The sequence below is a fragment of the Schistocerca americana genome, chromosome 8 (assembly GCF_021461395.2).
Source record: "Schistocerca americana isolate TAMUIC-IGC-003095 chromosome 8, iqSchAmer2.1, whole genome shotgun sequence".
NCBI lineage: Eukaryota > Metazoa > Arthropoda > Insecta > Orthoptera > Acrididae > Schistocerca > Schistocerca americana.
This window is the reverse complement of record NC_060126.1, coordinates 29827321-29971499: the sequence shown is the minus strand read 5'-3', so window position 1 is coordinate 29971499 and position 144179 is coordinate 29827321. Positions and strand designations below refer to the sequence as shown.

The following is a 144179-nucleotide window of genomic DNA, read 5'->3' as shown; positions in this document are numbered from 1 at the left end:
AACGAGTATGATTTAATAGTAGACTGATGATGCACTCTAGAGAGAGGGAATGTCGTGGCAGGTTATTTCTCACACATTTAACCATCTTTTTCTGTTCTTTTCTCGGGTTGTTTCACCGATGTGATAAAATCTGTGTTTGACTTGTAAACAATTGCTTGTTCTGTGTCTAACTTAGAGCGCTATCTGCCTGCAGTCGTAAACAGGAAACGTCCGTGTATGAAACTCAGCAGACTATGATGTATCATGTCCACCAAACCAATGGTAAATCTATTTTGGTATTTTCTTCTAGACGAGTGAAGATGTATGTGAAGAACTCCATTTCCCTGCCACATCTTGGACCTAAATCGAGTCTTTAGTTTCATAACTGTAGTGATTCTGTCAGTTACAGTTGCTTGTGAGGTACTGCAATCCCTGTACATACATTAGTTTGGTAAATGTTGTGCGTGGAAGAGAATGTGTTCTGTTCAAAAAGTTAGTGCAGCATGAAATTTCACATGTCGAACACTGTTGCTATGAATTTGTCTATCTCCTGATAAGATGTCGTTATTTCATGCATTTTCTATTGCTGACGATCATTTTATAAGACTGATGTGAGCATAGCTTGATTGACAAACTGGAACCATATGCGAACAGTGGGCGCTATACATCTCTGTAAAGCTATATAGTACATATATCTATGTTTCCTTCCCTTCGGTGTAGAAGGTAATAGTTTTATTATCTCAAACTTTCTCGCCATAGTGAGAGGGACAGAAAACCTGCACGGCGAAGATATGTGGCGCGTTGGAAATGTATTTACTGTATTGGAGTATTAACAGCGTGACATTCCACGCGACTAGTGTATCAGAAACCACACTATTTTGACATTATAGGATGTTTAAGTGCAGAACTGTGCAGCTTTAGGTGTGTGTGTGTGTGTGTGTGTGTGTGTGTGTGTGTGTGTGTTTGTGTCCTATGATCATTTCTCTCTTTCTAGTACTTCTTGATATGGAATCCAAACAGTACAGAACAGTCTTCACAAAACAGCAGTTACAGTACTGAAATAAGAATATCGGTGTACATTACTAGCATCAGTCGGTTGTACAAGGTTGAAACATGTATTGTACTCTTTCTGAAAGCAAAATAGTGAAATGTATTGATTACGTGGAACTCAGTTCGTTCTGTTCCTTCATGAGTACCCTCCTACTTCTGGTCAATTCGGAATTAAACCAAAGACAATGTTGCAGGGAGCATTTGTTAAAGATAGAGGAGGAGGTGTGAGATGCACAGAGAGAGCCCACCTAGAGTTTCAGTCAGAAATCTTAGCCGATAAGTTTCGAAATAGAGGACAGAGTGCTGCTATGGTTATGATTCGTTTGTCTGGGTGATAGTGAGGCCCTTCAATTGCGGTCTTTATCCCACGAATATGAGAATACTTTGTGACTCACATCCACACAGGGGGAGATAATAAATCACAATAAAATTTTAGCAAATTTATAAAGTGTTTGAGCTAAGGAACATAGTTTTTGTACCTCCTTTATTCTGCGGGCTATTTTCCACACTTCAAAATAGTATTTGTGTCATGTGATGCAGGCCGCGTAACGGGGTTCGCGGTATATCCATGTGTATATAGCACTCGGAAAGTAATGGAGGTGGTGGTTTAGGAATGACACATAAATGATGCAGAAATTGACAACCATTCTTCAACATCATTACACGGTAGCATCACGAGATCGACGTGACGATACTTTTTGTTGAGAGCAGTGGTTTTGAACTCGGGTAATTGTGTAAAATGAGTTCAAATTACGGAAAAAACTGGTAAAATTGTGAATTAATGGGAAGTACTTAAAACAAAGAAAAAATACGACAAAAATAATTGTTATAGACTTCCGATTTCGGCTGCTTGTTCGTCCATCATCGACAACAGTATTGTAGACCGAGTCCATAGTTTTAATGGGTTCTAATATAAGCACCATCGATTGAACCGTGGATCATTCTAGTGATACCGCAAGGACAGAGTATGGTTGGAAATATACCAATAGCCACTATCTGTCACATCAGTGTATGATGATGCGGTCCTCATGGTGAAATCTGGAGACCAGTCCATTTGTTTACGACATCCCAAGAGCAGAATACCTATAGTGTGTCCTCGACTCTGGCTGGAGGACCTGTACGTAAAATAATTTCGTAGAAGTGACGAATTCGAGACCTTGTGCGGATGAGATGTCTGGAGGGCTGAGATGATGTTCTCGTAGAAGTTAGCTCGATCCTTCAAAGTTACTTTTCCTGCATAGTGTCAGTTCTTCCTGCTCTGGCATACGCAAGATCGTGCAAGAACGTAAGTAACGTAAATAAAAAACGTGAGGGCTTTTTAATAGTAATTAAGCCCTGCTACTGGGAAACTATGGTAGGCCATTTGAAACAACACCTAGCTGGTGTGTGTGGACATACCACAAGTTTTGGAAATTATACATCTACTTGTTGGGAATGTTATGCTGTTGGAACGTATCGTTACTGTGGATAGTACTTTGACACATCGCCAGATGTGAGTGGGAAGCGATCAGACTACTATTCGTGTAGAAAATTACGTATGTCTAGCTCTAAGGGGAGGATTGATTTGACATGAGTAATTGTGATTATTATGCATTGACGAATATATCCGACAATGTGGGGTGTTAGATTCATTTCATAAACGTCGGTGCAAGGGTTCAACTGCATCTGCTACAGTGTAGAAACACTATCGACTGAGGTGTTGAAACTTCCCCTTGGAAAAATTATACATGACTGTGCTTAAACTGACACACAATATTTTTTAGCGCAACGCAATCTGACTTTCAATAATCCCTACAAAAGAATGGCCCTGACTAACATTAACCTATACCTTTCACAAATCACTTACCTCACAAAAATCTTCGTTACTCGAACTACTGCAATACAGCGAGCGCCACTACTGCCAGCTAAACAAAAGATTCAAACTACGGAAGGCACTAACTACTGATAGGCATAGTTAGCAAATGAAAGATAGAGAACAAACAATGTATTTACCTTAATAGTGTTGAAAAATCATAATATACATAGCAGTTCATGACATCCAGTCTTACAAATTTCAAAACTCCGCCATTTCTCTCCCCACATCCACCACTGCTGGCGGCTCACCTCCAACTGCGCAACGCTACGCGCTATTAACATCCAGCTGCCCAACACTACAATGGCAGACAACAATGCAAACTAGCCACAGACTGCACACAGCACAGCCAGCGATTTTCATACAGAGCGCTACGTGGCGTTACCAATATAAAAACCTAAACAGCCTACTTACAGTGTTTATTACAGTAAACCAACCAATATTGGTGATGTCTTTCCAATCCTTTCTACCGCAGGAGCGCTGTTGATTATCACATACTGCCAGACGCCCGTGCTTTACAGCACTTGTTTCAGAGAGTCTTGGCGGGACGCAGCAGCTTTCGGAAGTGCAGACTGAAAATACCCGCAATTTGTTCGCGAATATGATTGGCTGAAAGACCTAAATGTTAAATACTTTCCTAGAACTGAGGAGAATCGAGACACCTAGTCGGTGTGAGTGAGAACATACCGTAATTGTTTCGGACACTAACACACGCAAAAACGATAATAGCTCTGCATGCTGAAATGCAGGTGGAGTGTAAAGTTACAGTGGTTAGTGCTCCAATACGTGTACAGAAAATGATGCAGGTGGGACTATATCCGGTCATAAGGGGGTATAGGTTTGATGTGGTAACCTGCGATTTCAGTGCATCGGTAGCCATAAGGGGTATGAAAGATTTTATGTGGAAAATTGCGTCCAGTCATAAGAAGCATTTAGATTTACTTGGAAAATTGATATTTCCAGACACACAGCCGTTAAGGGGAGGTACTTCCGATACTACATTCACTGTTGAATGTCGCCAGACTGGCGTTGCGATCATAATATTTAACTGCAATTACACTGAAAAATACGTGACTGGTTTCCTACAATGACTCTGGCTTGGTATCTGGGGGCGTGGTTTGAGGTAGCCGGTGGCAGAAATGAATGGACATTTCTGCCTTAAGGCGCGAGCTGCCACTGACCCTCCCAGGCGTTCAGGCAATTGACCTAACCGTGTCTCCCTCTGGACGGGTGAATATCGAACTTTCAATAATCCCTACAAAAGAATGGCACTGACTAACATTAACCTATCACAAATCACTTACCTCACAATTGCGTGTGTTGTGAGTATTCTCCGATTTTTATGTGGAAATTTCGGAAGATACAATATGACAAGTGTTTGGTTGGATAATTATCCCCTTCCCCCATGTAAATTGATCGGCTGATGCCTGGGCGGTCACAGTGGTACTCTCTCTTCAACCTCTGAGCGTCCAGAACTGCCAGCATGTGGATGCCGGGAGACGAGTGTGCAGTTGCCAGCGAAGCCAATGCACAGCGGGGGCGTATGGAAGTTTTCGTGATTTCCGCCATCTAACTGCGCAGCTACTATGGAATGAATCGTGGTTGAAGTGTATGTGTACCCTGTCCATGTGATGATGGCTGATGTGTGCGGCTTTGAGTGCTTCTCGATACATCCCAATGGAGTCTCTCTTCCAGCGGAAAGGTGGAACGGTATTTGTTTAAAGAAATGTGTATTTGTTGTTGTCACCACCCCATCATGTGATAGGCCCTTTCGTCTTCTTCTTCTGCCTTATGTAGCAGAGAGAACCAACTTGGGAAATATATAGTGCTTTAAAAAATACAGTTAGCAGATCTGTAGGACGCTTAGAATTACGCATAAATTCCCACCCAAATTCGAAATTACAACAATCATTTTATACCGCACCGCTTCCAGTCTCGACGTCAAATTCCTGATTTATTAATTTATTATTTCTGATAGTGGAATTGCGAGCACACTCCAGTCAAAACCCTACCCTTAATCCTACAATTTTTTTTAAGGACATAGAGCAATTGAGCTGAAGATTTAAATTATCACTACCGTTTTCAGTTACCTCCAACGAAATGGATTTCACACCAAATGGCCTGATGTACCGTGATCCACCAACAGCATGCAAGGAAAATCCATAAAGGGGAAAAGTAGCGTTAACAGAACCTTCCGTCGGTTCTTGGTAGAGCAACATTATAATAAGTGAAAAGCACCAGTTTGCTTTTGTTCTACAGTATTACTTTTATTGTAAACCGGTTTTCGGCTTACAAGGCCATCTTCAGACATTTACTGAGTATTATCACCAAAGAACTTCTTTGGTGATAATACTCAGTAAATGTCTGAAGATGGCCTTTTAAGCCGAAAACCGGTTTACAATAAAAGTAATATTGTAGAACAAAAGCAAACTGCGGAAAAGTAGTGTTGAAACCAGGCGGTTGTGGGGTCAAAGCCCACATGTTGTCGACTTCATGATGGCATTCCTTGCGCGATTGAAAAAAAAAGGGATCTATTGACGTATTTAATTATTTCTTTTTGATGTATTTTACAAGACCTACATCTTCTAAAATTAAATGAAAGAGATCCAACCCCTGAAAATTGGTACGCCATTTGAACTTTTTAAATAAACAATGAATTATTATGCCCTCTGCATTGTAGTTGAATTTTCTATCTGCGGATCCTTCCAGTTCACCAGCTCAGCGATTTTTCCACCAGTTTTTCTGCGAGGGAGGGGAGGGAGGGAGACTTTCGGGGTGGGACATTCGGTACACGCACGTCAAGGTGAGCACACACATAAAATTTTCCAAGACAACAACTCCAATCTCCAGCAGTGTAATTATGTAAATAGGACATGTAATTGATAAGTAATTGTTGGACAAGGTAATACTTGCACCCTTCAGCCATTTCTCCAGATGGGGAGTAAGGGGCTGAGCTTTCCCTTCTTTTTTAAAAAAGGGTAGCATCCAAACTAAGGAAAATAAAGTACCCTATGTCCTTCCTCTCCAGCAGCTCACCGCAGATTGAGTCTTTTTCCTGCCAGTTTCCAGATAGCTTGGGGGAGGGGGAATTGGGGCAGGGGAGGGAAGAGCTGGGATGGGAGATATCCTGGAGGGGAAAGGATTACTTAATTGATCACTTTAATTAATCAGTAAATTAATTTGATATCAAAAGTGCGTTTGTATCGGCGACGGGAAGGAGGAGGGTTAGGGATTTCCCAGAGGACTTCAGGTCAAGCGAGTATAGGGGTATAAATAGAGTCACATAGATATAATTCAGGAGTGGATTTAATAATGAATAAGAAAATACGAATGCGAGCAAGGTACTACGAACACAATAGTGAAGGCAAAGGTACACACGAAGTCCACACCAGCCACAACAGTAGAAGTTTGTATGTCAACCAGCTCCGCAGATGATGGAGATACTGAAGAAATGCGTGATGAGATAAAAGAAATGATTCAGATAGTTAAGGCAGACGTAAATCTTACTGTGGTGGGGGGACTGGAATCCGATAGTAGGAAAAGGAAGAGAGAGAAAAATAGTAGGTGAATATGGACTGGGGAAAGGGATGAAAGAGGAAGTCGCCTAGTCGAATCTTGAATAGAGCATGATGTAACCATCGCTAACAGATGGTTTAAGAATCATGACGAAAGTTGTATACGTGGAAGAAAACTGGAGACACCGGGGTGCTTCAGATACGTTATATAATGGCAAGACAGAGTTTTAGAAACAATATTTTAAATTGCAACATATTTCCAAGGGCATATCTGGATTCTGATCACAATTTATTGGTTATGAACCGCAGATTAAAACTGAAGAATTTGCGAAAAGATTCGAAAATAAGGAGATGGGACCAGGATAAATTGAAAGAACCAGAGGTTGTTGAGAGTTTCAGAGGGAGAATTAGGCGTAGGTTGACAAGAAGAGGGGAAAAGAATACAGTACAAGACGAATGGGTAGCTTTAAGAAATGAAATAGTGAAGGCAACAGAGAATTAAATAGGCAAGAAGACAAGGCCTAGTAGAAATCACAAGAGATACTGAATTTAATCGCTGAAAGGAATAAATACAAAAAAACAGCAAATGAAGCAACAGAAAAGGGAATACAAACGTCAAAACAAAGAGACTGACAGAAAGTGCAAAATGGATAAGCAGGAATGGCCAGAGGACGAATATAAGGATTTAGAAACATACTTCACTAGGGGAAAATATAGATACCGCCTATAATAAAATTAAAGATGCCTTTGGAGGAAAGAGGACCAGCTATATAAATATCAAGAGCTCAGATGGTAAACCAGTCTCACGCAAAGAAGAGAAATCTGAAAGGTGGAAGCAGTATACAGAGGGTCTATACAAGCAGATGAACCAGATGGCAATATTATAGAAATGGAAGAGGACTTAAATGAAGATGATATGGGAGATATAACGTTGCGAGAAGAAGTTGGCAGAGCACTGAAACTCCTAACTCTATAGAAGTCCCCTGAAGTAGATGACATTCCGTCAGATCTACTGACAGCCCTGGGAAAGCTGGCCACGATAAAACTCTTCCATCTGTAGGAGATAGGCGAAATGCCCTCAGTCTTCAAGAAGAATGTAATAATTCCACTTATAAAGAAAGCAATTGCTGACGAGTGTGTCTATTACCGAACTATCAGTTAAAAAATCATCGTTGCAAAATACTAAAACGAACTTTACAGAAGAATGGAAAAACTGGTTGAAACTGACCTCGGGGAAGATCAATTTGTTCTGGAAAAATGTAGGAACACGCGAGACAATACTGACCCTACGACATAACTTAAAAGATAGGTTAAGGAAAGCTAAACCCAAGTTTATAGCATTTATAGACTTAGAGAAAGGTTTTGACAGTGTTAGCTGGAGTATTCTCGTTGAAACTCTAAAGGTAGCAAGGGTGAAACACAGGGAATGAAAGGCTATTTGCAACTTTTACAGAAACCAGCAATTATAATAGTCAAGAGGCACGAAAGAGAAGCAGTGGTTGAAAAAAAAGTGAGACAGACAGGACTGTAACAGATGTTACTCAATTGGTACTTTGAGCAAGCTGTAAAGTAAAGAAAAGAAAAATTTGCATTACGAATTATACTTCAGAGAGAAAAAATAAAAACCTTGAGGTGTGCCGATGACAGTGTAATTCTGACAGGAACAACAAAAGACTTGGAAGTACAGTTGAACTAAATGGAAAATGGATTTGGATTGTTGGATTGTTTGGGGGAAGAGACCAAACAGCGAGGTCATCGGTCTCATCGGATTAGGGAAGGATAGGGAAGGAAGTCGGCCGTGCCCTTTCAAAGGAACCATCCCGGAATTTTCCTGGAGCGATTTAGGGAAATCACGGAAAACGTAAATCAGGATGGCCGGACGCGGGATTGAACCGTCGTCCTCCCGAATACGAGTCCAGCGTGCTAACCACTGCTCCAATGGACAATGTCTTGAAAGGAACAACAAAATCAAGACGAGGATAATGGGTCGAATTAAATCGTCTGATGCTGAGGGAATTGGGTTAGGGATGATGGGGGAAGTAGAGAGAACATAAAATGTAGACATCGAATATAGGCTTCAATGTTAGGCAGTCTTTTGTGAAGGTATTTGTCTGACGTGTAGCCATATATGGAAGTGATACATGGGCGGTAAACATTTTGACAAGAAGGAAATAGAAGCTTTCGAAATGTGGTACTTCGGAAGAATGCTGAAAATTTGGTAGGTAGATCACGTAACTAATGAGGAGGTAATGAACAGAATTGGGGAGACAAGAAATTTCTGGCACAACGATAGTAGAAGGAGGGATCGGTTGAAAGGACACATTCTGAGACATCAAGGGACCACCAATTTAGTAATGGAGGAAAGTGTGTGTGTGTGTGGGGGGGGGGGGGGGGGGGTATATAAATCGTAGAGGGAGTGCAAGAAATGAATACAGTAAGCATATTCAGAAGGATGTAGGCTGCGGTAGTTATTCGGAGATGAATATGCTCGTACAGGATAGAGTAGCATAGAGAGCTGCATCAAACCAGTCTTTGAACTGAAGATCACGAGAACAATAACATCCTTCCACCGCGCCATCCCCGGCTTTACAGTGAATTACTAACATACATTGATGATCCAAAATATCATGACCACTGTCCATCGCGAGAAAGAATAACACCTCGTCGCGTAGTGGGCTCGTGACGCAGTAAGGAAAGTATATAAGCGAGGTACAGATCAATCATGAATCATTTTGCCGACGCTACAAGCAGTAATTTGCGAAATTTTGCTGACATAAACGACTTTGACTAAGAGCATATAGTTATGCCTGGGTTCGTGAACCTCATAAACTGCGAAGCTGGTCGATAGTTGAAGTGCTACTCTCTATCCAAAATGGCTGCAGGACGATGAACCCAAGAGTGGCCATCATGGCGTTGGAGGTACACACCACGTGAGAGAATGTGGAGGCCAGAGTAAATCTGCATCTACACCGACACTCCGAAAACCACCTGATCGTGTGTGGTGGAGGATGCTTCCCTATTCCACTCGTGAATGGCACGTGGGAAGTAACATGTTGTCCGACTCTTCCCGGAAAGCATTCTCTCGAAATATCAACACCTGCCAGTGTTGCACAATACTTCTCTAGTAACGCCTGCCAGCGGACTTTGTCAAACATGTCTACAACGCTCTCGCGCCGACTAAATGCAGCCATGACAAAACGCGCCGCTCTTCGTTGGACTTTCTGTACCTCTTCTATCAGTCTTATCTGGCAAGAGCCGGCCGCTGTGGCCGAGTGGTTCTAGGCGCTTCAGTCGGAACCGCGCTGCTGCTACGCTCGCAGGTTAGAAACCTGCATCGGGCGTGGCGGTGTGTAATGTCCTTAGGTTAGTTAGGTTGAAGTAGTTCTAAGTCTAGGGGACTGATGACGTCAGATGTTAAGTCCCATAGTGCTCAGAGCCATTTGAACCATATCCGGCACGGATCCCAGGTAGATGACCAATATTCAAGAATCGATCCATCAAGCGCCTTGTAAGCCACTTATGTCGTGGATGAGTTACGTTTCCTTAACATTCTTCCTATGAATCTCAGTGTGCATCGATGCCATCATCACGTACAGACCGCAGTAGCCAGTTGCAGTACTGATATAGAGCACATTCCCTTGAAACTTGGCTGTTAGATTGCAACCTCGATGTTTCAATTTGTTATTTTACACATTTTGATTATTTCGCGTGCCGCTACCTGCGGTCTCAGGGTCACTGGAAGAGTGCTTTTCTGTGCAGAATATCGATTGCGAACGGCTTCGTTAGGTATGGGATAGTCTGTGAGGTTTGAGGGAATGTTTTGCGTTTCAGACCAATGAGACCGCAGCGATAGGAAAGCTGGACTTCAGCTCTAAAGGGACTTCCATCTGGGTCCACTGGGTGGAACAAAGGACGTGCTTTGTTGGTGTCGAATGACGCTTGTTGCTGGACGCTGGTCGGTGAGTTGGTGGGATGTTGCTAGGGTGCATGCACGAGATGTACACTTGCTGTATGATCTTGTCAGTCATTCACTACGAACATATGGTTAATGGTTAACCAATTTCTTCAAGTCAAGGAAAGGCATGTTGGACTCCTGTCTCACATGTCGTTACCGGCTCTTTGTGTCTAAACCCATTTCGAGGCTCAATACAGAATCTGCTCGTTATTGACTCATCTGAATGTTTATAAAGTCAATTAGTCAGTCTTTGTAAATGGTTTGTGATGTACACTGGATCATACTTCATTCAGTCCTCATACACTTTGGCTGTCTGCCACGTGTACTCCCGGCAAAAGTAATGCCTGTATCGCTGTCCATTATTCACTTGCTGAGATCAGTTATGTGAATTTATATTTAAACACTCTTTGCAGTCATTCTCCTTGTCATATATTTAAGCCGATTTGTATTCAACAATTGGTAGAATATCACTTTGTCTGAAAACATGTTGCCTGGCTACCTCCAGTGGCAGAACTTCATGATTTTATAATTGCAATTTACGACAATAACGCTAGTAATCACCACGTATTTTAATTTTCAGATTTCTGCTCATGCTTTTCAGCAAGTGAGGTAAGTTATGGAGCTGATGCAGCAAGGAGAGATTCAGTGCTCCTAGTACAGAATGTATCTTTATTTCGTGTCACATGTCTTGTATATCGTTATAACAAACAGGAGGACATTCCCATTGCACAGCAAATGACTATAAGCCACCTAGTTCAAACAGGTTTGTGAAATATTTGGTGTTACTGCACATACTCACATCAGTGCAATTCTCTTTTGCTATGCCCACTGTAAGAGATTTGCTCAAAAAATTCCGGAACCTTGTTGACAAAATTTTTCTACTCTTACTTTTTGCTTATTGTACATGTTCTCCTTCGGAATACTCTCCTTCACAATTGATACACCGCTTCGAGTTCCGGAAGCACTCTTGGTACGTCTCATTCTGTATCGCGCGAGACGCCGTATGTGAATTTTCTTTTATCTCGTCCATCATTACAAATCTTCGTTCTTTCAAAGGGGTTTTCAACTTTGAAAATTAAAGAAAGTCCGCAGGGGCCAGGTCTGGAGAATATGGAGAATGAGGCAGAACAGTGATTTCGATTTTTGTGCAATTGTCACTCACCAACAGGGACGAACGTGCGGTTGCGTTGTCGCATGCCGTTTCTTTCTCACATTTTCCCGCTGGCGTCATAACACGTCTCAATAGCACCATCGATTAACAGTTTGTCCTTGTGGCACGAATTCATGATGAAGTAATGCTTCAGAGTCAAAGAAAACTATCAGCATGGCTTTGACATTTGACACGACCCGACGAGCTGTTTTGATCTCGGAGAACCTTTCCCAACCCACTGAGAAGCCTGGACGTTGGTCTCACCATCATAACCGTATACCTACGTCTTATCACGAGTTATGATTCCCTTAAGGAACATCTAGTTCTCGCTTGCGCGATCCAAAGGCTCCTCACAGATTGCGAGGCAAAGGTCTTTCTGGTCTTGACCCACGAGCCTTGGGACGAACTTGGCGGCAACACGTTGCATACCAAGACGCTGTGACAGGATATCATGACGTAGTCAACTGAAACGTCACATTATTCTGAAATCTCTCGGACTGTCAGCCTTCGATTGGCAAGCACAGTTTCGTTGACGTTCCTAACATGAGCGTCGTCGGCAGACGTCGAAGGGTGTCCTGACCGAGGCTCGTCTTTAAATTCCATCCGGCCATTTTTAAACTGTGTGAACCATTAGCAACACCGAGTACGGTTTAAGCACTCATCACCTTAGGCTTCCTCCATCATTTGGTGTATCTCTGTAAAGATTTTTTTTTTAAGTTTCACGCAAAATTTAATACAGGCGCGTTGCTCCTCTAACTCTGCCATCTCGAAATTAGCAAACTGTGCGACACAGTTCTACTCAAGGTGGTGGTAATAGATAACAGCTACACATTACAGACGGGCGTGTGCAGGGATGGCAACCGCTTTTCGCTCCAATACATCATTGGCACGAAATTAAGTGTTCTAGCAGTAGTGGACACCAAAAGATCCTGAGGAAGATCCCAGCAGAGGGGTCGAAACGTCGGACATTTTAAAAGATACATGACGCAGCCTAATAACCCAGAAGATTTTAACTTCAGAAGTTAAGAATGTTCCGGGATTTTTTAACAGACCTCGTACATCGTTGCGCTCATAAAGTACGTGTTTACTATCTAGAAAATTTTCTGCAAATTCTTAGTCAGATTGTGCTGTCTAACTATATTCTGGCGTCAAAATTTGCTTCGCGAGACGGCATAGTTTACAACTCAGGGCATATGAGGGTTTACTATCACTGGTATTCTGATTTTGAAACATAACACTGACCTCACAGTCTGAATAATTGGTCAGCCGATGCGCTACCGCTACATTGCAATGTTTGCGTTTGTGCACAGCTCTGTGGGCAGGTGCTGCTGACACCCCAGTGTGGAGATCTAAACGGTGCGGAAGCTTTTTCGGACTTGTCTCCAGGACCGTTCAGAGCGGCTCCGACAACAATCGGCAGCCGCAGCCGCCAGAGGCCGCCCTGCAGCATCGGTCAACAGCTGGGCAGCGGTACGTCTGATATCTTTCGAGAGGTTTTGCCGGGACGAAGGCGTTTACATTAGGTTAGAATACATTCCACGAAGGATTGTAGAATCTGTTTTAACTTTCTTGGGCTGGACAGAGGCCACGACGGCTGTGTGATTGGTGGCGAGTGCTGCAACGCTGCTTTTGCGGTTAAAAAGAGGCCGAATGCATGTGTCTCGAAAAGAAAGCGGCGGGTAATGTACACCTCTTTCCTCGGTTACTGAAGTAACCAGACAACAGATATAAAGAGAGAAACTTTCTCTTACATTCTGGAGGTGATTTGTGCTGACATGGAAAAGCAAAAACACTCTGCACATTCTCACATAAACTCAGCAAAACGGACGGATGTCAGTTAATGTCCGATAACTGTCATTCAACAAGTGTGTAAAAGACAAACATAAATTTTAGGACAAGATACTGTGAACACTTAAAGCACTGGAAATACATACACCACATTTGCAAACGTCCTCGTAAGAGAATCACCACCCTAACTGATTTTACAAACCCCTTTAAGGAGTAATAATAAATCGTAGACAGTTAATGACAATCCAAAAATGATCCACTACAGTAACTTTAAGCATAAGAAACGCAACCTTTTTCCTTGAACAAATTGTGTTTTGAGGTTATAATTTACGTCGCAAACTTCTAATAAAGATTTTACCGACGTGTGCTTTTTAATAAAGTTGTGATTTTAGTCAAGAGATTTCGCGTTATATTGCGATTATGATATTTGTCATCCTGAGAATGCCGCAGTCTCTTGGACCAAACTTCTCAGTTTCTAACAGGCCATATTTCGTATGCGAGAACGTCGATCGATTCAACCGAAGAAATCAAACTGATCTCAATTTCTCTCACAGTTATCCCAAGTCAGCAGGCTCGGGCGATGAGGTCGGCTGAGTTTTCTCCCCATATGGCATTGGTTCCGGCGCAGGGCAGTACATGAAACGCCCTGTACGTTGTCAATCAGTGAGTACACGGTTTCTGTCCAAGAAGATCACCAAAGAAAGGTGAGACATAATAAAAAGACCTACACAGGAGTAGAATAATAGCAAAAAAATTTTTTCAAACTCTCTCGACTAGTACGGCGCTCAACTATGAAATGGCGAACCCGACCGTCCAGCGTCAGTCTTGTGCAGGCGTTTCGACACCCGCTTGAATTTCGTCTGCGCCGACAACACCGTAGCTATGTGATTAAAGGTAATCGGATGAGATATGACTATGTGACTGTAAATCGCGGTACTCTAAAATCTATATATACAAGGTGGTCCATTGATAGTGACCGGGTCAAATATCTCACGAAATAAGCATCAAACGAAAAAACTACAAAGAACGAAACTCGTCTAGCTTGAAGGGGGAAACCTGATGGCGCTATGGTTGGCCCACTAGATGGCGCTGCCATAGGTCAAACGGATATCAACTGCCTTTTCTTAAATAGGAACCCCCATTTTTTATTATACACTACTGGAAATGGAAAAAAGAACACATTGACACCGGTGTGTCAGACCCACCATACTTGCTCCGGACACTGCGAGAGGGCTGTACAAGCAATGATCACACGCACGGCACAGCGGACACACCAGGAACCGCGGTGTTGGCCGTCGAATGGCGCTAGCTGCGCAGCATTTGTGCACCGCCGCCGTCAGTGTCAGCCAGTTTGCCGTGGCATACGGAGCTCCATCGCAGTCTTTAACACTGGTAGCATGCCGCGACAGCGTGGACGTGAACCGTATGTGCAGTTGACGGACTTTGAGCGAGGGCGTATAGTGGGCATGCGGGAGGCCGGGTGGACGTACCGCCGAATTGCTCAACACGTGGGGCGTGAGGTCTCCACAGTACATCGATGTTGTCGCCAGTGGTCGGCGGAAGGTGCACGTGCCCGTCGACCTGGGACCGGACCGCAGCGACGCACGGATGCACGCCAAGACCGTAGGATCCTACGCAGTGCCGTAGGGGACCGCACCGCCACTTCCCAGCAAATTAGGGACACTGTTGCCCCTGGGGTATCGGCGAGGACCATTCGCAACCGTCTCCATGAAGCTGGGCTACGGTCCCGCACACCGTTAGGCCGTCTTCCGCTCACGCCCCAACATCGTGCAGCCCGCCTCCAGTGGTGTCGCGACAGGCGTGAATGGAGGGACGAATGGAGACGTGTCGTCTTCAGCGATGAGAGTCGCTTCTGCCTTGGTGCCAATGATGGTCGTATGCGTGTTTGGCGCCGTGCAGGTGAGCGCCACAATCAGGACTGCATACGACCGAGGCACACAGGGCCAACACCTGGCATCATGGTGTGGGGAGCGATCTCCTACACTGGCCGTACACCACTGGTGATCGTCGAGGGGACACTGAATAGTGCACGGTACATCCAAACCGTAATCGAACCCATCGTTCTACCATTCCTAGACCGGCAAGGGAACTTGCTGTTCCAACAGGACAATGCACGTCCGCATGTATCCCGTGCCACCCAACGTGCTCTAGAAGGTGTAAGTCAACTACCCTGGCCAGCAAGATCTCCGGATCTGTCCCCCATTGAGCATGTTTGGGACTGGATGAAGCGTCGTCTCACGCGGTCTGCACGTCCAGCACGAACGCTGGTCCAACTGAGGTGCCAGGTGGAAATGGCATGGCAAGCCGTTCCACAGGACTACATCCAGCATCTCTACGATCGTCTCCATGGGAGAATAGCAGCCTGCATTGCTGCGAAAGGTGGATATACACTGTACTAGTGCCGACATTGTGCATGCTCTGTTGCCTGTGTCTATGTGCCTGTGGTTCTGTCAGTGTGATCATGTGATGTATCTGACCCCAGGAATGTGTCAATAAAGTTTCCCCTTCCTGGGACAATGAATTCACGGTGTTCTTATTTCAATTTCCAGGAGTGTATATTCGTGTAGTACGTAAAGAAATATGAATGTTTTAGTTGGACCACTTTCTTCGCTTTGTGATAGATGGCGCTGTAATAGTTACAAACGTATAAATACGTGGTATCACGTAACATTCCTCCAGATCGGACGGTATTTGCTTAGTGATACATTACCCATGTTAAAATGGACCTTTGCCAATTGCGGAAAAGGTCGATATCGTGTTGATGTATGGCTACTGTGATCAAAATGCCCAACGGGCGTGTGCTATGTGTGCTGCTCGGTATCCTGGACGACATCATCCAAGTGTCCAGACCGTTCGCCGGATAGTTACGTTATTTAAGGAAACAGGAAGTGTTTGGCCACGTGTGAAACGTCCACCACGACCTGCAACAAATGATGCCCAAGTAGGTGTTTTAGCTGCTGTCGCGGCTAATTCGCACACCAGTAGCAGACAAATTGCGTATCTCAGAAACGTCGCTGTTGGGAATGCTACATTAACATTGATTGCACCCGCACCATATTTCTGTACACCAGGAACTGCATGGCGACGACTTTGAACGTCTTGCACAGTTCTGCCACTGGGCACAAGAAAAATTACGGGACAATGACAGATTTTTTGCACGCGTTCTATTTAGCGACGAAGCGTCATTCACCAACAGCGGTCATGTAAACCAGCATAATATGCTCTACTGGGCAACGGAAAATCCACAATGGCTGCGACAAGTGGAACATCAGCGCCCTTGGAGAGTTAATGTAAGGTGCGGCATTATGAGAAGAAGGATAATTGGCCCCCATTTTATCGATGGCTACATAAATGGTGCAATATATGCTGATTTCCTACGTAATGTTCTACCGATGTTACTACAAGATATTTCACTGCATGACAGAATGGCGATGTACTTCCAACATGATGGATGTCCGGCACATAGCTCGCGTGCGGTTGAAGCGGTATTGAATAGCATATTTCATGACAGGTGGATTGGCCGTCGAAGCACCGTACCATGGCCCGCACGTTCATCGGATCTGATGTCCCCGGATTTCTTTCTGTGGGGAAAGTTGAAGGATATTTGCTATCGTGATCCACCGACAACGCCTGACAACATGCGTCAGCGCATTGTCAATGCATGTGCGGACATTACAGAAGGCGAACTACTCGCTGTTGAGAGGAATGTCGTTACACATGCGGTACTGCCAAATGTATTGAGGTTGACCGACATCATTTTGAGCATTTATTGCATTAATGTTGTATTTACAGGTAATCACGCTGTAACAGCATGCGTTCTCAGAAATGATAAGTTCACAAAGGTACGTGTATCACATTGGAACAATCAATATAAAATGTTTAAACGTACCTACGTTGTGTATTTTAATTTAAAAATCCTACCTTTTACCAACTGTTCGTCGAAAATTGTGAGCCATATGTTTGTGATTATTACAGCGCCATCTATCACAAAGCGAAAAAAGTGGTCCAACTAAAACATTAATACTTCTTTACATACTACACGAATATGTAATAAAAATGGAGGTTCCTATTTAAGAAAACGCAGTTGATATCCGTTTGAACTATGGCAGCGGCATCTAGGGGGCCGACCACAGCGCCATCTGGTTTCCCCCTTCAAGCTAGACAAGTTTCGTTCTTTGTAGTTTTTTCGTTTGACGCTCATTTCGTGAGATATTTGGCCCGGTCACGATCAATGGACCACCCGGTATATGATGGAACTCGAGAATTAAACTGAGAACCCAGAATTTCATTTCGCACGTGACGAGGATGTAGTGGTAACAACCTGTAAGTGTGGAGGGCAGTGTCACGGCTCAAATACAAACTAAAAGAGAGAGCCTCATTAAATAAGTGATGGTGCGCGAGCGAGGTACATGAACGTGTGACTGACAGCTCTTGCATTATTCATAGAGAATCAACATTATTTCCTAGCGCCAATAGAGAAATTAGTGGGCTAATTCACTTTAAGGCCTAGACAGAAGTATTAGAAAAGTCTTATTGCTGCTAGGTGGATCCCATGAAGTGGACGGAAAAGACGAGTATCAGCAGCTGCCTGGAACGGATGTCCTTACAAATCAGATAAGCCATGCAGATAAGGAGTTGCTTAGTGGCTTGGCGCCGCGCTGTTGAAGAGATGATGAAATCTCTTTGAGAAGATGAATGTGAAGCGTAATTCGTATTTGAAAGATGATTAGTAACAACACAGCGACCACCTGACTTTGCCAACGTGATTGTATTTTTCACCATACTGTCGATCTACTACTTCGTTGTACAAAGATCAACAGAGGAATTCAAAATACAGTCCGCTATTCCGCGCCCTGAGTCGAAACAAGGCCCCCGGAGTAGACAACATTCCATTAGAACTACGGACGGCCTTGGGAGAGCCAGTCCTGAAAAAAATCTACCATCTGGTGAGCAAGATGTATGAAACAGGCGAAATACCCTCAGACTTCAAGAAGAATATAATAATTCCAATCCCAAAGAAAGCAGGTGTTGACAGATGTGAAAATTACCGAACAGTCAGTTTAATAAGTCACAGCTGCAAAATACTAACACGAATTCTTTACAGACGAATGGAAAAACTAGTAGAAGCCGACCTCGGGGGAAGATCAGTTTGAATTCCGTAGAAATACTGGAACACGTGAGGCAATACTGACCTTACGACTTATCTTAGAAGAAAGATTAAGGAAAGGCAAACCTACATTTCTAGCATTTGTAGACTTAGAGAAAGCTTTTGACAATGTTGACTGGAATACTCTCTTTCAGATTCTGCAGGGGTAAAATACAGGGAGCGAAAGGCTATTTACAATTTGTACCGAAACCAAATGGCAGTTATAAGAGTCGAGAGACATGAAAGGGAAGCAGTTGTTGGGAAGGGAGTAAGACAGGGTTGTAGCCTCTTCCCGATGTTATTCAATCTGTATATTGAGCAAGCAGTAAAGGAAACAAAAGAAAAATTCGGAGTAGGTATTAAAATTCATGGAGAAGAAGTAAAAACTTTGAGGTTCACCAATGACATTGTAATTCTGTCAGAGACAGCAAAGGACTTGGAAGAGCAGTTGAACGGAATGGACAGTGTCTTGAAAGAAGGATATAAGATGAACATCAACAAAAGCAAAAGGAGGATAATGGAATGTAGTCAAATTAAGTCAGGTGATGCTGAGGGAATTAGATTAGGAAATTAGACACTTGAAGTAGTAAAGGAGTTTTGCTATTTAAGGAGCAAAATAACTGATGATGGTCGAAGTAGAGAGGATGTAAAATGTAGACTGGCACTGGCAAGGAAAGCGTTTCTGAAGAAGAGAAATTTGTTAACATCGAGTATAGATTTAACTGTCAGAAAGTCATTTCTGAAAGTATTTGTATGGAGTGTAGCCATGTATGGAAGTGAAACATGGACGATAAATAGTTTGGACAAGAAGAGAATAGAAGCTTTCGAAATGTGGTGCTACATAAGAATACTGAAAATTAGATGGGTAGATCACATAACTAATGAGGAAGTATTGAATAGGATTGGGGAGAAGAGAAGTTTGTGGCACAACTTGACCAGAAGAAGGGATCGGTTGGTAGGACATGTTCTGAGGCATCAAGGGATCACCAATTTAGTATTGGAGGGCAGCGTGGAGGGTAAAAATCGTAGAGGGAGTCCAAGAGATGAATACACTAAGCAGATTCAGAAGGATGTAGGTTGCAGTATGTACTGGGAGATGAAGAAGCTTGCACAGGATAGAGTAGCATGGAGAGCTGCATCAAACCAGTCTCAGGACTGAAGACCACAACAACAACAACATTCCGCGCCCAAGGCCGCGGCCTCATAGTGCGAGTAACAAGAAGGGAGGGTGGGGAGGCATAACGACCCAGTAAAATAGCCAGCTGTACTGCGCCACGACCACACTCGTACAAACAACAAAACGATTAGACACTACAGAGGCGCGGCGACACGTAAGGGAAAAGCAACGTCGGACAGCTGAAATCAGTTTCTCTCAGTTGCACTCAAGAAGCATTACACAAGAATCTGTCATATTAGCTCTATCGTGGAAGTACGTCACTCGTCTTTTCAGATAAGACTATGCCTAAGATAACCAGCGGGCGTAACTTCCTTATTGGAAATATCGTCAATCCAGATCGCATCATAGACATTTTTACTTGGATGTTGAAATCTCTCGATACAGCTCACACTGCGCACCACAACGAAGATGTTGTCCGCTAAACAATTGGCACAGATACTATTTACGGTTTGACGAGCTAGTGGTAGCTACCGGTATACGATAGTAATGATATTAATAGCTCATCTATCAAACGCTTCACAAGGTTCGTACGAATAACTACCACCAAAGACGATCTCAGCTTCAACGGAAAACGCTATGCAGTGAAGTATACGTTGGATAAAAAGTCAGATACTCGACCCCACTGCTCACAGCAACAAAATAAAATTTTCCAGTGGGTATCTCGGTAGAACTTTGCAAAGGGTCGTCGGGGAAATCTAAGTTGGCGAAACAGCTGATGTGTGAATCAATGTTTCATATGATTTTTTATTTTTTATTAAATCAAAGGCCGGATGGAGTGGCCGAGCGGTTCTAGGCGCTTCAGTCTGGAGCCGCGCGATCGCTACGGTCGTAGGTTCGAATCCTGCTTCGGGCATGGATGTGTGTGATGTCCTTAGGTTAGTTAGGTTTAAGTAGTTCTAAATTCTAGGGGACTGATGATCTCAGATGTTAGGTCCCATAGTGCTCAGAGCCATTTGAACCATTAAATCAGGGGGTTAGGGAGATGGATGGATGAACATAAGTAATCAGTTTTTATTGTCGAAAGAAGTAGCATGTTCGCTCTTACTCATACATGTACAAGCATTTCCAACCAATGCGTATGGGCGAGCCATTGTAAACAACGCACCTCACTAAGCAACGCCGCCGCAACAGAAATGTTCAGCTATGAGCTGTCGGGCTCGATAATACCGTATAAATATCTCTCCAGTTCAAAACCACAACCAAACTACCTGGAACCGACTAATTGCAGTGTTCTTGTCTGCACTTTTACGAGGGCCACTCAAAAAGAAATGCACACTATTTTTGTAAAAATAGAGTTTTCATTCTGCTTGTGTGAAAGTTTTACAGTGTGTACATACATCCTCCCCGACTGTTTTCAAACTTAGTGCAACCTGTTCCCGTGAGTGGCGACGTCGCAGCATGTCTTCAAGATGGCTGCTACACTTGACGTTCGTCACAAGCAACGTGCTGTCATAGAATTCCTGTGCTGCGAAAACGAGACAGTGCGAAACATCCATAAGAGGTTGAAAAAGGTGTATGGAGATGCTGCTATCGATCGCAGTACAGTTAGTCGGTGGGCAAACAAATGGTTCAAATGGCTCTGAGCACTATGGGACTTAACATCTGGGGTCATCAGTCCCCTAGAACTTAGCACTACTTAAACCTAACTAACCTAAGGACATCACACACATCCATGCCCGAGGCAGGATTCGAACCTGCGACCGTAGCAGTCGCGCGTTTCCGGACTGAGCGCCTAGAACCGCGAGACCATCGCGGCCGGCAGTCGGTGGGCAAGCAGGTTACGTGATGAAAGTGGGCAAGGCAATACTGAGGATTGTCCTCGTAACGGCCGGCCTCGTACTGCACACGCTCCAGACAATGTGCAGAGAGTTAACGAATTGGTGACTGCTGACAGATGCATCACAGTGAACCATTTGTCATGCTACGCTGGGATAGGGTAAGGAAGTGTTTGCAGAATACTGAAAGTGTTGGCGTTAAAAAAGGTTTGTGACAGGTGGGTTCCCAGGATGTTGACAGTGGCTTACAAAGAAACAAGAAAAACGGTATCCAGATAACTTTTGGAACAGTACTAGAATGGTGGAGATGAATTTCTTGGAAGAATTGTGACAGGTGATGAAACATGGCTCCATCATTTTTCACCAGAGACGAAGAGGCAATCAGTGGAGTGGCATCATGCAAATTCACCCAGGAAAAAAATTTAAAAACCACACCTTCTGTTGAAAAAGTTATGGCTACAGTGTTTTTCGATTCCGAAGGACTCTTGCTTGTGGACATCATGCCGAGTGGAACCATCATAAATTCTGATGCATATGTGACGACAATGAAGAAACTTCATGCTCGACTGAGTCGTGTTCGACCACATCGGTAAAAGCAGGATGTTTTGCTGCTGCACGAAAATACACGGCCACATGTCAGTCAAAAAACCCTGGAAGCGATCAAAAAACTGGGATGCACAACACTGAAACACCTGCCTTACAGTCCTGACCTGGCTCCATGTGACTATCATCTCTTTGGGAAACTGCAAGACTCTCTTCGTGGAACAAGGTTTTTACCTTGCGGGTATACAGGCGCTGGTTCCTAGATGGCGTAAGGCAGTTGAGAGGGATGGCAATTATGTGGAGAAATGAAAATATTGTTCCTAAAGGATCTATCTACACACTGTAAAACTTTCAAACATGTAGAATAAAAGATGGATTTAAAATAAAGTGCATTTCTTTTGGAGTGACCCTCGTAAATATTTACTTGCGTCGCAATTTTAGAGATATAATTTACTCTCTTATTTAATTGACCTCATGAATTAGAGATTACTTCTGTGCGTAGTAACCACGCTCACAGTATCATTGCATAACTTGAACACCAACGTACTAATTCGTTTTAAAATTCTTACACTGTCAGAAATAAGTAAATTATCTTTCTTTCAAGAAATAACCATCTTCCCTTTAAATAACATCCTGTAGATAATTCCTCTCCTTTATAACTTAAGAAATATGAAAAAATCCTCTCTCTGGACATTAACAAATCTCATCTAATATCACAGTCTAACGTAACAGTCACGACACTCCGTCTCATTTTTGTTACCCCCAGTGACATCAGCGCCCCAAGCGGCCAGTAAGCGACACTTCTGAATAAGATATTGGATGAGTGCAGATACTAAAGTTTATATTGATTTGTAACATGGTTTTTACAATGGGAAATGATGTAGTACCACAAAAATCGACAATAACTATGAAATGGCGCCATATTTGTCATTGTCTTATTTAGTTTCGTAAGGACCCTGGAGGGCACAAAATGGTACATTATCGGACATTTCATTTAGGATTCTCTTGTAAGGTACAGATATTTGCTGAATAATTTCATTTTCGGGTAATAGCAAAAGATTGACAGTTAACACTGTAAGATCTGACGTTTTGCAGAAAGACGTCACATACATGCCCAAAAAAGCATTTTTGTTTGCTGAGCTTTCAGCCAAATCAGTGAATGTGGAACGTAGGAAACCTATATGTAATGTAATATCTATATTATTTAACGTACCAAATAAGCCACTATGGAAAAACCACACACACACCTAATAATAAATCGCCAAAAGCAATAAAACTGTTTCGCTACACAGAAGAAAGCAATTCCAAAATTGTTGCTAAATCTGAGCCACAAACGGCAAGAACCTTCAAAACATTCGCTTCTGAAGCAAAAGTAGTTACATTTATAAAAGTATTCTGGTATTAGAAAGACGAGAGAAGTGCAGGAATGGGCGAATCATTAGACTCAGCAAGAATTTTTTAAGTGTCAAGCAAAGTACCTATGATAATAACAACACATCAACAGAAATATATGCTTCTCATGCATGAAATATGTGTTTATGTTTTCTTTCTTTCAGCGGAATAGGTTACAGATATGCACATATTCTAAAGTATTTCTTCATGAACAAGTTGTGTGTAAGTCAGTCCGTGTAAGTCGGCTGTTTTTAAATATTTTTCGCGATAATTCATGTCTCTTTGCAATTTACTAACGCACGGAACCCAAAAATATAACGACTATTTCGTTAATTAAGTAGAAAATAATTAAAAACAAACATTATCCTCACACCACATGTGACTGTCTGCTTTCTCAGCACTTGGAGCGCTGGTGTCGCTCCATCTATCAAACCACAACAACTTTCGCACCAGTGAGTGTCGCGATGGTATTTATTAGACTTGGAGGTAAAAAATGTCATTACGTCATAAACTTGAAGCCGACGTCCACCATCTTAAGTGGCCCGAAACATCAGCTTCATCACATTCATACTTGCATGGTTCAAAGTCGTGATGCTTAACCGTGACGTCAGTCTGATGTGCCCACGCCCAGTTTCGAGCGTGTTGGGTGCTTTGACTGTGTGTCGACGTAGTTGTTTATGGGCGTTGTTTAGGGGTGTGCTAATCGATCCGATGGTAATCTAAAGCTTAAAGGAATCACATGTCATTCGTCATTGAGCCGTTCAAACAACACTTTTTTTCTGTACATGAATTATGATTGCACTGTTTACTTTTATCGTAGCGGTTTTATATCTATCATTTGACTTTAGATTCGCTTTGCTTTACTCAGTGTTCATTCTTTCTCTTCTTTCCTGAGTTTATCATTGCCTCCCAAGTCGCAAACGCTTCGGCATCCGAACCACGGTGTGTCAAATATCTCGTCTCCGTCCTCGTCGCGCTGATTGTTGAAGCAGCATCTCATGCCCTATATTCCTCCCGCCGATAATAAATAATTCATTGCTTATATTTCCTCCCTCTTTAAAAAAGATTCTGGCTAGAACAGCCGGAGACGGCGGTCATGTACGTGTAAGTGTGTGTGTGTGTTTGGTGTGTATGATCGTATGAATGTGTATGTACGCTTTGCTTCGTTTCCGAAGAAGTCTTTGGCTGAAAACTTACGTGAACACTCTTTTCATAGTGCCTGCCTGCCACTCGATGTTTGAATAGCAATCCATCCGTTTCACAGTACAGTTATTCCTTTGTGAAGTTTGTTGTAAATAATCTACTGATTAATGATGGTTGATTGGTTGATTCGGGGGCGAGAACCAAACAGCTACGTTATCAGCCCCATCACATTAGGGAAGGGTAGGGAAGAAAGTCGGCCGTGCCCCTTCAAAGGACCCTCCGGCCATTTGCCTGAAGCGATTTACGGAAATCAAGCTTTTCAATATTCGAATAGTTAATTAGTTAGTTAGTTTCACGTTCCATGTATCATTTGCATGATAAATCGTAATGATGTGGAATGAGTCATTATATAGTGGCCTTGACTTTTTTGTAAATAGGCATACATGGAGATCATTTATTAGCTTTTTCATTTTTTAAATAAAGGCTGACATGTTATTCAGTAATTCCTAATCATCACGTTACAGTAATAGATAAGGAAGTGTTGTCATGGATAAACGTTTTTAGTTTAGTTTCAAATTTTACTTTGCTGTCTGTCAGGCATTTTATTCTAATGGGTAAGTGAGCAAAGCCTTTGGTTGGAGCATTGTGAACTCCTGTTCGTGCTACGGACAAACTTAGTGTGGCGTAATTAACCTCATTTTTTTCTTCTGGTATTGTAATTAAGTACAACATTGTGCCTGTTGAAGTGCACTGGATTATTTACAACAAATTTCGTGAGGGTATAACTACACCGTGAAATGAATGTATTGCTACTCGCATGCCGAGCAGCAGGCAGACATGGCGAAAAGAGTTTTCACGTAAGTTTTCAGCCAACCATAGATTGTCTAGCTTTTGCAGACGACATGGCATTAATTATTTAAATGACAGATCTAGAGAAACAACCAGACAAAATTGGGTTTAAAAAAATACTTGATGACAAATATCAATGATGCCCACATAAATTTTAAAATAATATCTAAATCAAACTATTTTAAATACGTAGGAGGATGGATAACAAGCAACAGAAAAGAAATGATTACTATAGAAAATAGAGCACATAAAATAGAAACAGCATTAAAAATGTCCTGAGACACAAAACTAAGACACTATCAGGCAGCGGTAAGGCTTTAAAGAATGTATACAGCAGAAAAACTGAACTAACAAAAACAATGGAAAAATTTGAGAAAACAGTTCAAATAAAAATACTGGGACCTAGAAGGAATAGTAACGTGAAATACAAATTAAGCTCAAACAGAGAGCACAATTTGAAAATGGAAATACTAACTCATGTAATGAAGAAAACGAGATTACAGTTTTATGGACACAAATACCGAAACGATAATAATAGACTATCCAAATAGATCTTCAGCTTACTAAACGGCTCGAATCCAAATGCACATGGTTAACCAAAATTGGCAAAGATATGAAAAACACGGGACGTAGAATGGATATAATAAATAACAGAATACGTTTGAGAAATACACCACAAAACTCAGGATTTCAGGAAAGAAATAGGTCTGTAAAGGGACCAAAGAAGAAAAAGAACGACACTCTCGAATGATGAAGGAAATCTGGGAGCCACGAGAATTAAACACAAAAATGCGAAACCAAGCTCGATATATCGTTCTCTCCAATAGGGATATTCGAATAAATAAAATCATCTCGGTTCCGAGAGTTCCGGAACCTGTACAGAAAATTAGAATAGAGATCAACATAAACATCATTTCTGCTCTTCTTATTGCTCATGAAAACCGCAAATTGCATGTTGTACCGCCATACAGTGAGAGCTTCAGAGGTGGTGGTCCAGACTGCTGTACACACCAGTACCTCTAATACACAGTAGCACGTCCTCTTACATTGATGCATGCCTGTATTCGTCGTGCCAAGTTCATCAAGGGACTGTTGGTCCAGCTTGTCCCACTTCTCAACGGCGATTCGGCGTAGGTCCCTCAAAGTGGTTGGTGGGTAACGTCGTCCATAAACAGCGCTTTTCAATCCATCCCAGCCATGTTCGATAGTGTTCATGTCTGGAGAACATGCTGGCCACTCTAGTCGAGCGATGTCGTTATCCTGAAGGAAGTCATTCACAAGACGTGCATGACGGGGGCGCGAATTGTCGTCCATGAAGACGAATGCCTCGCCAATATGCTGCCGATATGGTTGCACTATCGGTCGGAGGATGGCATTCACGTATCGTACAGCTCTTACGGCGCCTTCCATGACCACCAGCGGCGTATGTCAGCCCCAAATAATGCCCCCCCCCTCCCCCCCCCTGCAACAGCAAGGAACCTCCACCTTGCTGCACTCGCTGGACAGTGTGTCTAAGGCGTTCAGCCTGACCGGGTTGCCTCCAAACACGTCTCCGATGATTGTCTGGTTGAAGGCATATGCGACACTCATTTGTGAAGAGAACGTGATGCCAAACGTGAGCGGTCCATTCGGCATGTTGTTGGACCCATCTGTACCACGCTGCATGGTGTCGTGTTTGCAAAGATGGACCTCACCATGGACGTCGGGAATGAAGTTGCCCATCATGCAGCCTATTGCGCACAGTTTGAGTCGCAACACGACGTCCTGTGGTTGCACGAAAAGCATTATTCAGCATGGAGGCGTTGCTGTCAGAGTTCCTCCGAGCTATAATCCGTAAGGCAGTGGTCATCCACCGCAGAAGTAGCCCTTGTGTGGCCTGAACGAGGCATGTCATCGACAGTTTCTGTCTCACGGTATCTCCTCCAAATCCAAACATTATTGGTTTGGTTCACTCCGAGACGCCTGGACACTTCCCTTGTTGAGAGCCCTTCCTGGCACAAAGTAACAACACGGACGTGATCAAATTACAGTATTGACCGTGTAGGCACGGTTGAACTACAGACAACACGAGCCGTGTACCTCTTTCCTGGTGGAATGACGGGAGCTGATCGGCTGTCGGTCCCCTCCGTCTAATAGGCGGTGCTCATGCATAGTTGTTTACATCTTTGGGCGGGTTTAGTGACATCTCTGAACAGTCAAAGAGACTGTGTCTGTGATGCAATATCCATAGTCAACGTCTGTCTTCAGGAGTTCTGGAAACCGGGGTGATACAAAACTTTTTTTGTTGTGTGTATTTGTTGCTGTCTTCCTATCTTTTTCCGACTTTTTACGTTTCTTCCTTTCACAAATCAAGCGAAGGACCCAAGGTGCTGAAGTGCAACGCTTTTTTCGGAAACTTCCGATCTTTTGTGTCTTTCATGTTTCCCAAAATTACAAATACTGATTGTATAAGTAGATCATTTATAAAAGCAGAGAAATTTCCACAGGATTGTTTTGGCCTTTGAGCTGTCACATTGAACTTCATCTCCCAAAACACTTGTTCCTGCAGTAGCTCGAACTGTGATTGAGAAACTTATCTTATCGTAAGATTCTCGGTAACTTGTATTTTTCCTTTCGCACTGAAGTGTTGTACAGATCAACCAACTCCACTTAATTAGAAACCTGAGATTGTTTGTTTTCGAAAGCAGGAGATAGCTGAGATTATTCCACCTTCACGGTGCTCAAGTCTTTCATTTTCTCGTAATATTGCGACACTCCCTACTTTTACATTCTCGATCTGAGCTCTTCTTACATAAGTTATGACAGCAACTCCTATTTGATTTCACAGTAGCAAAGATTAGTTGAAACTTTTTACCGTTGCATGGATGGATTCCTGGTTTATAAATCATTTCGACGTGATAGAACGTTTCTACCTTATCTTATTTTGCTACTTTTATACTCAAGATGTTGAAGTGGTGCACTTGTTGGCATCCGTAAGCACAAATTATTACAATACAGCTTCAGTATAAGTGGAAACTCTCACATATTTCGTTAATCGTGGTAGAGCCGTCGCCGAATTTCGCTGGAGAATGGAAAAGATTATTAGCATTTTGAAGATACTCTGACTTCGACATGGCATCAGTAAAAGACATACGAATCAATTACACGTTCTAACGTCACGTAACAAAGTAGACAACCATAGAATAGATGATTCGCCACAGCTACGTATCTTACTAGCATATTATTTTTCGAATAATTACATTTGAAATTACACAGAGTGACTCCGTGATGATGTTACAAACTTTCAAGAATGATGGAGAAGGATAAATGTGGCAATCTGTGGCAATGGACTCTGGTCCGTAAACGATCGAGTCAAAACTTACGAACGAAAATCGTTACCTGTTACAGTGGAATACATGTACCGGTATTGGTTTTGCTAAGACTGCACGTTGGACAACTTTCAGAAGTGGTAGCATGGACAAAAACAGGAAAAAATGTCTAGTAACCATGGGAAGTAAAATGTATACCTTAAGGGCCATGAGCACATCTTCGTCTTTGCTACTAACAAAAACATTACTACTGAACAAGTGCTCTTAAACCTTTCACTTCGCATTTAGTCTGAGTGGCAGCCTACCACGTGCGCGTAATTTTCAAGTGGTGTGTGCACACACAACTGTTGCACTCTGGCGTTGTTATTGAAAGAAAAAACAAAAAAAAAAAAAAAATAATAAGACGCGATATGCAGTATAATCATGTTCAATTACTTTTTTCTAATCTTTATAGAGGCTTACTTTTTTTCAAAAAGACACTTTATTAGGAGACGAAGAAATACATAAGTTATTACTTTACTAAAACTTTCGAAGTGTAGCATCTTCAAAAGAAATATTCAAGCATAAATGTGCATTACATTTTGTACACATGTATCTAGTGTCACTTCGTTTGTCATGTTTTGCATATTTTATTATCTGGGAGATCTTGTTATTTGATATTACTGGGATTAGCGAGATAAAGTGGCGCTCGGTTAGGCCTCAGGGATCATCGCCGTGAGCCAATCTTCTCCCAAGACAGCCATCTGTGGTGAATCTCTAGCCTCTTCTTGGTCAGTTTCTGCTGAAAATCAGATAATGAAATATTCCTTTAACGCATGCGCGTTCAGCTGAGACATATCCACAAAACGAAGAAATACTTTATTTATCCCATTTTACAGTTTTTTATACACAGTCTACTCATGTCGCTACAATCCTCATTGTTATTAACGTTATTAGTGATTGGAGGTACCTATCTCTTGGCAATATTTGCACAAACATATTCTCGTTGTAGCTTACGGTAAAAGTTGGTTTTTCTTTTTTATTGCTTCATTGGTGATTCTGTCAATTTTTGTCATTTGCTATACCTTCGCTTTTATGAACAGTTGAAAGCGTCCAACCTTCCCGCTAGTCCTACCACTTAAAGAAGTTTGTCTTTTGACAAATTCGATCTCGCCTGTTTTAGCTTCTTTGGTAAAACAGGCACGCCTTTGCGGTTTTTTCTTACGGTTTCACAAGCATTAGTCACTGTGTCATGCAGATAAGAAAATATCGCCATGCTAGTGTATAAATTGTCAACATACAGTGTATGACCTGTACCAAGGTATTGATCTAGTAAAGTAATAACAATGCTTGTATATATTCCAACATTAACACCAAAATCAGTTTCTTTTTTTACGTCCGCTGTTGCATCCACATAAATAATGAAGTCAAGAATACACAACACGAAATACTTTACGCCGAATCTGTGGCGTTTGGATGGAATGTACTCTTTTAAAATTATATGACCTTAGTAGAGAACTAAAGTTTCGACAATGCACAAATTTTTAAAAGAATGAAAAGCATCTGGAAATGCTTTTCTTAGATAATACTCAATTCGCCTAATTTTCCAGATTTTGTCATCTCCAGGAACCTCACCAAGGAAGCGTAACATTCTCAGTAACAGAAGGTACCTGTCTCTTGGTATCATCTGTGCAAACATTGGAGTAGGTAGTAATAGATCACTGGTCCAGTAACTTTGGAGTAGGTATTAATAGAATACTGGTCCAGAAACTATTTCACCGCATTTGAACCATCAGAAATTTTACAACAAGAAAACAGTAAATTTCATCACTATTTGTGTTTTTCCAAGGTCATGGTCTTGATTGTTCACTGGCGGTGTTGCAAAGATGCCCGAACCGTAAGTTACATGGTTCAGCTATGTGGTTCACAAGTGGCTGACTAAAAAAAATTGGAGGCACTCATACAGTAGACGGATCACCTAAATCGACAGTTTCGTAAGCGGAATGACTCTTGTGGAAATTGTACACTTTGGTGTCCAGGGCAAAGTTTTTCCATTTAAAATCATCTGTTTTGTGTCTTTTAGCAGACGCGTAAAGCGTATGTTCAGGGTCTTCTTCGCAATAGGAGGAAGAAGCGATGGCAATACCAAAATATGGATCTGTATTTACTGGTTCAGCGTCTGCTGGTTCCCTAATAGTTTGCGTGTTTGTGGTGATGGGTTTACCTACAGACAGAATCACCGTCTGTCCAGCCATAATCAGCTGGTTTAGGCATGGTGAAGTCCTCACTTTGATTTAGAAGACTCAGTAGCTCACCTTATGCAACCAGATGGTAACGTCGTGTCATTGTGTTGGATAACACGGAGAGAATAGCACATAAACTAGGTAATGTTACGATACGAAACACCTCTAAAGAGAATTCAGCATTCAATAAGTCGTTCAGGTAATTCCCAGTATGCCAAAAATTCCACAGCATACATGTCCAACAATCATCGCCGACTCGCTGGTAGGTGGTAGACGTTTTGCGTATCTGTACGACTGTAGCAGGGAACCACTGTAAATATTTCTCATAGAAAGTCGCATGTATACACTTCGAGCATTGAAACGGATAGCTTCTGGGACAGTGAAAGGGTTAAGGTATGCACTGTAGAGGTCATGTTTACTAGACTGTTTTCTTCGTTTTGGACCATACTACCAACTTCGCCTCCGGTAGCTGAATGGTCAGTGCGACAGAATGTCAATCCAAGGGCCCGGGTTCGATTCCCGCCTGGGTCGGAGATTTTCTCCGCTCAGGGACTGGGTGTTGTGTTATCCTAATCATCATCATTTCATCCCCATTGGCGCGCCAGTTGCCGACGTGGCGTCAAATCGAAAGACCTGCACCCGGCGGACGGTCTACACGACATTTATTTTACCAACAGCTGAAGGTTGCCTACCCTACAGTCTTAGCAAGAACGGTAGCGATAAATGTTTTCCAATGTCTGAGGTATCAGAACGATTTTCAGTTATAACCTTCGACTGAGTCCTTTCCAGACCGCGGAACCCTTGCCTGAAATTGACACAGTTTCCCTGCACCATCATCCTTGAAAGCTTGTAACATAATACCAGTATCACCCTGTGTAACAGGCATAAAGTTCAGCGAAACTAAATTTAAAATCTAAAGAGAAATACCGTTTATCAGTAAGATAACAGAAGCTGCAGAAATATCAGAAAATCACTCAAATATATATTTAGATGTTGTTGTGGCTTTCAGACTGGTTTGATGCAGTTCTCCAAGCTAGTCTATCCTGTGTGACCCTCTTCAACTACGAGTAAAACTACTGCAGCCTACATCCTTCTGAATATGCTTGCTGTATTCATCCCTTGGTCTCGCGATACGGTTTTTATCCTCCAAAAACTGATGATTCCTTGGTGTCTCAGAATGTGTCCCATCAACCGATTTCTTTTTGTAGTCAAGTTGTGTCGTAAATTTCCTGTCTCCCGAATTCTATTCATAACCTCGTCATTAGTTATGTGATCTACCTGTCTGATCTTTAGCATTCTTCTTAGCACCAAACGTCAAAACCTTCTATGCTCTTTCTGTCTAAAATGTTTATCATCCATTTTCACTTCCATATATGGCTACATTCCAGACAAGTACCTTCACAGAAGGCTTCCTAACGCTTAAGCCTAAATTTGATGTTAAATTATTCTTCCTGAAACGGTTTTCTTGCCATTGTCAGTCTACATTTTATATCCAGTCTATTTCGGTCATCGTCAGTTACTTTGCTGCTAAAATAGCAAAACCTATCTGCTACTTTTAGTGCTTCGTTTCCTAACCTAATGCCCTCAGCATCACCCGATTTAATTCGACTACGTTCTATTATGCTTGTCTTGGTTTTGCCGATGTTCATCTTATATCCTCCTTTCAAGACACTGTCCATTCCGATCAAATGCACTTCCAGGTATTTCGCTGTCTCTGACAGAATTACAGTGTCATCAGCACACCTTAAAGTTTTTATTTCTTTTCCATTCCTTATCCAATTTTTGCTTTGGTTTCGTTTACTGCTTGTTCAATGTACAAACTGAATAACAGCCTTGTCTGTCCCACTTTCTTGTCAACCACTGCTTCTACTTCATGCATCTCTACTCAACTGCCATCCTGTATCTGCACAAGTTGGAAATTGTCGTTTGCGACCCTTATTTTACCCCTGCTACCTTCAGAAATTTAAAGGGAGTAATCCATTCAATATTCCATAAGCTTTCCCTAAATCTAAAGTGCTGTAAATTGGCCTTTCCTTAACTTGTGTTCTACGGTAATTCCTAGGGTCAATACTGCCTCATTTCTCTAAAATCCGAACTGATATTCTCCGCGGTCGTGTTATACCAGTTTTTTTCATTCTTCTGTAAAGAATTCATGATAGTATTTTCCAACCACGAGTTGCTGAACTGAAAGTTCGGTGATGTCACACCTATCAGCAAATGCTCTCTTTGGAATTGGAATTATTATATTCTTCTCCAAGTCTGAGGGTATTTCGCCTGTCTCTTACGTCTTGCACACTAGATGGAAAAGTTTTGTCATGGGTGGTTCTTCCAAGGCTGTCACTGGTTCTGACGGAATGTCGTCTACTACCGGGGCCTAGTTTCGACTTGGGTCTTCACTGCTTAGTCAAATTCTTCTCGAAGTATCATATCTCCATCTCATCTTCATCTAAGCCGTCTTCCATTTCTATAGTATTGCCTTCACGTACGTATCCCTTGTATAGACACCCTGTATACTCCTTTCACCTTTCAATTTGCCTTCTTTGCTTAGCAGTGGTCTTCCATCTGAGCTCTTGATATTCATGCAGCTGCTTCTCTGTCCTCAAACTGTCTCTTTAATTTTTTCTGTAGACGGTATCTATCTTTCCACGATTGTCCTCTAGCCACTCCTGTTTAGACATATTGCTCTTCCTGTCACTCATTTCTTAAAAATGTCGCCTGCTTCATTTATTGCATTTTTATATTTTCTCTTTTCGTCAGTTACATTCAGTATCCCTTGTGTCATCGAGGGATGTTTTACTAGGCCATTCCTGGACATACTGATCAGGAAGAAAGCGTATGGCACGCTGGGCCATTCAGTATATAGAAAGAAGACGCACACAGACCTGTACCTCCATGCAATCAGCTGCCACCATCCGAGGCAACGCCAGTCGGTACTGACCACCTTGGTACATACGGCGAGCGTCATTTGTGACAAAGAAAGCCTCTCAGACTAATTACACCACCTAAGAGAGGTATTTCGGAAAAACGGGTACAGTGAAACACAGATTGGTAGGGCCTTCAAGAGGAGACAGGCTGACAAATTTCAGGAAGAGGAAGAAGAGAAAGTTAACAAGAGACTCGCCTTTCTTCCATATTTGGGGCCCATATCAGCCAAAATCGGGAGGCTAATGAGAAAATCAAACATAAATAGCGTCTTCCGACCACCGCCGAAGACGAAAGAGCTGCTGGGCTCAGCTGAAGACCCACGCAAACTCAACACACCTGGTATATACAGCATTGCCTGCGAATGTGGTGTACAGTACATTAGACAAATGCAGCGCTGCATCTTGAAAAGTTGCGACGAACACACCAGGCATGTTCGACTTGGACAGACAGAGAAATCTGCTATAGCTGAACACAGCATCAAAGAAAACCACACCTTTGATTTTGAGAACACCAGGATGCTGTGCCGAGCCAGGAGCTATTGGGACAGCGTCATTAAAGAATAGAAATACGGGTCCACAAGAATCTTGTGAACAGGGCGAAGGTTATCAACTGAGCGCGGCGTGAAATCCAGCATTAACCGCAATACGCCAGGAACGCACCAAGAACCATCCAGCTCACGAGACGCCACCGGAATGCTCTGACGGAGACACGAACGGCGCACTCGCTTCCCCTTCCACCCCGCCCGCCGGCTCCTCTGGACCCAGCCTCCCGCGGCCAGGTGGTGGGGGGCACACCGCAGGTATAAAGGGACCGGCATCTGCAAAGTCTCGGCACTTCGCCAGAAGATGACGAGTATGTCACTCGTCGAAATGTCGCAGTTTGAAGACACCGCCACCCGGCTGGAAGTCCGAGAACTCTTCGCCAGCTGTATACGCCGGGAAAGCACACATTCGCATTCACTATTTTCTTATTATCAGACGTACTCCTGCATTATCCAAATTTAGTTTCGTATTGATAAACCTGTATTCACCTAACTAGAAGTCCTGTTTCCCACTATTTTGAACTATAACCTATGCATTTCCTTTCTGAAACTTTCTAGCCTACCTACCCGATTAAGGGATCTGACATTTCACTCTCTGATCTATAGAATGCCAGTTTTGTTTCTCCTGATGACGACCACCTCCTGAGTAATTACTTCTGCCCGGAGATCTGAACGGGAGATTGCTCTACCTGCATAATATTTTAGCTGAAAGGACGCTGTTTAACGATACAGTAGAGCTGCATACCCTCGGGAAAAATTACGGATGCAGTTTCGCCTTGGTTTCAGGGGTTCGCAGTACCAGCACAGCAAGGCCATTTTGGTTGATGTTATAAGGTCAGATCAGTCAATCATTCAGATTGTTGTTGCCCCTGCAACTACCGACAGGACTGCTACCGCTCCTCACGAACCACACGTTTGTCTGGCCTCTCAACAGGTACCCCTCCGTTGCGGATGCGCTATCTGTATCGCTGAGGGGCGCAATTCTTCCTGCCAGCAGCGAAGTCTGTGGTTCATGGGGGTGGTTAGATATGAGTTAATAATGACGTAAGTGTCTGTGCAGGGGAATCGCTATAGACATGCTGGTATACAACCTAAGCACCTCGAGATTTACAGAGAGACATCTCCAGAGCGGCAAAACTTTTCATGTTTTTTCCTCCTAGTATATTCCTTAAATTTCGTGAGTGTTGTTTTATTTAATAGGTTGAATCTCGAATTTTGTACGAGTAAATTCATTCAGTATGGAACGCAGTAGTTGCTCATTTGCTTTGTTTTGAACTCAAACGTCCTTTCGTTTAGCAAGCCATTCAGTCGGTCCCCAGCTGTCCGCTGATACACATCTCCAGAGCGGCAAGTTACGTATTTACATTTTCCCGTGTTTGCCTCGTAGTATATGTCTTACATTTCGTGTCTGTTTTTCTATTTAAGAGGTACGCGTTTTTAACTGCAAGTATAAATTCAGGCAAACTGTTGCGCAGTTTTCTATTCTTCTGAGCAGCCAGCTACACAGCAATTAAGGCATCAGCGTCCATTGGTGACATTACACGAGCGTAGCAAGTTTGAGAACAGGTGAATGCGCGTATGGCTACGGTCAGCCGCCTTCATGCTGCTGCCTCGGTGTGTAGCAGTGGCGGGGAATATGGCACGCCGAATGGGACACCTCAAGTGTTGCTTGTTTCGCCAATGCGCTCTGCTGCAGAGGTACCTCCTAGTGTACCCTACGCGCTAGATCCGCCCTCACAGTAGGTTGGTTTGCAGATGGAAACGTGTTCGCTTTGTTCGCGGTGGAGAGCCAATGTGGGGCTTGTAGTCTTGTTTCGCCTCATCTCCCTTCAGTGAAAAGTTGGCTTTTCCTTCAACAGGGTCTAATCAGGCACTCGGGGGAGAGGTTTGCTAGTTATTGGGAGCTCCAACGTTAGGCGTGTTATGGAACCCATTATGCAGGTAGCTTTCATGACTGGAAAGAGAGATAGTGTGCACTCGGTATATCTGCCGAGGGACTTCATGTGAGATGTGGAGGACGCCTCACCTTTGATGATCGAGTGTGCTGCGAGCAATAGTGTGCAAGTTACGGCTCGCGTCGGCACCAACGACGCCTGTCACATGGGTTCTGAAGCCATCTTCAGTCCATACAGGTGGCTGGCGGAGGAGGTGAAGACTGCTGGCCTCGCGCACGGGATGCAAGCAGAGCTCACAATTTGAGCGTTGTTCACAGGATTGATCGGGATACTTTGGTTTGAAGCCGAGTGGAGGGAGAGGCTTCATTGACTCTCTGACGGTCTAGGCTGCAAATATCTGGATCTTCAACATCGGGTGGGGAGTTGTAGGACTCCCCTTGATAGATCAGGGATGCACTACACAAAGGAAGCCGCTATTTGGCTATCAGAGGACTTGTGGAGTGCTCGTAGGGGTCTTTTAGGCTAGGTTGTAGTTTGAAGTACTCTCATGAACACTCGCCAGCCGATACCCGGATGGCGAAATCAGACCGCTTTCAGAGTAAAACCACTTCGATAGTCCAACTTTTCTCAACAAACTGCCGAAGTATTCGTAATTAAATTCCAGATTTTACTGCCCTCCAGGAAAATTCTTGCCCTAAAATTATTCTTGGGACCGAGAGCTGGTTGAAACTCGAAGTGGAAAGCTCTCAGACATTTAGCGAGTCATGGAACGTGTATCGGAAAGACAGATTAGACGCCACAGGGAGGAGAGTGTTGACTGGAGTTGACAAAAATATTGTCTCTATTGAGGTCGAAGCTGCTTGTGACAGTGAAGATATCTGGTCATGTATAACGCATCTAGGTGAAACCCAGTTAATTGTTGGATGTTTTTACTCATCACACAATTCCACATTGTCAGTTCTAGAGTCCTTGAAAGGCAGTCTACACTCAGTAGCGCGTGAATGCCCAGATCATGCAATATTAGATTAAGGCGACTTTAATCTACCGAGAATAGACTGGGACACATTTGCAATCATTACAGCGGTACGGACAGACAGTCTTGCAAAGTACTTTTGAACACGTTTCCGGAAACTGTCTTTAACAACTATTTCGGCAGCTCACATGCAACGCAAATATCTTAGAACTCGTAGCTACAAACAGTCCGTATCTTATCGATGGCATCAGTATAGAGACAGGGATTCGTGATCATGATGTCATCGTGACGACTATGGTTACTAAAGTTAATAAATGAGTCAAAAAGGCTAGAAGAGTGTTTCTGTTAGAAAGAGCAGTCTCACTTAGGCAATGAATGGACATAACGTAGTTCCATTATGGTAGACGTAAAGGAATTAAGGGCAAAGTTTAAATAGATTGTAAATCTTGATCTGGGGAAGTATGTGCCGAGCAAGAGAATTACACACGGGAAAGACCCACTGTGGTTTAACGACGAAATTCAGAAAGTACTGAAGAAGCAAAGTTTGTTGCACCGACGCTTCAAAATAGAATGCGCAAATGACGACGGGTAAAGGTTAGTACAGAGTTCTGCCTCTGTGAAAAAATGCATACGCGAAGCTACTACCGTCGTACCTTAGCAAAGATCTGGCCGAGAAGTCGAGAAAATTCTGGTCCTAAGTAAAATCGCTAAGCGGATCTAAGGCTTCCATCCAGTCTCTCGTTGACCTATATGGTGAGTCAGCTGAAGACTGATAGAATTTCGCGTTTAAGAAAAAGTTCATACAGGAGAACCGTACAAACATAACGTCGTTTGACCATCGATCAGACTCCCATATGGACGACATAGTAACAAGCATCCCTGGCGTAGAAAACAACTGAAAAAGTTGAAAGCAAGTAAGTCGCAAAGTCCGTATGGAATTAAAATTTGCTTTTAGAAAGTGTACTCTATGGCACTATCTCCTTACTTCGCATTTATAGCGAATCTCTCGCCCTGTGCAAAGTCCCAAACGATTGGAAAGAAAAACTGCAGGTGACTCCTGTATGTTAGAAGGGTAAAAGAAGGACTGGCTAAATTATATGTCAATATTCTTAACATCGGTTTGCTGCAGAATTCTTGAACATGTTATCAATTCGAATATAATGAATTTCCTTGAGACCCAAGAGACTATGGCGACGAATCAGCACGGTTTTAGAGGCGTCGCTCGTGCAAAATTCAGCTCGTTCTTTTCTCACATGACATACTGCGAACTGTGGATGAAAGGCAACAGGCAAATTCCATATTTCTAGATTTCCGGAAAGCATTTGATACGGTGACCCACTGCAGACGAAATGTTAACGAAGGTCGAGCATATAGCAGAGGTTTCTGATGATACTGTGGTGGTCGGGAAGGTATCGAAGTTGAATGACTGTAGGAGGATGCAAGATGACTTAGACAAAAATTTCTAGCTAACTCTAATGGTAAAAGAGTGTAATTTGATGCAGATGAGCAGGAAAAAGAAACCAGTGATGTTCGGTAGTGTGAGGGAAGTTCTTTTGGAGGAACGCTATTGAAAAAATGCAGAGAACCGTAATTTGAAGCTGATTTGAGAAAGATTCTACAACAACAACATACATTTAGCGTGGGGTCCTGGACGATACGATACGATACGAGTATTGGGACTCATTGGGAGCAATATAGACGGTTGTTTTTCTCTCGCTGCATCTGCAAGCGGAGCAGGAACGAAAATGACTAGTGGCGCCACAGGGTATGGTTCGCCTTGCGCCGAGCGACGAGATGAGAGGCGTTTATGTACACTCTTTGACATAAAACTCGACCGGCGGCCGGCCGCTTCAGAGGCTAAGTCCGCGCCGATCGCGACATGGGACAATAAAACTGGCCAACTCGCTAATTCTGTAAGTCCGGTTATCTGCACAATCTGGCAACACTGCAGACTGCGGCACTTCCTGGAGGAAAACTTGTCCCATGATAGAGAAACACGAGGCTGATTACGCCTGTGGTCTAGCGGGAGCGTGCGTTGTTTCTGTTCGTAATGTCAGTGGATCGAGAGCACCTGGCATAAAATATTTTTATAGCCTCTTCTGTCTGAATGCTGAAGACGTGAATATAATGGTAGCGCAGATTCAATCTATTTCGCTTTCTGACACACCGATATCAAAATTTTATCCAGCAACGATTTTGCGGCAGATTTCCTGCAGACTGTCCTCCTCTGGACGCCGTATGCGGCAAAGCTCTGGGATCCATTTGCTGGCTACCGGCAGCGGCCGTGGCGACAGCAGCGGTGCTGCACTCCCCCGTTCTTTGTCGAAAGCGCCTGCTCCCGCTCATCGCTTTTGATGATTTAAAACGCTGTATTATTAAATGTTGCTCCACAGAAAATTTCTACGATTTCCATTCACGCTCAAAAGCAACGGAGACAGACGCCCTGATTAGTAGGCGGGTATTATATTACATTAATCGGCAAGAGCTGAGTATGGCCCGAAATTAATTTTATAGACTGGGACGAAATTAAACCACCTCGCTACATTCCATGAATTTATAAATGCTTCATACCTCGTTTCTTTTCCTTTCAAACTCAATTATTTGTGCAACACTTGGTCAATGTTCGGATGTTTTCGTCAAGCCGGGGTGAGCGTCTGTGGTGTAAAGTGTATTACAGTTCTTGTTTCATTCCTTATGGTAACTCTATGCGATAAACTGTGTGAATACCTTGCAATGCATGCTCTGTAGCAGTGCAGGAACACTGCACATTTGAAGTTCCATGTATGGGTTCATGAAGTATTTAATGTTGATCGGAAATGATAGTTAAGGTCATCAGATTTAGACCAGAAAAATTTGTCGTTTTGGAGATTTCAGAGAACGGAAAGGAATTGCTAACGCCGGTGTTAGAAAACGTCTACAGTTAAATGCTATTGCAAAAATTGAGAAGAGGAGAACTATATTAATCAACATGTGCACTTCATAAACAACCTTCTGACATGTTAGACCTATATGACGAACAAAACTCAAATTTATATCGTTGACAGTCGCTTTGAATCTTTTCAGGATCTATTTTACAGTGAAGCACCTTGGCATTTGCAACGCAGACATCCATGATATTAACTTAATTTACTAAGTCGAATCGGACAAAGATTGATGTTTAAAGGCATTCTTCAGATTTCGTATAAAGAATTTTTACTAGCCGTTTGCAACTCCATTAATTAAAATGGAAAATAAAAGGTTGTAGTCAGCGGCTCCCACCGAGATTGGAACTGCTATGCCATACAGTACGACCACCGCAACGCACAAGGGAACCTCTTTTTTTTTAATTTTGCTTTTTTTCTTTTACTTTTTATCACGATTACCCCTTTTTTTCTCTCTTATTTTAAAGCCCCTTAGGAAAATGGCAATAAAAAAAGAAACTAAGTCCCACCGCCACTTTTCATCCTATAACAAAAAAAAAAAAAAAAATCTGGTCCACTTCAGGCATTGGCTCCTGACTAAACCTACCCCAAGAGCTGCCTATATACCAGGGGAAATATGGGAATTCAAGGTTAGGGCTATCATTACAAACAAAACAAAATCTTCCTTTTTCTGAATTTTATTTTTATTTTTATTTTTGTTTTGTTTATTTTTGTTGTGTAATTGATCAGACGCCTTCTGCACCCCGCTGGTAATATGTTGAGTCACGTCTTCTCGAAATTGGTGTGTTCCGTTCAGTAGTTCAGAAATGTTCATTGGTTCAAACTGGAAACCTTCTTCACTCTTGGCTTAACACATTCCAGCTGCGAGGCAGGTCGTGGAAAGCACTCCCAAGGAAGTTCGAGAAAAATTGTCTGTATTTTGGGTGGCGGACAACGACATAATGACGGTCGTTGAGGTATGTCCAAAAATCGAGTACAGAGTCTACAGTTTGTCCAACTAGGTAGTGAATGGCATGTCCGCGAATCCAATTCACAGCATTGGTCTTTGTCCGAGGAAAATAGTCACGTCCCGGAACTAATAATGAAAGGGTAGTATTCCGATTCAGAATGTCCCGCGTTAGAAAAGCCACAATATGACGAATAACCTCTGAGCTAACGACACACTGGCGACCACAGACGGACTATAGTCACTGCGATGTTGCCTGAGCCTCAAAACGCAACCTTAAAACACACAAACAGGTGTTACTTATGTGAAGAACGCCGTTCTTGGAGTCCAGAAATTAATTATACTTTCTAAGTGTCTCATCTTACAGTGGATTCTATCGTACGAGTCTTCGATGTGGAAAACGAATGTCAAGTGAATTTAGCGAGGTAACGCCGGCCTACACCCGGAAGTAAATGCACTATCAGAGTGTTGACAAATACTTGCTACGACGCTGCCATTTCTCGGTTCTCTTACGAGGCAGCTCTTCAGCGAAATGCTTGCCGTGATTCTCCGATACGGTCCTTCAGAGTGGAGACGCGCGCGCACGTTTGGTTTTTATGCGGCGTTCTCCCCTGATGGTTTCTGACGTCGCCTTGTGGGCTATGTCTACATTTGAGACATTCAATTATCATTAATCCAGAATGATACAAGTTTCAGCTTCCGGCGTGGAAGAAGGCTGTTGACGCCGACATTATATCATTTCAACGTAGGGAAAGCAAAACGGGTCATTCAATGTTTCTCATTCAACATAAAGCATGTGAGATAATTTTCCGTAACGTTCATAATCATCTAAAAATACAAACGAAGTAAAAATACATCTGAAGCTTATTCGAATTGAATATAATGTAAGATACCAAACGCTTTGCACCTCGATGTCGAATTTGTCCACGTGCAATCTTTTGCAGCATACAAAAAGAATGTCATGATTACCACGAGAATGAAGAAATATGTTGGTACGGATGGAAGCAAGGAGAGACGCAGTCAACAAATATTCGATTCCTCATGGCATTCATTTCATTTGAGACGTAAGAAGAGTTAAAGCGGGATATTACTTTCGTTAACACGAAAGATATGCCGCACATATTGATAACGAGGAAGTCTGCGTCTTCATACGTTTCAAATGGCTCTGAGCACTATGGGACTTAACAGCTGTGGTCATCAGTCCCCTAGAACTTAGAAGTACTTAAGCCTAACTAACCTAAGGACATCACACACATCCATGCCCGAGGCAGGATTCGAACCTGCGACCGTAGCAGTCGCGCGGTTCCGGACTGCGCGCCTAGAACCGCGAGACCACCGCGGCCGGCTCATACGTTTCCTCCTTGAAATCTGTATGCTCTCTTATATACTAAGCAGCCTGATCATTGTTTCAGTAATGTTACCCTCTTGTTTGACCCTGTAACGATGAACAGATTCCAAATGCATGTCTCTGCATGAAAGTAGCTGTTCGAACCCTTCCTGGGTTGCTTTTTGTGTTTTATTGCTTGGAATTCCTGAAGCAGACCACTGTGACTTCTCCCCTTGTGGGTTAGGTCTCAAAACTAAACCGCTTTTTATCCAATGGCATAATTTATTCAGACAGCATCAGCACAAGACTGTCAAACAAAGCCTTCCATTTACAGTTGCAACACTCTAACCAGCACTGACCGAAGTGTAATCCACGGTCATGGTCCGAAATTAGCAGCTGTCTGCTACTGTGGCAAAGTCCGTACTACACTTTCGATTCCACAGCACCATTTTGTATGGTAACACTGTGTAGTTGCAGAGTTGTGCCAGCATGTCTGTCCTCACACTGTCAACTTTATGTATCTCACTTCTCCTGCAGCGTTGATCACGAGGAGCAGAAGTAAATGAGTGTATTCTGCATGACGTAACATTCAGTATTCCCTTCTTTCGTAGCCACTCTTCATGTGCATCGATACCAAATAGGAATGTGAAAACTCTTGCGAGTGAGAGAATGACAATAACAATCGTAACAAGAACAATCAAATAATGAATGATGTTTACTCCAACGCAGAACGAGAACGGCTTTAAATATAAAAATCTATATCTATATCCATATCTATTGATCTTTGAGTTGGCACAATGCAAATATATTCTTAGCATTTAGTTACTGAATTTAGTTCGGGATGTTTGCAGAGAAAATGAAAAGTCGGTACTTCTCGCTAGTGTAATATAATGTGAACCAGCAACTACCCTTTCCTTAGAACACGACTCAAGCAGGTCCCCAAGTAGGTACCAAGGCACTGCTGCATTCTGTTCCCTGACATTGCTCTGATGACGGTTAATGCAGATAGTTCCGATTATGAAATACAAAACGTATTGCAGGTTAGTTCCTAGGATAGTAACATTAAATTTGCGTTGTAGACGGCAGGTTAGTTCCTAGGATAGTAACATTAAATTTGCGTTGTAGACGGCACATGAACGTGACGACTAACCATATTACTCATTAATATAAAAAGACAATATTATGGGAATTTAGCAGGATTACTCAACATGAATTCTGAAATTGGTTGACTGACCGCACAGGTGCTAAACGTCGTCAAGAGTATACGATGTCCTAATCGCATTAGGAATATGAAGATCGTCTTCGACAGCTCGCAACTTTCACATTGCTATCTCCACCCTACTCCAGACAGCCCTCGGTGGAGTTGCACTAAGTTGCCGATGCAATGTAAGGCCTTCAAACCGACAACAGACCACATATTGAAAAATACAAGCGAGTTCTCTTGCAGCGTAAGCTTATTGTAACTAATCTAAAAATTATTGGACAGGAACATTGTCCTATTCAAAAAAAGCTGTCCAGCAGGTCCTCTAATCGCTCCTTGGTACAGTCGTTTGACTATTGAAAATGGTTCCAACAAGTCACCACTAGAAAACACTGCTCTGTACCGCAATAACTCAAGATGTAAAGTAATACCACGATACTACAAATATCAGGGAACACCTTATCACAGATAAGACTGTCCTTAAGGCTTGTAAGCTCACATTTATTACAATAAATGACATACCTGAAATGTTACCACTCTCATTATTACGTCAGATTGGTAATGCACGTAGTAAGTTCGTCGTAATCATGATTTCCTCTTCAAAGTAACATACCGTACTTATTATTTAACACAAAATGACATTAAAAATTTAAGTTATTCACGAGCAGCTAGTTGAGAATATGTATGAACTTCAAATGACACGACGAACCGTCTTGTTCCGCATATGGATTCAAACCCAGCTCATGCAGACTAAGCAAAGATTTCGTTACTGACGGAAACTAACAGTCATTCCTGATTAAGCATACAGAGAGTGATATACCTCGATTTTAGACAGTATCAGTTAGCAAATATCAACTTTAAAGTTCATAACGCAAACATGTTTAACAGACGCGAATTCCTACCCATCATCTATTGTCCCTGTTAACGAACTACTAGAGATGTTAAATATTGCTTCTTCACAAGTAACTTACTTGAAATGCCGTGCGGTAAAGCTTTGTGTTGGACACGGATTCGAACCCAGAACCTAATCGGATTGCTATCGAAGCACAGTCAAATGTGACATATCGGATTTTCGCGGCAGTAGCTAGATGTTTTAACTGAAATGACGAGACGAAACATTAATTTTTTCCTTCCCAGGACTCCTACCCGGCACCTATCGCTGTTATATTCTAGAGAAAACGAACGTTAAATATGGGTTTGTTGCGCCAGCAGTGATATGTGAGCATGTTTGAACTAGAAATAATATGACGAAGAGTTCAGCGCTCACTGGGAATAGAGCCCCACACATATCGTTGTTGACTACACACAAAGAGACGTCAGCTACCGAATTTTTCTCCACCAGCTGCTCAGAATAACATCTTGAACTTACAGTCATCTCGCAAATAGTTCTGTGTCTCACTAGGAGTTAAAAACGTCAGATATCGTTAGTGTTGACAACGAATGAAAATACATTAAAAATCAAAATTCTTATCCACCAGCAGATAGGTGTTCTCATGCTAGAGTTTGATAATACATAATTAAATCTTTAGTGCCGGGCCAGGATTCGATCCCATTCACGCGTAATATGTGGAGATGTTGAGGAATCTGCAGTTTTGAACAAACAACAAATTGTAGCCGAGCTGTATTGTCACGAAGGGATCAAATTCCGCGTTAAGGGTGGTCTGAGTTGCATTCCCAGTTCAGAACCAATCTTATCGACATACAGAAGCTCAGATAAAAGGTGGAATAAGTGTCCTGTGACCATACATAGCGTTTGTTTCGTCACTTGAAATAAATAACTAGTATAAGAAAGATTACTGGTGATAGAGTTTCTACATGTCGCCACTCCAGACTTTATTGTGGCTCAACCTACCGTCTGCTTGGTAGAGAAGGAAAATCATCTTTAATGTGAATTTTCGGACCACACTGCCATTACACCTTCTTCACTTGGTGTAGCGAGGACAGAATGGACACTGCCTCTCCCTGTCTAAAATCATTGACAGAAGGGGGAATCCAACCCAGACCATAGGTATAACAACCTACCATCCGTCCAACAGACCACGAAATCCTCTTCTCTCATTTTTCTATCGTAACGCCGTTGCGCCACACTGGATGAGAATTCTGACACACAGACGTCCTGTAGTAATTTGCACCATGTTCAGTAAATTCATTTACTTGGTTGACCGAATCACCATGAACTAGCTGCCTCGGCTACCCAGTGCATACATTCCACTCTATATTTTGTAATCACCGAAATAAAATCACGTAACTGCCACCTACACAGAACTGCCAACAGTGTAGGATGCAGAAGTTTAAATAGGAAGTGTTCCTTTCCACTTGAGCTATTCTATTGCGCTATCTGTTTGTAGAAAACGTCGTTCAGAAAAAAAAAGAAAAGCTGTAACTGTTTGTCTCTCAGAAGACAAGACCTGGCCATATGCATAATCTCACAGTGCTGTGGAATCAAAAAGTTCTGGAGGAATAGTTGTCGAGCTTTGGAGCTGTTGTAACTACGTGTCAGTTAGTAGCGTAGATAAGATGTCGCGAGTTCGAATACATTCAGTGCTACATTTTTTAAAACGCAATTCTGCTGTCTGCTGAAGTTGTCAATCTAATGGAACTTTGAACATACTTCCCTTCACTTCTCAACCCAAAGTAGTCCATTGTGGAAAAAGGGCTAACTACTGTGACATTTTGTTCTGTTCAGGTTTAATAGACAGCAGGCAGCAGATGCATCTCGAAGATGTGTAGGGAGAGCGCATCATGCCATAATATGTCAGAAATGTATTTTCTACATTAGCTGTCGTGTGGTAGTGAGATTTTATTCTTCTTCAAACTTTGTTTGACAGCTTTGACTCAGAACAAGTTTTCTACATGCATGTAATCAATAAACTGCACGTGCATTGTCATACTGTCATAGATAACATCAGAGAATTCGCATATATCGTTGATGATTAATTTCTCTCTCATGTTTACTATTGTTTTAACAACACTAAAGGAAACCTTACGAAAATTGTGCACTGTATTATAAGAAATGAAATAAAACTAACCACGATAACCTTACGACGAAAGTATGTTGTAATAAAACCGAGTATCTGTACACAAATGTGCCTCTATCGACACGAATTAGTAAAATACTACTCACTTAGATTCCGATTGGGTCTGTGTTTCATTGGTATGCTGTGTCGTACTCAAGAGGTATGCAAATGTGGCATTTCATAAATATAGTTACGTATTCCTAGAAACCCAAAATTCGCTTGTCAGCAGCGGAAAGAGGCGTTACCTGTTGTGCAGCATTGTAAGTTTTTCAACATTGCACTATGAGCCGAAAGTATTTTCTTGCGATTTGCTTATTGATGTTTGATCCGACTCCTTGTAGCTCTTTCACAGAAGGGATAAAAATGTTGCAGTCAGTGAGACTGGAACTGCAAACCATAACAGACGCTTTTCCACAGGTCAGCACGTTACCACAGAGCTGGCGAAGAGGTATGGGTCTGAACGTCCTCTTACGAGGGCAATAGTGCCTAGAACTCGTAAACCGCTATTTAAAGGTCGAGATTAGTTGCGATTTCCACCTGCAACGACTTTCCTGGGATGAAAACCGTAAATTTACAATCTTTTGTTACCCTTCAAGCGATAATAACTCAGATTATTCAATGGAAATGACAGGTAAAATCAAGTGAACTTTGAGGCTTAATTCCGTGCACACCAGGAAGTAACTCGTCGATCACAGAGTTGCCAAACATACGTTGCCTTGTTGCCAAATCTCAGTTACAGTACCAGCAGGAAGAAGACGAACCGATGTGATCCTACAGCGGGCTGGGAAGTGACCATAGCTGGTGTCTCCAAGTCGCGGCTGCTACGGCCTGGAATACGTAATGCGTCTGACTCGCTTACTGTAACTAGGTTTAGGGACTGGAGCGTAGTTACTAATAATACTCAGAACTGACTGCCAACTAAGCATCATAAATCAGTAACTCTCATTGTTGTTTTTATATTTCTTATTAAGTGTACTCAAAACTAAGAAACTCATTCACAGGCGTTTTCGTGCCTCGCCGATAGTCGAGCACAACAAACAAATAAAAATAAAAAAGAATATATATATATATATATATATATATATATATATATATATATGTGTGTGTGTGTGTGTGTGTGTGTGTGTGTGTGTGTGTGAGAGAGAGTAAGAGAGAGAGAGAGAGAGAGAGAGAGAGAGAGAGAGAGAGAGAGAGAGACAGATAAAAAAGAATGAGAGTGTAAAAAATTGTTGTAAAGAAATTGAATCATTGTATTTAAAGGAATCTTTCATTGTAATGACACGTTCCACATCATTACGAAATGTCGTATTCATGAACTATCGAACAAGAAGTAATCTAATGTAATGTAATGTAATCTAATCACATCATATCGATGACTAGCCATAAAGAGTCTTGAATTACCGAAATTTTTGCCAATACCAGTAACCAAATCTAAACTTGAAAATAAAAGACGACAAGTTTTGTAATAAACCGTTGCTCCTATCAAGACCCTTTCGTCCCTGTTATCTAACCACGAAAAATGTCTGATATACCTCCATTCCGAAGTAACAAAGTGTGCATGCATTTAAAGATGAAGTGCATGATGTGAAGTTCTGTGACGGAGATACAAACCCAACACGTAATCGGATTGTTAACTAAGAAAAATCAAATGTTACGTATCGGTTTTTCTTACGAGCTAGGTGTCTGAATCTAAAATAAGGATACAAACTTTTGTGCCTACGAGACAATCGAACTGCACACCTACCGTGCATCCACGAACGTAGCTTAAGTATCAGTTTCTTACTCACGAACAGTAAGATGTGTGCGTGTTTGACCAGAAATAACGATACCTGTTGCGATTGTTGGCAACACATGAACAGACATTAAAAATGCGCGTTAATTTTCACTAGCAGGTGGGTGTGCACTTGATAGAGCTGGAAATGAAATTATGAATATTTTTGTACTGGATCATGATTCTGACCCACATATTTACCTTTGGAGGAGACCTAGAGAAGACTGCAGTTTTGGGAAAAGGAACGAAATGATTGAACTATACTGTTCCGAGAGATTCAGATCCTCGAAAGAGGAGATACGAATGCGAATCACAGTCCAGCACCAAATTTTTCAACGTCTCTAGTTCAATCAAGTACAAGTAAACTAAGAGCCCTGTCCCTTTAAATCGCTATCGGTTCATCAAATAAAATAAAATTTGCTAATGTAAGTAAGCTTACCGGCGACTGTATTTCTGTTTACAATGACTTCCGCTATGTCATTTCCCAACGTAAACTGGCTCTGCCCAGTTGGTAATGAAGGAACGTGATGCTTAATGCTGATTCTGGATTATAACGTCTTTCTCTTGAGGTTACCAGAGGTAAAATAAATCTGTTTGTGCCTCTTAAAAGCAAATGCCTGAACCCACGCATTGCACCTGTGATAGTTCGTTCCACCAGACCATTGTGGTCACATTTCCCAGCCCCTGGAGTGTGCTATAACGGATGATGTGCTTAGCTTACAAAATTAATCACGGTGGAAAAAATGCGAGTCTATTAAATGGTTAAGTAGAAGCAAGCTTCTGACGCAGAGATTATGCTATTCTCATGTCAGCAGGATGTAAAGACTCTTCTAGGCATCATAGGCTGGATGTGAAGCCATTTTGATTTTTCACAAATTCAGCAAATTTCTTAGTTCGAGAAAATCCATTGTGAAGCGTGAAGTTGCCGGATAATTCGATTATTACTGTTATTATTACTATCATTTTATTCATACCGCTGCTGGAACACAAGTGCTTGAAGATCATTTAATGCCTTTTGGTTACTATAGAAGTAGTTTCCCAGGAACAGTTTCTTTCCCTGTCTACGGAATACCTTTCCTGTTAATATCAAACATCAGCAATTACTCTTAGATTACATTAAAACTAAAGTAATTGACGAAGACGTTACTTGATGACAAAAACGCGCTGTCTTTCGTCATTTACTTGCACCTAGAAATGGCTATCGAGTAGTGACAAACCAAAAGGCAAGAGATCTTACTGCCTTCCGATATACGTCGCTGTCAGTTCTTCCACATGATTTGGTCGACATGACCTGTTTAAAGTTGTGTATGACAGACAATCTTTTAGAAAATCTATTGTTTCCCTTTGAAATAAGCAGAAGTATTTTCATTCTAAGCTGTCCAAGTACAAAATTTTCGCAATATTAGTTCAAATTTAATATTCGCTTCTATAATGTAGGAAAGTATTTCATAGTTGCAAAACTCGCATCCGAAATTCCACTTCACAGTGGATTTTCTCGAACTAAGAAATTTGCTGAATTTGTGAAAAATCAAAATGGCTTCACATCCAGCCTATGATGCCTAGAAGAGTCTTTACATCCTGCTGACATGAGAATAGCATAATCTCTGCGTCAGAAGCTTGCTTCTACTTAACCATTTGATAGACTCGCATTTTTTCCACCGTGATTAATTTTGTAAGCTAAGCACATCATCCGTTACAGCACACTCCAGGGGCTGGGAAATGTGGCCACAATGGTCTGGTGGAACAAACTATCACAGGTGCAATGCGTGGGTTCAGGCATTTGCTTTTAAGAGGCACAAACAGATTTATTTTACCTCTGGTAACCTCAAGAGAAAGACGTTATAATCCAGAATCAGCATTAAGCATCACGTTCCTTCATTACCAACTGGGCAGAGCCAGTTTACGTTGGGAAATGACATAGCGGAAGTCATTGTAAACAGAAATACAGTCGCCGGTAAGCTTACTTACATTAGCAAATTTTATTTTATTTGATGAACCGATAGCGATTTAAAGGGACAGGGCTCTTAGTTTACTTGTACTTGATTGAACTAGAGACGTTGAAAAATTTGGTGCTGGACTGTGATTCGCATTCGTATCTCCTCTTTCGAGGATCTGAATCTCTCGGAACAGTATAGTTCAATCATTTCGTTCCTTTTCCCAAAACTGCAGTCTTCTCTAGGTCTCCTCCAAAGGTAAATATGTGGGTCAGAATCATGATCCAGTACAAAAATATTCATAATTTCATTTCCAGCTCTATCAAGTGCACACCCACCTGCTAGTGAAAATTAACGCGCATTTTTAATGTCTGTTCATGTGTTGCCAACAATCGCAACAGGTGTCGTTATTTCTGGTCAAACACGCACACATCTTACTGTTCGTGAGTAAGAAACTGATACTTAAGCTACGTTCGTGGATGCACGGTAGGTGTGCAGATCGATTGTCTCGTAGGCACAAAAGTTTGTATCCTTATTTTAGATTCAGACACCTAGCTCGTAAGAAAAACCGATACGTAACATTTGATTTTTCTTACTTAACAATCCGATTACGTGTTGGGTTTGTATCTCCGTCACAGAACTTCACATCATGCACTTCATCTTTAAATGCATGCACACATTGTTACTTCAGAATGGAGGTATATCAGACATTTTTTGTGGTTAGATAACAGGGACGAAAGGGTCTTGATAGGAGCAACGGTTTATTACAAAACTTGTCGTCTTTTATTTTCAAGTTTAGATTTGGTTACTGGTATTGGCAAAAATTTCGGTAATTCAAGACTCTTTATGGCTAGTCATCAATATGATGTGATTAGATTACATTACATTACATTAGATTACTTCTTGTTCGATAGATCATGAATACGACATTTCGTAATGATGTGGAACGTGTCATTACAATGAAAGATTTCTTTAAATACCATGATTCAATTTCTTTACAACAATTTTTTACACTCTCATTCTTTTTTATCTGTCTCTCTCTCTCTCTCTCTCTCTCTCTCTCACACACACACACACACACACACACACACTGAAACGTCCCCTTTTTAAAGAATTATACAAGACTGTGCTTAAACTGACATACAATATTTTTAGCGCAACGCAATCTGACTTTCAAAAATCCCTACAAAGGAATGGCCCTCACTAACATTAAACTATACCTTTCAGAAATCACTTACCTCACAAAAATCTTCATTACTCGATCTACTGCAATACAGCGAGCGCCACTACTGCCAGCTAAATAAAAGATTCAAACTACGGAAGGCACTAACTACTGATAGGGATAGTTAGCAAATGAAAGATATTAATAGAGAACAAACAATGTATTTACCTTAATAGTCATAATATATGTAGCAGTTCATGACAAATTACAAAACTCCACCATCTCTCTCCCCACATCCACCACTGCTGGCGGCTCACCTCCAACTGCGCAACGCTACGCGCTGGTCACATCCAGCTGCTGCTGCCCAACACTACAATGGCAGACAACAACGCAAACTAGACACAGACTGCACACAGCACAGCCAGTGATTTTTATACAGAGGTGGCATTACCAATAAAAAAACCTAAACAGCCTATTTATAACACACACACACACACACACACACACACACACACACACACACACACACACACACACACACACACACATATAAACATTCTTTTTTATTTTTATTTGTTTGTTGTGCTCGACTATCGGCGAGGCACGAAAACGCCTGTGAATGAGTTTCTTAGTTTTGAGTACACTTAATAAGAAATATAAAAACAACAATGAGAGTTACTGATTTATGATGCTTAGTTTGCAGTCAGTTCTGAGTATTATTAGTAACTACGCTCCAGTCCCTAAACCTAGTTACAGTAAGCGAGTCAGACGCATTACGTATTCCAGGCCGTAGCAGCCGCGACTTGGAGACACCAGCTATGGTCACTTCCCAGCCCGCTGTAGGATCACATCGGTTCGTCTTCTTCCTGCTGGTACTGTAACTGAGATTTGGCAACAAGGCAACGTATGTTTGGCAACTCTGTGATCGACGAGTTACTTCCTGGTGTGCACGGAATTAAGCCTCAAAGTTCACTTGATTTTACCTGTCATTTCCATTGAATAATCTGAGTTATTATCGCTTGAAGGGTAACAAAAGATTGTAAATTTACGGTTTTCATCCCAGGAAAGTCGTTGCAGGTGGAAATCGCAACTAATCTCGACCTTTAAATAGCGGTTTACGAGTTCTAGGCACTATTGCCCTCGTAAGAGGACGTTCAGACCCATACCTCTTCGCCAGCTCTGTGGTAACGTGCTGACCTGTGGAAAAGCGTCTGTTATGGTTTGCAGTTCCAGTCTCACTGACTGCAACATTTTTATCCCTTCTGTGAAAGAGCTACAAGGAGTCGGATCAAACATCAATAAGCAAATCGCAAGAAAATACTTTCGGCTCATAGTGCAATGTTGAAAAACTTACAATGCTGCACAACAGGTAACGCCTCTTTCCGCTGCTGACAAGCGAATTTTGGGTTTCTAGGAATACGTAACTATATTTATGAAATGCCACATTTGCATATCTCTTGAGTACGACACAGCATACCAATGAAACACAGACCCAATCGGAATCTAAGTGAGTAGTATTTTACTAATTCGTGTCGATAGAGGCACATTTGTGTACAGATACTCGGTTTTATTACAACATACTTTCGTCGTAAGGTTATCGTGGTTAGTTTTATTTCATTTCTTATAATACAGTGCACAATTTTCGTAAGGTTTCCTTTAGTGTTGTTAAAACAATAGTAAATATGAGAGAGAAATTAATCATCAACGATATATGCGAATTCTCTGATGTTATCTATGACAGTATGACAATGCACGTGCAGTTTATTGATTACATGCATGTAGAAAACTTGTTCTGAGTTAAAGCTGTCAAACAAAGTTTGAAGAAGAATAAAATCTCACTACCACACGACAGCTAATGTAGAAAATACTTTTCTGACATATTATGGCATGATGCGCTCTCCCTACACATCTTCGAGATGCATCTGCTGCCTGCTGTCTATTAAACCTGAACAGAACAAAATGTCACAGTAGTTAGCCCTTTTTCCACAATGGACTACTTTGGGTTGAGAAGTGAAGGGAAGTATGTTCAAAGTTCCATTAGATTGACAACTTCAGCAGACAGCAGAATTGCGTTTTAAAAAATGTAGCACTGAATGTATTCGAACTCGCGACATCTTATCTACGCGACTAGCTGACACGTAGTTACAACAGCTCCAAAGCTCGACAACTATTCCTCCAGAACTTTTTGATTCCACAGCACTGTGAGATTATGCATATGGCCAGGTCTTGTCTTCTGAGAGACAAACAGTTACAGCTTTTCTTTTTTTTTCTGAACGACGTTTTCTACAAACAGATAGCGCAATAGAATAGCTCAAGTGGAAAGGAACACTTCCTATTTAAACTTCTGCATCCTACACTGTTGGCAGTTCTGTGTAGGTGGCAGTTACGTGATTTTATTTCGGTGATTACAAAATATAGAGTGGAATGTATGCACTGGGTAGCCGAGGCAGCTAGTTCATGGCGATTCGGTCAACCAAGTAAATGAATTTACTGAACATGGTGCAAATTACTACAGGACGTCTGTGTGTCAGATTTCTCAACCAGTGTGGCGCAACGGCGTTACGATAGAAAAATGACAGAAGAGGATTTCGTGGTCTGTTGGACGGATGGTAGGTTGTTATACCTGTGGTCTGGGTTGGATTCCCCCTTCTGTCAATGATTTTAGACAGGGAGAGGCAGTGTCCATTCTGTCCTGGCTACACCAAGTGAAGAAGGTGTAATGGCAGTGTGGTCCGAAAATTCACATTAAAGATGATTTTCCTTCTCTACCAAGCAGACGGTAGGTTGAGCCACAATAAAGTCTGGAGTGGCGACATGTAGAAACTCTATCACCAGTAATCTTTCTTATACTAGTTATTTATTTCAAGTGACGAAACAAACGCTATGTATGGTCACAGGACACTTATTCCATCTTTTATCTGAGCTTCTGTATGTCGATAAGATTGGTTCTGAACTGGGAATGCAACTCAGACCACCCTTAACGCGGAATTTGATCCCTTCGTGACAATACAGCTCGGCTACAATTTGTTGTTTGTTCAAAACTGCAGATTCCTCAACATCTCCACATATTACGCGTGAATGGGATCGAATCCTGGCCCGGCACTAAAGATTTAATTGTGTATTATCAAACTCTAGCATGAGAACACCTATCTGCTGGTGGATAAGAATTTTGATTTTTAATGTATTTTCATTCGTTGTCAACACTAACGATATCTGACGTTTTTAACTCCTAGTGAGACACAGAACTATTTGCGAGATGACTGTAAGTTCAAGATGTTATTCTGAGCAGCTGGTGGAGAAAAATTCGGTAGCTGACGTCTCTTTGTGTGTAGTCAACAACGATATGTGTGGGGCTCTATTCCCAGTGAGCGCTGAACTCTTCGTCATATTATTTCTAGTTCAAACATGCTCACAAATCACTGCTGGCGCAACAAACCCATATTTAACGTTCGTTTTCTCTAGAATATAACAGCGATAGGTGCCGGGTAGGAGTCCTGGGAAGGAAAAAATTAATGTTTCGTCTCGTCATTTCAGTTAAAACATCTAGCTACTGCCCCGAAAATCCGATATGTCACATTTGACTGTGCTTCGATAGCAATCCGATTAGGTTCTGGGTTCGAATCCGTGTCCAACACAAAGCTTTACCGCACGGCATTTCAAGTAAGTTACTTGTGAAGAAGCAATATTTAACATCTCTAGTAGTTCGTTAACAGGGACAATAGATGATGGGTAGGAATTCGCGTCTGTTAAACATGTTTGCGTTATGAACTTTAAAGTTGATATTTGCTAACTGATACTGTCTAAAATCGAGGTATATCACTCTCTGTATGCTTAATCAGGAATGACTGTTAGTTTCCGTCAGTAACGAAATCTTTGCTTAGTCTGCATGAGCTGGGTTTGAATCCATATGCGGAACAAGACGGTTCGTCGTGTCATTTGAAGTTCATACATATTCTCAACTAGCTGCTCGTGAATAACTTAAATTTTTAATGTCATTTTGTGTTAAATAATAAGTACGGTATGTTACTTTGAAGAGGAAATCATGAATACGACGAACTTACTACGTGCATTACCAATCTGACGTAATAATGAGAGTGGTAACATTTCAGGTATGTCATTTATTGTAATAAATGTGAGCTTACAAGCCTTAAGGACAGTCTTATCTGTGATAAGGTGTTCCCTGATATTTGTAGTATCGTGGTATTGCTTTACATCTTGAGTTATTGCGGTACAGAGCAGTGTTTTCTAGTGGTGACTTGTTGGAACCATTTTCAATAGTCAAACGACTGTACCAAGGAGCGATTAGAGGACCTGCTGGACAGCTTTTTTTGAATAGGACAATGTTCCTGTCCAATAATTTTTAGATTAGTTACAATAAGCTTACGCTGCAAGAGAACTCGCTTGTATTTTTCAATATGTGGTCTGTTGTCGGTTTGAAGGCCTTACATTGCATCGGCAACTTAGTGCAACTCCACCGAGGGCTGTCTGGAGTAGGGTGGAGATAGCAATGTGAAAGTTGCGAGCTGTCGAAGACGATCTTCATATTCCTAATGCGATTAGGACATCGTATACTCTTGACGACGTTTAGCACCTGTGCGGTCAGTCAACCAATTTCAGAATTCATGTTGAGTAATCCTGCTAAATTCCCATAATATTGTCTTTTTATATTGATGAGTAATATGGATAGTCGTCACGTTCATGTGCCGTCTACAACGCAAATTTAATGTTACTATCCTAGGAACTAACCTGCCGTCTACAACGCAAATTTAATGTTACTATCCTAGGAACTAACCTGCAATACGTTTTGTATTTCATAATCGGAACTATCTGCATTAACCGTCATCAGAGCAATGTCAGGGAACAGAATGCAGCAGTGCCTTGGTACCTACTTGGGGACCTGCTTGAGTCGTGTTCTAAGGAAAGGGTAGTTGCTGGTTCACATTATATTACACTAGCGAGAAGTACCGACTTTTCATTTTCTCTGCAAACATCCCGAACTAAATTCAGTAACTAAATGCTAAGAATATATTTGCATTGTGCCAACTCAAAGATCAATAGATATGGATATAGATATAGATTTTTAGATTTAAAGCCATTCTCGTTCTGCGTTGGAATAAACATCATTCATTATTTGATTGTTCTTGTTACGATTGTTATTGTCATTCTCTCACTCGTAAGAGTTTTCACATTCCTATTTGGTATCGATGCACATGAAGAGTAGCTATGAAAGAAGGGAATACTGAATGTTACGTCATGCAGAATACACTCATTTACTTCTGCTCCTCGTGATCAACGCTGCAGGAGAAGTGAGATACATAAAGTTGACAGTGTGAGGACAGACATGCTGGCACAACTCTGCAACTACACAGTGTTACCAGATAAAATGGTGCTGTGGAATCGAAAGTGTAGTACGGACTTTGCCACAGTAGCAGACAGCTGCTAATTTCGGGCCATGACCGTGGATTACACTTCGGTCAGTGCTGGTTAGAGTGTTGCAACTGTAAATGGAAGGCTTTGTTTGACAGTCTTGTGCTGATGCTGTCTGAATAAATTATGCCATTGGATAAAAAGCGGTTTAGTTTTGAGACCTAACCCACAAGGGGAGAAGTCACAGTGGTCTGCTTCAGGAATTCCAAGCAATAAAACACAAAAAGCAACCCAGGAAGGGTTCGAACAGCTACTTTCACGCAGAGACATGCATTTGGAATCTGTTCATCGTTACGGGGTCAAACAAGAGGGTAACATTACTGAAACAATGATCAGGCTGCTTAGTATATAAGAGAGCATACAGATTTCAAGGAGGAAACGTATGAAGACGCAGACTTCCTCGTTATCAATATGTGCGGCATATCTTTCGTGTTAACGAAAGTAATATCCCGCTTTAACTCTTCTTACGTCTCAAATGAAATGAATGCCATGAGGAATCGAATATTTGTTGACTGCGTCTCTCCTTGCTTCCATCCGTACCAACATATTTCTTCATTCTCGTGGTAATCATGACATTCTTTTTGTATGCTGCAAAAGATTGCACGTGGACAAATTCGACATCGAGGTGCAAAGCGTTTGGTATCTTACATTATATTCAATTCGAATAAGCTTCAGATGTATTTTTACTTCGTTTGTATTTTTAGATGATTATGAACGTTACGGAAAATTATCTCACATGCTTTATGTTGAATGAGAAACATTGAATGACCCGTTTTGCTTTCCCTACGTTGAAATGATATAATGTCGGCGCCAACAGCCTTCTTCCACGCCGGAAGCTGAAACTTGTATCATTCTGGATTAATGATAATTGAATGTCTCAAATGTAGACATAGCCCACAAGGCGACGTCAGAAACCATCAGGGGAGAACGCCGCATAAAAACCAAACGTGCGCGCGCGTCTCCACTCTGAAGGACCGTATCGGAGAATCACGGCAAGCATTTCGCTGAAGAGCTGCCTCGTAAGAGTACCGAGAAATGGCAGCGTCGTAGCAAGTATTTGTCAACACTCTGATAGTGCATTTACTTCCGGGTGTAGGCCGGCGTTACCTCGCTAAATTCACTTGACATTCGTTTTCCACACCGAAGACTCGTACGATAGAATCCACTGTAAGATGAGACACTTAGAAAGTATAATTAATTTCTGGACTCCAAGAACGGCGTTCTTCACATAAGTAACACCTGTTTGTGTGTTTTAAGGTTGCGTTTTGAGGCTCAGGCAACATCGCAGTGACTATAGTCCGTCTGTGGTCGCCAGTGTGTCGTTAGCTCAGAGGTTATTCGTCATATTGTGGCTTTTCTAACGCGGGACATTCTGAATCGGAATACTCCCCTTTCATTATTAGTTCCGGGACGTGACTATTTTCCTCGGACAAAGACCAATGCTGTGAATTGGATTCGCGGACATGCCATTCACTACCTAGTTGGACAAACTGTAGACTCTGTACTCGATTTTTGGACATACCTCAACGACCGTCATTATGTCGTTGTCCGCCACCCAAAATACAGACAATTTTTCTCGAACTTCCTTGGGAGTGCTTTCCACGACCTGCCTCGCAGCTGGAATGTGTTAAGCCAAGAGTGAAGAAGGTTTCCAGTTTGAACCAATGAACATTTCTGAACTACTGAACGGAACACACCAATTTCGAGAAGACGTGACTCAACATTACCAGCGGGGTGCAGAAGGCGTCTGATCAATTACACAACAAAAATAAACAAAACAAAAATAAAAATAAAAATAAAATTCAGAAAAAGGAAGATTTTGTTTTGTTTGTAATGATAGCCCTTGGGGTAGGTTTAGTCAGGAGCCAATGCCTGAAGTGGACCAGATTTTTTTTTTTTTTGTTATAGGATGAAAAGTGGCGGTGGGACTTAGTTTCTTTTTTTATTGCCATTTTCCTAAGGGGCTTTAAAATAAGAGAGAAAAAAAGGGGTAATCGTGATAAAAAGTAAAAGAAAAAAAGCAAAATTAAAAAAAAGAGGTTCCCTTGTGCGTTGCGGTGGTCGTACTGTATAGCATAGCAGTTCCAATCTCGGTGGGAGCCGCTGACTACAACCTTTTATTTTCCATTTTAATTAATGGAGTTGCAAACGGCTAGTAAAAGTTCTTTATACGAAATCTGAAGAATGCCTTTAAACATCAATCTTTGTCCGATTCGACTTAGTAAATTAAGTTAATATCATGGATGTCTGCGTTGCAAATGCCAAGGTGCTTCACTGTAAAATAGATCCTGAAAAGATTCAAAGCGACTGTCAACGATATAAATTTGAGTTTTGTTCGTCATATAGGTCTAACATGTCAGAAGGTTGTTTATGAAGTGCACATGTTGATTAATATAGTTCCCCTCTTCTAAATTTTTGCAATAGCATTTAACTGTAGACGTTTTCTAACACCGGCGTTAGCAATTCCTTTCCGTTCTCTGAAACCTCCAAAACGACAAATTTTTCTGGTCTAAATCTGATGACCTTAACTATCACTTCCGATCAACATTAAATACTTCATGAACCCATACATGGAACTTCAAATGTGCAGTGTTCCTGCACTGCTACAGAGCATGCATTGCAAGGTATTCACACAGTTTATCGCATAGAGTTACCATAAGGAATGAAACAAGAACTGTAATACACTTTACACCACAGACGCTCACCCCGGCTTGACGAAAACATCCGAACATTGACCAAGTGTTGCACAAATAATTGAGTTTGAAAGGAAAAGAAACGAGGTATGAAGCATTTATAAATTCATGGAATGTAGCGAGGTGGTTTAATTTCGTCCCAGTCTATAAAATTAATTTCGGGCCATACTCAGCTCTTGCCGATTAATGTAATATAATACCCGCCTACTAATCAGGGCGTCTGTCTCCGTTGCTTTTGAGCATGAATGGAAATCGTAGAAATTTTCTGTGGAGCAACATTTAATAATAAAGCGTTTTAAATCATCAAAAGCGATGAGCGGGAGCAGGCGCTTTCGATAAAGAACGGGGCAGTGCAGGGCCGCTGCTGTCGCCACGGCTGCTGCCGGTAGCCAGCAAATGGATCCCGGAGCTTTGCCGCATACGGCGTCCAGAGGAGGACAGTCTGCAGGAAATCTGCCGCAAAATCGTTACTGGATAAAATTTTGATATCGGTGTGTCAGAAAGCGAAATAGATTGAATCTGCGCTACCATTACATTCACGTCTTCAGCATTCAGACAGAAGAGGCTATAAAAATATTTTATGCCAGGTGCTCTCGATCCACTGACATTACGAACAGAAACAACGCACGCTCCCGCTAGACCACAGGCGTAATCAGCCTCGTCTTTCTCTATCATGGGACAAGTTTTCCTCCAGGAAGTGCCGCAGTCTGCAGTGTTGCCAGATTGTGCAGATAACCGGACTTACAGAATTAGCGAGTTGGCCAGTTTTATTGTCCCATGTCGCGATCGGCGCAGACTTAGCCTCTGAAGCGGCCGGCCGCCGGTCGAGTTTTATGTCAAAGAGTGTACCTGTAGAAGTAGCTGCAGACAGAGACGCCCGTCTTACCAAACCAGGAGCCACGACAAGAGCTAAAAGAAGTCAGTGTCGTCTTGAGTCACAATGGACAAACAGAGTACTAGTTTCTCACAACCATCATTTATAGTGTTCATTATTTACATAAGTCGATACTCAACTTAGCCTACATCTAAATGTATTCGACAGCCTTTATCATGGTGCTTTACGCTCTGGTTGAGTATTGCTGTCAAAGTTCGTAGCTAAGTACAAGGTAGTAATAATGCTGACTTCTCATTCACCCAGAGATCTCTCGGCTGTCTGTAGGGGCAACAGACTTATTGCTACTCCAGAAATCTCGAAGCCTTGGGGGGATTTTGGGGCATTTAAGTGAAAACATGCTAAAGGTTACTCTCGCTATAAAATACACCTGTCTAAACTTTCTAAACTCGTTTGCTTCGCCGTATAAGAAGTTATTTCTTTAATCTTTTTACTTTTATTTAACATCACATTTGATTTACTGTGGTCAGATATCTTCATTTGAACCTGATAATATTTCTAAATCATGCAATGGCAGAATCAGACTATAACATCTACTTTCACCCATAAAAACATTTTATTATTTAGTGATGCATAAGGATTCGATGGACACGTAAGACCAGGGTTTCTTTTATGTACTCCGTTCAAATGATTTATTTTCAGTTGTGGTTGATCTGACGGAGCATATACAAATAAAATACACCATACATCTTAATATGCATGCATGGTCTCCATCTAAAATAAAAATAAATTTACCAATGTATGAACAATAGTTAATTTCCTAGAGGCACTATGTATCATTGAACAGGTTAATGTGATCGGGGGAAGACATGGATAGGCAAACAAAAGAACAAGAGGCTTAGGATAGGAAATAACGTAATCACATGCACGCTGATTCATCACAGAAAAATGGAAATAAAGGTGATTCTCCACTACTGACAACCGCAATCAATCCTACTCCGCAGAGAAGCCATGGCTCAACCTTGAGCATGCACCAAATCGCAAAAATTGTACTAAATTACAATTCAGAAAAACAAGAAAAATACTCCACTCCGTTCTATAGTTTCACATCAAACTAAATTTCAGATCCGTTCCATTCACCGGCATAAAATTCATTTCCCGATGCGTTATAAATTTTTAAAGTTGTCACTTGGCACAGACGGCAGAGAATCAGGTGTGGTTCATACCGTGAGTCACAACCAGTATCTGGAGCTCGTAAAGAGTGCAATGCTGCAGAAGATGGAGAGCCGCTCTTGATACATTTTCACACCGAGCCGAGACGTAATCAAGAAATGCAGCGGCGCAGTATGACGACACGTTACGAGCCATTCCGGGAGCCTTGCACTACGAAGCCTTAACTCGTAACCTCCGAGCTTATCTAGCACTGATGGAAAGTGTGAAAAAATGGTTCAAATGGCTCTGAGCACTATGGGACTTAACTTCTGAGGTCATCAGTCCCCTAGAACTTAGAACTAATTAAACCTAACTAACCTAAGGACATCACACACATCCATGCCCGAGGCAGGACCGTAGCGGTCGCGCGGTTCCAGACTGTAGTCCCTAGAACCGCTTGGCCACCCCGGACGGTGGAAAGTGTCAAGACCAGGGTAACTGGAAGTAATTGAGACACCACGGTGGGGACAAGTCCGCTGACACCTCCGCATAAAGATGCCAAAATGAACGTAACGCCAGCCGCGATGACGTTACGTCCAGCTTAAATACGACTGTTTCAGAATCCTCAGTCTGAGTGGTCATCCCACCTGTATCTCTGATTTTGACAGAATGACACTCTTGCTAGTTACAGGATAATTTGGCTGCTGCCTGATTCCGAGAGAAGACTTTAGTTCCGAGACCACAGCCAGCTGGCTGCAGTGGGACTTACCACCCGTAAGCCAGCACTGTTGCTTTGCCGCCGCCGTGGTTGAAGAAGGCTACCACTCGTGAAGGGATTTAACAAGCGACTGCATACTACCGCCTACAACCTGTTGGGTGAGATAGCTGTGTACTGCCTCCTTGGCTGTATGCAGCACCAGCTCTCTGGCTGCATGGTTTTTACTGACTCAGGTTGTGCACTTATGCCTTCACGACACTCGCCACCTGTGATACGCTTTTGGCACCCTCTCAGGCAAACGTCCGTCGTAGACAGCACTGGGGTAGGTGGCGCTAGCTGCTGAGCCGCAGTAGACTGGCGCCTACGGACTCCTGTCGCGGCCACCTGCACGACACCGCTACTGGATCCGCAACCAATGAAGCGCTGTGTCCATCTTCCTTGTCGCATGTGAGTGCGAACCAGTGCACATTCTGCCATGCCACAGAAGGCAATACGTACCGTAAATTACAAGTAATAAATATGATTCCAGACAACGGCGTTTCACTGACGCCTTAAGGCTTATCACAGGCATCTGCGCCAAGACCCAAGCTTACATCTACATCTACACATCTACATGATTACTCTGCAATTCACACTTACGTGCCTGGCAGAAGGTTCATCGAGCCTCTTGCACCAGCAGTGTTACCATTTCACCTGTTCAGCTTCCGTGTCCACTAAAAATCCTGACCCGAGGGTGGGGGGTGGTGGGGGGGGGGGGAGGGGGGGCGACAGCTACACTATTCAGGTTTAGATCTATTCAGTAATTAGCAAATAACTGAACTGCGATGCACGCTGAGTAACACATTGCTAAACGTGCCTGTTGGGTATGCTAACAGATTCTATTCATCCTGTGAGAAAAATCAACCTACATTTAGAAACTTACTCGTAAATCACATAACCGCTGTAGGCACAAGTATTTTCTGAAGCCTAATGAACGAATGAACTTGATTCCTACTATTGATCTTATAGATTCATGATTGAACAAAATCAACATTCAACTCCATAGAAATCATGAAAAATATAAAAATTCATTGCCATGTTTTATGCAATTCTGATACGTGAGAATAAACTTTTTTTGGATTGTACTCCATGTGATAGGAGACCAACTCGCTCACAGAGTACTTCGTCCCAAAAACGTAATAGTAAATAAATACACAAAATTACTCCTGCAATAACTAGCATGATGCCCCTCTAAAATATAAAAAGCTGAAATGAAAATTATTACGTGAGAGTATCATACACATAGTAAATCCAAGTAACTATCCACAGAGTGTTCGTAAAGGCACATCTGTTCTTGCCAGGTCTCAGTGGCAGAAAGCCACACACCAATGGCTGCTCTCGCTTTTCAAGATGAGAAGAAGCAGCCACACCAAATAGGACCACAGCACCCTCTGCCAATCTGCTGTAAAGTTAAAAATCTCTCCCTTTCCGCCTATACTGCTATTAGTTGGCAAAACTGCTGTAACAGACCACAGATTCCGCCCACCCTTATAGAACTCACATTCACTCACTTCCATTACACACAATGGAATATGCTGTAGGGAAAGGATATAGGTAGATAAATATCAATTTTAAAAAAGAAGCTGATCGGATATTTATCAATAAACAAGATTGTGACTATAATACTGAAGTAACATACGGATTTCTGATCATATGCCTTTAAAAGGATTGAGAACAATAAGAAATATACAGTCACTAAAAATATCTACAGAGAAGTTAATGATAACATGTGGATTTTTAATGGTATGCTAAAAAAGGACAGAACTACACAACAAGTATGGAACATTCTTCATTTATTATAAATATTGCTAAGAACTGAATTCCCATTAAAATGAATTAAAGTCCGTAAGAAGTCAGATGGGTAACACCACAGATTAAAATATCAGCGATCACTCTGAAAAACCTAAAGACATGACAAAATGAATACAACAATGAAACCTTACTACAGAAAATAAAGAAGTAGTTCTATGAAAATTTTAAAGGAAGGAAAAAGGTTAAGCAATTATTGGTATGTGAAAGGGGAAGGCTATATTTTCAATATATTTAATAAACATTATGTTAACATAAACCAAATATAATTAAAAGTGTGTGCAATTCATACAATAAAAACATTGAAGTACCGTTTTATGAAAAGACGGTTTCTGTGACCTGTCGCCTAAAATCTGAGGTGAGAAATAATATGAACAAATTAAAAACTAAAGTATGTAGTGGTACTGACAATACCAGACGAGGTAATCACACTTGGTTCCACGAACATTAATTCCCAGCTAACTGACTTTATAAATACTTCTTTGAGGACAGATGTATCCATTAAAAGTCAAGTCATTCATAATACTGTCACTCTGCAAAAAGGACAGTACAGCTGAAAGTTATACAACAGTGCCACTACTAACAGATTTTTCTAAAATAATTCATAGGGTATCTGATTTCCACAATAAAAATAAATATTCATTGGTTTAAGAAGGACAGATCAACAGAAACATCAGTCTTTCATTTCACAAAGATGGTCGTAAAAGCCTTGGATATGAATGAATTAAGCTGTGGGATCTTCTCTTAGGTGTATCCAAAGTATCTGATCTAACCAGCCATGACTTATGAAAATTGTTGTGTAGCCTGGGGACAGGCCTTCAAATGGTTCAAGACTAATCTCTGACAGGCAACAGAGACCACAAATACATTAGTGGAAAAAATCGCTACACCAAAATGTAATTAATTTAAATTAATGAAATTTCGCGAATACATTTGTCTAGGTAACATGTTTAAGTGATTAACTTTGCAATGTCAACGGTTAATGTAAGTGCAAGATAAGCCATTGCAAATGGTACATTAACAACCGGTGTAACTGCCAGAATGTTGAATGAAAGCATGCAAGCATTCATACATTGTGCTGAACAGGTGCTGGATGACAGTTTATGGGATCGAGGTCCACACCTGTTGCAGTTGGCAGGTCAGTACAGGGTCAGTTAACGCTGTTTCACTGGAGATGTGACCGACGAAGTGCCATACATGCTCGACTGCAAAGAGATCTGGTGATCGAGCAGCTCGAGGCAACACGTTGACATTCCATAGAGCATACTGTGTTACAACAGCGGTATGTGGGCGAGCGTTGTCCTGTTTGAAAACATTCCCTGGAATACTGTTCACAAATGGCAGCGCAACGCATCGAATCAGCAGACTCACATGCAAATTTGCAGTCAGGGTGCCTGGGCTAACTACGAGAGTGCTCCTACTGTCATGTGAAATCCTAACCCAGACCATATCTTCAGGTTTAGGTCCAATGTGTCTGGGATCAGACAGGTTGGTTGAAGGTCCTCAACTGCCCTCTTCCTGACCAACTCGTGACATTTACCTGGCACTGAGGCACACCGGCTTTCTTCAGAGGAACCCTCACTTGATACCACAAAACTCGCAAACGGCACTGGATGGGTTCAGTGGACTGCACGCTACAGGGCGTTTGGTTCGGAGCTTTCCTTGAAGTAACAGATTTGTAATAGTTCGTTGTGTCACTGCAGTGCCAACTGCTACTCAAATTGCTGCTGCAGCTGCAGTACGATGCCCCAGAGCCAAATTTTGAATACGGTGATCTTCCCTGTCGCTAGAGCCACGTGGCTGTCTGGAGCCCTGTCTCCTTGCGACTGGACATTCTCATAACCGCTGCAGCCAGCAATCATGGCTACATTTCTGCCAAGTCTTTCTATAGTATCACAGAATGAACATCCAGTTTCTAGTAGTTCTATTACACGACCTCATTCAAAATCACTGAGATGTTGGAAACTACTCTATTGCACAAGCTTAGATGAGCAATTGAGATAGGAGAAGCGTCTAGACGTCTTAAATGAAAAACTACCAATGCATTGACTCATTGTTGCGTACCTATTATGCTAACAAAGAGCTTGTTTGGATCTGGTGTCATGTTCTGCGGAAATACAGGTACGGCGGAAAGAACTTTCAAATTAAAAAAGGGTCAACAAAATAAAGGAGTTCCCCATATAGTATGAGAGTCATTCAAGGAAATACACTAATACAAAATAAAAAAGGACGCACTACGAAAGACTTATTCACATGGGACGGAAACCTGGAGATGTACATGTACAGACAAACAAATGATTGCTACTTCAGAAAAGCTGGATGACTTACGCAAGAGAAAGAGCTTCACAAAATGAGCAAGTGAATAACGCTTGGGCTTACCTATGGCCCGTATGTAAGCAGTTATTAGTCTGGAAGTGTTTTGTATCCTGCCTGGAAGGCGGCGCATGGATCTACTCCTGCAAACTGAAGTGTAGACCGAAATGGAGAAAGCGAGTAGAAGCAGGAAGGGACAAGCACTTCGGTACTGCGATTAAGATATTAGATGTTTACTACACGCAAAAACAAGTTAATAAATGGTTACATATCTTTGCGTACATCCCGTCGTGATTAGTGCAAGGTCTCAATAGCAAGTCGACACACACTAGTTTAAGCGATGTTCCAGGCCGTCTGCTGTCGATGAAATGGGCTGAGTCTACAGTGGTGGTCGTAGAGCTGAACAGCGCCTTCTAGAGGGCGCTGTCGTCTGCCGTAGTGCCAACTTAACTGGCAGCTACGCCGTGGCATCCTAGCTGTCGATACCACATCCCTCCCCCCCTGAAACGACGCACCGTCGTCGAGTACGGCTTCCGACGGTGGGTGGAGGGACCAAGGAGCGGTGCAGCTGAGGGGGCGGGCAGCAGAACTGCCAGGGCGCGATGTCCACCCGCGACCCCGAATTCCTCGCGAGGGGGCGAGGAAAACGCCCCGCGGAAAACCTGCCCTGGCCGCGCACTGCCACTGGGTATGCTCGGATGAGGAGGCGGACCAACGACCTCCACGGGCGACAGCGGCGGCAGCGTGACGGCAGCCTCAGCGTCCATCGGTTTCGGCACCGCAGAGGAACACGGCGGCGGCGGCAGGCGTGCCAGCGGCGGAGGCGCGAGCGGTGGAGGCGCCGTCGGGTGAGGCGGCGGAAGCCGCGAAGCCTCCAATTCTGCCGGAAAGCAACCAGCGGCAGAAAACCGAGGACGGTACAAACGGATCTGGTTCCGGTGTCGCTTGACAGTGCCGGAGGGACCAGAAATGACATAAGGCGTGGCCAAGCTGGCGAAGAATGGCGATAAACACCAAATCGTGTGGCGCCAAGCCAGAACGAGGCGAAGCAGCGGGAGCGCGCGGCGGCGGGTGCAATAGGTGCAGGAACGATCGATGGGCGCGGCTGTGTAGCAATTCCGCTGGGGATCGGGTGCCATGCGAGATATGAAGCAAGGAAAGTCCAGAGCGCGCGCTCGTGAGAGTGCGTGGCGCGCAACTTGCTCATCTGTGACTTAAATGTACGTACAAAACTTTCAGCCTCGCCGTTCGACTGGGGGTGGAACGGGGGTGAGGTCAGATGGCGAATGCCATTAGCAGCACAGAATGCTTCAAACCGAGGACGAATTGGGGGCCACTGGAGACAATAAGTACAGGAAGGCCCTCAATGCAAAAAAAAGACGTCAAAGCCCGAATAGTACTAGCAGATGTAGTAGAAGACATAGGTACAACAAAAGGAAAGTTACTGTACGCATCAATATCAACCACCCCGTGTCCCAGAAAGCACTCGCAAAATCAATGTGAATGCGTTGCCAAGGCGCAGCAGGAGTCGGCCTCGCAAATAAGCGCTGGCGGGGAGCAGATTGATGCTCCGCGCAAGACCGACAGTTAGCAAGAAAATTCTCAATATGTTTATCAATGCCGACCCAAGTGCAGCGACGACGCGTTAATTGCTTCGTCCACACTATACCCCAATGACCAGCGTGCAGTAAACGGAGGATTTCCGGCTGCAACGAACAAGGTACAACCACACGAGACTGATCATTGTCAGTTCGTAACAAGGTAACACCTTGGTGTACAGACAAGTTGTGACGTTGCGCAAAGTAACGTCGAACAAGTGGGTCACGAATCTGCGTAACAGATTGAGGCCATTGAGTACCAATATACTGCAAAAGAATCTGCAAAGAAGCATCGGCGGCTGTCGCGGAAGCAATGGGACGAAAATCCACCGGAAAACCATCAGCTAATTCCTTATCTTGCGAATCAATAAACATGCATGACAATTTGGAAGAATCAAACACTTCGTCAGAACCAATAGGCAGACGAGACGAACCATCAGCAGTGCTATGCTGGGCGTAGGCCGAAACAAGATTTAGTAATTGTAGTTAGACAAAAACAAAGACCAGAGTTGCAATTTCTGTGCCGTACGGGCCAGAACTGGCTTTGACAGGTGGAACAACTGCGTCAAAGGCTTATGGTCGGTGACCAAATAGAATTTGCGACCGTACAAGAAAAGTACAAGAAAATCATGAAACTTAGTCACTCCAGAGACAACAGCTAAAGCTTCTTTCTCGATTTGAGAATAGTTTTGCTGGGCAGAATTGAGCAACAGACGCAAATGCGATCGGGCGATCGACAGAATTAATGCGGTGCGAGAGAACTGCTGCGATGCCGTGAGAAGATGCATCGACAGCCAAAACAACTGGTTTGGAGGGATCGAAAGGACTCAAACAGCGATTACTCAACAAAGCGGATTTGAGCTTGTGGAAAGCAGTGTAACATTCCGAAGACTAAACAATAGGAGCGTTCTTACGCCGAAGGCGATGCAAAGGCGCTGCAATCTGCACTTCATTTGGTATAAACCGAATATAATATGTAATTTCGCCCAACATCGACTGAAGTTCTTTCAAGTTCCTGGGTGCTGACACGTCTAATCGCACTGAGATGTGACGGCGAGGGGTGGATACCCTGTCCTTTAATCGTATGTCCTAAATACTGAATCTCAGTTTGAAAAAAATTGCACTTGTCTGTTACACTTTAGTCCTGCCTGCAAAACTACAGTAAAGGCACGCAAATTCTGCAAATGTTCGTTAGGTGCGCGAACTGATACAACTATATCGTCCAGATAATTTGAACCAGGGACATTGGCACACATCTGCTGCAAATATGACTGAAAAATAGCGGGAGCCGAAGCACAACCGAACGGAAGGCGGCGAATCTTGAACAAGCCAAGGTGGGTGTTGATCACAAAATAGCGCTGCGAATGTTCGTCGAGCGGAATCTGAAAGTATGTGTCCCACAAGTCAACCGTGGAAAAGAATTTTCCCGCACCAAGCTTATCAAAAATGTCTTCAGGACGCGGTACAGGAAATGTAGCTTACCACTGTCTGGGGATTTACTGTAGACAGTCAGCACAAATACGGGGATGACCGTTTGGTTTCTTCACACACTATAGGCGAAGCCCATGGCGAAGTAGAAACAGATTCAATGACACCACTGTCTTGCAAATGTGTAAGTTCAGCGGCTACGGCGTCGCACAGTGCGTGCGGTACCGGGTGTGCGTGCCGAAAATTAGGCATAGTACTGTCTAACTACAACATGCGCTGCGAAGTCGGCGGCGCAACCAAGGCCATCAGAAAAGAGTTCAGCAAAATCATCGCAGAGTGTGGCAACACTGTCTGCATGGTCACTAGCGTTGATGCAAAGTACATTGTCCTGAATTGCGAGGCCAAAAAGTTCAAATGCGTCCATGCCAAAAACGTTCGTAGCATCACTATAGTGGAGCACCTGGAAAGACACTGTACGGGTCGTTGCACCATACGTGGCTTGCAAACTACACACGCCGAGCACCGAGATTTTCTGTCCAGTAAATGCAGTCAGCGTGGAATACGAACGACGAAGTGGGGGCGATCCAAGCCAGTCAAACGTTGGTAAAGAAACTGACGCACCAGTGTCCAGCTGCATGCGAACCGAAAGTCCACAAATGTTTAAAGTCACAAAAAGTTTCTTCGCATCGCGCTGAATGCGAGAGGAAGTGTCTGGCAAAACTTTATGCACACAACGAGCTGTTAAAGCATGTGAAGCAGAAGGCTTTGAATAAATGGCATTAACGTCCACGGGCTGATGTGAATCATGATCATGGTGGTTGCCCTTGTGGTGACGCCCACGCGTGGCACGCGAATGGGAGACAAGTTGTGAATTAGAGTGTCTCTTACTACACACAGCTTGCACGTGTCCTTCCTTATTTAAAAAATAACTGTGCGTGATGGGATGGGCAACTGTCCCGTGGATAGGCACGAAAGCAGTTCGGACGTGATTTCAGTTTCTTAGTGGGTGCCTGGCTTGAAACGTGTTTACGTGCGCGCGAGTGGCGCGGTGCGGCTGACCGGGCGGGAGGGCACGTTTTGTGCCGCGCTAACAGTACACACACCCGGGGCCACGTCGAATGCGGGAGTAGCCATGTCTCATGTATTTAGTCTGTCTAGCACGTTCACCACTTCCTGCAAAGACGAGTTATTAGATTTGAGGATTTGCTCGCGGATGCGGAGATCCGCCACATTCAGTGCAATAGCGTCTCTAACCGCATATGAGCGTCCACATGAGCAATTAAAGTCGGTCAGAAGTTAGTCCCTGTAGGTCCGCTAACCAAGATTTATTCGACTGAGTAGGGCCACGCCGGAGACGAAAGAATCTGTAGCGTGCAGCTGCCACATTTACACTATAACGAAAGTGAGAGTTCAAAGCATCAATCACTTCATCTAAAGTTTTAGTTTCTGGGCGGGCGGTGGGAAACAATTTCACGAGCACACGGTAAAACACAACACCCGCGTTGGCAATGAAAAAGGTAAGCCGTCCTGCGCCTGGTGCGTTGTATGCTGTGAAGTGTGCCTCGAGCTGGGCGATGTATTCCGGCCAGCGTTAAACGTCAGGACTGAAGGCACGAAATGACGGTGACGTCGGCGACGGTGTCAGTGCAGGTGGTGGCGTCGGAGGCGCCGAAGTAGCTGCAGTTTGTAGTGTGACCAGTCCGTTTACGGCAGCAAGTAGCTGCGTCATTTGCTGAGCCTGAAAACGTACAAGATCGGACAGCGAAGCCTGTTCCTTTGGCGAAGCCATGGTTTACACAAATGAATGTCTTATAGCAACTGGGGGAAGCAGTCATACACGCACACGGTCACACGGGGAAATAAAGCTAAAGCAGTACCGAGCAAAAAAGGAAATGATAGGAAAAAAAATAGCCTCGTCGCCAACTTTTGTATTCCGCCTGGAAGGCGGCGCATGGATCTGCTCCTGCACACTGAAGGGTAGGCCGAATGAAGAAAGCGAGTTGAAGCAGGAGGGGACAAGCACTTCGGTACTGCTATTAAAATATTAGATGTTTACTACAGGCAAAAACAAGTTAATAAATGGTTACATAACTTTGTGTACATCCCGTCGTGAGTAGTACAAGGTGTCAGTAGCAAGCCAACACACACTGTACTTCAAGCGATGTTCCCGGCCGTCTGCTGTCGATGAAATGGGCTGAGTCTAAAGTGGTGGTCGTAGAGCTGAACGGCGCCTGCTAGAGGGCGCTGTCGTCGTCTGCCGTAGTGCCAACTTAACTGGCAGGTACGCCGTAGCATCCTAGCTATAAATACCACAAAATGATTGACAGGGTTGTTGGGGTTGTTGGCTATCGTTGTGAGGGATATCGTGCCAAAATCTGTCTAGTTGGCGCGTTAGATAGTCAAACCGCGAGATGGTCAGAGGGCCGTGCCTATAACGCTCCAGACATTTTCAATTGTGGAGAGATCTGGCGAGTTTGCTGGCCAAGGTAGGGTTCGGTAAGCACAAACACAAGGAGTAGAGACTCTCGGTGTGTGCCGGTTTGCATTGTCTTGCTGAAATGTAAACGCAGGATGGCTTGCCAAGAAGAAGGTAAAATATCTTCTGCGTACCGCAGTGCTGTAAGGATACCGTGGATGGACACCAGAGTTTGTAAAAATCCTAAAAATAAGAGATTTTAATGTACCTAGGTTTTGCTATGAATTGACCACATCCATACAATGTATACTCTTAACAGGTAAATTGAGAATTGAATTGTACTGAACTGTTTGACAATAAAACAAGTCACTTCCTTCCTAAAGGCTTACTACCTTCTCATACAGGTAGTAAGTGCCAACACAGAATAAGAATGACCTAACTTAGCAGTAAGATGTTCGAATTAGATCTGGTGAACCTAATCCCTGTTGTGTACAATGGTTCGTGACCACAGCTTAACCGTCTCCCTGTGGTTACTGGCGTACAGCCAGCCACTATTCGTCACTAATGAAATGCAAATGAAATATCTCCTTCCTCAGAATATTGCAATGATTTTAGCCTGAAACATCCGATTTATTGATTAAATATGCTACATAGATTACTCGAGTGTTATCGCTCAGTTACTATTTCCATGTACTAACTGAATCTTTCGTCACTTCTTGGTAGAACAACATTATAATATATGAAAAGCGCTAGTTTGCTTTTGTTCTACAGTATATACTGTAGAACGAAAGCAGATGCCGGCCACTGTGGCCGAGCTGTTCTAAGCGCTTCAGTCTGGAACCGCGCTGCTGTTACGGTCGCAGGTTCGAATCCTGCCTCTTCCATGGATGGCATGTGATGTCCTTAGGTTAGTTAGGTTTATGTAGTTCTAAGTCTAGGGGACTGATGGCCTCAGATGTTAAATCCCATAGTGCTTAGAGCCATTTCAACCAAAAGCAAACTATCGCTTTTCATTTATTATTTCCATGTGCCCTCCACAGTGTTACGTTTTCAAGGAACATTGACAAAATTAGCTGTTGTAAACTTAAATGATAAGTTGTCAAGAATACATACCTGGGCCAAATGTTGTAACGAGGCCGCTGCACAGAATCTCGTACTGGTAGCTGGGCCAGTCCAGCCCTCTGTTCTGAAGGTGCAGACGCCTCGGCTACATGTCGCCTAGCGACCTGCGCACTTTAGGCGGTGTCGTTGCTGTGTCTTCACTGCACTACAGTCTTCGCATTTTGTAGCTGCAGAGGAAGTTCTTCAGAATCAGCTATTAAATATTTCAAGAGGGGCAAACAAAGAAGCAAAAATCTCATTAAAAAGTGTTCTTCAGAGGATTGCAGGAACTGCTAACTAATGGAGTCACACAATAAAGATAATAAAATAGGAGGGGAAACATAGTTACAAGTACTTCCCAAGGCTTAAGTATTTCTGGAAAGATGTAGAAGATGTAGGGGAAAAATGTATTTGGGTAAAATTGGCGAACGTACTGTCAGTGGAGTGACAAATAATTTCCACGTAACAAATTTCCTTATTTTGCATTGTCAATATTGAAATAAACGACATTTTAAACTACCCTACTTTTTTACCCCATATTTGCTGCACGAGATTTTCTTCTGGCAACTTGCAGTATGCTTTGACTCGTCATTTCTTTATGGAACTATTTATTTCTCCGTCCTATTGTGAAAATTATTAACTCTGAACATTTAAATTTGTCGAAGTGGCAATTGTGCTGATATTAGCTGTGAATACAATCGTTTGTATACTTGCTAGCTGAAGTGTACAAGTTATGCAATATGTACATTTGTGAGTGGTTGGAGCTGTGGAACCTCATCTGCCCTAAAACCCCGTGACCGCTCACAGCGGAGCCCCCACACACAAAATGTCCCCTCCACAACTGCTGTGCAATCTGGGCAGGTATGGGCCTCCACTTTCCCATACACTTCTAAATTTGTATTCTGCATAGCGAAGTGATGTGCACGGTAAACAGTTCTTCCCTTTGCACCACTTATTAGAACATATTTTGTAAGATGGCAAGAACTATGCCCATCACATGAAGTCATTAAAGATCGCCGAACTCACGTTGAGCGAACAGTAGGGCTGAACAAAAATGACTGACAAGGCACAATGCATCTTGTAGAGGCTATAGTATGGACGTATTGGAATAATTAATGTTGGGTGATGGTTTTAAAGTAATTCACGCGACATTAAAACTTTGCAGAAACGCGTCCATTTACTGGAGGCTAGTTTATCCCAGGGAAGTATTCAGAGCTTACCGCCACCGGCTGGCGGCGCGCGGCTGGGGAGCAGTGAAGGGAAGTGACAATAGGCAGCTTAGGGAGGCTCAAACTCTGAGAAAGCGGTAATGGGGCGCGGCCTCCAGCTGCCTTAAGATGAGTGACAGTGAGGGGGTGGTTGACCCCATGCTGGTGTACTGGGTAGCAGATGGAGAACATGTATGCCTGTTGATAAATGTCCGTCGTCCCGTTTTCAGTGAAACATGCGAGAAAACCGAGCAAAGCTACGGGGGAGCTGTCAACAGAGGCCGAAATATGCGTGTTCGTGACTATAGCAACTTCACGGTGAATTCACGGTCCGTGGAGTCTGAAGTAAATCAGGTGAAGAGCGACAGAATGAAATACGCCGGCCTCCGATGGGAATGTAGGACCAAGGAAGTACTCCCCTGAGAGTCAGAATTTTGGAAAAATTTGTGTTTTGTCCAGATGCTAACCTTGATGGGTGGCCTGGGAGGAGCTAAATAACAGAAGTTGAGAGGAAGGGAAAATTTGTGGGAATTGGTTCACTTCCCAGAGCAGACATTGGTCGGCGCTGGGAAGCGACGCATAATTAACGCGACTTGTGCTGCAATTGGCATAAGTGATTTTGCTAGAGGGGAAACCGAGGCGAAGAGCGGACTGGCAGAAGTCTCCGTAGAGGTTTTCCGTTCCCAGCTTGCCTAGAATGCGGACGTGGCGTTCTTTACTCAGCTTGCCCGAGAGAGAGTGAGCACCTCTGCAGTTTAGGACTTAGCAAACGGAACGATTGAGCTTCAAAAATGGCTCTGAGCCCTATGGGACTTAACTACTGTGGTCATCAGTCCCCGAGAACTTAGAACTACTTAAACCTAACTAACCTAAGGACATCACATACATCCATGCCCGAGGCAGGATTCGAACCTGCGACCGTAGCAGTCGCGCGGTTCCGGACTGCGCGCCTAGAACCGCTAGACCACCGCGGCCGGCGCGATTGAGCTTGCAGATAGAAAGTTTTCATTCAGCTATGTACTGAGCAAGATAGCTAGGAGTGAATAGACGAGCGCAGCCTTGCAGCACAACGATGCCGCCCCGCCACGCTGAATTTGGTGATATTGCACCAGCTCCGGCTTGAGTTCGGCCACTGATTAATTTGTTGGATCACGTCAGCAAAGTTTCCACGATGGTTTCATGGGCCGAGTATTGTAGAATTGTTCTCGCACTTCGCTTTACGCCTGGGTAAGTCGAAAGGAATTAATTTTGATTTATTACTCTTTACTCAACGTAAACGCAATTTATTCCCACTGCCTGTTAGGAGAGTCATGTAATGCGATGATTGAAGGCGGTGAGTTAAAATAAATTTGTGCTAATCGACTGCATCTGTTTTCAATCAAGTAGTTGAAATCCCAAGTCACTCTTAGTTAATTTTATGTTCAACATTTGCAACTGGTGTCAATAGCTGAATATAACATCAATGTGCACCCCTTTTTAATTTAGAGGGATCAATTCTGAATCAATTAATGTCAACATTGCCACCGCAATTCAATCAGGAGTCACAGGGCCTTATTACTTTCTTTGCGTTATCCGATATTGTGACAGTTTTGCACTCTCTGTTGATCTGTTAGTCAATTAGCTGGGGTGAACACACGCCAAAACCAGATAAGTGTCGGGTGGGGTGTTACAATTTCTATTCCATTCGCTTGAGGAATGTGGGGAGAATTATTTCTTAAACACCTCTGTACACACTGCAGTTAGTCTACCCTGGTGTTCAAATGGCTCTGAGCACTATGGGACTCAACATCTTAGGTCATAAGTCCCCTAGAACTTAGAACTACTTAAACCTAACCAACCTAAGGACATCACACACATCCATGCCCGAGGCAGGATTCGAACCTGCGACCGTAGCAGTCCCGCGGTTCCGGACTGCAGCGCCAGAACCGCTAGACCACCGCGGCCGGCTACCCTGGTGTTCATGACCTCCATGTAGCGGGTTGTAGTTCCTAGGTACCTCACTAAAGGCTGATTGTCTTTGGAAGTAAGCTTTTTCGGTATAGTTTATGTCCCTTTTTAATTAAAAGGGATCAATTCTGAATCAATTAATGTCAACATTGCCACCGCATTTCAATCAGGAGTCACAGGGCCTTATTACTTTCTTTGCGTTATCCGATATTGTGGCAGTTTTGCACTCTCTGTTGATCTGTTAGTCCATTAGCTGGGGTGAACACACGTCACAGAGAGGTTTTCTATTGAAATTTCGAGAGTGTACTTTGCAGAAAAACCAAACAACATATTTCTTCATCCCACATACGTCTCGCATAGTGATCACAACTAGAAAAGTCGAGAAATTAAAGGCAATACAGATGATTACGCACAGTTATTCTTCGCACGCCCCATTCGCAAATGGAACAGAGAAGGGGGGTTCAGTTATTGGTACCCTAACTACCCTCCAACACACACTGTAAGTATTGACATAGAGGTAGAACATAACCTGCTGGCACCTGCCTAGCAACAAATTCTCAGTCAAGTCACATGTTCTGTTTGATACCCCTTACACTTGATGCTTCATTAATGAGTAACACAGCGTTACCGTGTTAAATACTTTACTTTTCAGAACTAGGGGAACACCACATGTATCTTTCTACCTTGATACTTGACATTAAAGACTTTAAATGCTGGACTACACAGGTGTTGCAAATAACACAGAAACCTGTTATGTTGAGAAGAGAGTAAATTTCTGCTGCCAAGGTGAGTGGAGTCCACAAATGTGTCATCCGACCTTGGGCCGACTCTCAGCGTGACAGTCGAGCGCATCGTGGGCCCCACATGCGGTTCCAGCGACTTTAAACAAACTGTGCCCGTGGCTGCCCAGTGTGTGGCACGCACTCCAATTCCTACGTCGTTTCGAGACTGGGTGTTTCACGTACCGCTGCATCAGAATTCTACCTCGAGTACATCGCCTCAGGTACACCCACAACCACCGGAATCGTCTGGCACAGGGCACAAAATGCTGACGATGTGGGTCAACGTCGACCGTAGCGGGTAAACGAGCCAGTAAACGGGCCACGGTGCGGCGGCTCACTTGGCAGGTCAGTGGTGGAGGACACCAGGATTTGGTGACCACCCGCACCACCTTCTCACTTTGTGTTACAGGTGCCATGGCCCCGCACGTGTACCTCACATGCCACAGGGATTATCGTCAGTCATATTAGGCAGCTGCTGTTTATCTACCGCTTTCAACGCATCTCCATTACTACTTTCACATTTCTCATAGAACGACTGTTTGTTATCGACTTATATTAAGAACAAAGACACAGTGGAAATTACAGTTTGCAGTGGAGCTGACAGGAGAGTTCAGTTCTTCCATACAGATAATAAGATAATTATATAGTGAGTGGCTCGTAAGGCATTTTAAAATTTTAATTCGAAACTGAATTTCTATATCTCGCTTTGTATCAAGTGGGAGCTCGTTGGAGACTTTCACACTGGAATGCAGAACTTCAATGTGAACTCTTGACAAGAAGGCAAATTCTATGGGAAAAATATTTTTTATTGTCCTTAAATGAGGCTGGCCGGCGGAATGGCCGAGCGGTTCTGGGCACTACAGTCTGGAACCATCTACATCTACATCTACATGATTACTCTGCAATTCACATTTAAGTGATTGGCAGAGGATTCATCGAACCACAATCATATTATCACTTTACCATTCCACTCCCGAACAGAGCACGGGAAAAAACGAACACCTAAACCTTTCTGTTCGAGCTCTGGTTTCTCTTATTTTATTTTGATCATCATTCCTACCTATGTAGGTCGGGCTCAACAAAATATGTTCGCATTCGGAAGAGAAAGTTGGTGACTGAAACTTCGTAAATAGATCTCGCCGCGACGAATGACTTCCATCCCAACTCTCGTATCATATCTCCTACACTCTCTCCCCTATTACGTGATAATACAAAACGAGCTGCCCTTTTTTGCACCCTTTCGATGTCCTCCGTCAATCCCACCTGGTAAGGATTCCACACCGCGCAGCAATATTCTAACAGAGGACGAACGAGTGTAGTGTAAGCTGTCCCTTTAGTGGACTTGTTGCGTCTTCTAAGTGTCCTGCCAATGAAACGCAACCTTTGGCTCGCCTTCCCCACAATATTATCTATGTGGTCTTTCCAACTGAAGTTGTTCGTAATTTTAACACCCATGTACTTAGTTGAATTGACAGCCTTGAGAATTTTACTATTTATCGAGTAATCGAATTCCAACGGTTTTCTTTTGGAACTCATGTGGATCACCTCACACTTTTCGTTATTTAGCGTCAACTGCTACCTGCCACACCATACAGCAATCGTTTTGCGACTGATATTGGTCTTCGGATGACCTTACTAGATGGTAAATTACACGACCGCTAAGGTCGCGGGTTCGAATCCTGCCTCGCGTATGGATGTGTGTGATGTCCTTAGGTTCGTTAGGTTTATGTAGTTCTAAGTTCTAGGGGACTGATGACCTCAGACTTTAAGTCCCATAGTGCTCAGAGCCATTTGAACCATTAACTGAGGCTGTGTAAATTTTCTTCAGCTGAAACGTATACTTATTGTTAGAGTCAAATATTAAACAAGGAATAAATGTAGTAACAACTAAGTCTAAGAAATCGAAGAGCTCTGAAGGGCTGTCCAAAACTAGCTCAACGATCAATGCCCATCGAGGAAACAAGTTCACCATATTTATGTATGTGATTGAGGCCACGCGGTCTGAGGCGTCATGTCATGGACTGCGCGGCACCTCCCGTCGGAGGTTCGAGTCCTCCCTCGGGCATGGTTGCGTGTCTGTGTTACTCTTAGCATAAATTAGTTTAAGTTAGATTAAGTAGTGTCTAAGCCTAGGGACTGTTCAGAAATTTGGTCCCGTAGGATTCACACACACACATCTGATTCGGAGTACGTGTAAGCCACCATTAGGATAGAAAAAAACAGAGGCCATCAGTTTTCTAGATGAAGCAGTCTGAATATCTTAAGCTCTTCTGTTAGACTGCCAAGACGTCAGACAAATTTGATGCAGCTCTTTCTTTATAAGCGCACTTTTCAACGAATTAGTCACCCCATTAAAAGAGCCCACTGCTGTAGACTATGCAGAACTGGCGCCTAGCACTAGGGTGATCCACCATCACTGGTGTGAGTCATTCACTGAAGTGTTGTGCAGTAAGATGGGTTGTTGTGGAGACATGACAGAATGGCAGAAATGAGCTGTCTCATTTAGATGTGCCTATGACCACACAGGAAAGCTAGAAAATCTGAAAAGCGAAATGCAAAGGCTCAGTATAGATATAGTAGGAATCAGTGAAGTGGAATGGAAAGAAGACAAGGATTTTTGGTAAGATGACTATAGGGTAACATCAACAGAAGCAGAAAATGGTATAACACGAGAGTAGGATTCGTTATGAATAGCAAGGTAGGGCAGAGAGTGTGTTACTGTGGGCAGTTCAGTGATAGGGACGTTAGACAGCAAACCAACACCAACAACGATAATTCAGGTATACGTTGTAGGTAGAAGATAAAGAGATAGAGAAAGTATGGGAGGATATTGTAATACAGTACGAAAGGGAGATGAAAATCTAATAGTCGTGGCGGACTAGAATGCAATTTTAGGAGGAGAAGTAGAAGAAAAGGTTACAGTAAAATATGGGCTTGGGGCAAAGAATGAGAGAGGAGAAAGACTTATTGAGTTCCGTAGTAAATTTCAGCTAGTAACAGCGAATACTCTGTCCAAGAGTCACAAGAGGAGGAGGTATAATTGGAAAAGGCCGGGTGATATGGGAAGATTTCAGTCAGATTACATCATGGTCAGACAGACATTCTGCAATCAGATACTGGGTTGTGAGGCGCACCCAGGAGCAGATATAGACGCACATCACAATGTAGAAGTGACGACCAGTAGGCTGAAGTTTAAGAGATTAGTAAGGTAGAATGTATAAGCAAAGAGGTGGGAAACAGAGGAACTTAGGAAAGACGAGATACGCTTCGATTTCTCTAAGGCTGTCGAAATAAGGACTAACGCAGTAGCCAGTACAATTGAAGAGGAATGGACATCACTGAAAAGGGATATCACGGGAAATGGAAATAAGAAAATAGGTACAAAGAAACCTTGGGTAACAGAAGAAATATTTCAGTTGATCGAACAAAGAAGGAAGTACAAAAATGTTAAGGGAAATTCAAGAATACAGGAATACAAGTCCTTGAGGAATGAAACAAACAGGAAGTGCAGGGATGCTAATACGAAATGGCTGCAAGAAAAATGTGAAGAAATCGAAAGGGAAATGATTGTCGGAAGGACTGACACAACATGTAGGAAAGTCACAATAACCTTCAGTAAAATTAAAAGCAAGGGCGGTAACATTAAGAGTGCAACGGGAATTCCACTGTTAAATGCAGAGGAGAGAGAGGATGGGTGGAAAGAGTACATTGAAAGCCTCAATAAAGGGGAACATTTGTCTCATGCGATTGAATAAGAAACGGAGTCAATTTAGAAGAGATGAGAAATCCATTATTAGAATCACAATTTAAAAGGCCTTGAAGAACTTACGATCAAATAAGGCAGAAGGTATAGACAATATTCCATTAGAATTTCTAAAATCATTGGAGGAAGTGGCAACAAAACTACTATTCACATTGGCCTGTAGAATGTATGTGTCTGGTGACATAGTATCTGACTTTCGAAAAATATCATCCACACAATTCAGAAGACTGGAAGAGCTCAAAAGTGCGAGAGTTATCACACAATCAGTTTAAGGGTATACGGAACGCCCTATACTTACAATGTTAAATTGAGCTAAAAGTTAGGAACATTTTCTCATTTATTTGGATGATACTCTTGATTTTTTCACAGAACGCAGAGATATGTTCTGCTTTTATGCTGAATTATTAATTTTGAAAAAATAATGTATAGTTTTTCAGATATTTTATTTTTTGTAAATGTTAAAAAAGTTATACATTTTAACAAGTATTTTAAAATTTACATCCATTAATACAAAATAATTCCACATATCTTTTAATTCAGATATATTAGAAGGTCTTAAGGAGCAACTACAGAAAATTTCACCTTTCTACTATCAATAGGCCCTGAGAAAATGTAGCTTATACACAAAAAAACTAAAGTTACGGGAAATTAGCTTCAAAGTTTTTACTTCAGTACAAGCCTGCTCCATAGCTTGTATCATCAGAAGCGTCCAACAGTTTCCTCTTGATGGCTCTGCTATGCTGTCTGGCCAACTTTGAATATACTTTTATGGCATTATCTGAAGACCTGAGCCGTTCCTTGTCCAAACAAAGCATAGCTGCGGCAGTTCGTAGTCCTACACAGAGCCCCAACTGCTGCAGAATTTTGCCCTTTGTTATATTGCCCTGATTGAATGATGAAACAGCATCACAAACGCCAAAGTGAAGTGTGTTTATACCCACAAACACAGTTTTAGGTAGTCTATTCCATATCACATGGTTCACACACTCATTTGGATTTTGAGTCCGGCCATGAAGACATTCCTTTAGTAGACTAATATCTGCGAGGTCTCGGAATATTGGTTTTATTTCATCCATTATGGCAGATGGCAGGTGATGAGGGTGATTGTATTGTTTCTTAGTTACCTTGCCTCTGTTGTACTTGCACCAACTATCGTCTCCTTTTGGACATAGCCCATGTTGGGGATTCTCATTGTTTGAAGCTGTATGAAAAAACAGAGCCCAGACTGCTCTTCTCATTAACTCTGCATCTGCTATATTCTGTCTTATTGCTAGACCATAGCACTTCTGAATATGACCTATTGTAGCATCTGTCAGTCTATTTTTCCCATCTAAAGTTTTTCCATCGCTCAATTTCTTGCTTTTCATGGTAGCCTTGAGCCGTCGAAGTCTTGACCCCATCCTTTTCTGAACATGGCCAACACACTCCAGTTTGGAAATTTTCACATCGTTACCATAGGGTCTCAGTTCCTCAATTTCTTTGAAAGCCTTTGAGTCACCATCTCCAAGATAATTTATGTATCTAACGTTGTACCATTTCACTGAGCGTTGATAAATACATCTTACACCAGCAACTTCCATACCACCACTTGACCCATAGTAATTTGCCATGCACTCCTCTTCATGTTTAGTTTTCATTTTCTCCTTGCAACTGCAATGCTTGGAAAGTATTGCCACATCAACTACCTTACCAGTGTCCACACTTGTAGCTGTTACTACACCATTCAGAGATGTGTGGCCTCTCTTCTGCCAGATTCCATCAAAAGCTATGGACAAGTCTCCGCTATTATTATTTTCAACAACTGCTTCCTCAACAGCATCTTTCATGTTTTCCTGTGCCACATCTTCTACAGCAGAGCCTATTGCAATTATGTGTTTGTTAAATTTTGAGGGTGGAGGAGGGAGGTTCATCACACCACACAACATGGCACCTGCAGCCCTGCCCTTTCCTATACACCGTAATCCATAAACCAGTCTAATGCTTATATCGTGTAGTTTACCTGTATCTGCAGTAACAGGTGAGGAATTGAAGAAAGCAACACTGTGTTTGCAATAACTGCACATAAACTCTAATTCACAAGCAAGTCCTACATGTAAGTTGGTTTTCAATGAAACACCACATTTTCCACATTGTTTGCAGCACACATTGTTCTCCAAAACGTCTGATAATAAAGAGACGTTAATTACCTCGTATTTTGTAGTCCCAGCATTTAGTTTCTTGTATTATTCTTCAATTCCAGCTAGTTTTCATCTTGAAGCACTTTCCGGTGTAGTGGCAGCAGCATCACTCAACGTATCACTACCAGTGTTGAGGTTGGTCGCTTCTGGGACATCAGATACTGATGAAGGTGAATCAGACGAATTTTTAGTACACTTTACTTTCTTGCGCCAATGTACACGCTTTCTAAATACCTTCAGACTAGGTCTTGGCATGTTGAAGGAAAGAAAACTCAATGACTTCTCCACATACGACATGGATGTACTCACAAAGGAAACAATACAAATGGTGCAGAATCTATTGTCAACTGTCTATCAGTGTAGCCAACAGAAAAGCTAACTCTCTTGTGCTCAATTATATCTCTGGCAAGGCTGTCTATATCAGGTATATTTCGCGTCTCATATACAAGGTGGGGAACATCGTGTGTCGAAATTATTTTAAAAGATTATTTAAAATAGTTCTATTCACGTCATCCAAATATTTTATACATGGTATTAAACGGGAGAGTCTAAATTTTTCGAAAATGCATTTACCAAAAAATCGATTTTTTCATCGAAAAACTCATTCCATATACCCTTAACAGCTTATAAATCTAAGTTGCTGAGAAGAATAATATACAAAAGAATGGAAAAGAGAATAAAGGTTGTATTAGATAACGATCAGTTTGGCTTTAGGAAAGATAAAGCCACAAGACAGGCAATTCGAACTTTGCAGTTGATCATGGAAGCCAGACTAAAGAAAACTCAAGACACGTTCGTAGGATTTTTCGACCTGTAAAAAGCGTTCGATAAAATAACATGGCGCAAGATGTTCAAAATTCATAGAAAAGTGGGAGTAAGCTGTAGGGAGAGACGAGTCATATACAATATGTACAACAGCCAAGAGTGGACGACCAAGAACGAAGTGCTCGGATTAAAAAGGGTGTAAGACAAGGATGTAGCCTTTCGCCCCTACTGTTCAATCTGTACATCGAGGAAGGTTCCAGAGTGGAATTAAATTCCAAGGTGAAAGGATACCAATGATACGAATCGCTGATAACATTGCTATTCAGAAAGAAAGTGGAGAAGAATTATAGGACGTGTTGAATGTAATGAACAGTCTAATGAGTACAGAATCTGGATTGAGAGTAAATCGAAGGAAGACGAAAGTAATGAGGAATAGGAGAAATGAGAACAGTGAGAAACTTTATACCGGAATTGATGGTCACTAGGTAGATGAAGTTAAGGAATGCTTCTACATAGGCAGTAAAATAACCAATGACAGACGGAGCTATGAGGACGTCAAAAATAGAGTAGCACTGGAAAGAAGGGGATTCCTGGCCAAGAGAAGTCTACTAGTATCAAAAATAGGCCTTAGTCTGAGGAAGAAATTTCTGAGGACGTACGTTTGGAGCACAGAATTGCATGGTAGTGGGCAAACCAGAAAAGAAAAGGATAGAAGCATTTGATATGTGGTGCTATAGACGAATGTTGAAAATTCTGTGGACTGATAAAGTAAGGAATGAGGAGGTTCTGTGCAGGATTGGAGAGGAAAAGAATATGTGGAACACACTGACGAGGAGAAGAGACAGGATGGTAAGGGATCTGTTAAGACATGAGGAAATGACTTCCATGGTTCAGCAGATAACTGAAGACGTAGGTTTCAAGCACTACTCTGAGGTGAAGCAGTTGGCACAAGAGAGGAATTCGTGGTGGGCCACATCAAACCAGTCAAAGGCTGATGCAAAAAAAGGCCACATCGTTAATGAATTTACTCGACATGTTGGAGGATTAGTGCAGGAGTCCAGGTGTCCACAAGGAATGCTGTACAATGTGTAACAGTGGTCATAAAATGTTTGCAACCAACAGGGACTAGAGAGTAATGAAAATGAAAATAGATTTCAGGCCAGACAGTTGTGACATGCCCATCCCATATCGCTGAGCAATATTTAATTATTTTTCGCTCATTTCGTGCCTGTTTTCGAGGAGAGTACAAGGCTTGCCAACTCTGGAGGAAGGCTTCAAGCCGGCCTGGGTGGCCGAGCGGTTCTAGGCACTTCAGTCCGGAACTGCGCTGCTGTTATGGTCGCAGGTTCGAATCCTGCCTCGAGCATGGATGTGTGTGATGTCCTTATGTTGGATAGGTTTAAGTAAAAGAAAGGAAGGTAGGAGACGAGATACTGGCAGAAGTGAAGCTGTGAGGACCGGGCGTGAGTCGTGCTTCAGTAGCTCAGATGGTACAGCACTTGCCCACGAAAGGCAAAGGTCCCGAGTTCGAGTCACGGTCGGGCACACAGTTTTAATCTGCCAGGAAGTTTCATATCACCGCACACTCCGCTGCAGAGTGAAAATCTCATTCTAGGTTGAAGTAGTTCTAAGTCTAGGGGACTGATGACCTCAGATGTTAAGCGCATAGTGCTTAGGGCCATTAGAACCATTTTTGAAGGCTTCAGATTATCTTGTTAAGAAACAACTGGGTCAGGTGTCTACCCCATGGTCTAGCTTCACTGCAGGAGGTCTGCTACAGAGGCTCTGGTGAAGGGAAGTGGGTTCCAGTACACTGCAGTTTGGGGAAGCTAGTGTGATAAGCTCCTGACCTTCAGCTTGGTGGTAAACCCAGATGTCTCCTCTGAAGGCAGTTACCACTAAGCCACTGCAAGTCCCTGGAATGCAACTCTGGGCATGACGAATTCTTTCCTGTGCACAGTTCTAAAGCTGCCCATTGACAGGCCGACCAGAGGACAATCCCTGCCCTACTTTCCCCCGCTGAGTGCGTCGCCCCTGACGTGCTAGCCTTTATGTGGGCTATTTCGTTGCAGCATGCAGCAGGCTCCACCGACGCACTGCTACCTGCTACCCTCAACCACTCCTCCCCCCCCCCCCCCCCCTGTGCTCTGCCCTTTCCCCTTCCGTTTCGGGACAGTGAAAGCCGTCAGGCAACTGGGCGCAGGCAGGATCCACCGCGCGGTCGAATTGTGACCACACATAGACAGTTGGCAACCCACTGAGAAATTGGAGGGGGGGCGGGGGGTTGGAGGCCTGGTTGGTCTGTGAATGGCAGGCTTAGGAGAAGATGGACATGCTGCTGCTCAGCGAGTGTGAAAAAAATGGTTGCCTTTTCTTTCCAGGTATTATCGAATCAGCTGTGTCTAGATCACCACTGTGTTTGGGCAAGAAGGGCTCCACCAGTGAATGGGATGTGGGTAGGTACTGACAGCAACTTCTTCTATGTTAACAAGCATCAAGAAGCCAAGAACGGGAAATTTCTACAGGATGTCTTCACGTAAATAAGGTGAAATTCTAGCTGCTCTATAGGTGTGCTCCCCTCCATGTAGAGTTTTCCAAAAGTCGGGAGTTAGATTTAGAATAGGGGGATTTTTGGCACTTGCTGTGGGGAAACTATCTGGGGCACTCGTGGTCCAGCGGTCGTCAGAGGCAGCGTTTTTCTGCCGTCATCGCTGCCATCTTTATCTGGTGCTCTCAGACGCATTATGGCGCACATTTGCTGAATTCTGATGAAGTTTCCCAATTTGCATTAGTGGTGTCCGCTTTATGAACGGCTCACCCAGGATTTGCTACGCAATTTGAGTTCCCTCATTAATCGTATTACTTCGTGGGTGTTGGACCTGCTTACTTTTTCATTTGTGATTTCTACAGGTTAGGAAGGCTTGTGAAGTTTCCCAAGCACTCTTCCATGTGAATGAGATACCTCCTACATTCGTGGTTAAATTGAGCTTCCAGACGGTTTTGTATTTCAGAATACTTTATGCTCTTTTTATACAGCAATTTCTCAGTCAGAATTAATAAAATTTATTTTTATTTTTTGGGTAACTTCCCTAGTCTCTCTTATTTTATTATAGTATACAGCTAGATTTTAAATAAATAATTTGATTATTACATTCAGACTCGATTTGAATCTTAGTACCAAACAACAATCGGGATACAGGACATCTGTTACGTTAAAATGTTTGATAAAAATTGTAGATAAAGATTTCTAAAATTCCTTGATTGATTACTAGTGGATTATATAAATTACAGTTTAAGACCTGCCCTACATTTTACAGAGACAAACCAGGAAGAACTTTCCATACATGTTACAAAGAACACATTGATACCTTTAGACTTAACCTCTTTGACAAATCTGCAATACCTAACCATGTGTTCCTTAAGAGACAAAGACGAAGTGATATCCATAACATCTTAACTATACTTCACACAGAAAACAATGGTGAAAAACTTGATCTGCTAGAACAATTAGAAATAATGTTACGCAAAGAAAGATATTCTTATAACTTGTTGAATGAACAAACAGAGTTTAGCATTGACAAGTTTTTCTCTAATTTTAGAATGTTATTTTTTCCTAGATAAACAAATATTTAATAATGTAACGATTTCATAAAATATACACACATTCACAAATATTTGTATTATTTGAGACTGGGCAGAAGTGTTCAGGTTCACTGCCAAGGTAGCTGTGTCAGCTGTGCTGATCGCTATCCAATGGGATTTGCCAATCTGGTAGCCCCACCAGCTGTCCCCATCTACAATAGCCTGGCAACAACAAGAGAAACCCGAGTGGCAGCTGACCCATGAAATGGATACAGATCTACATCTACATCTACATTTATACTCCGCAAGCCACCCAACGGTGTGTGGCGGAGGGCACTTTACGTGCCACTGTCATTACCTCCCTTTCCTGTTCCAGTCGCGTATGGTTCGCGGGAAGAACGACTGTCTGAAAGCCTCCGTGCGCGCTCGAATCTCTCTAATTTTACATTCGTGATCTCCTCGGGAGGTATAAGAAGGGGAAGCAAAATATTCGATACCTCATCCAGAAACGCACCCTCTCGAAACCTGGCGAGCAAGCTACACCGCGATGCAGAGCGCCTCTCTTGCAGAGTCTGCCACTTGAGTTTGTTTCACATCTCCGTAACGCTATCACGGTTACCAAATAACCCTGTGACGAAACGCGCCGCTCTTCTTTGGATCTTCTCTATCTCCTCCGTCAACCCGATCTGGTACGGATCCCACACTGATGAGCAATACTCAAGTATAGGTCGAACGAGTGTTTTGTAAGCCACCTCCCTTGTTGATGGACTACATTTTCTAAGGACTCTCCCAATGAATCTCAACCTGGTACCCGCCTTACCAACAATTAGTTTTATATGACATTCCACTTCAAATCGTTCCGCACGCATACTCCCAGATATTTTACGGAAGTAACTGCTACCAGTGTTTGTTCCGCTATCATATAATCATACAATAAAGGATCCTTCTTTCTATGTACTCGCAATACATTACATTTGTCTATGTTAAGGGTCAGTTGCCACTCCCTGCACCAAGTGCCTATCCGCTGCAGATCTTCCTGCATTTCGCTGCAATTTTCTAATGCTGCAACTTCTCTGTATACTACAGCATCATCCGCGAAAAGCCGCATGGAACTTCCGACACTATCTACTAGGTCATTTATATATATTGTGAAAAGCAATGGTCCCATAACACTCCCCTGTGGCACGCCAGAGGTTACTTTAACGTCTGTAGACGTCTCCCCATTGATAACAACATGCTGTGTTCTGTTTGCTAAAAACTCTTCAATCCAGCCACACAGCTGGCCTGATATTCCGTAGGCTCTTACTTTGTTTATCAGGCGACAGTGCGGAACTGTATCGAACGCCTTCCGGGAGTTAAGAAAAATAGCATCTACCTGGGAGCCTATATCTAATATTTTCTGGGTCTCATGAACAAATAAAGCGAGTTGGGTCTCACACGATCGCTGTTTCCGAAATGCATGTTGATTCCTACATAGTAGATTCTGGGTTTCCAAAAACGACATGGCCGGCCGAAGTGGCCGCGCGGTTCTGGCGCTGCAGTCTGGAACCGCGCGACTGCTACGGCCGCAGGTTCGAATCCTGCCTCGGGCATGGATGTGCGTGATGTCCTTAGGTTAGTTAGGTTTAACTAGTTCTAAGTTCTAGGGGACTAATGACCTCAGCAGTTGAGTCCCATAGTGCTCAGAGCCATTTGAACCAAAGCGACATGATACTCGAGCAAAAAACATGTTCTAAAATTCTACAACAGATCGACGTCAGAGATATAGGTCTATAGTTTTTCGCATCTGCTCGACGACCCTTCTTGAAGACTGGGACTACCTGTGCTCTTTTCCAATCATTTGGAACCTTCCGTTCCTCTAGAGACTTGCGGTACACGGCTGTTAGAAGGGGGGCAAGTTCTTTCGCGTACTCTGTGTAGAATCGAATTGGTATCCCGTCAGGTCCAGTGGACTTTCCTCTGTTGAGTGATTCCAGTTGCTTTTCTATTCTTTGGACACTTATTTCGATGTCAGCCATTTTTTCGTTTGTGCGAGGATTTAGAGAAGGAACTGCAGTGCGGTCTTCCTCTGTGAAACAGCTTTGGAAAAAGGTGTTTAGTATTTCAGCTTTACGCGTGTCATCCTCTGTTTCAATACCATCATCATCCCGGAGTGTCTGGATAAGCTGTTTCGAGCCACTTACTGATTTAACGTAAGACCAAACTTCCTAGGATTTTCTGTCAAGTCGGTACATAGAATTTTACTTTCGAATTCACTGAACGCTTCACGCATAGCCCTCCTTACGCTAACTTTGACATCGTTTAGCTTCTGTTTGTCTGAGAGGTTTTGGCTGCGTTTAAACTTGGAGTGAAGCTCTCTTTGCTTTCGCAGTAGTTTCCTAACTTTGTTGTTGTACCACGGTGGGTTTCTCCCGTCCCTCACAGTTTTACTCGGCACGTACCTGTCTAAAACGCATTTTACGATTGCCTTGAATTTTTTCCATAAACACTCAACATTGTCAGTGTCGGAACAGAAATTTTCGTTTTGATCTGTTAGGTAGTCTGAAATCTGCCTTCTGTTACTCTTGCTAAACAGATAAACCTTCCTCCCTTTTTTTATATTCCTATTAACTTCCATATTCAGGGATGCTGCAACGGCCTTATGATCACTGATTCCCTGTTCTGCACATACTGTTTGTTATCAGTAGGTTCAAGATGTTATCTCCACGAGTCGGTTCTCTGTTTGATTGCTCGAGGTAATTTTCGGATAGTGCACTCAGTATAATGTCACTCGATGCTCTGTCGCCGGCCGCGGTGGTCTAGCGGTTCAGGCGCTCAGTCCGGAACCGCGCGACTACTACGGTCGCAGGTTCGAATCCTGCCTCGGGCATGGATGTGTGTGATGTCCTTAGGTTAGTTAGGTTTAAGTAGTTCTAAGTTCTAGGGGACTGAAGACCACCGATGTTAAGTCCCATAGTGCTCAGAGCCATTTGAACCATTTGATGCTCTGTCCCTACCACCCGTCCTAAACATCTGAGTGTCCCAGTCTATATCTGGTAAATTGAAATCTCCACCTAAGACTATAACATGCTGAGAAAATTTATGTGAAATGTATTCCAAATTTTCTCTCAGTTGTTCTGTCACTAATGCTGGTGAGTCGGGAGGTCGGTAAAAGGAGCCAATTATTAACCTAGCTCGATTGTTGAGTGTTACCTCCACCCATAATAATTCACAGGAACTATCCACTTCTACTTTACTACAGGATAAACTACTACTAACAGCGACGAACACTCCACCACCGGTTGCATGCAATCTATCCTTTCTAAACACCGTCTGTACCTTTGTAAAAATTTCGGCAGAATTTATCTCTGGCTTCAGCCAGCTTTCTGTACCTATAACGATTTCAGCTTCGGTGCTTTCTATCAGCGCTTGAAGTTCCGGTACTTTACCAACGCAGCTTCTACAGTTTACAATTACAATACCGATTGCTGCTTGGTCCCCGCATGTCCTGACTTTGCTCTGCACCCGTTGAGGCCGTTGCCCTTTCTGTACTTGCCCAAGACCATCTAACCTAAAAAACCGCCCAGCCCACGCCACACAACCCCTGCTACCCGTGTAGCCGCTTGTTGCGTGTAGTGGACTCCTGACTGTCACTACAATGCAAATTCGGCTGATGAAAGCATGGACCTCGATGTGACTTCTGTACCACAGGAAGTATAAGGGCTGTGCCTCAGACAGCTAGTGACACACATCCATCCTCTGCAAGCAGCGATGTTGGCTTCACCAAACCACCTCAGAAGAACCCCTCCAGGCCAAAACAAGCGACAGGGCATGGGCATGTTGGATGAAGCTGACATATCTAATTACACCTTCCTAACAGTCCACCCAAAGTTCATCAGAGCAGCCATTCACAGCATAAGGATCTCCTTCACCAATGAGGAAATCAAAGAGTACCTGGAAGACATGGGGTTTGTTGCCACTGTCATCCTCAAGCACAAGCCACCAGGAGGGATGTAGCCCACTGTGATGGAGTAGGCATAATGCTGGACACTGAGACACACTAGAACATCTTTCAGAAGATGCGCCTCTGCCGTATTGTGGTTACAGCTGAAAAACTCCAAGCTACCAGGGGCCCTATACAATGCTATTAGTGCCTGGAGTTTTGTCACGTGCCACTGTAGTATGCTGTCACAGTGCATTAAATGCTGCGAGGACATGACAGCTGAAAATGACATTATCCCACCACCAATGCACCAAAGTATGCCAACTGTGCTGGCCCCTTCCTTACTAAGTACAGGACGGATAAATTCCAGAAGGACACCAGTCTTTCTGATGCAGAGACTTCCACCACTGCAAGTGGAAAAGAAGAGAGAAACCACTGCTACGGTATGCCAGTCTATGGCTCCTAAGACTGTCTTCTCCAGGAGTACCACAGTGGTGCAATACTCTGGCCCCATCTGACCTGGTCCTCTGATGTCTGATGCCATCAGAGGTGGGCCCTCAGTCGTCATACAGAGGGATCATTCCTCCCCCACTGTGCCAGCCCTGCATTTCGCAACACAGACCGTTTCTCTCCATCATGACATCCAGACTCCAGCTACACTTAGATAGATGCAGTGGGAGCCAAGACAGATCTTTCAGGTGCTACAGTGCTGCTCGAACCCCTTATGGACACAAGTACAATGTCAGAAGTCAGCCACATCCTCCGGACTCTCCCACAAGCCATCATCTCAGATGTTTGGGGGGCACTCAGCTGCTCACACCAAACCCACCAAGAAACCACATGGACTAATGCCGAGAGATAGTCAACTGAATGAACTCACCATAGTGACAAAGAATGCTAAGTCTCTGTATCCATGCCTATTGGAGTTTCGGCACTTTTTACAGGAGCATGATGTCGATGTGTGCTTGGTGACGGAAACTGATCTCGAGCCAGTGATCCCCATCAACTTTGCGAATTACGCGGCTTGTTATTGCAACGACGGACTCATGGAAGCCAGCGACACAGCTTTCCATGTGTGCTCCTTGCTACAAGACTATGCTGTTCCACCACCAGACTTGCAAGCGATGCAGATTGCAGCAGTGGACCCAATGACCTCTTTAGGCAGAGTGAATTTCCTGTCTGCCTACAGTCCACCTGGGAGACCAATTAATGCCAATGATGCGCAAACTCTGTTCTGGCGGCAGGGCATACTGTTTGCGGCTGGTAACTTCAATGCCAAACATCCTATCGATGAGCCACAAGATGTCCGACAGATACAAATGTTTGAGGGAAGATTCACCACATATCTTGCTGCAGTGGATGTTGTTGAGACTGAATTTGAGAACCTCATCCCAGCCCTTACTCCACAGGAAGTTCGCTCTTGCCTTTGGCTGCTGCTCATCTCCAAGGCCCCTGGGCATGGTGTACTGCCGAGTCAGGCTGTGAGGGCGCTACCAAGGCAGGCTGACGCCGTAACTGCGGCTATGTTCACTCATGTTATCCTCCGCAAGCCATACCCTCAGCTGTGGAAACACTCTCACTTTTTCGGTTCTGAACCCAGCCAAAAATAGAGCTGATCCCAAGAACTATCGACCTGTTAGCTTACTTCCCTTTCGGAGCAAAGTATTCGAACGAATCCTCCTGGTACAGATCTCTCATAAAATTACAGATGCTGTACTTCTATCTCTGGAAAAATTTGTATCCAGGAAAGGACACTCAACTTCTTCGAATGGTTGAAGAGATCATGACGGCCTTCAGCAGTAGGGGATATTGTGGTGCCGTCATTCTCGAATTGGAACGAGCGTTTGATAGCAATTGTCACACAGGCCTACTGTACAAAATTTTCGCCTTTTGGTTTCATTGACACTATGCTCAGCTGATGAAAAGTTATCTCCAGGGAACTCGGACCTATGAAGGACACCGCATGTTACTCCTTAGGAGAAGCTGATGGCTGCATGTCATCCACTGACGCTTGGAGGAAGCGTGTTCCAGCCTTGAGGATTGGGTAGCAAAGTGGAAATAGGCTTCATTGCGATTAAGAGCCAAGCTGTACTGTTTGCTAAGAGATGTCGTCCAATGATGCCACAACTGCAACAAGTCAGCGAGCCTATAGAATGGACTGATGATGTGAAGTAATTTGGCCTCACGTTTGACCCTACAGTCACTGTCATGAGCACGTGTCCAATGTTAAATGGAAGGTGCAGCAATGACTCAGCACACTCTACACAATCCTGTACGAAAGATCCCCCCTGCGAGTCGCCTATGAGCTGACAGTGTTTTGGGTTCGTGTCTGGTCCACAGTAGACTACACTTGTAAGGCATGGGGCACCATGGCTCTCTCCAGCAACCACAAAATGTCGCACGACGGAGAGTCTTTCGTGTTTCTGGTACAACCACTGCACACTTGGCACAAAATATGTAGATCATCGCCTGCTTCCGACGACACACCTGCAGGATGAGCGAGAAATCGAGGAAATCCCCCTTCCAACTCATACCCCACCTCGACCGCCGAAATGACGACAGACACCTCTTTCAGTGGCTCGTTGCCTTACTCGACAGATGGTAAAGTCATCTCACAACGACCCTGCAGCCTGTGTCACTAACACTCATGGGATGACACATTGATACGCTGAAGAAGTAAATAAATAGTAATACTCAGTGATGCTGCAGTGCCCAAAAGTAATCACTGCATTACATCCTTCAGACGCAGAAAGAGAACATAGCAACACCAAAGGAACAGTTCAGTCTTTGATAATGGAGCAGCCATTCCTTCAAGCCTTCTGGGGAAGGTGCTGACCACAGTAGGTACTCCATCAGTCAGAGCTCTAACTAAGGAATCACCATCAGTCAGTCGCCATGCTTTATTTAACTTGTATTCGCTACGGAGATTATGTCAGTGACTTAACTGCTTCAGTCCACATTGTCTCCCTTTGTCGAAATTGACTAACTGTCTAAGAAGACTAACTGTTTATTAACTACAAAGCATTCCTGGTGAACCTAGACTTAACTTTTCTTTTTACTCCCTTTCGTCTATAGCCACGTAATCATTATCTGTATTCCATCGCGTGTAAATTAAAACTCCACAGAGGAGACTGTGCTCCTGGATACTGAATAAGCTTGTTCTGCCTTGATTATCTGGGCAGTGCTACCATTGCTCCACAGCTGGCGTGCAACGTATCGGCAGCTCGCTAGGATCGGTGTTTGTGGTGCTGTCCGCTGGTTAGCAGACAGCTGCCTCTGCAGCCATCTTCAACTCCTCAAAAATCGTCTGCGGCAGCTTCTCCATCAGGTCGACCGTCAGATGGCGTGCAGCCAGGTCCACCACGTGGCGACTGCCACAGTGCTGCTTTCCATCGTCGCCCACCCACGCCCTCCCGTGCACTACTGCAGCCTCCTATGGGGGCGTGTTTCGCCTGCCGTGCGTCAACTCGGTCGAGTCGCCTTTTGCACGCCTACTGGTGGGTGCGTGTTGCCGGCTGTCGACCCTGCTGCCTCCGGTGTTGCGAGCTGCTGTTGGCTCGAATGGCAGACTGCATGGATCAACTTTCGCAGCTCTGAATCTAACACAGCCCCAGCAGCTGCCACATGCGTGTCAGTGCAGTTTTATCGCAGTAGAGGGTGGGTTGGTTTTGGGGTGTGGATACTGATGGCTTGAGTGGTCGTCCGTGTACATAATGCACAATACAGGAAGGATCAGAGACAGCACATCACGTGCGACACCAGTGACATTGGGCAGGTCCACATTGGACAGGTTTCCCCATGCACAGCTATCTTCTCGATCTTGTAGATTTCGTGGCTTTCGATGGTGTTTGAGAATTTTGCAAAGATAACTGCAGAATCCTCTCAGGGAGTGGAGTACTTCAAATCCACCACTGTGCACATGCAGAAACACGTCTCTTATAATCCTTCTGCTAAATGGTTGGGGGGGGGGGTTGGGTTGTTTGGGGAAGGAGACCAGACAGCGAGGTCATGGGTCTCATCGGATTAGGGAAGGATGGGGATGCTAAATGGTGTGGCTGCTTTTGGGGAGGAAAACCCCTTAAAGATTTATCAATCAATGCTCACGTGTATCGTCAATTTTCTAAAATTTATTGAAGCTTACAAGTTCTATGGGCTATTTAGAATGACACAAATGTCGAAACCGGTATAGAAAATAAATAATATATGTAAATATTGACTGATAACATCTGCAGTATTTAAATTTGGTGCGATCAGTTATGCTGTATGCCAGTGACATCCCACGTGTGAACCCCTAAAGAGCGCCTGGATTATTCTGGTTGGTGTGGCTAGGTACGTATAAAACAGCGGCTGCCGTGCAGCTGCCTGTTGTAGTAGTTTTCGGTGCTAGAGATTCGCATCACATCATTCCGCACAGCATATGCTGGGAGCCTGGTGCCTTCTTCTCAATAAGAGGACTATATTTCCGCTCATTGTCTTTGCTGTACTCGTATCTTTGACAACTCTGGAGAAGCCATATTGTATGGCATCTTATGGTAGTAAGACGTAGTCGTGCAATGGAGCATTAAAGATATGTCACAAACACGTCAGCTTGGTACATTAAATTCTAGTTAATGAAGGATGTCAGTTCATGACGCAACGGCACTGAAGCGCTCAGGAGATCCAATATGAACGATAATAACGTTTGCAGTTGAATGTATTCACCGTGGTCTTGTGGTTAAAGTGGTCGAACTAAGCAGTGAAACGAAGTAGGTTCACATCCTGATAATACTGACAGAGGCCAAGTAATGTTCTCACTATTTTTCATATTGAAGGCTACTCTTTAATGTTGATTTTACACCCAAGACATCATTTTTGTGACACAACAGGAAATTATCAATTTTGCAGGCATCGATGGGAGCACGTATGTACGTTGTTAATGCATGTGTGGGATCTTTACGGTGGCTCTTCTTCGAATAGTATTTTCTGGAGTTGAGAACAAGCAGACAGTTTGGTCATTTAACAGTAAATCTTGATATGGACGTTTCGCCCTTGCAAGCCATGTGCAACTATTAGGGAATCTCGAAGCCCTTATCGGGGACAGAACGCTGGTCCCAAGAACTCCACGCACCGGTCTGCAGCTGAAGAGGCACAAAAACAGCCTACCTGGACGCACCTGTTAGGCGCCTCTGGCCGCAGCAGGGGCAAGGGCGTGAGAGAAATTTAGGTCAACTGATGAAGCCGTTTCTACAATGTCATAAGCACCCTTCGTGAACAGGGATGGCAGTCATAAAAATTCCCGAGTTTCCACCTTTATCGTGGACCGGATGCTATCGAGGGAGCCATCAGGTAGTGTTGTCCTTCTGCCTGCCAAGTTTCTGGAAGCCTCCAGTATTCGAAACAATTTTAGAATGTAACACATTTATGGCGTTTCTGAAATGGTCTATGCTGGGACAAAAAGCACTTCTCTTAGTTCATCTGAGGCCCTTGTTGGACATGTTGTTACATTTGGGACATCCACAAAATGATATCCGTGATAAATGTGTTGTTCACCTTATGGCTAAACAGAAACTCAAAACAGGTTGCCTAAGTGGCCGTGGGAAAAAAAAAAACAAGTTGGGAGAACAATGTCCTCCCCTCTCTGTGCGACAATTTATGAGTCAGGCATTGGCTGCTTCTCCAGAAAAGAGAAGAACGTTATTCGCTTTGATTAAGATTACAGTCTTGCTGCTCTGGCGTGTTAGGGCAAACGGAATCACAGTGTCACTATTTGTTCTCAGGGCATCAACATAGTACAACTTCAGTGTAAAATAAATCCATGACAGTTTATTCTGCATTAGATAATTTCAGATTGCGTTATCCATGTTTTCAGCCATAGTAAATAGTTGAAACATACCAAATTTAGTTATTGCCAACCAATCGCCACCTAGTGGAGTGTTAACTAATTGTTGTGTCTATTTGTGTTGCCAACAGTTCTTGATTTATTTATCATCACGCTTAACTTGTATGTTTTGTCCCATTTTACGATCAGCAAACTTGTGCCATAAATTTTATGAGATCAGTCATGTGTTGATGTATTAATCGCCCACCAACAATTGACTAATGTCAGGGCCACCATTTCATTAAATTATTTCAGCATTCGAGTTCATTTAGATTCTGATAAAAGTGATAATCTCTAATGCAGTCTAACAACAACAAGAACAACAACAGTGAAAGGGCAAAATCAGTTTAGCAGACACATAGCACTAGCCAAAAAATGTTCATTCCCATAAATGTAGCAGTTCATTTGCAGCTTATTTTTGGTCAGTGTCATCCCATTGCCTGCATTAGTTCAGTTCACACGGAAGTTCTACACATCTGGGCGGACTGCAACACACACAAGTCCATGTATGTGCACAAGACAACACCCCATTATTCATAGTGCGTCTCTACCATCTCGACACACGATCGACTCTCGAGACAAAGATTTAATCATAGAGTTTTGTGTATCATGGAATAGTCGAATCGTATGGAATACCAGCGTCTCTCCTGTGTTAGGTGCAGCTGTATCATGGGGACATAGTACACTACCTTTGATGAATTCGGTAATGCTCTGTACTGGTTGATAGTGACTTGTTAACATTGCTTTGTTCTCAGCTCAAGAAAGTTTCTGTTTACGCTTTGTGAAACTGATGCATGAAATCTTTCGTAAATTTCCTTTAATACTAAATCTGTTTGTTAGATACAGCGTAATTTACATATGCGAACAATCCAAAATGCGTTGGTGTAAAATATCACAGTTTTTCAACCACAATAATATCTTATGGACTGCTATGCCCTCTTCGATCTTCGTCTTACTTATAGGATATCAAGGGTAGTGTCCATAGATCAGTTTGCTAAAGCAGTACGCTAAAATTCCCACCAAAGTCAAAAAAATCAACTTTGGAAATTAGGTCTCCAAGCAGTCAGTATTAAGTGAAGATATTTGAGAATATTAAAACAAAAGCTGAAAGCTGGACGTGTCACGTGTAAGTCTTGTATTAGTTTATCTTAGTTTCCCTATGAGTTCTTTTTTACTTTTACATAGCAATGATACATTTATTATGAAATGTAACTGTTAAACAGCAAATATTGAATCATATTTTTAACAGAAATTTTATTACTAATTGCATGAAAGTGTGAATACTCGAAATAAATTAAAATTTTGTACAGAAATGCGAAACATCCAATACAAAATAAAATATTTTTCTCTACAGACTGAACAATATTAATGACGTACGTAACTTTTTGACGTATAAGTGAGTCATTGCGTTTGTCAGTTTGGAATTACTATTAATTTTCTTGTTATTTTTACTGAAAATGACGATTTAATAACTGTTAGTTATGATTTCACAGGGTGATCCAAAAGATTGCAAACTACTTGAAGTTGCTGATAAAGGAGTCGAAATACAACTTCGGAGTAAGATCTTACGGTCTTGGAAGTGAAAGCTTTGCAATGTCAGCAACAAAAACGACTATTAATGCGAATACGGTCAGAGCCAGGAAAGATAGTGTACTGTTTGCTAAGCAATGCTGTACATTGCAGAAGATGTTCTAGCTGGCGACTAGCGCGTTCAGTGCAGGTGTAATATCTTCGTAGAATATAAGGTTCAAAAAATGGTTCGAATGGCTCTGAGCACTATGGGACTTAACATCTATGGTCATCAGTCCCCTAGAACTTAGAACTACTTAAACCCAACTAACCTAAGGACATCACACAACACCCAGTCATCACGAGGCAGAGAAAATACCTGACCCCGCCGGGAATCGAACCCGGGAACCCGGGCGCGGGAAGCGAGAACGCTACCGCACGACCACGAGCTGCAGAAAATAAGGACGCACTCTGCAGAGCACACAAGACATTGCAAGAATCTCATCAGACGCAGAAAGTATTGTGGACAGAAATGGTAATGGGGGTAGCACTTAACATTTGTCGTCTGACGCGGATGGAGCAGATGGATTATTTTCTGCGCTAGAGCTGGTGGTGATAAGTTCCTACGGAGCCAAACTGCTGAGGTCACAGGTTCCTAGGCTTACACACTACTTAATCTAAATCTTACTTACGCTAAGTACAACACACAGACAAACCCATGCCCGAGGGAGGACTCGAGCCTCCGACGGGGCAGCCACGTGAGCTGTAGCAAGGCACCTCGGACCGTGCGGCTACCCCGCGTGACCTTTCTGTGCGAGTACATAACAGTGCCACTTTTCCCAGATGATGTACTGGAGGGAAAGTTCAGATGCATGGCCAGTTCAGTCCCTTCATCCAAGGCTTCGTTTTTTTTCTTTTTCTGTGTGTACGTAACAGCAGAAGCGCTTGTCGACAGCAGACGTGCAGCATCTGATGAGTTTCGCGCCATACCTGGTGGAATGCGGCAGAATTTTCTATGAAGATGTCGTATCGTTATACAATGCAGTGGTTGTCATCTTGAACACCTTCTGCAGAGTACGACATTGTTGACTGCAGGGTATAATATCTTTGATGAACTGGATGGGCCTTGTGCGTTGTTTATCCTTGTTGTTCATTTGTATTGTATTGTATTGAACCGGGAACCCAGAAGCGAAAGAGAGGCTTCGTCCTGCCGTAGTCCTCAGTGGTTCACAAACCCGCAACAGGCTATTGTGCGGTTCGGCCCCCAGTGAACCCCCCCGCCTTCCCGCCGGGAACGTGTCACAACTGACAAGTGTAGCCCCAATGTTGCGTGGTAGAGTAATGATGGTGTGCGCGTAAGTAGAGAGAGCGTTTGCACAGCAATCGCCGAAATGGTGTAACTGAGGCGGAATAAGGGGAACCAGCCCGCATTTGCCGAGGTAGACGGAAAACCGCCTGAAAAACCGTCCACAGACTGGCCGGCACACCGGACTTCGACACTAACCCGCCTGGCGGATTCGTGACGAGGGCTGGCATGCCTTCCCACTTGGGAATCTGCGCGTTAGACCGCGCAGCTTGCCGGTCGGGCTTGTTGTTCCTTACATTACAAAGCTTTCACTGGATTATAATTGTTTCTAGGACTGTAAGTTCCTATGCCAAAGTTGTATTTCGACTCCTCTCTGAAGTCCTTCAATCAGTGTGCAACTTTTTATCAGCAAGTGATAAGTGAATTAACAAATATTAAATCGTTAAATTATGTAAATCAATAATATTGTTCAGTCTGTAGAAAAAAAATTATACTCTATTCACATTTTTATAGTAAATTTTTATTTTCTTTGGCGCACGGGGCAGCCGTGCAGTCTAGGGCGTCTCGTCACGGTTCATAGGGCTCCCCCCGTCGTAGGTTCGAGTCCTCCCTCAGGCATGGTTGAGTATGTGTGTACGTTAGTTTTAGTTGGATTAAGTAGTGCGTAAGCCTAGGGACCGATGACCTCAGCAGTTTGGTCCAATAGTCCTTACCACCAATTTCCAATTTATTTTCTTTTATTACTTACCCTTTCCTGTAATTAGTAACTAAAGTTAGGAAGATTACATTTCTACTAAAAACTTACAATTTAATATTGAAACAATGCAAAATCCAGTATCGAATAATGACATGCTATGAAAAGGATAATTGCTGCTCACCATACAGCGGAGAAGCGAGTCGCAGAAAGGCACAACAAAAAGACTGTGAATAAGTAAGCTTTCAGCCAAAAAGGTCTTCATCAGAATTAGATGACATACACATACACCCACTCACACAAAGGCAACTCACACAGACATGAATACAGTCTCTGGCTGCCGAGGCCAGAAACGGTGGTCATGTGTGTGTGAGTTGCTTTTGTGTGAGTATATGTGTGATGGAGGCGTTTTTCACCAGAAGCTTACTTACTGACAGTCTTTCCGTCGTGTCTGTCTCAGCATCCCCGCTATACGGTTTAATATTTGTCATTTAACATTCCCATTTGATAATACATAAACTGGGTGAATGAACTGCTCCGACCCAAGAGTTTTATAGAACTTACGACATCTTCAGATACGACGTGCAAGATATTCTCTCAGACACCACTCACAAACTGTTAGTCCTACAGAAAAAAATTAACAGGTTCTTTTTCTAAGAAGTTTAATGTCATTCAGTTTTGTACTAGAATGTTTTCGCTAGAGGCCCTACTTTTCATACTGATCAAGAAAAATGTACAAAAGTGATCTTCAAGTGCATTTCTCTCTAATAACGGAAGAACAGTGGTCCCCAGTGAAAATAAAGCACAGAACAAAATTTAGCTAAGTTGAATTTCCTACAAAAAGGTGGTGCTCATTTTTATTGTTCAGCTAACAGTATGCACATATCAAACGAGAGAATAGGAAAGTCTCGTGCGTGGTTTTTGAAGGAATTCTGGATCGCATAAATCCTAAATTAATAAATAAAAGTAAAAATTAATTGCTGCTACGGCCAAAGACCTCCAAATACAAGAATTATATGCAACACATTTAGATGTTGGCAGTTCTTCAACCTCTTCTTTAAGAATTGCATTGTACTGCTTCAGGAAATTGAACTGATGTCCAGGCCCCTTCAAATGCTGTAAGTAGAAAGAAAGTAAAAAGAAAAGTCGCCGGGGGCTGAGTCCGTGAGGTGCGCACTCAGCTGGGCGCCTGTCCTGTCTGTGTTGCACACGCGGAGCCCGCGTCGGTGTCGACATTTCCCAGCGCCGCGGCGGGCCCCGGCTATGCCCGGCCGGCGCAGTGTGAGGCGGCGAGCTCTCCGCATCCCTCCATGTCGTGGCTGCTAGACGGCTGCCCACTCACCTCAGAGGGCCCCACGCAGGTGCGTGTGCGTGCCAAACACAGCGAACGCTGCGCCAGCTTATGCTGAGGTCAGACGTGAGAGTGCTCAGGACGGCCAAGCACGAAGCGGTGTGACCGAGGGCAGAAAATATCCGTCCTCTTGTTATCTAATGAGGCAGCACACAATGGCACCCTGGTGGCGGCGCCGACTGGCACGGCCCGGACCTACCGGCGAGCCATAATCAACAAGATATTCTTTGTCTGCTTCCGGCGCGCCAGTTGGCTGCGTGCTCTACTGACAGAATCGAGGCGCAAGCTCTCCAGTCTTTCTCAAACGATTGTACAGAAATTATTTATGGTAATTACTTATAGTTTTGTATGTCAGCTTCATGGTGAAGTGCCCATCATCTCCCTAATGGTCATACTTATTGTTATATTCCCGTTCAAGAAAAGTACTGCGCGAAATTCTAAAAAATTTGCAATTAAAATATGGGTCTCTATGATATTGCGTTTGGTATATGTTACGCCATATGTTGCTGCAAATTAGTTTAGCTAAGATATTAAATTTTTCTTTAGATTTGCGGGGTCTGTTTGTCTCCAATCTCGAGAAAAGAAATTTACGTAGCGCCTTAATTTCCAACCTTCCGTGTGACAGACTGAAATATTCAACGCCGGCACACCAATCGGGAACGACACGCCAGAGAAGGCTGTGAGAAGAAGTCAGCCCATTGAACACTCACTAGACCTCCCTCCAGGACGACAACACTACAGAAGCGGCCCCTATGTGAAGAGGACGTAAGCGACGCGACCGACTGGTGACGACCCACTTCAATAGCAGAGGCACTTGTATAGCAGCGTCAATTGTCAACTCTATTCACTTCACTTGCTCTCTCTATACAGCACAGACTTAGGATTGTCTATACCGAAGAAGTTTGATTATTTCGTATGTCACCTTTTTGCTTGAAACACATCTGTGTAATTGCAAAAGTTGAGTATTGTAATTCTCATATTTTAATAAAACTCATTAACACGACGTGTTTGATTGTTTGTCTAGCGAACTGAGTACGCTGGCTTCCTAGACACCACACATACAAGATTTTGGCAAGTGATAACATCTAAGGAGAGAGAGTATTTTCCTACGTGGTTAACATACAAAACTTTCTCAACCGTAGCGACACAGCAGAAGCTATGATTTTTATTATTGTTTTTTCAGTCCAGTAGTTGATTAACTTTCTTTGACAGCTTGCAGCCGTCACTGCTTGAAACATAAATATAACTCCGAGTTACGCTAAATGTTATTGTCTTTACATAAAGCAAAGTATCATCTCCTCAGTAACCTTCATATCGTGAGCTACACCCTTAATTTTTCTATATGAAATTAGTGAATTTACTCATGGTACTTTAGCTGCCTATGTCTGTGGTCACTTCCACAACTCAAATTAATAATAATATTACCTAATTTAATAAGATTGGCCCTTGAATGCTCGTGTACCCATGCATCATCACAATAAAATAAAAAACAGTGAATAGCAGAGGGAGCATGAATGAGAAAAGTTGCGTATTTAAATTTACAAAAATAATGGCAAGTTTCTGTTAATCCTTTTATAACTACAATGAGCTAATAAATCTTACAAAAAAAAAATGAGAAACGGAAATCAGAAAAGGGGTGGTGTTCCATTGGCAAAACATTCATTGGGGTGGAAGCTATACAAATTCTCCCCTGAATTAATTACTTTTACAATGCAATCTGACTTTGTTTACATGAATCCCCTGTGAGGTCCAAATCTACACTCCTGGAAATGGAAAAAAGAACACATTGACACCGGTGTGTCAGACCCACCATACTTGCTCCGGACACTGCGAGAGGGCTGTACAAGCAATGATCACACGCACGGCACAGCGGACACACCAGGAACCGCGGTGTTGGCCGTCGAATGGCGCTAGCTGCGCAGCATTTGTGCACCGCCGCCGTCAGTGTCAGCCAGTTTGTCGTGGCATACGGAGCTCCATCGCAGTCTTTAACACTGGTAGCATGCCGCGACAGCGTGGACGTGAACCGCATGTGCAGTTGACGGACTTTGAGCGAGGGCGTATAGTGGGCATGCGGGAGGCCGGGTGGACGTACCGCCGAATTGCTCAACACGTGGGGCGTGAGGTCTCCACAGTACATCGATGTTGTCGCCAGTGGTCGGCGGAAGGTGCACGTGCCCGTCGACCTGGGACCGGACCGCAGCGACGCACGGATGCACGCCAAGACCGTAGGATCCTACGCAGTGCCGTAGGGGACCGCACCGCCACTTCCCAGCAAATTAGGGACACTGTTGCTCCTGGGGTATCGGCGAGGACCATTCGCAACCGTCTCCATGAAGCTGGGCTACGGTCCCGCACACCGTTAGGCCGTCTTCCGCTCACGCCCCAACATCGTGCAGCCCGCCTCCAGTGGTGTCGCGACAGGCGTGAATGGAGGGACGAATGGAGACGTGTCGTCTTCAGCGATGAGAGTCGCTTCTGCCTTGGGGCCAATGATGGTCGTATGCGTGTTTGGCGCCGTGCAGGTGAGCGCCACAATCAGGACTGCATACGACCGAGGCACACAGGGCCAACACCCGGCATCATGGTGTGGGGAGCGATCTCCTACACTGGCCGTACACCACTGGTGATCGTCGAGGGGACACTGAATAGTGCACGGTACATCCAAACCGTCATCGAACCCATCGTTCTACCATTCCTAGACCGGCAAGGGAACTTGCTGTTCCAACAGGACAATGCACGTCCGCATGTATCCCGTGCCACCCAACGTGCTCTAGAAGGTGTAAGTCAACTACCCTGGCCAGCAAGATCTCCGGATCTGTCCCCCATTGAGCATGTTTGGGACTGGATGAAGCGTCGTCTCACGCGGTCTGCACGTCCAGCACGAACGCTGGTCCAACTGAGGCGCCAGGTGGAAATGGCATGGCAAGCCGTTCCACAGGACTACATCCAGCATCTCTACGATCGTCTCCATGGGAGAATAGCAGCCTGCATTGCTGCGAAAGGTGGATATACACTGTACTAGTGGCGACATTGTGCATGCTCTGTTGCCTGTGTCTATGTGCCTGTGGTTCTGTCAGTGTGATCATGTGATGTATCTGACCCCAGGAATGTGTCAATAAAGTTTCCCCTTCCTGGGACAATGAATTCACGGTGTTCTTATTTCAATTTCCAGGAGTGTATTTGTGTGGAATAAACTATGGCCAAGTACATCACAAACTATGGTTCATGGAGAACCGGGAGCTGTGAACATCATTTAACAACCCTATGCTGGTGCAGCAACCTTAATTCTGGTGAGAGCAAAAATCGGTCCACTGTGGGTAAGGGGCAGCATGCTGTGGCAGCTGTAATGTTTTGGCATATCAAAAAAAAGAAAAAAAAAAGAATCCAAACTGCGCGAATTGGCATTCTGATTATTAGACCACGGAAAACTTCCCTATGAGAGCCCTGAAATCCCAGCAGATTTCACTGAAAAGTGGATCTGTTTGCTGGTCTGGCCAAATCAATTTGAATCACAGGCACGACCGTGCATGCTAGAATTGTCAAGCATCACATGGGCGACCAGTATGAATAAGTTCACTTTCGTGACACACGATATGTCTGAGATGATACGCTGTTCCACTGTCAGTACAGCTGGAAACTGCCACTGGCTCTTATTCCACCACAAGTTGCTGGCCACAAATCTCACCCACTAGAGAAAGACCTGAAGTTCTCCACTAGGGCAGGACCAGAAATCGAAGGAGGCTAAGAATAATAACCACTTTCCATTATGGGAGCCGAATTATTAGAAAACAAAACAGCCTCCGCATCGTACAAACCAATCGAACTATTCTCTACTCATTGAGTCTCCCCTATTGACTGTTCTGTTGGCCCAGTAGCCAATCCAGATTCAGTACCGGGGTTCGCACGCAAGGAGGATGCTGGGGGAGCAAGTCTCTGCTTTGCATATCGTGAGAGGAGCCAATCAGCGACTCAAAATCTCTCTTGTCTGGAAAAAGAAGACTTTAGACTAGGGAGGCGTCGTTCTTACAGTATGCATGGCCATCTTTCGCCAACAAATGTCTATCTAGATGGGAACATAGACCCTCATTTATGGAGACATCTATTCTTTCCAGGTCGAACGTTTCCAGTTTCTGGAAGAAGGCTATAAGCTTTCCAGACAGCCATGCCCATAAAATATATGTTTTTTCCATTCGCGAAAAGAGCCTGGCAACTTCCTGGCATCATAGAAGTTACAGTCTTGCCTTCATTACAAACATGCACCAGCCACTCTGTCTGTAATGTCCCAGCTTCTAACATGAGAATGCTTCGAGTTTTATGACCTGCCTGCCATTTGAACAAAAGCTCAGATTGCAGCACTCTCTTTAATCGCTTCGTCCGCCCACTTTCCCCCAAACAGCCAATTTCGTGATGGACTGTCAGCCGACCCATGTAAAATGCTTTGCAAACTGCTGCCGTAATGCTCCGACCCTACGTGCAAAGCGGTAAGTCCCACGAGCCAAAGTCCTTGTGCAGGCACAATCCACAGACTGCTGCTTCCCAGAACATTCCCACAGACTGGTTACTGGGCTCTACATTTATGGCCCACAATCCATCACTCTTTCCCTGTTCTCCATCACCTCCAGTACGGTCCCTTGGGTACAAGTTCTATACAGACTACACATGTAGTTATACGTACATTCTTCCCATAACTTCCTCATGGAAAAAAGTCATAAACCGTCCATAGCAAATGTAGTGCTGGGGAACACCAAGACCATGACCTAAAATATGAATATTAATGTAACTAACAGTGTTGTGAAAGTGACAGAGCGGCATACCACCTATCACTACCTCCCTGTTATCCAATAATTTCTTCTTGTGGAATGTCAAACTAGAATAAAGAGGTTAGTGTGACTCAGAGCAGAAGAAATTATGACATTCTAACTGGGACTTTGAGAATGACACGCCAGACCATGACAGCAATGTCAACCGAAAACAAAAACACACACACCCTGTCTTGTGTCTTGATCTCATTGACCCTGGAGTCATACACTCACTGCCGCATGCCTGCAAAAGTTTTGTGGTTTGCTGGTTGTCACAATTGTTCCTGTGGACCCTCAGGTCTTTGACATACACCCCTCACCATACATACAGCATTGAACAGTTAAAAGGTCATTCAGACATTTAAGTAACCCATTCACACCGAAGCTGAGGTCAGAGATGATTGGTTTCCCCCTTCCACAATTCAATATCGTTGAGCATAGAGCATTCTCTGCCTCAGAGGTTTTGTTAGCCCTGCCCAAGCATTCACATTGATTCAGTCTTCTATGGAGACAGTAAAATGACTAAATCTATCCAAGCATTCAGCAAATCTAGTTATTTTGGCACAACATTGTAAATGGTGTTAACGTAAAAGAAACAAAATTTAAATGACATGTGTAACATAGTGAGACTTTACACAAATGACAAAGACAAAATAAAGACAGGAATCAATTTCAAATGTTAGTTTGAATATTAGTGTATTTGTTGTGTGTGATCTTTTGTCAATCTTATATTTCAGATAAGAATGACCTTGCACCCCAGTTGACATCTAAAAATGGTGTTGTCACTTAAAAGCTTAGCTTTAATCTAAACAAAAAATGAATACATCAAGGCACACAATAATAATAATTAAAAACACAAAAATATTTTAAGGGTCTTTAGGGAGTCAAAAAATTTGATGGATCAATAAACACGGCACTAAAGAGGTGTGTGACAGGTTGAATGCAGCAGCTGTAGAGGTGAGCTGGTGCCAAAAGAAGGGTTACCCCTTTACTTAACACCACCAGTAGTGACAGCAGTGTCGAAGAGCAGGACCTGCCTCCAGTCTATGGCAGCAACAGATAGGCATCTGGAATATTGACAGACCAGAGATGGGGCAGCAGATGACAAACGGTTGCTCTTGCTGAAGACAGTCCTCCAGTAGCAGTTGTCAGTGTTGTGGCAACTGTCCAGAGATGTCAGTCGCTTGGTGCGGCTCTCTCCAGTCCCTCCATTCTGGGTGGCAGCGACGTTACATTCAGGTCGAGTCCCTTGAGACTCTTTTATGTCAAACAGCGGTGGTCCCACGTTGTCACGTGACGTCGGGGGTGAGCCTCCGTTACCAGCTGGCTGCAAGTGTGGCACCCGTGCAGTTGTTTCCGCTCTCCATTGCCACGAGTGAAAGGGAAAAGCAAGATCCTGAACGCGCGTCCGTCGCCTTTGAGCTGCCCCAGTGTCATCACGTCCGCCAGCTACCTGCCCTGTCGCCTCACGGTGGAGGGATGGGTCGCCTGAATCTGACAGCCGCCGATGTGGCCATGCAGTGACGTCACATCAGCTGGTCGCTGGCCTGGGGACGTCGCCCCTGCTGTGACGTCACGCCAGCAGCCGCGCCCCAGGCCGCCCTACGTCACCAGGCAGACCCGCCAGCCGCACTGCGATACGGGCGCCTGCCACATTCTGCTACTCGCTCGCCGTTTGGAATGTTATAGTCCTCTGCACAATCCTAAGCGCATGTTTCAATGCCGTGTTTGTAAATGAATGTTTCTACAAACACATATGAACCGTGATTTATTTTCAAAGAATATTCTTAAGAATTTATTTACTAGCGATTCATCAAGAACATTAACATATTTAATCACAATATGTAAGCATGGAAGTAGTTGCCAGGGAGTAACTGATGAAATCATAACCAAATTCCTTTTAACAAATGGGAATTTTGTTCACTTTAATAGTGCCTAAAAGCATTTTTTAAAAGGAACAGATTTAAAATTATAATCGGAAAGCACCCTCTAAATATCAAAGATACAATTTATTCAGAGGCAGAAGGAAACAAGTTTTGACTGTATGAGCTTTCGGGCACAGAACCTTGCCGTGCCCTTTTGACTCGACTGTAGTTACGGCCGCTCACAACAGCCTCTGAAAAACTACACTGGTGCAAATCTGCAACACACCAGATAACTTTAAGCTAAGAGTTTTAACAATTTACACAAGCACACAAACTATGCACCCCCGCCCTCCCCCCCCTTCCCCCCCGTAGGAGGGATGGAAATGATACAATACATTAACGATTAAAATATTAAGCTTGCCACCGAAGGTGCAACTTGATTTTAACTTCTAAGAAAAGTTTTACGGTGAAAGGGTGCAAATTTATATACTAAAATGATCATTTAAATAAAAGCCCATGAAATGCAATCTTATATGAAATTCTACCAGGCTGGCCAAACAATAGTTAAGATGCTCTACAGTACACAGATACCGCCTCTCAAGATCATAGGCAATAATATCAAAGTTTCCAAAGATCAAAACACATTTCAGGTATTAGGCCGTTACACTCCGAGCAATAAATTCGTTAACACACCAGATACAACAAACATGACAGAGGCAGCTACTAACGTACGGTAGATTGATAGGGAGATTACCGAACAACCCGAACCACAGGTTGCTCTAACCCGCCCCTACTCCACAAGGGAAAAATGGACCACCCAATTTATAAACAGCCACCTTCCCGCGGGTGGGCAAACGGAGAAGAATGGTGGGACGACCCCAAAGCAAAACGGCTGGTGACCTCACCAAGAAAACAAGTAGAATTTAACAAGAGTAAATCAAACAACATATCACCAACCACTTAACTTCTAATAAACTGTGATTTCTCGCGAAAACCTGGCGCCGCACCACCAAATCGCTCTCCCAAACCGTCCGCTGCCAGCCGCTTCAACGGACGCAGGAAGGCGCGCCGATCTCCCGTCCCACGGCGTCGCAGCTCGCACCGGCCAGCCCGATGTCGTGGGTTGACTCCTGTTGCTCTCGTGTCGACCGCGAAGTCACTACCCCTCGCTATACGCCACAGCCCACTGGACTCACGTGACGACCTCACATGCGCCAACGCTCAAGGCGGACAAGTCATCTTTTGTCTCAGTGCGCGACCGACCAACCGATCGATCGAACCGCCAATGACCATTGCCTGACCAAACTCGAGCAGACTGGCGGCCTAACGCGCAGACTCAGATGCAGGAACTAAGCCCCGACCGGGCGACCACTCGCTGAGTTCTCTTACTGGCGGAGTGGAAAGACAGTCATTTTGCCGGCTTTAAAGGTTGATCCGAACGACAGACGTACTAGCACTCCGAACGACGGACAGACACTAACTGCTTAACAAATACGGACGAGAGACAGACTAGCAAGCTGGGGACGAGAGACTGACCCAGACTGACCACTGGCGAGCTCATAGCGCCCCTTAAAAGCACGTGAACAGGGAACCTTTCCCCTTTCCCAGCAGAGGGAGACACCAAAGCTGCGACTGCCACAGCGGCGCCACCGCCAGAAACGGAGGGCGACTGCTTCACACTACGCGCTGCGGCGCGCTCTTCAAAACAGCAATTTTTACCACGGCTCAACATACATAGAAAATCATAACAAAAATATAAAATGGTGGGCATTAAGCTTTACAATATTAATAATGGAACAAAGTGCCTTATTGCCATCTTTCATTTAAATAATGTACCAATCGTTGATAATTAATCGCTAATCTAAAAGACATAAACTAATAACTTTCTGTGTATGTCATTGTTATGTTAGTTTTCCAACACCAATCAGACACCCTAATGGGCTAAGCCAGCACAGCCTGCACATTCATACTTCAAGTACTCTCACACCACGCAACATTTAAGTTTAACTCTTTCTACTTTACGGTAATCTGGACTTTGATTCTTCTCCTGACGCCCAGTTAGTGAATGGTGACCCTGATGCGGATATCTGGGGCAGAATCTGGGTCGAATACTATTCACCACCATCTGTACACTCCTCTCTGTGCTGTCAGCATAGATCAGACATCGGCACGAATTTACCTTTCCCTCTGAAACTGTCAATAACTCTCCAAAATCGATGTACAAGTATCATCAATTAAATGCTGCTATGACATAAAAATACCAGACTTTTTTTAATAATTTTTAGTGCAGAAGGATCTGTATCTTCAGTTTTTATCTGGTCCGATTCACCATTCCATTCCTATCCATCTAAAAATATACTATCGTGACTCGCACTCCACGTGTTGACACCACATAATACATAACTTTGCCGATTACGCATCTCTGGCGCTGGCGATGCACAATCAAAATCCCACAAGGTAAACCATCGCAGTACTGGCGATACTCCATAAGCGATAGCCACGGACGAAAAAGTACCACCAACGAAAAATATCGCACCATAGGCGATTATCCACAATGTAATCACACTTGAAAAACCACCTACGAGAATGTATCACTCCACTGGCGATAACCTTAATCGAACCACAGAGAGAAAAATAACCATATTCGAACGTCAAGACACCTATGGAATGGACAACCAATGTTGATCTCCCAAGATAACCCCATCGGTATCGGTGACATGATCCAAATCACGCCAAGATCCACTATCGGACCACAGAACAACTTCTGTGGCACAACCTTCGCCTCCTCACTAGGAGTGGTCAACAGACCCAGCATATGCCCCACCGACAATGCAAAAGCTAAACGAGCAAAATTTCGTCTCCCAATCTGTTTTTGGCCTCTGAATACCATATCTTTAAATCAATTATTCCCAAAAAATTAATATAACACAGCCAAGAAAGCCTACACATGGTATTTAGCTCAAAATATATAAGAAACGATTTGTTATCTTTACAGAAAAAAAACTTCAAAAACAATGTAATTTTACCAAATTTGAAAAAGTGGTCCTATTTTCGTCTCCTACTAATATGTGTTGTAAAAGAAGAGTTTAAGAACAAGGTAATAATAATAAAAACATGTTACAATATTTATTTATATTAGATACAGGTTACAATCGTTCATTTTTGGTACAAACGCTATTGATTACCAATTGTACGATTATTTTTTCCCTTCCAAACAAGAGTCGAAAATATATATATACATATTTATTCTTTGCTCCTGAGCACATTTCGTGTTGCCACACGAACGTTAAGTGCAACGCACCCGTTTTTCCCCATGATTGTCTCGAGAAAAACGTTTTACGCAAATGGGGCATTCCGCATCATCTTCATTATCCCCGTTTCCACTTGAATCTTGGTATGGGACATCACATTCGTCATCTGTGTCACTGGATATTTCCAGTTCTGTTTCCTTTTTAACGGTTTCTTTACCTTTCCTGGCAATATCTTCGGAATTAGATCTAACCGTTTTGTCACACGAAGTTTGGTTTTCTCTTCAGATTGTTGTAGTTTAATCTTTTAAGGTGAGCCTGTAATAAGAGAAGCACTGCCTCGTCGGTTAGATGAAGATGAAAGGATAACAGGCAGCCATACGATATGTATTGGACCAACTGCTGTTAACTGAGGCATCTGTGTGCTGCCTGAAGGTTGAGCGGCTGGAAAGGCTGGCTGTATAGCTGTGCATGTTGAGGGCTGATTTTTTGCATGTGGGTCAGGAGCTGATCAGACGTCAGCAATCGCCGAAAAGTCTTCTGGGCCAAACATATTCGCGTTATATGGCAGGATCTCAGTTTTCTTAAAACCATTCACGGTATTTTTTACAACCGCTGCCTTTTCATAGACGTCATTCAATAACTGTGCAATCTGCTGGCTACGAACAATCCTGCCAAGATAGTTAGACAGCCAATTTTTCATTGCCTGCGCATTAAATGTTTTAAAAGGAAACATGAACGACACATCGAGAGGCTGCAGTTTTGAAGTGGAGTGAGGAGGCAAGCAGACTATGGCAACACCATTACCGCGAGCAATGTTAATAACATTCACATTTCGAAAACGTGAATAGTGACCGTCCAGTATCAACACAATAGGATCTCCTATGATGGCTTTACAATTGAAATGAAATGTCGAAAATATTTTTCAAAAAGATCGCTTGTGATCCACTCAGAATGATCCGCTATTCCTGTTGACCCAGGTGGAGCTCCAACCACGAGTTCGTTCTTCGTCAGCTTTCTGGGAAAAATCATAAGAGGACGCTCAACTATACCTGATTCCGACATACACAAAACAACCGTCACTGGTGCAATTCTCTGTGCAGACGACAGTTTGTGCACAGACTTCTTCCCTTTCATAGCAACAATCTTTCCTTGTGTTGTACCACTGTGATGCCGGTTTCACCTACGTTGAACACTTTAAGCGGATTAAATTTTGTTTTCTCCAACTCAGGCTGCAAAATAGAGAAAAGAGCTTAACAGTTTCCTCGCTGAAACCTTGTACCCTAGCCAGTGACAAGGATTGCGGCGTTCGTGTAGAAAGTGTCGGATGTCTCTGACTGAAAATGAGTGAGAAACATTATTGCTTATAGCAAGCTGAAAGGCCGTTCGCTGAAGATCATTCAGAGTAAGGCCATAGAAATTTTTCTCCATGTCCTTACAATGAGACGTTAACTTGGCCTCTAACTCACATGAAAAAACTGGTTTCTACCAATAGCTTTTTCTTTTAAGTCTTCAGCACTTTTACCTTCTCCTTTCTTTATATAATCCTTGAGAGACGCCCTAGGTACATTAAATGTCTTACTCGCAACTTTATGTCCCATTTCCTTGTTTCTCACCGCAGTTATTGCCGATTTGATCGCCTCTGTGTTCCACTTCTTCCTAGGCGGCATCTGAAACAAAGTGAAAAAGTGCGTTCTGAATTTCGTCCCCTGTGCGAATTTAGGAACAGATAGGGGGACGAAAATAGGAACATCCTACTTGGCAATATGGCGGCTTCCTACACTACGTGAAGTAAACCAAACACCGCAAAACGCTCAGATCATTCACTTTATAGCTTACCCTAAACACATATGTTAAATACACCTAAATAAACACATTATAATAACTCGAAAGAGCATTTATAAACAATTTTTCGACAACTCACCTTTTGACAAATTAGAATACGTTTTCTCAAACGGCCACGCAGAGGAATGGACGCATGAAATTTTCACAACTAACTGGTGGTCATGAGCACAACTAACGAAAAAAAAACCCTACTGGCCGAACAGGCATGGAGACGAAAGTTGGCGCCTTTACCTTACAATGTCAACGGATGAAACCAAACCATTCATTACAAGATGAATTCTGAGAAGGATTGTGCCTCCGAGACTTGTAAAATTATTTCTGAACCAAAACTCAATTTTCACGTTGTTGCAACATATATCTTTGCTGTGGCGTGACAAGCCACTGATACAGCAGTCTGCAAGTGTTGAAGCAACCAGTTTTGTCAGAAATCCGAGCAGTTTCCGCCAAGAAACCGGCACATTCCCACCCACGTAATAAATTTCTCTCTGTAAAACAAGAGAGGATACCAGTACGCCGCAACTTTGCGGTAAACTATCAAAGTGAAAATGCTGGACATAAAACTGCGAACACCAAACTTATTGATCAGATATCGTAGGAGAAGATCTTATCCTGTAATTAAAGTACTCAGTCATCCAAAAAGTGTAAGTGCAAACAAATAAAGAATAATATGCTAAATTACTACATAAATGAATCTGAAACAAATGATCCTTAACACTAAGTTAATGTTGTAACGAAGCCCCAGAGGCCGACTCTCAATTCCTGCGTGGACTTCTGCTACGGTTTCTATTTGAGGGGTTAGGTGGTCTGACTTCCGCTACCTTGTTCTGGTGATCACGTTGCGGACTTCGCCTACCATTCCCTCCATTATTTCTTGTTTGCCCTGAGTTCCAGACCGGCTGCAGAAGTGGTTACAACTTTGCATTTCTCTCCTGTTGCTATTTCTGTTTTCGTGAAAGTTGCCGTCATACGTCCCCCCCCCCCCCCCCTCTGCTTCTATCATCCCACTGAACCTCATTATTAAATCTTTGCCCTTGATACTGAGATCCTGTTGCCCTGTTTCTATTCGTGTTTTGCCCGTCGTTATTTCCCCCAGATACACCTTGCGAATTCCGTTCATTATGTCTCATTCGGTCCCTTGCGTTTTGTGCTCCCTTGGCAAACTCTTACTTTCGTAGGGCGGTTTTGAGTGACTGTGCTGTGTCATTACATTTGCCAATGAGCAGTTCCTGGTACCTCAGTGGCAGTTTCATGTAGCAGTGTCGCATTATCTCCTAATCATTTTATGTTTGCTCCAGGTAACAGGTCTTGTTGACAAGCGTCTCAAACTTTTACTGGACTGTGGCACCCCGATGCTCCATAATCCTCCCCTAACATAATCTCCTGTTGAATCCTTTCTTGGGTGTCCTGTGGCCTGTAGGTATTTAGGAAAGCCTCTCTGAAATCGCCGTAACTGCGGCAGTTTGCTGCAACGCTACGCACATGCTCTGCTATTGAACCTTCCAGGCATCCAACAGGGAAATTTCAGTTTGTGTGCTAGTGGCCATGATTCAGATAGTACCCTATCATAGTGAGCAATCCATGTCTTGGGGTGTAATGAATTGTTCTCTTCGTAAACCTGACAATTTTGTACTGATAGAAAAGTTTGAAGCCGTTTAGGATAGGGAAAGTTAGTTTTGTGCGATATTCGGAGCACGAGTTACAGCCAGGTGTGGGCCAGATTGCAGTAAGTTATGCATACCAGCAGCTGTGAAGGCAAATAGAGGCCACAGGGTCGTAGAACTGCTGGAGAGGGCGCACACAGCAGTTTCCATGGCGCAAGTCACAGGCAGAAGAGGGCCACTGGCCAACCTAAGTGTTATGCATACGTGACGCGAAAGCAGCATGCTTGGCAAAACAGAGGCACACAGCCGAGTATAAATAGGTGCCGTTTTCTAACGAGATTCATTCAAGTGTGGCAGCTCTCCTGGACGGCGGGGCATATCACACCACCAGGCTACACGCAGCAACAGATGGGGCGCCAGTGTTCCAGTCCACGGTGGGCCATTGGTTCGACCCTCTGAGGCAGATGCGGGATCCGCAGCCAGCCAGAGCCGGGCCACTCTTTAGCTCGCTACCGCAGGCAGTTGTCTCAGCTCCCGACACACGCCGGAGACTTCCCAAGGCGAGGGCCGCAGATTCGGACGCCGGATAGCGGGCGCTTGTTCGTCGCCACGACCTCAGCCATACCAGTGAGGAGAAGGACGCAGCTGGCCACCCGCGGCTCACACTGAGCAGTGCTGAGTTGGCTGCTGGCGCGGCCATCCTGACGTCATCGGAACTCAGCAGGCCGGCCGAGGCCGGCGCGACACAGCGTTGCGTTGCACAGGCCGCTGGGGTGCTTCCTCAGCACTGCGGGGCCCTGTGACACAGACTGAGGTGAACGGAGCACTTTAGTGGAAGCAAATAAATCGTTTGGAAAGTTCTCGCCGAGTTTTAATACGGCACCTCCTGGCACCCAACCCACAACAGTTCTGATGCGTCCACAAAAGCTATGCAGCTTGGCGTTTCGATTATTATATCATGGGAAGTTTTCCAGCCCTGAAATCCTGGCAGATTTCAGTGTGAGTTGCTGGTGTGGCCAAACCAACTTGACTCACAGGCACGACAATGCATGCTGGAAATGTCAAATACCAGACAGCCGACTCAGACCCTCAAGATACATCATATATATGAGATGACATGCATTTCCACTATCGGTACTGCCAGTAGCTCTTAGTCTGCCACAAGTTGCATGTCTCACCCACTAGGGAAAAACGTGAAGTTCTCCAACAGGGCAGAACCAGAAGGCAAACAATTACAAACAATTTCCATGAAGCCTCAGCATGGGAGCCGATTTATTAGAAAACGAAATAGCCCCCACATTGTACAAACCAATCGAACTATCCTCTACTCATAGAATCTCCTCTAATGACTGTTATGTTGAAATGATAATTAAATGGACACCCTAGCTGAAAACAGACGTTGATGTACTTCATTGAGGACATGTTGAAAATGTGTGCCCCAACCGGGACTCGAACCCGGGATCTCCTGCTTACATGGCAGACGCTCTATCCATCTGAGCCACCGCAGGCACAGAGGATAGTGCGTCTGGAGGGACTTATCCCTTGCATGCTCCCCGTGAGATCTACGTTCCCAGCATGTCCACACCACTACATTCGTAGTGCGCCTAATAGATGTTTGCCCATCATACTCAATACTTGTGGCAGATTAATCTACCAAGTCCCGTACAAGTTCGGGCATATCGTGTGCGTGCGCACAAGAAGGTCAATGGCCGGGAAGCCATATTTTTTAACTATATATATATATATATATATATATATATATATATATATATATATATATACACACACACACACACACACACACACACACATATATATATATGTATATATATATATTGGCTTGTTTGTCAGCTTCATAAAACATTTTCAACACGTCCCCAATGAAGTACATCAACACCTGTTTGCAGCTAGGGTGTCCATTTAATTATCATTTCATTTCTAGCAAAGCTGCATGGACATCCACGGTAACTGTTCTTTCGGGAACGGATACTACCGTCATATACTGTTATGTCGGCCTGGTAGACAACCGGGAGTCCCTCACAAGGGAGCACTGGGAGAGCAATCCTTTGCTTTGTATATCGTGAGACGATCCAATCAGAGACTAGGAATCTCTCTTGTCTAAAAATGGAGGATTTTAGATTAGGAAGATGTGGGGTCCTGCCTACTCATCTCTTATAGGGTGCCTAAATGAAGGTCCGTTCGCAGATAGATATACAACAATTCAAGCAAATCACATTAACAGTTTTTTTACAACTTTGAAATTACAATGGTGTCATAAGCGATGGGCGACAGGCAAACAATCAAAGTTCTCTGCTATATACAAGGTCCATGTAAGCAATTTATATGGATCACTAATAACTGCTTTGTATATCCTGAGAGGATCCAGTCAGCGACTAGGTCTAGTACTGTGCTGGTCTCTGAGTCCTTATCAGGTACTGTACCACCGAGGCTGGCAAGAGCGGCGCTTATATTCTCTTGTTGTGGAGGCCGCTCCTGTCTTGATGCGGTCCTATTCAGGGAGCCATTGGCTGATGTCGTCTCACCGCCTTCTCTGCCCTTGGTTTCTTCGCCTTCGTTCCGGCGCTTTTCGATATGCCGGACCGTCATCGTGTAGGGAGTGCGACCATGGCGGGAGAGGCAGGACGGTGGGGAGCTGTAGCCCCAGTGGACATCAAGCTTCCAGTCGTACCCCACCATCTGGCCTGCGCTCTGGCGGAAAAGTCCCCCGGAAAACGACTAGAAGGGTATGCATCCACCTCCTGATGCCAGGAACCAGATGACGAAGACGGCAACTGCTGCGGTGTAGGCGGGTCCAGCTGCATCCGTAGAAAGAGAGGATGCGGGGAAGATGAAGACTCCGTCTCCGTGGGGTCGTCCTGCGGTGTCGTGATGACACCCTCTGGCGGCTGCTATAGCCGAGCTGTCTTCTGGACCCGTGAATCAGGGGGAAGAGACACTGCGAGATCATCGGCACATGACAGAGGCGAAGTTGATTTTGATGTCGGCGCTGCAAGCCATCTGGACCTGAAATAAGATCCATGCATGCGCCAATTGGACGGACGATCTCGCCTGGCGCCCACCGTCCGCTGCCGCTAAAAACCCTGTAAAAGACAATATCATGCTGCGCGAAGCGATACTCGCGACCTTCCTGTGGCGCCGGATGCTGAGGAGGGTGGACCAGGTGGAGCAAAGTCCGACGGCGGCGGCCGTGAAGCAATTCCGCCGACGACATAAGGAGAGACACAGCTGCAATGCTTGATCCCTGCTGTGGACGGAGCGAAGTTTGGCCATCTGCTGCCTGAAGTTTCGGACAAAACGTTCCGCTTCACCGTTTGACAGTGCATGGACCGGTGCACTAGTTAGGTGCGTTCACAGAATTTTTCAGATTCAATTGACGTGAAACGAGGTCCGTTGCCTGACACTATGACTTCAGGTAAACCCTCGAGGTAAAAAATAGAGGACACCACCTGAATTATGCAACGTGATGTTGTCAAGTTCATTGGCTCAGCAAAAGGAAACGTGTTATACGAGTCAACCACAATCAACCAGCGAGTGTTCCAAAAAGGTAGCGCAAAGTTTATGTGCACACTTTGCCATGGTGATTGCGACTTAGGCTAAGCAGAAAATTTTTGTTGCGGAGCGGACTGACTTTCCGCATATGCGTGACACTGTGACGTTATCTGTTCTATTTGGGTGTCCATACCGTGCCAAGTACAGAGTCGATGCGCCAACTGTTTCGTGTGAACAATCTCCCAGTGTCCTCGGTGAAGTAACTGCAACACTTCTTTTTGCAAAACTTTAGGGATCAACACACGTGACCGTCCACCGTCATTTTGAACATGAATCACACCTTTGTGTACATCGAGGCTATGCCGTCGTGCCAAGTATTGGCACACTACAGAGTTGTTTATACTATTCACTGAGTAAGACCAAGATGTGCGACTTTATGTTAGCAAAATGTTCAAATCTGGATCAGCCTCCGTGGCCTGTGCAATTTTCCTATAGTTCAGAGGAAAGGATTAGAGCAATTCAGAACCGGGAGCATCGATGTGATAACAAGATGCAACAGCAGCATCAAAGTCTGCATCAGCACCAATCAGAAGGTGTAAAAGTGCGTCCGTATTACCACGGACGATACATAATCTCGTTCTGGTATTGAGACAACAACAAAGCCCACCTTTGCAATTTTTGGGCAGTTCGCAAAGGAATTGGCTTCGTCGGATGAAACAAGGGCTGCAAAGGCTTGTGATCTGCTACTAAGTAGAATTTTCCGCCATACAAATTCAGTGGCGGAATTTCGTGGCACCATACACAATAGCCAAAATCTCTTTCTGAATAGTTACACTGAGCTTTGGACAACACTTTAGATACGAAAGTGATAGTTGTGTCTTTATCACCAATTCTGTGCGAAAGCATTGCATCGATTCCATAAGAGGAAGCGTCAACTTGCAATACCACTGGTTTTTTTCTGTCACTTTGTTGTGAATGCTTCAGCAGTTACCCATTTGGATTTTATTGCTCTCACCTGAGGGCGGCATTTCTTTCGATCTTATGCTAATACTTCTGGGATTCCTACAGTTCTCATTATCTGGATTGGATGGAGAGTTGTCTAATCTAAAACACCCTAATGTGTAGCTATTTATAGTCAGCTACCTGAGTAGCAGCCTCTGTTGTGTGGTGCCCAACTGACCAATTCCAAGAAGTCATTGTCTAACATGTTACACAACGTTGAAAGTCTGCGGTTCGATCCTTCCACTCAACTCAGGACCAAGAGGCAATGATCAGTTCTGGGGACAATGCTGCAAATTTTGTTGTTGGGATTCCATGTGCAAGTCTGATCTTCTCAACCTTCCTGCCATTCACTGGAATGAGTCAAGTATGACCTCGGAGCCCAGATGACAGGCATCATTTGTCCAATGTGGGCCACAGTCTGCAGTTGGCTGCATCCTGCTCTACATGTACGTACATATGTACATGTACATACTGATAATCCACAAGCTGCTTTACAGTACGTGATTGACAGTATCTACCACTACTAGTCATTATTACCCTTCCTGTTCCACTTACAAGTAGAAAGAGGGGAAAATGTCTGCTTATATACCTCCATATGAGCCCTAACATCTTGTGTCTTATTTTCATGGTCCTTATGCACAATGTAAGTTGGAAGCAACAGAATTGTTCTGCAGGCAGCTTCAAATGCCAGTTCTCTAAACATTCTCAATAGAGTTTGTTGAAAAGAACTTTGTCTTCCCTCCAGAGATTCCCATTTGAGTTGCTGAAGCATCTCTGTAACACTTGCCTGTTGTTGAAACATACCAATAACAAATCTAGCTGCCCGCCTCTGCGTTGTATTGATATCTTCCTTTTACCTGACATGTGGTACAGGTTCCAGACACTCAAGCAGTACTCAAGAATAGGTTGCACTATATGATGTCTCCTTTCCTAGAACTCTCCCAATAAACCGAAGTTGACCATTTGTCTTTCCTACCAAAGTCCTCACATGCTCGTTCCACTTCACATCATTTTGCAACATTATGCTATTTAAATGACAAGATTGTCAAGTAGGACACTACTGATACTGTATCTGAATGTTACCAGTTTGTTTTCCTTCTCATCCCCATTAACTTATATTTTTTTACACTTTGAGCTAACTGCCATTCATCACACAAACTAGAAATTTTGTCTAAGTCACTCAACTCCAACATCTTACTGTACACCACATCATCAGCAAACAAATGCAGATTGCTGCCCACCCTATCCACCAAATCATTTATGTATATAGACAATAACAGTGGTCATATCACACTTTCCCTGGGCACTCCTGACAGTACCTTCTCTGATGAGCACTTGCCGTTGATGACAGTGTAGTGGGTTCCGTAACCTAAGAAGTCTTTAAGGCACTCACAAATATGTGAATCTATTCTAAATGCTCATATCTTCTTTTAAAGGCTGCAGTGGGGCACTGTGGCAAACGCTTTCCAGACATCTAGAAATATGGAATCTGCATGTTGCCCTTCATCCATAGTTCACAGTGTATCATAAGAAAAGGGCAAGCTGAGTTTCACATGAGCAATACCTTATAAAACCATGCTGATTTGTGGACATAAGCTTCTCGGTATCAGGAAAATTTATTATATTCAAACTGAGATACGTTCAAGGGTTCCGGTGTTAGGGATGTTGTTCTGTATTTTTGTGGGTCCTTCTTATGCCCAGGAGTCACCTGCACTTTTTTCCAGTCTCTTGGATCTTTGCACTGCGTGAGAGACTCGTGATAAATGCAAGCTAAGTAAGGGGCCAATGCTGCAGAGTACTCTTTGAAAAACTAAATTGGGTCTTACTTGTTTTCAGCTCCTTCAGTTGCCTGTCTACATCAGAGACACTTATTACTATGTTGTTCATATGGGAATCTGTTTGATGGTCAAATGACAATATGTCTGTACAGTTCTCCTATGTGAATGATATCTTGAACATGAAATTTAAAACTTGAGCTTTAGTTTTGCTTTCTTCAACTGCCGCACCAGTCCGGTCAGCACTCAGTGCCTGTTGGAACAGCCTTTCCTCTTTCTTACTGCCATTTCCCTAAGGGGTACCATCGTTTGCTGTACATGTGAATTGCCAATGATTAATAGACCCCGTCCTTTTGCATTTGCCTCCTTTTGACACTGGACAAAACAGGTTTCCCAAAAACAGGTGAAGTGAGTCCCACATCCTCAGTTTCAGTTTTATTTAAAGACAGCACCTCAGATTTGTTGGTTATGAGGAGTGGTACAACACCCTGAGTCCTCCCTGGTCCTATACACCCTGTATAGGATGCCTAGAACTACCATTGAAACGCCACTCACATTCCAGTGGACGAGTAATGACAAATGTCGGACTTTCTGCAGAGGACACAGGATCCACAGGAGAGTATAGTGCTTGAGATATCTTTTGTATATGATTTGATGTGCTCTTTACACCTAGCATTGAAGTGTTGGCTTGTTTGTCAGCTACATAAAACCATAAGACACAGAGCATTCCTGGTATGTTAATTCATATGTTCCAGAGTTTGATATCTTACTCGTAATTTTTTTTTCTTTGTGGTACTTGATGATATTTGCAATCTTTAGTGATACATTGCTGATGTCTCCAGTGCATCATTCTACCAAGCCTGGGGTTAACAAGTAATTTGTACCTCTCAGTAATAAATACTTGGGAACAGAGTTGGAGAACAGCATATGACTGGCACAATATTTTAGTGACACACCTAGTCATCATTGGCAACTATTGCCTGTTGCACTCATCATCAGATATCAACAGATGCCCATGTTTTCTATTGTTATTCTGCAGGTCACTAAATCTAACAATTTTCCCCATTTATTCCCATTTCTAGCCTTATTCTTTTTCCTATTAAACATTTGAGAAAACACCAAAATTTTCAAACAGTCATTGTTGCTGGGTTCATGTCTCTTACTTAGCAATCTGCAATCATCTTAAAAGTATAGAATAGTTATGTGAAAATTTTAAAATAGTGTAACACTGCCAAGTTCATTTGTGACGCTGTAGTTACAGTCTTTTTACTGTTGTCCTTGATTGTGAATCAGTCTTACTGGGATAGGACATTTTCTTTCCATAGTTTGGAAACTCCTTCTTTCATTGAAATAAACCATCACTAATACATTTTACTCTTCAGCTATTTCAGGTTCAAAGCTCTGTCACATTTTGCTTATACCAGTTTCTGACATGAAAATAGCAGATTATATAACCATATTTTACATAATTTTCTTAATCTTGTGTTCTATCATCAAAAGCTCTTTTACATTCAGAAGACTTCTTGTATATTGATATTGTTGTTTTAATTGTGGTTCTGAGAAATGACTATTATTAACTCACATTTTATACACTGTAAGTACAGTTTTTCTTATACTGCAATCTTTATCTTTTCCATGAAAGCATTTTTCCACATCATGTGCGACAACCCTAAATAGCATTTCCACTTGGACAGTTACTCTTATCCCAAGTCAAAAAATTTCCGCCTTGTAGCTCTGGTACTTGTGGGTGCTGCAACTACAGTGGGTATCAGCAGTAATCAAACCATGGTGGTAACTTCATGATTATTTCCACAGACAATCAATTTGCTGCATAGTTGCTCCAAAAAAAATTTCCCATGAAACCAACAAAGCCCTTGTGAACAATCACTGGCCAGGTTCAATCACTGACCTTATCAACCAAAATCAAGCAGGTTTTGAACAAATCACACCCTTATTCCTGTTCAGGCCTTTGCTTACATCTGAGATGGGTATCCTACCCACATTTACTGTAGTGTATCACCCACCCAACCTACACATTATCCTACTCCATCCCTCTCTCATTTCTGTGCTCCATCCTGTATTTCAGATACTTTCATATATGAGCCAGCTTATACAAATATGTTTATGAAACTTCCTGGCAGATTAAAACTGTGTGCCCGACCGAGACTCGAACTCGGGACCTTTGCCTTTCGCGGGCAAGTGCTCTACCAACTGAGCTACCGAAGCACGACTCACGCCCGGTACTCACAGCTTTACTTCTGCCAGTACCTCGTCTCCTACCTTCCAAACTTTACAGAAGCTCTCCTGCGAACCTTGCAGAACTAGCACTCCTGAAAGAAAGGATATAGCGGAGACATGGCTTAGCCACAGCCTGGGGGATGTTTCCAGAATGAGATTTTCACTCTGCAGCGGAGTGTGCGCTGATATGAAACTTCCTGGCAGATTAAAACTGTGTGCCCGACCGAGACTCGAACTCGGGACCTTTGCCTTTCGCGGGCAAGTGCTCTACCAACTGAGCTACCGAAGCACGACTCACGCCCGGTACTCACAGCTTTACTTCTGCCAGTACCTCGTCTCCTACCTTCCAAACTTTACAGAAGCTCTCCTGCGAACCTTGCAGAACTAGCACTCCTGAAAGAAAGGATATAGCGGAGACATGGCTTAGCCACAGCCTGGGGGATGTTACCAGAATGAGATTTTCACTCTCCAGCGGAGTGTGCGCTGATATGAAACTTCCTGGCAGATTAAAACTGTGTGCCCGACCGAGACTCGAACTCGGGACCTTTGCCTTTCGCGGGCAAGTGCTCTACCAACTGAGCTACCGAAGCACGACTCACGCCCGGTACTCACAGCTTTACTTCTGCCAGTACCTCGTCTCCTACCTTCCAAACTTTACAGAAGCTCTCCTGCGAACCTTGCAGAACTAGCACTCCTGAAAGAAAGGATATAGCGGAGACATGGCTTAGCCACAGCCTGGGGGATGTTTCCAGAATGAGATTTTCACTCTGCAGCGGAGTGTGCGCTGATATGAAACTTCCTGGCAGATTAAAACTGTGTGCCCGACCGAGACTCGAACTCGGGACCTTTGCCTTTCGCGGGCAAGTGCTCTACCAACTGAGCTACCGAAGCACGACTCACGCCCGGTAGAGCACTTGCCCGCGAAAGGCAAAGGTCCCGAGTTCGAGTCTCGGTCGGGCACACAGTTTTAATCTGCCAGGAAGTTTCATATCAGCGCACACTCCGCTGCAGAGTGAAAATCTCATTCTGGAAACATCCCCCAGGCTGTGGCTAAGCCATGTCTCCGCTATATCCTTTCTTTCAGGAGTGCTAGTTCTGCAAGGTTCGTAGGAGAGCTTCTGTAAAGTTTGGAAGGTAGGAGACGAGGTACTGGCAGAAGTAAAGCTGTGAGTACCGGGCGTGAGTCGTGCTTCGGTACCTCAGTTGGTAGAGCACTTGCCCGCGAAAGGCAAAGGTCCCGAGTTCGAGTCTCGGTCGGGCACACAGTTTTAATCTGCCAGGAAGTTTCATATCAGCGCACACTCCGCTGCAGAGTGAAAATCTCATTCTGGAAACATCTCCCAGGCTGTGGCTAAGCCATGTCTCCGCTATATCCTTTCTTTCAGGAGTGCTAGTTCTGCAAGGTTCGCAGGAGAGCTTCTGTAAAGTTTGGAAGGTAGGAGATGAGGTACTGGCAGAAGTAAAGCTGTGAGTACCGGGCGTGAGTCGTGCTTCGGTAGCTCAGTTGGTAGAGCACTTGCCCGCGAAAGGCAAAGGTCCTGAGTTCGAGTCTCGGTCGGGCACACAGTTTTAATCTGCCAGGAAGTTTCATATCAGCGCACACTCCGCTGCAGAGTGAAAATCTCATTCTGGAAATATGTTTATGTTTATTTAAGAGACTGACTGAAAAGTAGGGTAGTAGCTGCCTGGTTTTATCTTCCTCAGCACTTTTAAGAATTTTCCCAAAGAGTTTGGCATGCGAACATTTTTGCACTTTCCTTATTGTACAACTCACCTCAAATTCTCACAATGTCCCATAACTGGAACTCACTCACATCCATCACTGTAAGTTGATCATAGCCATCCACTCCCAGTAACCCTTTCTCATTTTCTAATTCAGCCCAACTCATTGTCATATCTCTTTGTATCTCATCTCTCTGCTGTTAATACCTCATTCCTTCCTTCCTACTGCTGCTGTCTCTCCTCAATGAATACTACCTTTCAATATTTATTACTTTTCTGTCTCGTTGCTGCAGAAACTGTCTTCTTCTCTCTCAGCTTAAGAAAAGTGCAAATTGTTCACTTTCCAATATTTATGGGAAAATTTTTAAAGGTGCTGAGGAAGATAGAATGAGGCAGCTGGTATCCTACCTTTTAGCCAGAGTCTTTTAAATAAAAAACAGAAATATATTCAAATTTTTTGTGGTCTGTTAGGAGCATTTTTCTGCTCGTGTCATGTGTCGTGTGACGAGGGCCTCCCGTCGGGTAGACCGCTCGCCTGGTGCAAGTCTTTGGATTTGACGCCACTTCGGCAACTTGCGTGTCGATGAGGATGAAATGATGATGATTAGGACTACACAACACCCTTTCCCTGAGCAGAGAAAATCTCCGACCCAGCCGGGAATCGAACCCGGGCCCTTAGGATTGACAGTTTGTCGCGCTGACCACTCAGCTACCGGGGGCAGACATTTTTCTGCTGTTTCCCTTCTTTTCCACCCTGCAGCAGAGCATGTAACTTATATGCAAAGAAATGTATTGCTCAGTAAAATTTGGAGAGTTTACTTATGTAAACTTAAAATAATGCAAAACTAATTTTACTCCTCAGACCAGATTTTACATGCAAAAAAATTTTCCATCTAATCTTCGGTTTCTACCCTCTGTAGCTTTTGCCCTCTAGTATCATGGAAATTATGCCTTAATGCCTTAACATATGTTCTACACTCCTGGAAATGGAAAAAAGAACACATTGACACCGGTGTGTCAGTCCCACCATACTTGCTCCAGACACTGCGAGAGGGCTGTACAAGCAATGATCACACGCACGGCACAGCGGACACACCAGGAACCGCGGTGTTGGCCGTCGAATGGCGCTAGCTGCGCAGCATTTGTGCACCGCCGCCGTCAGTGTCAGCCAGTTTCCCGTGGCATACGGAGCTCCATCGCAGTCTTTAACACTGGTAGCATGCCGCGACAGCGTGGACGTGAACCGTATGTGCAGTTGACGGACTTTGAGCGAGGGCGTATAGTGGGCATGCGGGAGGCCGGGTGGACGTACCGCCGAATTGCTCAACACGTGGGGCGTGAGGTCTCCACAGTACGTCGATGTTGTCGCCAGTGGTCGGCGGAAGGTGCACGTGCCCGTCGACCTGGGACCGGACCGCAGCGACGCACGGATGCACGCCAAGACCGTAGGATCCTACGCAGTGCCGTAGGGGACCGCACCGCCACTTCCCAGCAAATTAGGGACACTGTTGCTCCTGCGGTATCGGCGAGGACCATTCGCAACCGTCTCCATGAAGCTGGGCTACGGTCCCGCACACCGTTAGGCCGTCTTCCGCTCACACCCCAACATCGTGCAGCCCGCCTCCAGTGGTGTCGCGACAGGCGTGAATGGAGGGACGAATGGAGACGTGTCGTCTTCAGCGATGAGAGTCGCTTCTGCCTTGGTGCCAATGATGGTCGTATGCGTGTTTGGCGCCGTGCAGGTGAGCGCCACAATCAGGACTGCATACGACCGAGGCACACAGGGCCAACACCCGGCATCATGGTGTGGGGAGCAGTCTCCTACACTGGCCGTACACCACTGGTGATCGTCGAGGGGACACTGAATAGTGCACGGTACATCCAAACCGTCATCGAACCCATCGTTCTACCATTCCTAGACCGGCAAGGGAACTTGCTGTTCCAACAGGACAATGCACGTCCGCATGTATCCCGTGCCACCCAACGTGCTCTAGAAGGTGTAAGTCAACTACCCTGGCCAGCAAGATCTCCGGATCTGTCCCCCATTGAGCATGTTTGGTACTGGATGAAGCGTCGTCTCACGCGGTCTGCACGTCCAGCACGAACGCTGGTCCAACTGAGGCGCCAGGTGGAAATGGCATGGCAAGCCGTTCCACAGGACTACATCCAGCATCTCTACGATCGTCTCCATGGGAGAATAGCAGCCTGCATTGCTGCGAAAGGTGGATATACACTGTACTAGTGACGACATTGTGCATGCTCTGTTGCCTGTGTCTATGTGCCTGTGGTTCTGTCAGTGTGATCATGTGATGTATCTGACCCCAGGAATGTGTCAATAAAGTTTCCCCTTCCTGGGACAATGAATTCACGGTGTTCTTATTTCAATTTCCAGGAGTGTATTATCGTGCCCCTTCTTCTATAATAACCAGCATTTTCCCCACATTACTGTCCTCATCAATTTGCCGAGGACCTTTTCATTTGTTAACTTATCAGTCAACATGATTTTCAGAGTACTTCTGTGACACACTGCATCTCAGACAAGTTGAATCTTTTCTTTGCCATTTATTTATTTACACTCAGCAGCCAGAACACTATGACCATTGACCTACTGTCAATATAAATCGATCTAGTGACAGTGGCGTTACCTGGCAAGGAATCACTGCTAGTCAGACACATGCATGGTAAATATGGTGCTGTCTATATGTTAATGGGGAAGGAGCACAATCTGTCTGAGTTTGACTGAGAGCAAATTGTGAGGGACCAGGGGCTCGTCATGAGCATTTCAAAAACTGCACAACTTATTGTGTGTTCGAGTGTCTTCAATAAATGGCAAAAAGGTGAAACCATGTCCAGGCATCATGGGGTTGGGCTTCCATCCTTGATTACAGATGTTAGATGTCATATGGTGGGCAGAATGGTAAAACAGGACAGGTGCTGAACTGTGGCAGAACTAACATCAGATTTTAATGCTGGCCATGTGTGTCTGAAAACACAATGCACTGAGCACTCCTAATGATGGGCCTCTGCAGCCAACGACTCCCGCATGTTCCAGTGTTAACAACACAACTACAACTGAAATGGGCATGTGACCATCTGCACTGGATGTTGGTGCAGTGGCAGAGCACTGTATTGGCTGATGAATTCTGATACTTTCTTCATCAAACCAATGGGAGGGTGTGAATTCATCATCTTCCGGGAGGACAGCTCCTGGACATCTGTACAGCGGGACAGAGACAAGTTGGCGGTGTATCCATTATGCTCTGGGAAACATTCACTTGGACACCTGTGGGTCCAGTGGAGCACGTGCAAGGCACCATGACACCCAAGGAGTATCATGTACTGGTTGCAGACCATGTACACCCCTTCATGACGATCACATTTCCCAGTGGCACTGACATTTTTCAACAAGATAATGCACTATATCACAAGGCCAGGAGTGTGATGGAGTGGTTCAAGGAACACAGTGGTGAGTTCCAATTGATGTGCTGGTCCCCCAACTGTCCAGATCTGAACTCAGTCGATCATATCTGGGATGCAATTGAATGTGGCATCAGATCTCATCAACCCCTTCCCAGAAGTTATCAGAATTAGATGACTTGTATGTGCAGATGTGGTGACAAGATCATCCTGCAACCTACTGAGGGCTCATTACTTTCATGCCATGACATGTTGCACATTGTCCATGCCAAGGCTGGACATACTGGCTAATAGGTCGACAGGAGACCATTACATGTATGCCTTGAATGGCAAATTGGTTGTGATACAGTCAACAGTCATCTCTGAGCAACAGGAATATGCTCAGGAGATAGTGGACAGTGTCACCTGTGTTATCCATTGAGATGACACTGATTCCATTCACCAGATGACACTGTGTCCCTTTGTAGAATACTGAATGATGTTTGGAAATCAGAGCCAGGCATGAAACTTTATAGCAATTCAAACACTAACTGAAAGAACTCTCAAAGGAATTCACAAATTTTGTTACTTGGTCCACTCCAAATGCATGAGTTTGAGAATAAGGCAGATTTCAGGCTAGGGGAGCACACCTCCCCTTGTTTACAAATGGAGTCTTGGTGGATGCACCTAAAGACATGGCTCAGGTTGTAGCTGAAAATTTTTCTACCATCACTGCATCCCAGGTGTTGTGTAGAACATGGAGAATAGGAGTGCTAACTTCTTATTGTGTAATAAGGAGTTCTGAAGTCTCTCATTCTACATGTGGGAATTGGAGTTAGCTCTGTCTGCAGCCAGAGACACTGCTCTAGGTCCAGATAAGATATATTATGCCATGCTCCACCATCTGTGTCTGGAGCCAAAGACAAGCTCCTATCTGGTTTCAATATCATTTGTCATATGGAAGGATGCAATATTACTTCCCTTACACAAACCATGTATATAAGTAATGTGGTAATGTGAGCTGACCATAAAGCCAGAAACTTAGGCCAATGAAGCTAATTTTACATTCCCACTTGAGAAGACCATATGTCTCTGCTTCAACCTTGCTTGTAATAGTTTTCACTCACTAGAGTTCACAGTGAGGGACAGTATTTTAAATTTTAAGGACAATATGTGCTTTTTGGGTGTTATGTTTGACTCAAAATTAAACAGGCTTTCGCACCTAAAAATCCTGCGAACAAAGGACTTGAGATCATTGAATATTTGGAATTATCTCAGTGGTAAAGTGTGAGGAGCTGACAGATGCTGCCTCCTGCAGCTTTACAGATAGGGCATTTGTCAGATCACGATTATGTTATGGCAGTGTGGTTTGCAGATTAGCCCATATTTCCTACCTCAAGATGTTAGACGCTATCTGCCATGAGAGCATTAAGGTATTGAGTGGAGCCCAGTTCTGAGCCTGTGTGTGGAGTCTGGTGAACCACCGCTCCTGATTCCCAATTCAATGGTGTCTCCATCTTGTTTGACAGACTTTGACAGTTTCAGTGTCGCCTCAGTCATTGGCATGTAGTGCAGCAGTCCAGTCCAACTTTGAGTGGCTGTTCAGGAATCAGTCCCATGCATCCAAGCCATTAAGGATACGCGCTACCAACTGTCTCAAAGATCTTGATTTATCAGACTCCTGAACAGACAGCCAGGGATGGCACAAATAGCCACCTTGGTATTGTCAGAGACCCAAAGTGATTTTAAACCAGATGCTGTACAAGAAAACTTGTATTCCATATTTTCCATATTATGTTTTTACAATTAATTTCTTTTTCATTTTTAAGTGTGCAACACAGTTTTGTTGTTGTTTATATGGATGAATCCCAGCAAGAGAATGCCCTTGGTTGTTCATCTGTTTTCCATGACATGGTTTTTGAAGTGCGTCTTCTGGAAAAATTAACAAATATTATGATGCAGTTATAAGGCAGTATGATGGTCCTTGAGCAGTTTCAAATGCATCACAGTACAAGGTTCCTCATCTGTTGTGATTTGCTCAGTGCACAAGCCATGCGCCAAATGTACCCCAAAGAACATTTGATTTAGGTCAGCTGCTGCGAATTGGTGTGGTAGAAAAGTTCCTGACAGTCATGTATGGTACCAGTAACAGAGATACCTCAAGTATCACCATATCCTGTGGATCCTGTGCCCTCTGCAAGAAGTATGTGATCTGTCATTGGTATTGAGCGAGGACTCAGGGCGTTATACCAATCCCCCTAATCAACAATTTTGAGGTACGATCTTTGAATAAAACTGAGCTAGTGGGACTCACTTCATCTGTTTTGGGGAAAACTTTTTCTTCTGATGTCAAGAGGAGGCAAACAGAAAAGACTGGGGCTCTATTAATTGTCAGCAGTTCAATCTATGGTGAATGGTGAATTATGGTACTCCTAGGGGAGTGACACCAAGGGCAGAAAAGGACACCAGTTGCACTCAGTGTGTGTGCCTGGGGGCCTCATTGAACATGCTGAAGAGGTTATTCCAGCAGCTATTGTGGGAACACGGTGCAATTAACTGCAAATAGAGGCACACATTGGAACAAATGATGTCTGTTGCCTGTGCTCTGAGGTCATTCTTAAATCATTCCAGTGACTGGCAGAGAAAGTTGAGGGGACCAGTCTCATGTATGGAAATTCAATGAAGTTCACAATTTGCAGCATTGTTCCTAGAACTGGTCATGGTCCCTTGATTCTGAGTCAAGTGGAAAGACTGAACTACAGACTTTGAAGGTTCTGTGACAAGCTAGGCTGCAACTTCCTGGACTTGTGTAATAGGGTTAAGAACTGTAGGGTCCCCCTAAGTGAATCAGTTGAGCACTATACAATAAAGGCTGAATGTGTGTTGAGTGCAGACAAAAAGTTTTTTGATTAGTTGATTCTCCATCCAATCCAGATAATGATGGCTGTAATAAATTCAGCAGTATCAGTGTAAGATCATATGAAGTGCCTCTGACAGGTGAGAGCAATAAAATTGTAGTGGTTAATTGCTGAAGTATTCGAAACAAAATGCCAGAGTTCAAAGTCCTCCTGAAAAGAAGTCAAGCTCACACAATACTAGATACAGAATGCTGGTTGAAACTTAAAATTGATAGCAGTGAGATTTATGGAGGAATTTTTGTTGAAGTTTCGAGAACATACCTTCACCGAGGAGTCAAGCAGCATATTACTCCCTACTACGTGTATCTCGCAAAGAGACCATGACGATAAAATCTTTCCATGAACAATACGAGACTGGAATAGAAGGGAGAGCCGATAGAGATACTCAAAGTACCCTCCGCCACACACCGTCAGGTGGCTTGCGGAGTATGGATGTAGATGTAGATGTATATCAAAAGGAATTACCAAAGGGAAATGGAGGTGGTGCATTTTTTGTGGTAGACAAGAAACTCAAGTCAACTGAGATACATGTTGTGAGATTGACTGGGACAAGTCTCAGTATCAGTGATGAGCATAAAATGATAATTAGATCCTTCTGTCACCCAACACACTTGTATTGTGATTAGTTAAACTTTTAGAGAAAACCTCAGTTCACTTGTACGTAAGTCCCCAATCATACTGTAATCATTGATGAAGACTTTAATCATCCAATGATCAATTGGGAAAATAACAGTTTTGTTAGTGGTGGGTGTGATAAGACATCCTGTGAAACATTAGTGAATGCCTTCTCTGAAAACTACCAGAACAGATAGTTCAGAACCCTACTCATGATGGAAATATATTGGATCTAATAGCAACAAATAGATCTGATATCTTTGAAGATGTCCGCATTGAGACTGGTACAGGTGATCAAGACACAGCTGTGACAACATTGGCTGGCCGGTGTGGCCAAGAGGTTCTAGGCACTTCAGTCTGGAACTATGCGACTGCTATGGTCACAGGTTCAAATCCTGCCTCGGGCATGGATGTGTGTGATGTCCTTAGGTTAGTTAGATTTAGGCAGTTCTAAGTTTTAGGGGACTGATGACCTCAGATGTTAAGTCCCATAGTGCTCAGAGCCATTTGCAACATTGATTACCAAAGGACAAAGGACAACTAAAACAAGCAGCAGGCTATATACGTTCAAAAAACTAGATAAAAAATCAGTGGTATCATATCTCATACCTAAAAGTATCAGAACAAGGCAGGAGCATGTAGAGGAACAATGGCTAAAGCTTCGAAAAATAGTTGGTCATGCACTGGATAGATATGCACTCTGTAGAACAGTTCATAATGATATGGACCCTCCATTGTGTACAGGCATTGCTAAGAGGTACTAAAGAAACAGAGAATACTGCACAATTCGTGTAAAACAAATCATAGGGCTATTGGTAGAGAGATGCTGAATGGAATGCATTTGGCTGTCAAGAGAGCAGTGCATAAAGCCTTCAGTGACTACCATAACAGAATAGTCTAATGATCTTTCACAGAATCCAAAGAAATTCTTGTCATACGAAAGACCATTAGTGGCAATAAAGTTAGTGTCCAATCCCTAGTCAACAAGACAGGAACTGAAAGTGAGGGTAGCAAAGCAAAAGCTGTAATGGTTAACTCTGTTTCTAATGTTTCCTTACAATGGAAAACCTATGAGAATTGACAAAAGTTAATCATCATACAACTGAAATGATGAGTGAAACAAGGATTAGTGTCAGTGGTGTTGAAGAACAGCTGAAATCATTTAAACCTAACAAAGCTCCAGGGCATGATGGAATCCCTATCAGTATCTATACTGAATTTGTGGCTGAGTTGGTTTTTCTTCTCACTATAACTATTGTAGATCACTTGAACTAAAAACTGTGCCCAGTCATTGGAAGAAAGCACAGTTCATACCCGGCTACAAGAAGAGTAGTAGAAGTGGTACATAAAAATACCATCCAATTCCCTTGACATCAATTTTTTGTAGAATTTTAGGACATATTCTGAGCTCAACAAAATGAGGTATCTCAAATGGAATGACCATCTCAATATCAACCAACATTGATTCCTAAAACACTGATCTTATGAAACCCAAGTCGCACTTTTCTCACATGACATACAGAAAGCTTCAGATCAGGACAGTCAGGTAGATGTAGTAGTTCTTGAGTGATCCATAAACCACCATCCAATATCCTTGACATTGATTTGTTGTAGAATTTTAGAATGTATTCTGAGCACAAACAAAATGAGGCATCTCAAAGAGAATTTCCTCCTCCATGCAACCAGCATGGATTCTGAAACATCAATCATGTGAAACCTAACTTAGCCTTAGATCAAGGCAGTTAGGTAGACACAGTATTTCTTGATTTCTGATTCAGTACCACACCTATTCCTATTGTCTGAAGTATGATCATAAGGGGTATCAAGTGAAATTTGTGAATGGGCTAAGAACTTTTTCATATGGAGGATGCAGCATGTTATCTTGGATGGAGAGTCATTGTCAGATATGCGAGTAACTTCAGGTGCATCTCAGGGAAGTGTGTTGAGACTTTTGTGGTTCATATTGTACATCAGTGAACCTGCAGACAAAATTAATTTTAACCTCAGACTTCTTGCAAATGGTGCAGCTATCTGTAATGAAGTACTGTCTGAAAGAAGCTGCAGAAACATTCAATCAGATCTTGATAATGTTTCAAAGTGGTGCAAATATTGGTAGCTTGCTTTAAATGTTCAGAAATTTAAATCTGTGCATTTCACTGAATGAAAAAATGTATTATCCTATGATTATACTATCAATATGTCACTGTTGGAATTGGCCAACTCATACAGTCACCTGGGTGTAACACTTTGTAGGGATATGAAGTGGAACATTCACATACCCACTGTTATGGGTAAAGCAGGAGATAGACTTGTTTATTGGCAGAATACTGGGGAGGTGCATTCAGTCTACAAAGTTGATAGCATACAAATCACTTTTATGATACGTCCTGGAATGTAGGTCAAGTGTGTGCGAACCATACCAAATTGGACTAACAGGAGATATTTAATGTGTAAGAGAAGGGCAACCTAAATGGTCACTGGTTTGTTTGACCCATGGGAGAGCATCACAGGTGCTGAAGAAATTGAACTGTCCAACTCTTGAAGATAGTCATAAACTATCCTGAGAAAGAAACTTCCTGACAGACTGAGACTCGAACTCGGGACCTTTGCCTTTCGCGGGCAAGTGCTCTACCAACTGAGCTACCGAAGTACAACTCACGCCCCGTCCTCACAGCTTTACTTCTGCCAGTACCTCGTCTCCTACCTTCCAAACTTTACAGAAGCTCTCCTGCAAATCTTGCAGAACTAGCACTGCAAGGTACTGGTAGAAGTAAAGCTGTGAGGATGGGGCATGAGTCATGCTTTGGTAGCTCAGTTGGTAGAGCACTTGCCCGCGAAAGTCAAAGGTCCCTAGTTCGAGTCTCGGTCCAGCACACAGTTTTAATCTGCCAGGAAGTTTCATATCAGTGCACACTCCACTGCAGAGTGAAAATCTCATCCTATTCCCCAGGCTGTGGCTAAGCCATGTCTCTGCAATATCCTTTCTTTCAGGAGCGCTAGTTCTGCAAGTTTCGCAGGACAGCTTCTGTAAAGTTTGGAAGGTAGGAGACAAAATACTGGCAGAAGTAAAGCTGTGAGGGTGGGTCATGAGTCGTGTTTTGGTAGCTCAGCTGGTAGAGCACTTGCCCGTGAAAGGCAAAGGTCTCGAGTTCGAGTCTTGGTCTGGCACACAGTTTTAATCTGCCAGGAAGTTTCATATCAGAGCACACTCCACTGCAGAGTGAAAATCTCATTCTGGTATCCTGGGAAAGTCTACTAACAAAATTTTAAGAACCAGCTTTAATTGATGACTCAAGGAACATACCACTATTCCATTCATATCACTCACAGAAGGATCATGAGACGAAAATTAGAATAATTACAGCACGCACAAAGCAACTCATTCTAATCATTCTTCTCACACTCCATAAGTGAATGGAATGGGAGAAAATACTAATAATTGGTACAATGGTACATATCCTCTGACATGCACCACACACAATTTTGCAGACTATTGACCTAGATATAAATGTAGTTCCATGACCCTTATAGTGACTGCAGCACTGAGGGGAGGAGGTGGTCTTTTGCTGGGTGCATGGACATATCAGGATTCAGCAAAATGAAATATGTGGCAGAGTAGCCAATGAAGCATGTAGGATGGTGTTATATGTTAATGTGCCATCTCCTTATACTGAATGGTGGTAGGTGGCAAACAACAAACTGCAGTCACTCGAATCAATAGCACATGCCTGGTGGACTTCATGCTAACACATCGATGGAAGGAGGTGCTACACACCAGAAGGCACATCTGACATAACCCTTTAACCACGTTTTGCTTCTCTAGCTGAAGAATCTACCACAGTGTGAAGTTTGTGGTGTACCACTTTCAGTTCCGCACATTTTGGCAATATGTATTTTGTGTATTGACATGAGGACCCCTGTTGGTTTGGCTGGAGATCTGCCCACCATCTCTGTCAACATTGACACAAGTGTCACATGTGTTTTGAAGCTTAAGTTCTGGGGATGGGAGGAAGTCTTCAATGCATTATAAAGAACTCCACCTGTGGGAACAGCTTTGTCCTCCCCACGAGAATGACATGCTGATTCTTTGTATGGGCACTGATGATCTTGCTGTTGACCACTCCCAAACAAAATTGCCATCATCATTGGAAATGAATACTTCAAGCAGTCCAGCATCTTGAATGAGCTCTGCTTGTTATTAAATTGCTTATGTTTCTGCTTCGGCATTGATGGTGCTTCCTGGAAAAACAATTGCATTAGGCTGCATTGTGTATGCAGTGGATTTTTCCTCCAATTTGAAATGAAACCCATGTGTTGGATATTCATGCACCATACGTATTAATAAAAGTAATAAATTTCCAGTGTTAGTGTGCAATCATTTTTGTGAATAAAACCATCTAGATTGCTTAATAAATTTCTTTATTTATTATGCTGGTTAATTGTTGCCATCATCGGATATCTACTACTAAAATTAAAGGAGCATAAAGAGCTACAGGTGTTTGTTATACATCAGACTACAAAAGAAGAAAAATTAAAAAGTTAAAAAAATTTTATAAAGTTCACTGACCGAAAAGCTTAGGACATGCAATACAAGTTTTATTGTCAGTATTAAGAAGCTACAAATAATCAGGGTATCAACTAACAACTTCACCCAAAAAGTTACTGCATTTACATGATTATAATGAGGTTCTTTTCCAAATTCATCATTATAGGGTCATTTTATACTCGTAGTTTAAGCTGTCACTCCTAAAGTAAAAATTTTTACACTGTGTAATAGATTAATGTAGGGTTCTACTTACATTTAAAGATGAAGCTTTAGCTATTGAGGTTCTGTAAAAATGTATTTTGAAAAATTCTGATGTGTAGAGCTTAGCAAACAATACCTTCATTTGAACAGGGTTGAGATTTCCCCAATATGCAGAAGTGCTCAATACAATATCAATTCTGTTCTATGAACAATCAATGTGACATTTGACTCACAGAACTAGTGCAAGGGATGGGTACTTGAGAAACTATGAACTGGGCTCTACAACAATCTAACACTCTTCTTAAAAAATTTGACAATTTTGTGAAACACAATCTAAGGAAATGGCACATCAATGTATAACACCATCCTACATGCTTCTTTGGCTACTTTGTCAGGTATTTCATTTCCCTGTATCCTGATACATCCATGTCCCAGCAAATGTCGACCTCCTTGCCTCAGTGTTTTAGTCACTGTAAGGGTCATGGAACTACATCTATATCTAGGTCTATACTCTGCAAAATGCTGTGAAGTGCATGTCAGAGGATCTGTCCCATTGTACCAATTATTAAGATTAAAATATTTGTTGGCTAACTGTTCATGATCATATGGTGAGTGCTTCCATAACCAAAGGAGCTGAAATGTTTGATGTATTGACACACTGTATGGAAGATTTATGCCATGTATAGCAAAAGGGGAAAAACATCATCTGCAATGTCACAACATGGATGAATAGCATTAAGTCTATGAACTCACAAACTTTTGTTGTGTTTGAATAGGTTTGCAATAGAAATTCTCATGCATTTATAGATACTGAATACATACATTTATGCTGATTTTTAAGTGAAGATAACATTCAGAGGCAACAATCTTGTCCTTCAAATAAAAAGTCAGTTGAAAAATCATTTGATGAACAAAAAAGATCAACTGATGAACAGCAAACTTTTCTTGATGCAATCAAAAAAAAATTAGACAAGCATGGAACCCAAATTTGCAGGGACAAAGGAGAGTTTATAAAAATGCTGGGAAAAAGTAGATGAGAATACAGACTTGTGTCGATTATGGACAGGGAAATTGTTACCTTAAAACAGGAACACCAAAAATTTGAAGAGCGGTTAGATTCTGAGGATAGTTTTGAAAAATTTGCAACTGCAGAAGTGCAACAATTAAAAGTATTTAATAAAGAGGTCATAAAGAAATTTTCAGAAACTGAGAATAATACACAAAATTTCACAGAAATTGCAAATGAAAATTTTGCAGAACTAAAGGAAGATGTAGGTACTTGTTTAGGCCAAATTTCAAAATTCAAATAAAAATTCCAAGAAATCAAAGATGCCGTTGTTACAAAATCTTTCAGTAATTACAAACCATTATGGAACAATGTCAATGTTAAAACATTTTCAGGGGAAGGGAATATACATCCAGTTGATTTCATGTGCCAGATAAAATATAATTTTGACAGTAAAATGAGCGATAATTTGAAAATCAAATTTTTTAAAAGATTTTTAGATGGGGGAGGCTCTGTCATGGGCAAACCAAGCAATCAAACCTGAAATGTCATTTAATCAGGTAGAACGTGCTTTCCTGAACAAATTTTGGTGAGAGTTTAGATAAGCCGGAATTAAGTCAGAAATACTGAATGGCCCAAACTTCAAGCAGGGTTGTTGTTGTTGTTGTCATCTTCAGTCCTAAGACTGGTTTGATGCAGCTCTCCATGCTACTCTATCCTGTGCAAGCTTCTTCATCTCCCAGTAACTACTGCAACCTACATCCTTCTGAATCTGCTTAGTGTATTCATCTCTTGGTCTCCCTCTATGATTTTTACCTTCCACGCTTCCCTACAATACTAAATTGGTGTTCCCTTGATGCCTCAGAACATGTCCTACCAACCGATCCCTTCTTATAGTCAAGTTGTACCACAAATTTCTCTTCTCTCCAATTCTATTCAATACTTCCTCATTAGTTATGTGATCTACCCATCTAATTTTCAGCATTTTTCTGTAGCACCACATTTCGAAAGCTTCTATTCTCTTCTTGTCTAAACTATTTATCATCCATGTTTCACTTCCATACATGGCTACACTCCATACAAATACTTTCAGAAACGACTTCCTGACACTTAAATCTATACTCGACGTTAACAAATTTCTCTTCTTCAGAAATGCTTTCCTAGCCATTACCAGTCAACATTTTATATCCTCTCTACTTTGACCATCATCACTTATTTTGCTTCTCAAAGAGCAAAACTCCTTTACTATTTTAAGTGTCCCATTTCCTAATCTAATTCCCTGAGCATCACCAGATTTAATTCGACTACATTCCATTATCCTCGTTTTGCTTTTGTCGATGTTCATCTTATATCCTCCTTTCAAGACATTGTCCATTCCGTTCAACTGCTCTTCCAAGTCCTTTGCTGTCTCTGACAGAATTACAATGTCGTCGGTGAACCTCAAAGTTTTTATTTCTTCTCCATGGATTTTAATACGTACTCCAAATTTTTCTTTTGTTTCCTTCACTGCTTGCTCAATATACAGATTGAATAACATCAGGGAGAGGCTACAACCCTGTCTCACTCCCTTCCCAACCACTGCTTCCCTTTCATGTCCCTCGACTCTTATAACTGCCATTTGGTTTCTGTACAAATTGTAAATAGCCTTTCGCTCCCTGTATTTTACTCCTGCCACCTTCAGAATTTGAAAGAGAGTATGCCAGGTCTCTAGGTCTACAAATGCTAGAAATGTAGGTTTGCCTTTCCTTAATCTAGCTTCTTAGATAAGTCGTATGTTCAGTATTGCCTCATGTGTTCCAATAATTCTATGGAATCCAAACTGATCTTCCCCGAGGTTGGCTTCTACCAGTTTTTTCATTCGTCTGTAAAGAATTTGCGTTAATATTTTGCAGCTGTGACTTATTAAACTGATAGTTCAGTAATTTTCACATCTGTCAACACCTGCTTTCTTTGGGATTGGAGTTATTATATTCTTCTTCAAGTCTGAGGGAATTTCGCCTGTCTCATACATCTTGCTCACCAGATGGTAGAGTTTTGTTAGGCCTGGCACTCCCAAGGCTGTCAGTAGTTCTAATGGAATGTTGTCTACTCCCGGGGCCTTGTTTCAACTCAAGTCTTTCAGTGCCCTCTTCCATTTCTATAATATTGTCCTCAAGTACATCACCCTTGTATAGACCCTCTATATATTCCTTCCACCGTTCTGCTTTCCCTTCTTTGCTTATAACTGGGTTTCCATCTGAGCTCTTTATATTCATACAAGTGGTTCTCTTTTCTCCAAAGGTCTCTTTAATTTTCCTGTAGGCAGTATCTATCTTACCCCCGGTGAGATATGCCTCTACATCCTTATATTTGTCCTCTAGCCATCCCTGCTTAGCCATTTTGCACTTCCTGTTGATCTCATTTTTGAGATGTTTGTATTCCTTTTTGCCTGCTTCACTTACTGCATTTTTGTATTTCCTCCTTTCATGAATTAAATGCAGTATCTCTCCTGTTACCCAAGGATTTCTACTAGCCCTCATATTTTTACCTACTTGATCCTCTGCTGCCTTCACTACTTCATCCCTCAATGCTACCCATTCTTCATCTACTGTATTTCTTTCCTAATTCCTGTCAATTGTTCCCTTATGCTCTCCCTGAAACTCTGTACAACCTCTGGTTCTTTCAATTTCTCCAGGTCCCATATCCTTAAATTCCCACCTTTTTGCAGTTTCTTCAGTTTTAATCTACAGTTCATAACCAATAGATAGTGGTCAGAGTCCACATCTGCCCCTAGAAATAAATGTCTTACAATTTAAAACCTGGTTCCTAAATCTCTGTCTTACCATTATATTATCTATCTGAAACCTTCTAGTATCTCCAGAGTTCTTCCATGTATACAACTTTCTTTCATGATTCTTGAACCAAGTGTTAGCTATGATTAAGTTATGCTCTGTGCAAAATTCTACCAGGCGGCTTCCTCTTTCATTTCTTCCCCCCTATCCATATTCACCTACTACATTTCCTTCTCTCCCTTTTCCTACTACCGAATTCGAGTAACCCATGACTATTAAATTTTCGTCTCCCTTCACTATCTGAATACTTTCGTTTGTCTCATCATACATTTCTTCAATTTCTTCGTCATCTGCAGAGCTTGTTGGCATATAAACTTGTCCTACTGTAGTAGGCGTGGGCTTCGTGTCTATCTTGGCCACAATAATGTGTTCACTATGCTGTTTGTAGTAGCTTACCCGCACTCCTATTTTTTTATTCGTTATTAAACCTACTCCTGCATTACCCCTATTTGATTTTGTATTTATAACCCTGTATTCGCCTGACCAGAAGTCTTGTTCCTCCTGCTACCAAACTTCACTAATTCCCACTATATCTAATTTTAACCTATCCATTTTCCTTTTTAAATTTTCTAACCTACCTGCCCAATTAAGGGATCTGACATTCCACTCTCCGATCCATAGAATGTCAGTTTCCTTTCTCCTGATAACGACGTCCTCTTGAGTAGCCCTGCCCGGAGATCCAAATGGGGGACTATTTTACCTCCGGAATATTTTACCGAAGAGGACGCCATCATCATTTAACCATACAGTAAAGCTGCATGCCCTTGGGAAAAATTACGGCTGTAGTTTCCCTTTGCTTTCAGCCGTTCGCAGTACCAGCACAGCAAGGCCGTTTTGGTTAGTGTTACAAGGCCAGGTCAGTCAATCATCCAGACTGTTGCCCCTGCAACTACTGAAAGGGCTGCAGCCCCTCTTCAGGAGTAGGGGTAGTGGTCATATGAAAACCTTTTGTGAACAACAGTTAAGAACTTTAGTACATCTTGATAAACCACTTGATGAAATTATCCAAATTGATGCCTTGAAACATAGACTGCCAAATAGAGTATAGTGGATGACACTATTGAACAGTTTCTTAGATATGTATATAAATTGAACTTATCATGAGAAAGAAATGACAGATGTAATGACAGACCGGATGATAGCAGGAACAACAATAACAGAGCTTTCAATGATCATTTTAACAGTAGATTCAGAAAGGTTGACAGAAGAAATGGGGAGAGAAATGATAGGCAGAGACCAGAGAACAGGAATTTTGAACCAAAAAATAGGCAGTGGAGACAAAATCAGGGATATAATGGTAACAATTTTGAAAATAGAAGAAGTGGCCTTCTAAACTAAGAACTACCTCTTTCGGAGCCTAGCAGAATGGGGCAAATAGACATGGGGATTATAATCAGGCATATTGTGGTACTTTCAGAAGGGGAAGGGGTGGAACAAATAGGACATACCAAAATTTTGTACCCAGAACACAACCTGAAGTGAATAGAATGAAGTTTGATAGAATATTTTGGGAAAATTTCTTATCTGAAAACAAAGATGAACTAAAAGGTAGAAGAAAGTCTGAATTTAAATTAGAAGCAAACTCTTTGACAAATTTATTTGGCGGTAGTAATGCCGTAGTAGCTACTAATGGTGTTGAAAATAGATTTGATGAGTATGGATTAGTGAAAATGTTGAGTGAATTTGGAATGAGTGAAAAAGCTGATGCTGGTGTTGTATGTTTGAAAATGGATGATCATGTAATTGGCAAAGAAAATGAGAATGACAGTGTAATTCCAGATGAAATTCCAGTAGACAATAGACAGAAAAATGAGGATGTGGTAGAATAGAATGGTCACAGTGTTGAGGTTGTTGAAGAAGTGTGTGAAGAGAGAAATGAGTTTGGTGTTAAAAATAATATTAAGTGTGATGATAATGTTTCTGATGATAATGTTCCAGATGGTGATGACAATGATGTTGATGATGATATGTTACTTACAGAATTAGATGGGATGGTACACGTAGAAGTTAAAGTCGAAGATTTGATACTGAATGATTTTGGAAATTCTGATGTATGTTTGAGTGATGACTTAGAAACCAGTAGGGCAGCACCTGATAGATTAATGTTGCTAGTTGATGTTAGTGATTTTGTGTCTGAACGCATTGGTGAAAATGGAAAGAAAGATCGAATTAGTAATAAAGTACTAAGTGTAGACTGTAGTAGCAAATGTCAATGTGGTGATCAAAAGTGTAACGTCTTAAGTGAAATTTGTCAAAATGTGTACTCAGATAGTAAAGTTGCTATGAAAAATTTACAACAGTCTCCAGATAGTAATATGATTAGTGAATGTGTAAAAACTCTAGTAGAATATAGCGACTGTGAAAAAGGGGTGAATTTCCAGGACATATAAGAGGATTTATTATTTGAAAATGAAGTCAGTGAAATGGGAAAAGAACTTGGAAGTCCATATATTGTAGTACAGATTACTGATTGGATAGGAAACTGTCTTTTGCATACAAGCAGCCCAATTAAAGGAATATCAAGAAAGCTAAGAGACAGGATCAAAAATAATAAAAAATTCTCAGAATTTCCAGTAAGAAATTGAGAAGTTCCAAAGAAGAGTGGCAAGATTCATGACTGGTACATTTAGCCATCGTGAGAGCATTACAAATCTCTTAAATAGTTTGAAGTGGGGCGCTCTTGCAGATAGACAACGTGCTAAACAGAAGGGCTGCTCACTAAATTCCGAAATCCAATCTTCACCGAGGATGTAGAGCATATATTACTACCACCAGCTTTCAAATCGCATAATGATCGTCATTCAAAGATAAGGGAAATAAGAGCTCGTACTGAGGCATTCAGATAGTCGTTTTCTAGATGTAGAAACAGGGGTAAGGATAAAAGGGATGACAGGAAAAAGCAGTAAGTTGATTACCAGAGAAGTCTTACTTGATTCTAAAATTAATGATGTACACTTTATACAAGGATGCATAGTAATTGATGGTTTGAATTAAAACTTGATATTAGGTATGAACTGGGTTGTTAAGGCTAAAGTAAATTTTATCTGGGGTGACATGAAAATAACATTTGTTGAACAAAAAAGTGGAATTCATGGGAAAACTGGTATTGTAATGGAAGATCATAGTCTAAGTAATCTGATTAGAGGGATGCAAGAGACTAACAGTGATGGTTATTGTGAGGAAGGGGAAGA

The 144179-nt window shown here is 43.1% G+C and overlaps 1 non-coding gene across 1 annotated transcript; it reads right to left on the bottom strand.

The window, feature by feature from the left end:
• Positions 1-116662: 116662 nt before the first annotated feature.
• On the bottom strand, positions 116663-116737 carry Trnat-ugu. Its single transcript has one exon. It is a non-coding gene; the product is annotated as a tRNA-Thr (tRNA).
• Positions 116738-144179: the final 27442 nt, after the last annotated feature.